Source organism: Poecilia mexicana, unplaced genomic scaffold, assembly GCF_051168715.1.
Source record: "Poecilia mexicana isolate PSO_F unplaced genomic scaffold, ASM5116871v1 scaffold_10, whole genome shotgun sequence".
Taxonomy (NCBI): domain Eukaryota; kingdom Metazoa; phylum Chordata; class Actinopteri; order Cyprinodontiformes; family Poeciliidae; genus Poecilia; species Poecilia mexicana.
The window spans coordinates 1,891,369-2,033,679 of record NW_028263379.1 but is presented as its reverse complement, the minus strand read 5'-3'; the positions used below and the strand labels follow the sequence as shown (position 1 = coordinate 2,033,679).

Genomic DNA, 142,311 nt, shown 5'->3' with positions numbered 1-142,311 from the left:
GAATAGAGTAATTCCATGCATCGCATGAGAAACTGTCCATCTGTGTGAAAATTTCCACAGCGTAGGGAGGTGCCATCAGGAAATGCAACAGTTAGTCCATCAGCGGACTGTAGCTCCCATTTTTATCAGTAAGTCTCTTCCCAATAGATTAACTGGAGTTGTGGGAGAACTCACGAAGGAGTGTTTCATGTGCTGATTACCCAATGTGAAGGACAAAGGCATAGTAAATGGCAGACTCTGTTCAGTCCCTGAGAACCCTGTTAAAGATACTGTTCGTGATGCCAGACAAAGAGGGGGGGGGAAAGTCTGCGCCTAAACGGCCAGTCCAATCTCTGCTCATGTGTCAACACAAAACCATCCTCTGCTACCATCTGTTGAGAACGAGAATCTCAATCGATGAATCATAATTTGTATTGACACACGGAGCATAAAATCAGCCAAGAAAAGCATTCAGACTTTACTTATTTTATTAACTTTCAGCGCTGAAAGGAGACACTTTACCATTACATCCGAGAAGAGTTTCTAAAAAGTCTGTGCAGCGTCTGAGGAGAAAGAGGAGGGCAGCTGATGAACTGAAGACACTCCCTGAAATCACACCATGCCTCTGTGGCCTGATAAGTTTCTGTTTCCTGTGAGAAATGGACCTTGGTGTCTAACAGAAACAAAAATGTAACTCTTTACTATGGGCCCTTTGGCTAACAGCGTGTGACTCTTTCTCGGCCTTGGTAAAGCGTCTCAACACATAATAGTAATCATAATGATTTAACTAATTTACTAATCTCAACAAAAGGAAAAAAATAAATCGATCAGAAAGGTTGATAAATCTGACCAATATGCATGTAAACGTTCAACATCATGAAAAAACATACTCCAGATTACTACGGATATGTTCAATTTAGCCAAGAATTTGATTGAATCTTCACCGGCTCGATTTTTTTTCAACACTTATACTCCGCTAATATTCGGCATGCTAAGCTAAATATGCTAACTAACACCGAGCCGTGTGGTGAACATGAGGTCTATCTTACAGGTTGAGCTCAACTCAAAATAATAGTTATAAACCATCTCAGAAAAAAATAACTTACCAAGCGCAGTAAAAAAAAACAGGAATGTAAATAGTCCTGAAACAACTTGGCTTCTGTCGCTTTGCTTCGGTAGGAATCTATGATTCTGGGGCGGAGGCAGTGAATTAACTCCTTCAGTGTTAGAGTCGCTGTAGGAGTTCAGACTTAAGAAGTCAAGAGTTATTGATTCTATTTTAACACCTCTAGATTTGATACGGAAACACTTTGACACTGGATTTTAACTACTAATATACACCCCAGAGTTACATAAACAGAAAGTGACTCTATAAGAGTAAAATTAACTCTGCTTTTGCACAAAGTCTACTAACACCAAAACATTTAACACTTTTGAATTTGCTGTGTGTGAAGAACCCAGAGAGGGTTATTTGATTTTGCTTTCTGGAAAACAATAATTTTTTACATTTAGGCACTCCTGCAATCATCACACTTTTTCTGTTACAAACTGACTCCGGCCCCCCACCAGAGAAGGGAAAAGTTATGTGGCCCTCACAAGAAAAAGTTTGGGGACCCCTGGTCTAAGGTCTGCTTGGCATTCACATGTGCATTCAAACGACACCAGAGTTCACTTGAAGTGAACCCAGAGTGAGATTTTTAGGCTGTTTTCCAAATCAGAGTTTGGTTACACATTCACACCTCCACAGATGAATCAGGAAACAAACTGGAGGCTGATTAAAGCCAGCTGAACAGGGCTGGTGTGAGTGCACCATTAGGCACCTAGATGTGCTAGCAACTAGCTGGAAAAAAGTTTTGTCATGGCAGGAATCTGACCACAGCTGTTCATTCAGCACACCTCACAGCCACAGCAGGCACTGACCGATTTTAAAATGTGTGTTTGCTCCTTCATTGCTGATGTAGATCTGCCATTTACCATCGCTCCTCCACTCATAAGTTTATGCAAGACATTAGCGCTCTTTGAGGCTACATGGTAACTATATAATCACACATGGTATTTCACCAGAGTTAAAGAAAAGCTTATCCAAAAAGCTAAATCATGGCATGTTTTCACTCAACATCATTAATAGATGAACGTTCATGAAGAGGATACAGGCTGTATCGCCTCAGCTTTGATGCTGGAAGTAAAAGTTGACCTGCAGTCATATCTGCTGCTATGTAAAAACTGACACTGTTAGGGAAACAAACATTACAGAAACCCAAAGAAACTTCATGACAACAGTGATCACCATTAAGACTGTCATTAATGTTCATGATACACATCATGTTCATGTCGCCCTTCTTATAAAGTGTTACCATCGTTTTGGTCATTTTTTTTGTCACTGATCAATGGAAAATTATTTTCTTCTGGCAACTTTACAGCTTTAGTAACTTTTATTGTTGTGGTGCTCCAGACACAGAAAAGAATGAACCTCTAGATTTAAGATTGTTACACACTTTTGGTATGTTTATGCTCCTATGTGTTCGAGGCTGTTTGGTTGTAAATGTGAAGATAAAAGCAATATAACAAATCGCCATTGGTGGCGCTCTTGCTGTGCACAACAGATGTGTGCAGGACCTGTGAACAGAATTTTGGCGACGAGGATGGAATTTTCAAGTTGGAAGGCACAGAGTCTGCAGACGGAGCGGCTCCATAGAGGCAACACGGGACGGTAAAAGCCGAGCGTTATGGGGTTCCCGCCGAACCCGAGCTACAAGATGGCGTTTGGAAAGCCAGAAGATTTTCACTTCGAGGAAAGTGAAGAAAGTTTTTACAACTACCGCGAGCGTCTCGAGCAGTATTTTGCTGCCAACGACTTGGACACTAAAGAAGAAAAAACTAAGTCGGTGTTTCTCACGGTGGTGGGGAAACGATCCCATAGCTTGCTGATGGATCCGTGTGCTCCGGATAAACCGTCAGAGAAAAGCTACGAAGCGCTAGTGGATTTGCTGCAGAGGCACTAGTACCAAAGACGAACTTTATTGCAGAAAGGTGCAAGTTTCACGGAAGAAACCAAAAAGACAACGAAACAATCAGTGAGTATGTGGCTAGTTTACGAAAATTAGCAGCTACATGTAAATTTGGGGCTTTCTTAGATGAAGCACTGCGTGATAGATTCGTCTGTGGGGTAAAAAGCAGCGAGCTGAGAGATCGGCTGCTCAGCACCGCGCACACCAAAGATTTGACGCTGCCGCTGGCTGTAGAAATGGCGCTCTACTTTGAGGTAACTATGGACAGTGCACAGCAGTTTGCACAAAAAGCTTTCAAGGCTCATGTAATGGAAAAGAAAGCTAAAGAAAAATACCGCGAAGCTGAGAAAAATGCAGCTTCCGGGAAGAGCTGTTATCGTTGTGGTGGAAAAAGTCACAACCCGAATGACTGCAGGTTTAAAGAAAGTGAGTGCCACGAGAAAAAAGGGACACATAGCCAAAGCCAGGGCCGCGCAGAGACCACTAAAAGGGCAGGTGCTCAAAAAAAGGGCACATCTAACCGCATTCTAGGACAGAATATTAACAAAGCCACAAAGCTTTCAGAGTTTAATAAACAATGATAAATTACAAAATTGTGACATATACAATCAAAGCTAAGGTAAATCTCTATACAGAGCATACAACTATGCATATGTAAGATATTTTATTAGTAATTTCTTTCTGCAGGTCTATTTTGTTATAGGAAAGTATTGCAATATTCAAACCCGCAATTTAGCAAGATATGTAAATCAGAGCTGGTGGTTTAGCTCTGATTTACATATTTTGTCTTTACAGAATTACACTATTAAAAATATAAACAAGGGCACAATGCAACCTTTTAGTGGACTGTAATCTATAAAAAAGAGCTGCCTGTTTGCTGCAGTGGAGATGAAGATGGTTCATTCAGGAAAGCAAAGCTGCATCAAACTTTAAGGTGGAACTGCAGAAAAAAAGAAAAAAACAAAAGCAAAAATTGAATTGTTAATGCATGTCATTATGAGAAAAGCCTGCTGAGTTTTGCTTAACTTTTTTAAACATTTAAATCACACATTTGTCTCATGAAGGGAATTTTTTTTTGCAAAACAAACTTATTTGTGCATGTCGGAAATCTTTTCTTGATATTCTAAGTTTTTGTTTGACTCAAAGTTTTGCTTGTGATTCTCACATGACATCATGGGCAGGACCTAAAATCACAACAAAAGATTTCTGATGTGTGCAAATAAAAGTTTATGTTTGGCAAATAAGTTTTTAAGTTCACAAGACAAAAATTAGTTATTTAATTAAAAAAAAGTTTTTTAAAGAAAACAATTTGTTTTTAAAAAAGAAATCATTACAATTCCAAAGGTTTTGATTACAATTTTATTTTACTTAACTGAGGTTAGTTTATTTTTTCCCATTGAATAATTGGGGAAAAAATTTAACTACATACTCTGCGAACCAGACCCTAAACTTAAAGTCTGGGTTGAGTTTTTTCCCCTTCATTAATGACATACATTATATCTATCATGGTAATTCAGGGTGTGTTATTTTTAATTCTAAATGAATATCCTTGTTGGACTATTATTTAAGTGCTATTTGCCTTCAAGATACATTTACCTAACGCCAGAATAAATGCAATGTACATTATGCAGCAAAGGAAATTAGAAGATTGGACATATATCCATTATGGAGATGATCGGTTTTGGACGGGCGATGTGCCTCGTACACAGGGAAGAAGCTTTTTAGTTATCTAGCTTTTCTAGCAAAGTCGTTAGCTAGCAGCTAGCTAATAGCACAACAACAGCAGCCTAATGTCTGTATGATAAAAATACTGAATCGATAACAGTTTCTCCTCACCTGTCTCCCCCCACTGAGTAGTTCTTCAGAGAAAGGCAGACGCAGAGGCCTGTCAGTGTCTGTTGTATTTCATTACCTCTCTGCTTAAACCGCGACTCCGTGCTGAAGCAGAAACGATACTTCAACAATTCACCAAAAACTGTTCTGTAATCTGGATCGTTCGCTACGTTCAGCTCCAGTTAGCCGCCTTATGTCACTGCGCGAGAGGCAACTGCGTCATGCGTCATGGGCAAAAGGTCAAAGGTAACAAGGTGACCGGAGGGCTTATTATGTTGTACAAAAAACCAAAACAAAACAAAAAAATAATTTTAGTACTTGTTATTATGTGTCAGAAGAGGGCTTTGAAAATAATAATACCAACAAAAAAAATAATTGACCAAAAGGGCACTTTGGGGCAAGGAGCAAAAAGGGCAGGTGCTCAAGCACCCCCAACCCCCTCACTCTGCACATGCCTGGCCAAAGCCTGTCGCACACGCAAAGAAGGAGGCCGTTCGAGTACGACCAAGGGAACTATGCATCTGGATGTTAAGAGGCGACCTAGCGCTCTCAAGCAGTGGTCCTGTCAGGATGTCAGCGCGCTCCAACAGCAGGATTTCTGCAGCTGGTCCGGTCCGCAGTACCCGCCTGAAGGTGCGTCCCAGCATGCTGATCTAGGCAACAGGCGCAAGTTTAAAGGGGATCCAGACGACACCCAATTTCTGTCACATCAAGTCAGAGAAGACAGCAGCCAGCGATGTTGTGGTTCAGTGCAAGATGGAAGCTGCACCGAACTCTGACACTGTTCCAGATCTGACATTGGACAGTCCAGATTTTGGTCTATTTGAAATGAACACAGGCAATGGTGACATTGTAAAACCTTATTATGTGTATGTCAGTGTAAATGGCTCAAGAGTGAAGATGGAACTAGACACTGGTGCCGCAGAGTCAGTGATATCTGAAAGTCTGTATAAGCGCAGATTTAAATCAGTCAAACTTAGTCCAGCAAATTGTGTATTTAAGACATACAGCCAAGAGTCTTTACAGCTGATGGGTAAATTTGTGGCCAAAGTAAAATGTCAAGAAACCACTAAAAACTAGAACTGCTAGTAGTAAAAGGAAGAGGCCCTGCTTTGATGGGTAGAGACTGGATTAGTCAGTTGAAGCTAAACTGGTCACAGGTGAATAGAGTGGCTCCAGAAACAGTGGAAGATGTATGTGCTCAGTACGCATCGGTGTTCAACCATGAGCTAGGCAAGTTGAAGGGTATTAAAGCCAAGCTACATGTTGGTCCAGAAGCAGTGCCAAAGTTCCATAAACCAAGAAATGTTCCATATGCATTAAGGGAAGCTGTGGAAAAGGAACTGACTAAATTGGAGGCAGAAGGAGTTATTTCACCCACTAGTTACAGTGAGTGGGCTGCTCCGATAGTGTGCATACCTAAAAAGGATGACAGTGTGAGATTATGTGGCGACTACAAGGTCAACCATAAATCCATGGTTAAACGTGGATCAGTATCCACTTCCAAAGACGCAAGATCTGTTTGCAAAATTAGCAAGAGGTCAGAAATTCACCAAACTAGACTTATCCCAGGCTTACCAGCAAGTCCAGTTAGAGGAAAGCTCTAGGTGTTTCCTGACCATAAACACGCACAAAGGGCTATATCAATACAACAGGTTGCCTTATGGTGTTGCAAGTGCTCCTGCAATTTTCCAGAAAATAATGGATCAAGTGCTTCAGGGCATGGATGGTGTTATCTGCTATTTTGATGATATTTTGATAACTGGTAAAGATGCAGAAAGCCACCTGACTAACCTAAAAGAGGTCCTTAAGAGGCTTGAAAGCTACAACCTCAGGGAAAAGCGAGAAAAATGTGAGTTCATGCAAGACAGTGTTGCATATTTAGGACATGTCATTGACGCCACTGGCATTCATCCTATGAAGGAAAAGACAACTGCCATTCAGAAGGCTCCAGTTCCAAGAAATGTAACGGAACGTAGATCATTCTTGGCTCTGTTGAACTACTATGGGAAGTTTATACCAAACTTATCGACTCTGATCCAGCCAATGTCAGCATTACTGCACAAAGATGCAGGCTGGATTTGGTCAGAAAAATGTCAAAATGCCTTTGAGAATGCAAAGAAATCTCTTCAATCTGACAAAATCTTGGTACATTTTGATGCAGAGCTACCAATTATCTTAGCATGTGATGCTTCTCCTTATGGAGTTGGTGCTGTAATCAGTCACCAAATGAAAGATGGAAGCGAAAGACCAATTGCATTTGCATCGAGAATGCTAACTAAGACAGAACAAAACTACTCATAGATTGAAAAAGAAGCACTTGGTTTAGTATTTGGTGTTATGAAGTTTCATGACTACCTTTATGGAAGGAAATTCATTTTAGTGACGGACCACAAACCATTGCTAAAAATCTTGGGACCAAAAACAGGTGTGCCTACGCTAGTTACTGCTAGATTGCAAAGGTGGGCTCTAATCCTAGCTGCATACAAGTATGAGATTCAGTACAAAAGATCTGAGCAACACAGTAATGCAGATGCTTTATCAAGGTTACCGATGAAACCAAGTGTGGATGTGGTGTCAAACCCTATTTACAAAGTATCTTACCTTGACGAGTTACCTATCACTGCAAGGGAGATAGCAAAAGAAACAAAGATCCTGTGTTAAAGGTGGTGAAACAGTTGGTGTTAACTGGCTGGCCTAAACATGTACAGGATGAGTTACTGAAGCCATATTTTCAGAGACGTTTTGAGCTGACTGTTGAAGATGAGTGTCTGCTGTGGGGGTTACGAGTGGTGGTTCCTAAGAAATTAAGGGATCAGTTGATTTCTGAACTGCATGAACACCACTGGGGAATAGTAAAGATGAAATCCCTCGCCAGAAGTTTATTCTGGTGGCCAGCAGTAGATGAGTGCATTGAACAGGAAGTCAGTGAGTGTACCATTTGTCAAAAGCAGCGTAGTATGCCTTGTACTGCGCCAGTGCATAAATGGAAATGGGCTGCCAGCCCCTGGGAGAGAATCCATCTGGACTTTGCAGAGGACCACAAGCAGATGTTTCTGGTAGTTATGGATGCCTATGCTAGACGGCCAGAGATTATTCCTATGCATACTACTACTTCAGTTAAAACCATTGAAACACTGAGACATTTGTTTGCTGCTTATGGGTTACCAAAAGAAGTTGTAACAGATAACGGTCCTCAGTTTGTTTCACAAGAGTTTGAGTCATTTCTAAAAAAAAAAATGGAGTGCAGCACATTAAGTCACCTGCATACCACCCTGCCAGCAACGGATTAGCAGAGCGCTTAGTCCAAAATTTTAAAAAGCAAAGAATCGAGCCATAGGTGGTATGACACTTGAGCACTGTGTTGCAAATTTTCTTTTAGGGTACCGAAACACACCCCATACAACTACCGGGAAATCTCCTGCTGAGTTATTCCTAAAAAGACAGGTTCAAACAAGACTGTCACTGATCAGACCTCAGTTCGCCCAGAGAATGCAAAATAAAACGGAACCATCTCTTCCACGTGTTAGAGTTTTCGCAGTCGGTCAACCTGTATTGGTAAAAAATTACAGGGGAGGGGAGAAGTGGTTGAATGGAGTTGTACAAGAAATCTTGGGTCCTGTAACTTACAGTGTGGAAGTGAATGGGAAGTGTGTTAAAAAACATGTAAATCAGATTCTGGGTGTAAATGGAAATCCAGCTCATTTGACACAAACTGACTCTGGTACTGGAATTTTTTGGAATGATGATGATCTTGATACAACCACAAGTGTGGATCAACAGATGGAAGAAAAAACTGTTGGGAATCAACCAATAGACTTGCCATCATCTACAGTCGAAAGGAACACTCGTCCAGTGAGGAACTGGCGACCTCCTGATAGACTGAACTTGAAACTGCAACTCTAAATGAAAGTTTTAAAAAAAAAAAGAGAGAGAAGAAAAAGTGTTTCTTGATTTCAGTTATATTGATAAAAAAGTGGGTGAAAAATGTTTTAACTGATTGAGAAGTATTGAATTTACAGTTTATTGAATTTACTGTGGTGTTCCAGACACAGAAAAGAATGAACCTCTAGATTTAAGATTGTTACACACTTTTGGTATGTTTATGCTCCTGGTATGTTTATGCTCCTATGTGTTCGAGGCTGTTTGGTTGTAAATGTGAAGATAAAAGCAATATAACAAATCGCCATTGGTGGCGCTCTTGCTGTGCACAACAGATGTGCGCAGGACCTGTGAAGACGAAGAGGAAGTTCCCCCGTTCCTGAATAAATGTTGCCATGTGCAAGTTATCTGCTTGAATATTATTTTATTTGACCTAGTGTATCATACACAACAATTGTGAACATAGAGCAATAGGCAGGCAGTGAATTGATTTGTTATTCATAGGGACAGATTGCTGAGCAAGCCTACCAGGCTCAGGGGCCTAAGAGCTCCAGGGGCCCTAAAGCCTGGGGCTCTGCCCAGAGAATGTACTGTAACATAAACTTATGTTGAGTTTGCCTGAATGTTATCCATTTGTATCCACAAAGTTCACCGGAATCCATCAGTTAAGTTCTGTTTTCCCAAAACGTTCTCCCAGAGAAAACTTGTAGATCTTCCCCTTGACAATAATGTCTGGACGACAAAGATTATACACAAAAACTGTTTTATACAACTGCGCCCAGAAGCCCACAAGACCATAAACCGCCCATGGGTTAAAAGGGTTATTTTTATATAATATGTGTTAAAAGTGCATCACGTATAGCATCCCCTGTCTGCCTACAGGGCAAAGAAAAATGTTCAGGCTCAGGATATTTTTCCACTATCATCCCTGTTTTCATGCTTCAGGCATTCTTTGGGGTCATATAATTTTCTGGGATCTGCTCTGAGAGCAGCTCTTTACTTATTTTATCAATGTATCCTTAAACTATCCATCGTTGTGTCTCCTTCTCAGAAGATTAAACAATGAGAGAGTGTTCTTTACAGCTGGTCACCTAAACAACTCGGGTGATGAGAGTAAGTCTGACTATGAGCAACAGGATCCATTGTGATCAGCTTTTGTTTTGTTTTTGTCCAAATGATTTGTTTTCTCTGAAAATATTCTGTGCTTCCTTATCCTCCTCATAGTTAGATTCCATGTTTTACCAAAGTCCCCCTCCTGTTGACCGTCCTGCTTTATGGCATTCGGCTTTGGCATTCTCTGTTCATTTGTTGACCTGAAAATGTGAGATAACAGATGCAGACGAGATCTTTAGACCCAACATCTCGTATCCTGGAGATTGAGAAGATGGCATCTCCAGGGGTCATGGGGCAGGAGGCATGGTCCATCCTGGACAGGTCAACAGTCCAACACAGGACAACACAGGGGGACGCAGGACCAAACCACACAAGCACACAAGTACCCGAGGCCAATATAGAGGGAGACTAATGAAAAATAAACAAAGAACTGAATTACTAGCAACTTTGAAGAGCATGGTTATGCCATTCCTCCAAGTTCCTTCACTTCATTGGTGAATTATCACATCCCAGATACTTTTGGCCCGGTCTTCTCTTTTTGACTTGTTCAGAGTGTCATGATTCTGATCACCTTTCCATACTCTTTCAACCATGTTTCTGATTTGCGATTATCTTGTTCCATTCTCTCTTATTTTATTCCCCGTGACTAGAGGGAGAATCCATGCTGGTATCCATCACTGGCGATGCTGCACAGCTGAATGCCTCATAGGCAGTAAAGCGTAAGAAGCCAGCACCCATCTCCTCCAGCTTTGCTGCTTTGCAGAGAAGAATGGCTTTGCAGGGAATGGTCATCATTCCTCCAACACTGTGGTGATCATGCAAACAGAGGACAGAGGCTGGCAGCCTGGTGTTGTCCTGCAGCGCTGCAGCCAAGCCTGCAAATTATGACAAACAGCTCTGTTTCATGGCTCCTTCTCTCTGCAGATGTCACAGAAGTAACACTCCTTCATTCCTTATGCTGCTGCCATAACTGTTTGTTTGACTGTTCAGAGGATTATTGTCAACACAAGCTTCTGCTTGAGAAGCAACCAGTTCAGCTTTTAATATAGAGCCAGATTACAATGAATGAATTCCCAAACAGGTCCAATTCATATCCAGTTAGATAGAATTCGAATTTGTTTCAAATCATTTCATTCTAGTACAGTACCACCCTAATAGTCAGACACGAGTGACTGTAATGCTGTGCAGCACTATTAAGATCAGAGGATCGTGTAATATACAACCTGGTATAATCTAAGGAGACCCCTGTCATAGCATTCAGTTTTTGATTCTGCAGCTACCCATCATTCTGATCAAGCACGTGGCAACAGTAGACAGAAACAACAGAAAACCTCCAGCAGTACCAGGCCTGGATTGAGTTTGTGGGAACTGAGCAGTTTTTATTTCAGGTGAGCTTGAGAATTAAGTGTGTTTAACTTAAATAACTTAGATTAAATTTAAGTAATAATATACTGTTTTTATCCTGAGAGCAGAAAATATAAATATTTACACCAGTAAATGGCCCAGCCCTAATTGAGAGCTGATCTGATCTGAATGATCACTCCTCCCACAGAGGCGAGTGTAGAATGAAGTAAAAGCAGTGATTTCTGCATGACCTTCTTCACTTTAGGGTAAGAATTTTGTTTTGAAGAGAAAATCCTCTTTGGTGGCACATGGGCAGAGCACAGCCAATGTATGGAGGCCTTAGTCCTGAACTTAGCTGTCACAGGGTTGAGTCCTGGCCTGGTGACCTGTACAGCATGTCTTTCCTCTCATTCCCTACTTTCCTGTCTGACCTCTCTCACATAAAGACCACTAGAGCCAATAAAATCTTAACCAAACAGCCGAAATGAAGAGTTTTATGTAATAATCAAGCTTTACATCATGCTATAAAGATATTCCCTCATTAAAAACATATGTGGAGTGTTGCTTTGATTCTCTCATGCATGTTTGAGGAATCCTTGAATCTTCCATGGCAACCAAACGGGGATGCCTAAACGTTGGCTCTCACAAAGCTCAACATACCAAAGCTCCTCCTCAGAGCTGCAGTCTCCAGCTGAGCACCTCTTCCCCGGGGCCTCCCCCACTCAGCTCCCAGACTAGTCAGCAGCAATTAGCAAACATCTGGGGCCTCATGCATAAAAGACTGCGTAGTTTTCACACTAAAACTTGGCGTACGGAAAAATTTAGAAAAGTGCAGCGCACAAAATAAATCGGATGCATAAAGCCATGCGCACGCACGTGACAGCGCACCTTTCCTTTATAAATCCTAATTTGCAGGAAATGGAGCACAGCTGCTGGTCCGCCTGTCGTCACCCACATATATAAATTAATATAAATAACTGGAAGTTTGCCACCACGTGAAGCAATAACCATGGCAACGTCCTTGTTTGAAGCAGTTTAAGTATTTATAATAATAATAATCATCATATATTTTATTTAAAAGGTGCTTTAAGGGCACATAATGTCACCTCACAAAATAAAAATACATTTTAAAGAAAAAAAATCCTAGTTAAAAAAAAATACAAAAAGAGATCGTGCAAATGCCTGTCTGAACAGTAGCGCATTCAGCCGGGATTTAAAGACAAGACAGAGAGTCAGAGGGTCATTTGAGTGGGAATGTGGACGTTTATTCTACATAGTAGAATCATGTGCATGAGTTGTACATTACAGAATAAAGATGCTTTATGTCCATAAGGCGCATTCACAAAGCAGGCGGCTGGACCGGTACCGGTACCACACTGCTCCTTCTTTAGGTTTTGCTCAGACTGATCATCCTGGAGCTCTGAGCAAAACCTAAAGAAGGAGAATATGATCTCAGATCAATCGCTTCCTCTGAATCCTTCCATTGATGATGTTCTCCATCAGAGCCAAAGCGCTCCACAATTACGCGGTTCACCTTTGCGCAGCTACTTTTATACATGTGATTGCATACACACCTTGATCACCTTAAAAATAATCAAACCTTTTGATTATTTTTAATCAGCAGATGTGGGTTAATCTGCTGATCTAACCCTGTTTTCTTCTTTCAGTGAGAATGAAATTACCCCACAGATGCATTTCATGCGCTTCGGCTCACAGACCAATGCGCTACATCTTTATGAGACAAAAACTGAGGAAAAGTACTATTTACATTCGAGCGAAGTTTTCACATACTTTTATTTTTATTTTCTTTATTTTGTGTTCGTGTTAGCTTATTAGCCCTGCGACAGACTGGAGGCTTGTCCAGGGGGTCCCTGCCTCTTGCCTGGAATTGTTAGCTGGAGAATGACCAAAGAAAAAGTTTGCGTGGCTGCCACACATTTTCACGCCAGCAAAAAAATGTACGTATATTTACGCAAATTTTGACGCAAAGTTCATTTTTTACACATGCCAACTTGTGCGTAAAACATGGCGCCGCACATTTTTTGTGCGTATGCATGCTTTATGCATGAGGCCCCTGATGCTTACAGGAATACCTCCAGCTCCAACTAACGCTGCTCATTTCCTCCACGTCCACATCTGTCTGTAAAACCCTGGAATTTCCCTGAACTTCACATGTTAACTGCTCTGAGAAGGCGTCAGGTGATGTTTGTCTGCCTGTGTGTTCGCTCATCACTGCTGCCATCCCAGCGTGTCAGCTGAGTATTCCTACAGCTCCTCCTGCGTCCATTCAGCAGACATGCAGCTCCTAATGAAATCTGAGAGAGAGGAAACAGCAAACTGGGAGCTCTTTGAAATCTTTTTATAGTTGCCGCTGCTTTGTATACTTCAGTTAGCTTTAGTTCAAATCCACAGTCAGCTGCTTAAAGGAGTTTCTGTTTTCAAGTCTTATCAAATGTTCGCAAATTCTCAGTCTGGAATAATCATGAGTTCCCGTTCCCTAATGAATATTCTCAACCTGCTCCAGAGATGATGAAGAGCTGAAAGTACATTTATAGAGCTGCCAAACTTTTTCATGTGCCACTGATTAGTTTTTGTTTCCTTGTTTATCTCTGCTTAGTGGTGTAATAAGTCTTCAGATCTTTGATTCCCATTAATATGCAGCCATCTAAGCCTCCATTAACAATGTTATTATACCAACTCTCTTTCCAGTCATTTTAAAAAGGTTTTTGCTACTTTACGAAAACCTTTCACTGTTTTACAGCAGCAAAAATAGTTTTAGAATTTAAAATGTCTCTTATTATATTGATGTATAGTTTGAGTAAAACAAAATTAATTGCTATTAATTAATTACAGACCCTGTAATTAACTCAATTAAACATTTTAATTTGTATTGAGTCCCACTACTAAAAATTAGAGATGTAAACATAGAAAAACTGCATTAGTCTCCTTTATTTTAGTCAAATTATTTGTGGCATCAGAGAGTGTGGAACCCCACTTTGTGAAAGACAGTTATGACCTAACACTGGGTTTTCTATCCCATACAGAATAAATGTAGTGAAATTAAAAACTGGATCATCAAGGGTCAAAGGTGTTGCACTGGATGCTAGCAGCAACATGAGTAGCCATGTTTGAATGTTTGCTCTTTGGAAAGCACCTTGTTGGTGCTGATAAAAATCTCTTCTGTTTGTGATATCCGTGTTTTTTCTCTGGTATCAATTCAACTATAAAAATCAAATCAAAGTGTCTTTGTGAAACTTTTTTTTTTTAGAAATGTTGGTTCTATGATAAGGTTTATGTTTATTTCTCTCTGGGATTAACAAAATACTTTGGAAATGAATTGAACTAATTCAATGCAATTCCTGAACTGAACTGAAGTGATTAAATGAAATTAAATTATCCATCCATCCATTTTCTTTTGTTTATTCAGGGTAAGGTTGCAGGTGAAGCAGCCTAAGGAGGTCCAGGCTTCCCTCTCCCCAGTCACTTGGGCCAGTTCATCCAAGGGCTGAGAGACATATTCCTGCCAGTGTGACCTGGGTTTTCCTCTGGGTCTCCTCCCAGTGGGATGTGTCCAGAACACGTCACCAGGGAGGAGTCTAGTAGGCGTACTAACCAGATGCCAGAGCCACCCAGCTGGCTCCTCTTTACGAGGAGAAGCAACAGCTCTACTCTTAGTCCCTCCTGGATGACCAAGCTTGTTGCTTGTCTCTTGTCTCAAGGAAAGAGCCCGACAGCCTGCAGAGGAAACTCATTAGTATCCATGATCTTGTTCTTCCAGTCACAAGCTGTGGTTCCTGTATGACCCTGTACCAGTCATACAGGGACCCAGCAGCCCATAGGAACTTCCAGGACCCTGCTGAAGGTTTAGAGCTGGTCCACTTTTCCACAACCAGAACCAAAACCACACTGCTCTTCCTGAATCTGAAGTTCGTCTGAATGATGGACCCCTCCCCCCAGATCCCTATGAATTAAATAAAATAAAATTAAATTAAATTAAACTAAATACTGCCTTACTAAATGTTTAGGTAGTGACATAAAACTTGTGTTCCACACAGTTTGGAGTTTCTGTGCAGACATGTAGTTTTTGTGCAGTGATTGGATGCAGATTTATTCAGAACAATAAAAACTCTCACCTAAAGAAGTATTTTCATATCAAATCACATTTCTACTCTTATTTATTTTTTCCTGCCACAAAACAATCAGCTACCTTCATTTCAGTCCAGTTGCATCATCAGAGCCAATGAAGCTGTGAAAGTCAGTCTGAAATGACTGTCAGTCTAATCAGCAGACTGATTTCTCCAAATGAGGGACAGACATGCATTCATTTCTTGGATTGTTGTGTTGTCAGAAAACCACACAGCCATCATCAGTTTGCATCGAAATGGCCTCTCATGTGAGGAACCTGCTGCTTAGAATACAGCAGCTGAAAGAACAGTTTTCCTTTCAAACAGGACTACCTCTTTCTGTGGAGTGCACTACACAGTTGTTTTTCCACCAGTGCTCAGCCTGGCAGCTGGAAGGTGCAACTCCGTCTGCACACACTGGGAAAAACTGTTTTTGACAAAGAATGTAGCATAGAAGTTACTTTTGTCCAGGGAAACCATGACGGACACAGACTGAGTTTCTGCTGGACGTAGGAGCAGACAGTAGAAGGCTAAAGCAGAGCTACTTCCAGAACTTAACCCACTGAGAACCTGAGCATGACTTAACTCTGTAAATATTGACTTTACACAAGATTGTGATGTATTTGCCCATAAATGGCTTTGGAACTTATGAAATAATTGTGTTTGTCCTTCTGTATGTCTAACAAACATGTCTCGCCTTTTTTTCTACTTGCTTCTTCCTTGTAGACTTGTCAGGATCACGGCACCCACAGAGCCTTTCAGTAAAGTACAATACTATTGAAAAGCCAATTTTTTTTATAAACTTTATCACAAAGGGAAACACATTTTATAGTTTCATTTCACACAGATTAATGTTTGAAAGTCCTTTTCTTCTGTTTAATTATGATTTTATGCTTACAATGAATGAAAACAGAAAAAAACAGAAATGTGAGCTTAATGAAAAGTATGTTTATAACTTGCTTAAATGTTATTTTCAAAATGTACTTTTAATCTGACAATCGAGTCTCTTCGGGACATGTATGCTAATTTATTGAATACGACTGTTTATCAGTTAGCAAGAGGTCAGGAGGTCAGACAGGTCACTGGTTCGTCACAGGAGGAAACAGGAGAACCAACAGAGAACAAAGACAAGGACAACATGCAGACTCAAAACCACAAGACTCGTTTCAATTCTTACTTTTATTTTATAAATGTGGGTCTTGGATACAATTGAAGGATTATTGCTTATACTTGTAAACATAATAAAGTTCTCAAGTCAAAGCACCCAGTACAGTAGATGGTTCCTGCAGAACCAGCAGAGTGAGCTTGAGTTTCTCTGGACCAGAGGGCATCATGTTACTGTCAGTACTGAGGCTTCACCATGTAACTGAAGGACTTCTGGTCCGCCTCCCACCCAGGTAAAGAACGGTGATCACATGACTCATCAAAGAGGAGAAAAACACTAACCCTTACACCTGCAACCTCAGCCTGTCATATTTTGTTGCTTTTTTGTTTGAGAGAGGTGAAAGATTTAGAAAACTGCAAACTGCTGCAGCTGAACTGATATTCCGTCAGACACCGGGCTTTGGACTGTGACTTCATCACATTCTGCAGGATAAAGAGGAAACAACAACTTTAATCCACATTATGTTATGTGTGGAATTATTATGGGGAAAAAAAACATCAGATCATTAGTCAGAGAGGACAGTCAGCTGTTTTTTTTATAGCAAAAAAATAAATAACAGGCAACAATTTACACATATGATACAAACATCTGTCTTTGTATATAATGCCTTAAAATGTTGCTGTAATTTATGGCTCATATTTTATCAGATCAAATAGAGGACAAAATATGGAATGAGCCTGGAATCCAAAACAAAGATCTGCACATTTATGCAAATGAATGTTCAGTAATGAGCCATTACCTGATTGAGTGACAGAAAGCGTGACTCTGACAGAGCTGGCAGCACAAACACTACAAAACACTTTGGGGGGTTTTTTCAAGAAACTAAATAAACACCGTGTATAAATCTTTCCTCTATTTGACCTGAAAAGATGACAAATCATATCACTAATTTCTTTTTATAATTTTCTTTTTTTTTTACAAACAAAATCTTCAAACATTAAAAATGATTTGTTGACTGAAAATCTTGTTACTTTTTTAAATACCAATAAGTCTGAAGCATTTGATTTGCATCTGTATCAGATTTTGTCACAGAGAGATGTATTATCCACCCCCCACCCCCTCCATCATTCTCTGGAGCAATGACAGTGTGAGAAATTCCTGGATGACAAGAGCAAATTGTAAACCTGCTTTTATTAAGCGTCAGGTTTTAACTCAGAAAATTAGACGTTTTTCTTATATGGCTCAACACCGACATCTTGTGGTTTTGTTTAGCCATTACACTAAGACGTCATCCTCAGAGTTTTAAGAAATACACTGGATTTCTTAAATCCAGTGTATTTAAGAAATACACTGTATTCTTATTTAAGAATACGCTGTATTCTTAAATACAAACTCACCTCCAGATGTCCTTCATGTCAGTGCAGCATGACATGAAGGACATCAGCAAACAACATCTGGAGGTGAGTTTGCGGTGCAAACCGTGAACAGGAGTTTTTGTTCTTCACCATAAACTCATCATGACAGAATCAGAAGGTTCCATTTGTGTCAAAAATAAGTCGAAGTCATATGTGTAGATGTTGTTGGTCTATGTCATTGCTATGTGACTTTGGGTGATGTCTATGGTCTTAGTGCTTTATGGATATGTCGATGTTGCATGTAGCCGTTGTATATGTAGGTGATGCATATGTTAGATGTTGCGTATAACCCTGATTGGTAATGTATGCACCAATAAGGGCATACATTACATATGCCCTGCTTGCTGCATATGTAATGTATGCTTTAACTCTTTAACGTCCTGTGGGTTTACTGGAAGCTGCCACGGAGCCCGCGCGCCGTATTGGCGGTGGAGGCCCCGCCATATCGTGACCCACCAATCAGCAGAAGGTCTGCAGGTGAGCAACGGGAAGACACGTGGTGTGGTTCTCCACAAGAAGAGTAACACAAACACGGTGGGAAAGATGGAAAACAAGTGCAGCCAGGTGAGTTTGGCGCTCTGCAGGCCGCAGATTCAGTTCGGTCTGTAGCTACTTGGAATGTCCGCAAGCATGTAAGAGGGAACATTAAAAGTTCGGGCTGCGGTGGCGCCTGTCAGGGTTGTTACATTGTTTTAAGTTGGGGCATTCCCAGTTCACTTGGTTTACTCACATTGATGCAGTGGACGCGCCTGTTTATTACCTTGTTAAAGTGTTTGCTTGTTTTGCTGCGCCTCTAATCTAAACACGCCACAGCCCCGCAGGTACTGCAGTGCTGCTCACTGACAACATGTCTGATGATTTATTTATTTAGACAGATCTGCTGTTGACTGTAGCGAATTTACAGAACTTCACACTTTTATTACGCCAGAACCAGCCTCGATATTCTCCAGAGGGTACTGGTGTTTTCAGGTCTAGCTTAGCCGTAATACTATCGCTATCAAGTTTTGTTGTTGTTTTAGCTCGGTAAAATGTTTTGTCCGTGTCTTTTAAATTGATGTAACTGTAGATAATTTCTATCCTTATAAAATAAAAATAATTTCGATAGGACGTTTGATTAAACATACACCTGATTTTAATTACGGCCAGCTGCTGCTCTGTGGCGCCACCTCATGATCATTTTTCGGTACTGCCACATGTTTAAAGTTTTCGCTCCGTGTAAAGTTGCATCGGATTAAATATTAGTTCAGTAGCTCAAATCTAAAACGTGTTTATTATAGGTTTATTCACCTAGTTCGATATGTTTCTGTTGATGATGATGATGATGATGATGATGATATGAAATGTTAACATCAGCCCAGTTAGAAAGACCACCGTCATGTTTTGGGACTATTGGATGAAGCTGAAGTACCCAGGGAGAACATACTAACTCCATGACAAGAGACTTCAGGCTGAGATTCAAACCCAAAACCTTCTTGCTGCTAGTTGATAACTATGCTTTTGTGCAGCTGCTTAGCTAATGAAAATAAAAAAAATCCAGTTTAGAATATTAAATTAGTCATTTTTAATATTAATCGGCATGCATACTGAAAGCATGTCCAGGTACTGGGCAAGACATAAACTAAATACTGGTTCAGGGCTCCCTTTGCATGACTTCCTCCATCAGTGCAGCATGACATGAAGGAGATCTGTATGTGGTTCCTCTGAGGAGCAGTGGAGGCCCTGGTTACTTTATCAACCATCAGTCCACAAGTTCTCTGTGGGTTTAATGTCAGACTGAATTGTTGGCACATTTGTATTCCATCTTTTTTCCTTCCACCAAAGGGGAATTTTCCAGTAACATTTTCCAGTAGGGCTGCATGATATGTGGAATGAACTAATTGTGATATTGTTGTTGAAAATATTGATTATAATTGAACGATTCTTTGATTATTTCTTCCTTTATTGTAACACAATTTCCTCACCACTCTGAGTTTTGTTGTCTCAACCTCTGGAAATATACATCAAGTGTAGAGATGAGCAGCACTCAGAAGGCATCCGACTGGATGTCTTAGTTTTAGACAGTTTGTAGCAGACATAGCTCATTTACTCAGAGAGGTTACTGTTTCCTGTTGGTTGCTGAGGTGTTGTGAACAATGCGACCCTGCTGTGTTTTGACTGTCAGGTGCAGAACATTGAGCGAGTGCAGGCTCTGGAAGCCTGGCTGGAAACGACCAACACCAGGCTGACCCAGGTTAATGGCCAGAGGAAGTACGGAGGACCGCCTGAGGGTGAGACGCACAGCCACACTGGGACACCATCATAAACGCGTTAGGCATACAATGCTGTGAAAAACTATTTGCCTCTTTGCAGACTTCTGCTGCTGTTTTTGTCTCTACTGAAAGTTTTACATCATCAAATTTGAATCAGACAGAGATGGGGTGATTAAACTGAAAGATACTTTTTAAATGAGAATTTTATTCATTAAGGGAAAAAGTTATCCAAGCCAACCTGACCATACGTGAAAAAGCAAACAACCTAAACCATTGTTCCACCCTTAGCACCAACAACTGACATTAAGAGTGTTGATGAGTCTTTAACATCACTGAGAAATGTTAACCCTCTCTCCTTTACAAAAATGATCAAATTCAGCTATACTGGAGGGTTTGGAAGTATGAACAGTATGTTTTAGGTTACTCTACAATGTCTGAATTGGATTTAAGTCCAGACTTTAGCTAGACCCCCTCCAAAGCTGAATTTTGTTTTTTGTTTTTTCCCTTTTTGAGTCATTCAGAGGTGACCTTGCTGCTGTACTTTGGATCATTCTCCTGCTGCTTCAGGCCATGCTCTGATGGCTGGACATTCAGGATGTTCTGGTACTGAGCAAAAGTCATGATTCATCAGTAATGACAAGTTGTCCAGGTCATGAGAAAGCAAAGCTGCTCCAAACCATCATACTACCACCGAGTTTGATTTTCAGTATGATTGTCTGTTTCTGAAATGCTGCTAGTTCCACACCACAGATGCACATCTTCCAAAACATTTACTTTTGTCTTTTCACTCCTCAGAATATTTCCCTAAAGGTCTTTGGGATTATCAAGATGTTTTTGGTAAAATGTTTGTGATGGTTTTGGTCAGCTGTGGTTTTGCCTTGGTTTATCCAGTCTCTCTTTTTCATTGTCAAGTCATGAACTCTGACCTTGCCTGAGGAAAGTGAGGCCTGCAGAGTGTTAGATGTTGTTTTGTGACCTACAGGTTGAAACATTGATGGAGTCATTTTGGTTGACTGACCTCTGCTGGCTCTGTTGTCTGAGAGAATGTTGCATCATTCAGGTTTTCTGGAGGGCAGAAAGTGTTGACATCAGTGCAGTAAACACATGCCGGTAGATCCTGGATGTTTTCCTGACTCTGATACAGCAGAAAGAAGTTATTCAAACATGTCTAATGGAGGAAAGGAAAGCTATTTTGATAAAGCGGGTCAGATATGAGTCTTTCTCCACAAAAAAGCTGAAATACTGAATGTCTTTGTTTAAATAAAACTAGGACATTATGCTGATGAAACAACTGACATGTTTCTGATAAAATGGAGGAAACCACTGAGGGGCTTGGGACTGAACTGTAACTTGGATCATAGGATTCTTGATTGAATAGTTTGATGGATCCATGTGGGAAGGAACTTTTTTATTTGGTATATTGTTTTATGCTCTCTGTGGTCTTGTTGTGTATTGAGCTTGTAATATAAATATGTTGGAAATAAAAAAAAAGGCTTTTGTATCCCTTTCCAGTCTGATATCAGTGACTTTGTTCTTCTGTTTTTAATTTCTTTTTTTTTTTTTTTTTACATGTTGCTTTTTGTGATTGTCACAGAGGTTTATTTAAGTAGTTACATCTGCAAATGAGATAGTAATCAGGCCTCGGTTTGAGTTGTGAGAGTGAGCTCACTTTTCACAGGTTGGCTTTGACTATTTTTTTCCCTTTATAACTGAAATCCTCATTTGAAACCTACTTATATTAACTCTGGTTATTTTTATCTTGACTATCTCAAGCATTTAGATGCAACAATGTGAAAGCACTTTTTCACACCGCTGGGGTCCGTTCCCAGTATTTGGGTCTGCCGAGGTTTTACGTTTGTTTCCAAGATGTCGACATTTTCTTCATTCTCCTTCAGCTGCTGCGGTCTAACACTGCAGCAGAGCGATATTGGCCTCATGCATGGTCTGTCTTATAGAATGTTAAAGCTGACTTTTATCATTCTTGTCATTTTCTGTTCCTCAATAAAAAAAATTTGTTTATTGCTCAGTACTTATGGAGAGTCCTCTTGATGAGATGAATGGACCTGACTGGCCAGAGTTGGTCTGGCTGTGGAGAACAGACAAATGCATAACTGTCCCTCTGCTGCTTCTGCACCCTGCTGGTCAGCTGACTGAAGGAAAGGCCATGTACTTTTTATTTTCCCACAAGGAAGATAAATGTGTCTGTTTGGAAGTATATGCAGTTATATGGTGTGTAAACTGAAGGAGCTCCACATAAAGTCGGCTTACTAGACTTGTTGCTGTATGAAAGAATAAAAATGTCTAATATTCTGCATTGATGACACTTGATTTCATATTAGATTTAGCAGATTTAGAAATACTAGATTTGGTGGGCCTATATTTTATAGCTGTAATATTTATTATGGATTTATATATTTTATGGACAGAATTTAACAGGATGAATATTTTTTTTCTTTTTAAATTGAAATAATTAAACCATGTTATACATTGTTTTGAAAATACCATAACACTGTGGTATTATTCAATATAATTTTACCGTGTCTAACACATAAATATGAGTAAAGTAGGAGTTAATAGGATTATCTATTCATTTCTTTTCATGGGGAGGCAGATGTGATGTATTTAGTAGAAAAATTCAGCAGTGAAAAAGTATATTTTATTTGTTTGGCAGTAAGCATCACAAATGTTGACAAATGTATAATGGAAATTTAAAAAAGGTCTTCTGCTTAGAATTTGTGATATTATACATAGTTCCCATGATTGGTGGTGATTATCTGCTGTGTTGTGGTGACCTCACAGAATTCATATAAAAAGTAGCAGAATGACCTGCAGTAGATACAGAATAACTGGTTAAACCAGAAGAGAGGCTGCACAATATATTGCTGTTATGATGTCACCAGGAATCAATATTGTCACAGAGAACTGTTTGGAGTGCAAACATTTTGTCTAAAATGTTTCTAAAAATGGGAAGTTATTGAGTTGGTAACAGTACAGAGACTACTGTTAATTGCAAACAGCAGACGTGACCTGGTGGGCGGGTCAGTCAGTCAAACCTCTATACGTCCCCAAGGGAAAGGTAGAGAAGATTGGCTTCATATGCAAGTATGGAAAATCACATAGCAGGTCTTGATGCTCAATTAAATTTATTTTATTTTATTTATTTATTTTTTTTTTTGCAAAAATCTAACTTTTTTATTATTATTTTATTTTTTGCGTGATTGTGATTAATTGAATGCAACCACAATCAGATTTTGGTCTGAACGGTTTGCGAGCCCAAAGTCCATATGTGTGGAAGAAGAAGGTAGATGTCAGTGCTCTGTTTACGGAGGTAGTATTGCTGTGGATGGATTTTAAAGTTATTCAGCCATGGAGCTGATACAAATTGAATTTTTTGGGGGGGTCAAAAGATCAAAATTGGGCTGTTTATTCTCTCATGAAAAAGTCTGATGTGGGTTGCATTTGCCTGATGTGTGAACGTAGCCCAAGTTGATGAACTGGAATCACATGCTCCACACTGAATATAACCTCCTCCTGTTAACACACCTCTAGCTGGTTCTTTCTGTGTGTGCAGTTCCCCCTGGAATGTAGCCAAGTGTTTCTAATCTTCGTATTTATCCTGATGGGTAGCAGTACATCTGCCACTGAGCCTCATAGCCCTCCTTCTTCTTGGATTAGGGTGGAACGGTCCCACCCCAGGCGAGCACTGTGAGGTCTTCATCAGCCACATCCCTCGGGACGCCTACGAGGACCTGCTCATCCCCCTGTTCAGCTCTGTGGGACCTCTCTGGGAGTTCCGCCTTATGATGAACTTCAGTGGCCAGAACCGGGGCTTTGCCTACGCCAAATATGGCACACAGACCCTCGCCACAGAGGCCGTCCTCAAGCTGAACGGCTACATGCTGGAGCCCAAGTGCTACCTCTGTGTCCGCCGCAGCACAGAGAAGAGACACCTCTGTATTGGAAATCTGCCAGCTGCCACTAAACAAGAAGACCTGAAGCAGGTTAGGTCGGTCTGCCTGTTGGGAGTGACGTATTGAATTTACTACACAACTTATTAAAACTGAAGAACAAGATGCAGTGATCAGAAATGAATTTATTCAAATTATTTACCAACACACAAGGCCTTCTGGAAGGCAATGGTAGCAGACTGGTGTGTGTGTGTGTGTGTGTGCGTGTGTGTGTGTGTGTGTGTGTGTGTGTGTGTGTGTGTGTGTGTGCGCGTGCGTGTGTGTGTGTGTTTTTTCAAGGTGCTGCGGCGGCTGGTGGAGGGGGTGGAGAGGGTTTCTCTGAAGACCGGTCCTGGCATAGAGGGGGTCTCTGCTGTCGTTGCCTTCTCCTCCCATCATACCGCGTCGATGGCTAAGAAGGATCTAGTGGCAGGTAATCTAGTGACCAGTCCAACTTCTGGTCTTTTAATAATTTAACACATTTTGTCATTCTACAGGAATTCATACCACTTATAACTTATTCAGTTATTATTTGTGTCTTGCTACAACTACGTTTAATTTGTTTCAGCACAGCACTGTTCCAAATTGTGATGGAAAACGTTGCTTGATTTTTATTTTTATTTATTTATTTATTAAAGCTCCAGTATGTAACTTTTATAAATAACCTGCTTTTTACATATTTGTTAAGACTGTCTCAATATCCTGACAGTTTGTTATAAGATGGATAATCTGTGAAAAGTCTGATCTCCTCCCTGAGCTGTTATTCCTGCCTGAAGAAATGCAGTGATGGCAACCAAAAACAACCAATCAGAGCCAGGAGGAGTAGCTGGGCGCTATATGTAAAATTAAAAAAAAAAAAATATATATATATATATAAAATATAAGTTACATTACTAAAGTTTTAACAAATGTAAATCTGAAAAGTTTTCTGTCCATTTCTATTCATTTACCCTAGTAAAAACCAGACCCTGGTTCTGACTAGGCTTTGTACCGTCTGGACCCTCGGCTATTGAGAAACCATCACATCCGGGATGCGTGGCTTCTGCTGACATTTTAAACGATTGTCTGATTTTTACCCGATCACTAACATTTGGTCATGTGAGGCGCTGTAAATTTCCTGTTTACAGCACAGGAATCACCTGTGCTGTAAACAATGATCCCTCACTGTGAAGAGAGAAGTGTTGAGCTAAATGTCATCTTTGCCAGCAATAAATTGCTTCAAACATCCCTCTTGTTCCAAATTTAATAGTCGTATATTTGCAAGCATGTCCAACACTAACTGAACAGCGTCCTTCACTTCATCTGCTGCCTTTGCTACAACTACAGACAGAGCACGATTCGAAACCAGGAAAAAGAATTAACCTCATCGTTCACAATTTCTTTTGGCTTTTCTAGCAGTTCTCCCCTGAAACAATGAATCATTTTCCTTCCATGTCAGTCTTCTTTTCCTTTGTGTCATAAAAATCCCAATAATACACAATACGTTGTGGTTTTAAGATGGGTATAAATACTTTGTTAGGAGCTGTTTGTGGTTTTTCTGTGACAGAGAAGAGCTGTAGTAAAGTCAGATAAACATCTCTACTCTGTCTAGAATTCAAGAAGCGATTTTCATTGGAGATTTCCATCAAGTGGGAGCCAGGAGAGAACCCGAGCCCCAGCCAGACATGTTCTCCACCAGCCCAAAAGATTCTGCTGCAGCCGTGCTTCGTGCCCTGCAGCCAGGCCGTCTCTCACCCTTCAGCCCCACCGCAACTCCAGCCTGCTGCTCCACCCGTCTCTCCAGGGTTCTGCAGGGCAGTGGGGGAACCAGTCTCTCCCCTGCAGCCACACGCGTGTTACCCCCTCCCAACCTCCCACCACCCCCAGCAACACATGGTCTGTGCGCCGTCCCCAGTGATGCTCCTCCATAAGGTTTGCGAGGCCAACGGGTTTGGCCAGCCGCTCTATGAGCTACACTACAGTTTGGCCAGACCAGATGGTTTCGTTAAATTTACCTACAAGGTTCTGATCCCCGGCATCAGCAGCACCTTCAGGGGGAAGGTCATGGTCCTGCCAGGACCCAGTGTCAGAGTCATGCTGGAGGAGGCTCAGCGGGCCATCGCCCAGCAGCTGCTGCAGAGGATGTTCCACAACCAGCAGGCGGCCTGAACACTCCACCGGCTTCCAGCTGCAACGTTCCTGTTTCACATCTATGTTTTACTGACAACAAAAAATATTTCATTCTGCGTCATTTCTTCTTTTCTGCATGTTTTTAATAGTGTTTGTTAACCTGTATGTCCAGTTTGAGTTTAAGAAGTTTGTTTGCATGTTTTTTTTTAATAATTCTTGTTTTATTCTTGCTGTGTTCTGAGTTGCTCATTTTAATAAAAATGAGATTTGCTAAAAAAAAAAAGGGTGGTGTTTTAAAATGTGCAATGAAGAATTAGGTCCCAAGTTGTTTTTACTTGGGAGTAGGGTTTCAAATTAATTTTCATTTCATGTCACATGAAGATCATGAAGGTTGTAGCAGAATATATTGATAAAACTTGAAATATTAAAGCTGTCTTTGCATTGAATGAGGCCTTCTAAAAATTAACATCCTTTCACATTTAAGTAGTTTGGCACTGTACACAACTCATTTGATTTGACTTTGATTTGTTCAAGGACACAATTGTTATCTTAAAGGTTAAAGCTCGTCTAGAGGGCCACAGAAACATTTGACCTGAAAGGCCAGGTCTGGCCTGCAGGCTTTGAGTTCGTTCGACGTTCTCCAGACCCTTCATGATGAAAGTTTCTTCCATTACACCCGGTAATGGCCTCTCCACAGCTGGAAGTTCTGTAGAGCTTATATCCTGCAGCTTTTCGATGCATCACCTAAACCCCCTCAACATTCGTCCAGCTCCGAGAGTCCTGGTGAGGAGGCGTTCATTAGATCCTGGTGTGTTGGATGATGGATGTATTGAAAACCTGCAGGACTGGGCATTCCTGTTTCAAATGAAATGTAAAGCTGGGGTCAGAATGTCACAACAATCTTTATACAGCTGCTCTAAGGTTATACTGAAGGAATGCTGACTAAAAAGTTGCTTAGTTGGAACAGTTTTGTGGTTTTTAAGACCAGTTGATCAGGAAAGTGGTCTTGGTGAGTAGGTTACTGGTTGCCTGAATATTTTGTAGGGAACTAGTATGTACATCCTATTTAGTTTGTGCTAGTTGTGTGCTAACAGCATGGTCCTTATGTGTGTATTGGTTCTATGAGTTTAACATGAGCTTCAAGACAGGTTGAGATTTGAAACTGAACAACATTCAGATGAATCACAGAATAACTAGACAGGTAAAGACTCAACCAATGATCAGCGCTGGACTGACCCAACGAGCTCTAACTGAGCACTGGAACAAGTAGGGGCAACATGAGACACCAAGAAGACCAACAAAGACCCAGTGATGAAGCTACAATCTGCTCATGTTCTAATTGACTGTTCTTAGACTCCAAACACTGAAGTCAAACCTCATACTGAAGCCTGGTGGTATGCAGTGGCACATTTATCATATACCAGAGATCATGGTTAAAATCCATCAAAACAATGGAAGAGGTCATGTTGCTTTAAGCTGCAGAGGAAATGATGCTAAAACCCCCAAAACAATAAAGCGCAGACTGTTTGGAGTGACCCGCCTCCCTGGACTAACACAAACATGTAGGATGACATGAAACATATTTCTGAGGCAAAAGCTGGAAACCTTTGGTCCTCCAGTGGTTCTGGGCTGGAGAACCAAAAGCTGCTCAACTCCATGCAGTTTTCAGAAACGGTCCTTACACAAGAAATATGAGCTCAGTTCAGGAAAATTACACCTTTAAGTTGTTGTTTTTTTCAGATTTATTTCTGGCACTAGTGGCCTCTAATGAACATTAGTTAGACAGGAAGCAGGGTGTGGAGAGAGGACTCTGCACTGTACCAGCTGAGCCACCCAGAGCAACTTTGATTTGTAGGCACTTTTTACTTTCTGGTGTAAATGTGTATAACGAAGTATAATTAATTTTTTTAATCAAAATTAAGTTTCTTCCATTCTTTATATTTTTCATGATTATATTTGAAATATGTTTTCAATGGATTCATGAGGATGGAAGTATAAAACAGGGTTTACCAGTCACAGCCACAGCAGTGAGGTTGTGCCCAGATGTTGCCTGAACACCTGCTGAACAGAATGACACCATCCTGCCCTCTAGTGGACAAGTACAGTAACTCATTGGCAGATTTCAGAAGCTTTCATGTTTTTAATAGAGATTTGAAGCATGCAGACAGCAGGATGGAACTCATGTTTATTCAAAGTGAAGCAGTTCTGATGGAAATGTGTCTTCTTCTAACATGAACTCCTGATTGCTAGGCAGAGTTCCTCCTTCAGACCACAGTGGTGCTTTCACTATGACGTGTTCACCAGAGCACACAGCTGGACAATAAACATGTAGAGTGAGTAAATGTCTGGATACAAGCTGAAGTCAGAGTATGTAATATGAGCTCCATGGCAACCTGAGGTCCCCTCAGCAGGTCAGTCATGTTGTCCGGGCAATTAAGCAGTGTGTGTGTGTGTCTGCTGCCCACATTAACCAGGGCTGCTCTCACATCCATCAGGATCTGTGTAGATTCTGTACACAGCAGAGAGCCGGCTAGGCATCAGAGGTTCTCCTCTTGATCTCTGTGATGAGGTCAGAGCGGGGCACGTCCACCTGGAGGCAGATCCAGGAACAGCAGCTGGTAAATCGCAGACAGGTCTATTTAGCTGTAGCCAGAGGCTGTGATGACGGTAGCTACCTCCTCTCTGCTGACCACCACACGCAGCTTCACTACGCCATCCTTCAGCTCCTGCTCTCCCAGTATGGCCACCAGAGGGATCCCCATCTCCTCGCACAGCTGCAGCTGACTCAGCAGTTTGGGGTTCTTCTTGTACATCACCTCAGCCTACACTCACACATATACACACCCCCACCCCCCCCCACCCCACACACACACACACACACACACACACACACACACACACACACACACACACACACCATGAGCTTCCTGTCAGGAAAACTCATGAGGCTGCTAGAAGATAAACAGCTCAAAGGGTCAGCCAACCTCCATTTTCACCAACTCAAATTTAAGAATGGAATATAAGAGCTGTGTCACGTCAGAAATGTGCAAAAGAAAACATTTTTATTATTCATAAGAATAGAAAGCTATTGAGGAAGAAATTGTACTTTTTATGAGATTAACTATAGATCTTGTGGCATTCTTGTTTTAGTTGAAGACTAATTATTGACATTTCTTTTAATATTTTGCTCTATTTGTTGTTGCAGCTGCATCTGTGGATCTCTGTTTGGTTGCAGGTTCTACTCCTTTTCTCCTCCACTGTAATTCTTCATTATTATTCATAAAGAGAACTTTAACACTGTCAAAACTAAATCCTTTCATATCCAGTATTAATGTAACTAATATAAATAATTATGTTATACTTTACAGAACTACAAGAATGATCCATGAGTGAGTGACAGATGAACAGATACACATCGCACAGAGACTCAAACTTCTGCCTGACAGAAAAGTCCATGGGAAAAATAACTAGATAGATTATAGAAGATTAAATAATTCTGCCACAACAAAATTTAAGATTTGTGATGAATGTGTTTAGAGGCCAATGTGAAGACATCTTAAGGTCTTCACATTGGATGTGCGGACACCCTGCACTACTTGGTTTTGGTCTGGCACATAAAATCAAATGATACTCTCACCACACACACACCTTAATCCCAGCATTCCAGAGCTCAGTGACCAGCCTGAGTCTCTCCTCCAGCAGGTTTTTCTGAGCCGACGCCACAAGGACCTGGACCTCTGTGGTCCGGACCTTCTCTGCTGCCGCCTGAACATTAGCAGTAGAGTTAGTGTGAACATGAGCGGTCATCAGCAGCACTTTCCAGCCCACCCAGCTGCAGGCGTCACCTCAGCCCTCTGCTCCATGATAGAGAAGATCCTCTCAATGCCGATGCTGACCCCAACACACGGAACCTTCCTGTTCTTGGGGTCGAACATGCCCACCAGGCCATCATAGCGCCCCCCTCCAGCCACGCTCCCCACGCTGACGCTTTCCTCAGACCCGTTTTGGGCGTCATTGGACGCCAGGGCCACTGGAGCCACCCCAGCCTGAGTCAGCACCGCCTCATAAATCACTCCTGTGTAATAATCCAGCCCACGGGCCAGGCTGAGGTCAAACACGACCTGAGGAACGACAAAGGAAATAAAAATGAATAATGTAGCCACAGAGACAGGATGCTGAGAGACAGAAGCAGAGCATTCTGGGATGCATGACCTTGTCTGTGACCTGGAAGAGCTGCATGTAGCTGAACAGAAGCTTAATGTCAGACAGGCCGGCGCAGGCCTGCTTACTCTGAGACATCCTGGGGTCCTGCAGGAGGCGCTCTGCTAGGTCCATTCCCCCTGAAACACACAACCAGCCTCACTCAGGTAGAGTTCCTGCAGGACGGCGACTGGCCCCCAGGCTCCGGGCCCCCAGGCCCCGGGCCCCCAGGCTCCGGGCCCCCAGGCCCCGGGCCCCCAGGCCCTCAGTGTTTCTTCCTCATCAGCTACATTTTTCTTCCATGTCTGACAGGTCGGAGCCATGACCATTGAAGATGTGTTTGTACTTGAAACTCTTCTCTTGTTAACATTAGCAAAACACTCTTGCATCTTTGGGGCAAACATTGTCACTAATGAGTCTCTGTAATTTCTACAATTGAACATAGATTTTATGACCATTATATAATGACGTATCACTACCAAAAAACAGGGTTTGCCTCCTAAAGGTGTAGGGACTGCCACCTGCTGGAGGTGTTATCTGACTCACCATGCAGGCTGACGTATTCCCCAATCTGGTCTGCAGCCTCCTCAGATAATCCCTTCTCATCCACCATCTCCTTCCTCACTTCCTGCCAGGGCAACTGCAGGAGAAATAAACATGCATTAGCACTGAATGATGGCAGACAGACCGAATATGCATCTTGGTTCGTCTCACCAGTAAGACGAACCTCCACCCACACACTACATGCAAATATAGTTACTAGCAGGAGAACAGCAGCCAGCTAACCATGACTGTAGTAACTGTTTATGCTGATGATTAATCAGATAAAAAAAAATTGCCAGATTTTGCAGATTTTTCATTTAGCCACTTAAGCCTGTTATACAATATTAGAAATAGAATAAAAGATGCAAATAAATAATTTAATTATCTTTAAAGACAAAATAAGCATTTCATTGTCTAAAACACTATAGCTTAGTATTCCTTCAGCGTATGCTTTGTCAAGAAGAAATCCAAATACAAAACAAACAGCAAAATGAACTGCAAACACATGACTAATACTAAATCCAAAACATAAAGAACAAAAGCTACAGAAAAACACTGCAGCTCAGGAAATAGGAGCAAAGGTGTAAATTTTGCAATTACAGTAGAAACGCCAGTAGGGCTGAAACGATTCCTCGAATGATTCGAGTACCTCGATTACTAAAATTCCTCGAGGAAAATTTACCTGCCTCGAAGCTTCGTTAATTTATGTTTTATTAGTTGGCGCACCGTGTTCTTCATTTGTGTTGCGCGGAGCTCTCACTTCCGCCTCTGAGTTGTTGACAAAAGCTAAGTCTCAGCGGCATAAAGTCCAATCTTCAAGATTGGCCCGTGGGGATTTTATTGATTGATGATAATGCCCGACTTTTTATCGTTTTTGGGGAACCAATAAGCATCCTTAAAATGACTGGGGGAATGCCTGGAGTACGGCAGCATTTCTCCTCCGGGGCTGCTGGTTGAAAGCGAAAGGCGGGAAGAGCGCTGAGGTGAGCGGATAGCCTGAACAGGGCGGGCGGCTGAGTAGCTGATGCCTACCGTGTAAATGTAGCTTTACCGACGAACCGCACAATAAATTTCATATCCCGGTCTGAAGAAACGGGTGGCGGAGCGCATCGTACATGGCTGGTAGATGAGTTTCTGAGTGTGACCAGTGAAGGTGTCGTAAATATCCCGTATTGCTTCCCCCGTGTTCGTCCCCCGGTCTAACGGTTCGTCAGTCCGCTGGTCTATTTCCTCCCCTCCACCCCATCTTACGTTCGTTCATTCGCCCTCTCCTCCCAGTCCAGGCGGCATTTCCCGTATTTTCAAACCCAAAGCGTGACAGGTTAGGTGGCAAGGTGAGTTTAATTAATCTATTAAACTCACTGAAGATGAATACATAAACTAAAAGCTGGATTGTAGACATTTTTTATAAGCATATTTGTGAGCCTGCCTCTTTATTAAATTCAATATAATTTCAGATTTTTCTATAACTTTTCTTCTGGTTAACTTAGAAAGTGAGCTATTATTGTTACAGGTTAGTTTTCTAAACTACAAAAAAGCAACTGTTAGGGATGCTCAAATATGAAAAATTGGACTCATATTGATATCTGATAGTAACACCGGTATTATGCCAGATTTACCAATATTTCATTTTATAATTTTTTTTATCCGATTACTCGATTAATCGTAAGAATAATCGATAGATTACTCGATTACTAAAATATTCGTTTACAACAGCCCTAAACGCCAGTATGAAACGCTGCAAACTCGCTCCACAAAACAGAAGTGCTCCAGACCAGTAGGGGGAGTCAAACAGTAAACAGACTAGGAACAGACCCTCAGTAGAGACAGGATGTCACAATTGATTGAGACGTCCAAGAGAAAGAAAATGCATGTAATGTCGAATGTCTTAATGAAACACAAAAACCTTTAGCAGCATTTTTACATAGGTAACATTATCTTCTCCATACTCTCCCCAGTGGTCTGGAGTACTTCCATTTTGTGCAGTGTGTTTGCAGCTTTTCATATTTTAAGGGGGGGTTGTTATTTTTTCCCATTTTGCTTCTATTTCCTGTGACTGCAGCAGCATTTTTTGTTTGCATCATTTTTCTGTTGCATTTGTGTTTTGGAGTTTGCAGCTTGTTTCACCCTTTGCTGCATGTAATTTCACCTGTCAGCCACCATATATCTACAACAAAGGATGCATCTGCAGCTAAAGAAAATCCTTTTGATACTCTGCTAGACCTAATGCAGTGTAGAGCTGATCTGGTAATTATTTTTGGATTAGCAAATTAATAATTGCATAGCAAAATATGCTTAAGAGATTTTCTGTTGATTTTCTCAACCAGGTGAAGCTCAAACTCCCACTGGGTAGAACTCCTCCAGTGGCAAAAAAGGTCATGGCAATAATTAAGCAGCTTTAATCGCTGCTCCGAGTGTGTTGTTCTTTCAGCAAATGGCCTTTTTTGACTCTGTATAGTCCAGTTAACAATTAATCAAATAATCAATCAATAAGTAGTTGATTATTTCAATAATCGATTAATGCGATTAAGGTTTTCCACCAACAAGCCTTCTCACCTTATCCAGTTTGTCTACTGTTGAACAGATGGTGCGGAACTTGTCATCTGGAACTCCACAGACAGCGAACATCCCATCCAGGATGCGCCGGTCATTGACCTGGAAGTGAGGTAAGGGATCAGGAAGTGACTGACATCTACTGGGCTCTCAGCTGCAGGCGGAGACTGACCTTGATGCGGAAGTCTCCGAGCTCCAGCTCACTGAGGATCTCATGGACAATCTTCAGACACTCTGCGTCTGGGATCATGGCGTCGTACTGACCAGCGATGTCGAAATCCTGAAACACATACACATGCATATAACATACACTGCGCTGCAGCAGCCCAGTGCAACAAACACCCTCGTCTGTGACAGGAGAACTCACACACTGATAGAACTCTCTGTAGCGGCCACGTGTCATGGCAGGGTTGTCACGACGATAGACCTTGGCAATGTGGTAGCGCTTGATGTTGGTGATCTTGTTCATGGCCAGGTAGCGTGCAAACGGCACCTGGAGGAGGGAGTGTGAAGGACGTCAATCTAATTCATCAGCCTAAACCTCTGATTGGCTCAGAACGCCCGCTAGCTTCATGATAGCACAGAGTTAAGGGGTCAGGATACAGTGAGGTCGTATCTTAGTGACAGCAGCTCTCCTCCCTGGTCCTTCAGGTCGTAGATGAGCTTGGAATCTTCTCCATACTTCCCCGTCAACGTTTCCTGCAGGGACGAGGATGAATAACCTCCATGTTGGAAACAAGATGAGCTCAGAACCATGACTCCAGTCTGAGACACACACCCACCTTTAGCTCAAACACAGGTGTGTCGATGGTCTCCGCTCCATGGCGTTTGAAGCAGCGGGTGATAGTATTGAAAACTCTCTCTCTGATGGCCATCTGCTTCGGGTTGTAGTCCCTGGTTCCCTGCATTACACCAAACATGTCGTCAACATTTCATGTGTAAGATTCACATTTGACTCTGTTCAACTGGAAATGCACCAATCAGACAGCCAGGTTTACTTTGAACACTGAAGACCTGTGTTTCTCTTCTTTAGGAAATGAGTAGAAACTAAAAAATAAAATCATTCAAGCCAACAACTTGTAATTTATTCCAGCTTTTTTTTAATTCAAGAAAGTTCAGATAATAATAGAGGGGGATGCTGAGAGTCATCAACTGGGATAATCTAGTTATTGTTTTGTTTTGGTGGATTTTAAAACAATGTTATGTGCTATAAAACTTAGAAAAAAATTAATTTTTCAAACACAGAAATCTGCTTTTGATTCAAAGCAGTGTTGTGTTCAAGACCACCTAACCCGAGACCAAGACAAGACCAAGACTTTTAGGGTCCGAGACCAAGTCAAGACCAAGACCGAGGAAAGTCGAGACCGAGTCAAGACCAAGACCAGCGGCCCGCGCTACATGACACAATAAAATGTAAAATATGATAGAAATTGCTTCTCAGAATAATCTGAAAGATCCATATTCCCATAAAAATACCTAGATATTAAATACTTAATACATTTTACCAATATTAAATATTCCATTTCTGTGTTACAATGTGTGATGGTCTCGTGCCATCCCTAAAAACATAACACCCTGGGAATTTGCCCATATTGCTCATGTAAAAAACCACCACTGTTGCACCATTAAACATAGCAACTGAGGCAATGCCCTGACGGTAAATAACGCTCAACTATGAACACTGACCAAGGAGCAACAAGCAAGAAGTAACCAAACAGAAGGCGCTCATCGTGACTGTTTTCACTCTCTATCCCAGTACATGAAGCCAGGTAGTCTGACACCATGGCAGACATTACAGCTGCCACTTTGAACAAAAACAAAGAGCAATGTGCATGCTCTGCGTGCTCTTTCGTTCTTGTGTTTTAGTTATTTGTTAATTTAAATATCAACGTACATAATTAAATTAAATAATGATGCAGTGTACACAGAGCATTACAAGAACAAAGAACGGGTGTTCTGTCAGGTCAGATCGTCATACGCTTAGCACGAACTCACGGTGTTCTGTCAGATCAGCATACGTTGTCAGATTGTTGTACGCTTAGCTCAGACATGCATACGCTGTCATTACCATATGATTTTATTTAATCAGCAACATAGAATCATGACGTAGATCATCATACACTTGGTTATTAACAGTTGTATGGCATCCAGCTGCAGCCAGACCTACTTTAAATACACTTTGAAACCACGACAACGCATGTATATCTATATAGTTATCATATTATGTCATATTATAAACAATTTAATGACTTATTTTCGTCATAACTTGTTGCATATGCTGAACTGACAACTCCACTGACGGTCGGACTTCTTAAGGCGCATGCGCTGGCATGGTACTCACTGCATGTATGCTAGGAACATAGAATCATGACGTAGATCGTCATACACTTTGTTATTAACAGTTGTATGGCATCCTGACTTAGCGGCTAAGTGAGTTTTACACGGGCGTGTGTTGTAGCTGACTCCAGCTGCAGCCAGACCTGCTTTAAATACACTTTGCAACCATGACAACACATGTATATCTATATAGTTATCATTGAAAACAATTTAATGACTTATTTTCGTCATAACTTGCTGCATATGGTGAACTGACAACTCCTCTGACGGTCGGACTTCTTAATGCGCATGCGCATGCATGGTACTCACTGCATGTTTGCTATTCTGACAGCATACGGTAATCTGATAGAACAACGGCTCTCAGTGAGTGACACTCCAGTCCCATCTAATAAATAAAGAGCCGTGGAGAAGAATCGACTGTTTCTGAATGTCACATCACCACTATATTGCAGACTTTTGGACATAGTGTTGTCCCATATATGCGACAAGTCAGTCAACACCTCCACACAATAATTCAGGCAGTGAGTGACTTTTTTTCATCACAAATTCTTATGTGTCTCTGTACAGCTAGCTTTGCTAACATCACGTTAACGGAGCTTACCTTCTTTGAGCTACTTTTCTAAGTGACGAAAATAGTTAGACGTTGTCCCCATCGTCTCTGAAAGCGAAGCACTGCTGAGTTAGCTGTGGCCATCGGATTTCTTACTATTTATGCAGCGATATTATATTACTGACGATTAGACAAACATTTTCTGCCGCTGAGAGAAAACCACTGCGCATGTCCTGGAGCGCCGCGTGCGAGTGAAAGGTGGGGAGGGGGAGAAACACGTAGTTGCTTGGATTTTAATTGGTGCGTTTTGCATCCGCTGAAAACAAAGATGTTAACAAATAAACTGGACAGTATGCTGCACGTTTAGTGATATTTTCACAGTTGCGGTCTCGACTGGTCTTGAAATAAAATGCCGAGTCCTCAGAGCCCGAGACCGAGACAAGACCGAGACCAAATGCGGTCGAGTCCGAGACGAGACCGAGACCATCAGAAAACGGTCTTAAGACCGATCTCGAGTACCACAACACTGATTCAAAGAAATCAGAAATCAGCCTCAGCCTCTATTTTGTCTACTTGTCTCTACTTTGACAAGTACATATTTTTATATCTACTTTGAAATTATAAAAATATACAACTTAATACTTTTTATAAAAAATCTACTGTTGCATATGTAATTAAAAAACCCATTTTAATTCTATTTTCAAACGTAGAAAACAATACGCCTTTAGCATGGAGGATATTTGGGTTTTGAAGTAAATAAGAACACACTGTTCAACCTGATGGGGAAAATCTATCTAAAAAATGTTTCCTGTTACTTTTGCATTTTTATTCAAACTCAATTTAAAAATATTAGTTGGGTTTTCATAATTTTAAAGCAAAATTATTCAGAGCCATGGTGGAAGGTCCAAAGAGCCACTGTGGCTCTGCTGGTAGCAGACCCTGTTGTAAATAATCAGAAACAGCCATTGGTGGCGCTAAAGCCCAGCCTATAGTTCAGCTCACACAGCTTCAGGATAACCACAGACACTTACCTTTGGTGTTTTGAGCACAAACTGATGTTTGCCATCATCTCCTCCTCCCAGCCGAGCCTTCAGCTCAAGCAGTTTGGCTACTTCTTCATCAATCTACAACACACACACACACATATTACACTACCTTGTCTGGTTCCACAATGAATAAACTAGAATATTCTGCAATGCAGACATGCCTACCTGAGCCACAGTGATGCCAGAGGCAGAACAGAGCGGTTGCAGACGGAGTACAGTCCGAAACGGTGCCAGACCAGAGCAGACACGAGCAAAGGACAGAGCCAGCATGGTCATCCGACACAGGAACAAAAAATATGAAGGGAAAAAAATGTCCAGGAGTGGGAAAGGTAGAGTTCAGGAGTGCGTCATGGGAACAGTATTCCCAAGAGAAAGTGAGGTGGGTCCGATCGCCCGCAGGTGGTGAGGAAGATAGTGGAGGTCAAGGGTCCGGCAGGAAGAGGTCATCCAGGGCCAGGCAGGAAGAACAGGAGAAAAATGGTAAGCAACCCTAGCACTAGGGAAGGGCGGGGCATCATCATCATCACCACAGCGTGGAGGACAGAACATGAGATGTAGCAAGTCAATCAAAAATGCAGCCCCCGTACACAGTCACACACACACACAACTTATATCAGGCCTGACCACAGCTACCCAGAAACACCTGCAGATATCTTCAAAAAGCCTGGAGCAGCTACAGACAGCAAACATTTACTGGCTTCTGATTCTGTTTATTAATATACATCTATTCCTGCTCTAAGGCTTGGTAGATTGGACACAAAGGTTTAGGATTTAAAACCGTTTGATTTACAGGGGAACGGGTGCAAATTAATAAAGTCCACCTGACAAAGTAACACAATAATAATTTCTGCTAGGTGCAGATACTCTGTAATGCAGCTTGAGTTGAGCAGAGTGAAACATGTTTATATGCTGCTTCCATAAATACAGTGTTCCATGCTTCCCAGTTAACATATGAGTTTTAATGGAACTGCTATGAGTTCAGCTTCTTCAACACTAGCAGCGTTTCCATTGCTCATAAAATAGTGCAAATTGAAATTCCAAAAATATATTTGTTTAAATGGACATGGACAGTATTATGTGTTTTGCAGGCACACAGTGTCATTTTATAGCATAATCAGGTAACAATGTTGCCTTCAGATGTTATACAAATGTTTTATAAATATGACGTAAAAAAATAAGTTACTTCCTGATTTAACGCCTTGAAATTGGGACTCTATCTCTTTAAAAAAAATTGTTAATCACACTTCTTCATTAATGAAAACATTGAAATTGTGAAATTGTGTGCTTTCAACATTAGCAAAAAAAAAAAAAAAACATTTTTGTTTGTAATAGAAACATTTAGTGTGTTTCTTCTCTCCTCTAAAGTCAAACTGAATTGTTTCATCCTGAAACAGTTCAGTTTGGTAAATGAACTGTTTCATTTACCAAACAGTTAATATTTGGTAAGTGAAACATTAACTGTAAATTAACAATTCTCTCACTTTACTGCCATAGGTTGTAAAATGAATTGATTGGTCAGAAGCTCTTCATTGGTTCCCCTGCTTATACATTATGGTAAAGCAACTTCAGAACACAGAAACAAAGATGAGTCTTGACAGAAGGAAACACTCTTGAAACCAGAAGTTTACACACACCAAATAAGATGACGCATTTACCTTCAACAAAATTTTGAGTTTAGCAAATAGGAGTCACTTGAGTAACAGAGAAGTTAACAGAGAAGTTTGTTCTGATTTAACTTGGAGCAGTACAAAAAATGTGCGTCTCTTTAGTGTATGTAAACTTCTGGTTTCAACTGTACATATGAGGATCAGTCAGCCCAGGATAGCGGAGTTTTTCCCATTTAAAGGAAAAGCGTGATGGCTGCTCCTTTCATTTAATCCTGGGTTCATACATCAGCAGTCTGTGTTTCAGCTCCACCGGAGCTGATAGGGAAGTTCAGAGCAAAACAGCAGCAGATAGGAGGCTCTCCTTCAACAACATGGAGGACATGTTTGATTCATATATGAATGAAATTATGCCGTTATTGTGTCCTGGTGTTTCATTATTAACCTGCAGGGTTGTCGGGCAGCTGTGAAGGAGGGGTGAGGACAAATCTTCGGTAACAGCCACATCTTATTGCACCAGCTGTGCCTCATTAAAGTAAATATGTTTAAAATCAAAGTGGACTTTTAAGATAGATTGTTAGTTTTAGTTTAAAGCACAAGAAGTCTGTTTAAATCCCCCAGATGTCACCGTGTTAGCATTAGCCGCTCCAGCTAGCAGTAAGCCGGTTAGCTTAAGCTAGGGGAAAACACCGGCTTCTGTCGCTCACTTTTTCTATCGGACAGGAACACAGTTCCGGGAGTTTTCCTTTCTGTCGCACTTATGGACTCAAAAATATGCAATTGAATATTGAATATGCGGTCCATTGAAGGCCGTGGTTGAATAACAGCGAAGGTTGAAAAAAATAAGTGTTTTAGCGCATGGTTTTCCATCCGGGCTGAACATTGATGACAGTGAATGTGGATGTCTGTTCTGTGAGTGATGTTATTGATAGAGAGCTCCCTTTCCTTTCAGCTCTGAACTTCACCGCATGTTGTAACCTATCCAGCCATAATGGGAAACTAAATGTGGGGACTGACCTGCTCTTTGCTCGCCTTTTCGGATTTTAGCTTCCGAACGACTTCTCCCTGGACTTTAATGGCCTCCTGAATCTGAGCTTTGTCTTCCATGGCTTTTCATGAAGGTCTACTTGAAGCAAATCACACTGCCTGCAGCGTGGAGCTGTGCAACTGCTGTCAAAATCCTGTCTGGGCAGACAAAGGCGGAAACACTCGCAACAACAGCTTCCGCTCCGTATTTTCAAAACAAAATACTCCATTGTGAAGGTTTACTATATGAAGGACTGATCCTGCCAAAATTGGCAGTAAGCATCAAATTAAATAAATGGCTTGGTAAACTAATTTTTACTACTGTCACATTTTATCAAATTATTTACTTTTCAAAATTTGCCATACATTGTATTGTATTTAGTTTTTTTTATTTGCTCCCTCTTGTTTTCTCCTTTGTCCATTTATTTAAAGATTTCTTTTTTCTTTCCTTCATGTGCTCTTTTTTTTTTCTTTCTGACTCTTCCTCAGAGGAAAATTGAGAAAGAATCAAAAAGGTGTGCTGTGACTCAGAGGCTAAGGCAGCATCGTGGGAACAGATTCAGAGTTGGTTTCTTTCCTGTCAACCAGCATCAAGATCCAGTGTGCCGGCATTGAGTATGCACTATAGGACACTACATTTGAACTTTTGTAAAATTTATGATGGGTATTTTTGGGGTTGTCTATAATATGCCTCTGTGGGATGCATAAGTGAAGACTCTGTCAGACAGACTTAATAAATACTGTAGGTAAACATATGTAATTACAGAGTAAGCAGGTCCAAAATTTAGGGATTAAGTTAGTCAAAGTTTAGAGACCATCAGATGGGATAAAGCCAATAAAGTCTCCCCCAATTCTGGTGTCTCTCTCCCTTTTACAGAGGAACATTGAGCAGTCAGAAAGAGATGAATTGTGTAAAGCAGAGGTTCCCAAACCGTGGGGCGCGCCCCCTAGGGGGGGCGCGGGAAGCCGTCTGGATGGAAAAAAACAAAACAAAACATGAACACTGTATGCGCTGGGTTTTTACCTTAGAATGGCCAACTCTCAGTTATAACTATGTCAATTTGATACAGTAGAGGCTTCCACACTTCCCATATTTGTGTCCTCTGTCACGTTTATCAGCAGTTAAAACTGTTTAATCCGTTGTTAACATGTTGTAACCTGTTTTTCCGAGCCGCCTTTAAACGCAACATGAGCGCTACGACGCTCGCGCTGTGTTTACACCTGTGAAGGAGACCTGCTGCTGCTGTGCGGAGCTACAGGTGTGTTAGAATCACGGCAGCAAACCAGCAAAACGCAAAGAACTTTTCACAGTTTTTTCCTCCAAACTAACCGACTGAGTTGAGTAAAGCTGTTGGATGCAGGTAATGTTAGCTAAAAGATGACTAGCTAATATCAATACAGAACCTTAAGCTTAACAAGCACCTTGTAGGCTACCGATGTTGGTGTCTATTTTCAGCATTCATTTTGCCTCCAAAAAAGTCGATGCCCCCACCCCCCACCGTCACACGTGTCTTTTCAACCAGACAGTCATTTGTAATCCATAGGGGGGGCGCAGAAAACGTTTGGAAACCACTGGAGGGGGGGGGCCAGAAGAAAAAGTTTGGGAATCACTGGTGTAAAGTAACTTAACAGCAAGAATTTGAATAGAACAGAATAAAGTTATCTGAGTACAGCAAGTAAAACTGTTATGTTCACATGAAAGTTGGGTTTTTGTTTGTTAAATTACTTCTTACACTTTAATTTAGCAGTAATGTTTTGAAATCATTCTTATCTATATTTGGCAATTTAGAAGTACATCATGTCACAGATGATCCACTTCTTTCTCTAAAAATAAATTACTGTGATTCTTGAGAAGTGGGACAAAATGGGTTTAAATCCCCCCCCCCCCCAATTTTTTTTTAAAATTATTCCTCAAGCTTATATATACAAATATGACAAATAATGTTTTGGAAATGTAAAGATGCTAAGGTGCAGGCTCCCAGCTGCAACATTTTTTGAAACTAACATTTTTAATCGACCTAATCCAGAACTTTGTCATCACCATCTGACAAAAATAAATACAAAAAGATATTTAATGACCCTATTAGTGATATCTTTACTCAGTTTTACAGACAAAATCCTTCTCAAGAAAGCAAAAAAATATATAATTTAAAACAAAAACCAACATAAAGTCCATCTGATGGAGTTGACAGTGCATGACGGAGTTGACGCAGAGCTGAAGAAGGTGACAAACTAGTGAGTAAAATTAAATACTTGATACATGTGAAGTAATGACATTTATGTAAAATACATTAAAATGAATTAATTGCACATTTAAGTGAGATTTGTCAACAATTTCACTGAAAGAGTCACACTGTCAGTTAAAATCTCTGATGGAGTTGACATCTGACAGAGTTGACAAAAAGCCAAACTACCTCAGTTTATATATTACTCTGAAGGAGGCCATATTGTAGCTCATCAGGTCCATGAAATCTTTACAGTACACTAAAATTAAGCTTTTATTTCACAAAGTTTCATCAAAGTTTTGTAAATTGTCAGTTATGGTGTTGACACATCATGGTTGTGACAAGCAACTTAAGAATAAAACAGAAGAAAAAACTAAAGAATAACTTAAGCTAACCGGAGCTGCGTAGCCCTCTTAACAAAAGAAGAGAAGGGAAGTGGTCATGGGGTCCTCAGAAGTTCTGGTGCCCCCCAATAATGCCTGTTCTTTTTACATTCTTTTTTATGTCTGATGGTGTTGGCAAAAACTTGGGACAAATTTCAATGGAGTTGGAAAATATATAAAAAATATTTTTTATTCAATTCATTGATACTTTTATAATTATTTATCTGAATACTTAATTGTCATAATATATTATCTTAGTATTCCTTTATTTGTTTTAAACTATTATAATGTATCGAGTTCTGCTCCAGGACAAGGGTTTTTACAGACGCCATCCACCTACTACAAAGTTTAAAATGAAAAATATTCAGCAAAAACCAGGAAAACATACATTGTTGTGCTCACATGGCCCTGGTTAGTTTAGTCAGATATCTCAAAAAATTATATTTTGTGTATATTTTGTTAAAATTTTGTGCTTTATCCATAGGACCTGTTTTGTCACTCTTTTCCAGAATCACTGATGAGCAAAATATGTGCAAAATTCTTCCTGCTAGGACTTTAAACTCCATTTGAAAGGCGACATTTTCCTGTTCAAACAGGGATCATAGTGAACAAACATTCAAAGTCCAAAGCAGTGCAGTTAACACGCCTGTCTCCACAGCTTTTGTAAGTATGTCTGTAAACTTTATTAAGAAGCTAAAATCAGATTAAATATAATTACGTTGAGTTTAATTTTCTATTAGAGAATGGTTGAAGTAAAGCCTTTCATCAGAGTGTAAGCTGATGTTTCAGTGCCCAGCAGTGGCTCAGGACAGGAGAACTTTACTGTGGAGATAAAAAACTTATGAAGTGAGTGGAGTCCAGACTTCCTGCTAATCACGGCTCTGAGTTGTGATACCTGCAACTCATTGGTTAAAGCTCTACTGTTGTTTCTGCTCTGGTTCAGTCAATGTCTACAGCTCATCAAGTTTCATCAGTTCACATGTAGATTAATTGTTCCTTGATTGTCTCTGCTTTGAGCAGCTGTTGGCTTAACTCCCTCACTGGAAACCCTTTTTGGTTTTACATTAATAATGATCTAGAACCCAATTTCTACATACAACACCACCTTTCATGCAGCAGGGTGGTGTGAAGAATAACTCTGCTCTTATTTTCTTTGCAAGAGAGGGCCTCTTGTTGTCAATGTTCTTATGTCAGTGATGTATTAATTTAAACGTCTCATATTGTTGTGTTCCTAACAGTCCACAGACTTACCCTCTGACAGGACAGGAGTAAATCCACACAACATGGAGCTGTCTCCTCCTCCCACAGGGTTAGAAGCTGAGAGTGCAGCCCTTTTCACCACCGGATCCCTTCACTTCCTGCATGAGCTGATCTCCACGTTTGATGAGGAGGTGGAGAAGGTAAAACAGCTCACAGGCCCTTTATGGGCTCAAGGAATGAGCAGCTTATCTTCTTCTTCTTCAGATCCTCCAGCTGAGAGTGTCCAGAAAAGCTCACCTGGATCTTTCAGATGAACTCCCAAATTTCTTGGAAAGTACCACACACATAAGGGCAGACCCAGACTGGAGGGTGCTCCCGGTACCCCCCAGGCTCCAAAAGAGGCATGTGGACATTGGAGACATGGCTCCCTGTGATACCGCACGCTTCATCAGGGCTCTGCGGTCTCCAGCACAGGGCATACAGGTAAAGAACCTTCACCGCTTTCATCACACAACGGTTTGAGGATTGCACTAAGCAAGTGAGGGTTTCTTTGCTATTTTTGATGTCTTCTCCAGTATGCAGTATGTAGTTTTTATCATTATTTCCATGTTTAAAATAAAAACACAATATGCACCCATCACAAGCACATATGCTCTTCACCTGTATGGTCAAGTTTGTGGTTGTAATATGATGTGAAGGATTTTATGGGTCTGACCAACAGACACAAGTACACACATGTGAAGTGGAAGGAAAAGGATACATGATTTTCATCTTTAAAAAAAATCTAATCTGAAAAGTGTGGTGTGATTTTTTTGTTCACTTGCCTTTAACTCTGACACCCCTAAATCAAATCTAGTGCTGTTTTCAGAAGTCATTTAAGAGTAAAGTGTCGAAGGTGAACATCAATAGTTTGGGTTGTTTAACCTGTATGAGAAAAATGGAGTCATATTGTCATCATGTCATAAATGTTACATTTCCTGAGATAAATATTTCATTAGAAAGTTAAATATTTAGTTCCAAAATTAATATTAAAAAAATATTTAGCTTGAACCTAAGTATTTATGCTATCTGAATGTTCACATTCTAGTCAAATATTTAACTCAGAGCTAAGTCTTTACTTTGGAGCTAAATAATGCTGATGAATTGACATTTGGCAATTTTGGTAATTAGTAGTAATAAATTGTGAAAATATGAGTTAAATAAATGAACGCTGTAATTTTTTCTCTTCTGGCTAAGTAACCTGAATAACTGCTATTAATTTATGACTGTGTAACTTTACAGACAGCAGCCAATAAGAGCAGAATGGCTTTCAGACTACACAGCACCATGTGCTTTAGAACCATGTGGAGGAATCAGTGGCCATTAAAATTTATTAATATCTATTTGTGAAATTAATTAATTATTTATTGAATCTGAAGCTATTGCCCTTTTTGACATCTATTACCGTGAACATAAACCTTTGGATTCAGAATGCTGAAAGCAATTAGCAGAAGATAAACCTAAAATGAGCAAACAGGTGGATGTTTGTTTATCCTGCTGCAGATCTAAAGTCGGGCTTCAGGCTCTGATCTGAAACTCATCTCTATGTGTAACATTCACACTAAATGTGTTCAGCTTATCTTTATGTTCTCTGCACAGATGCACACATTGTAGTAATGTCTCGGTTCACTGATGGGTCCTCTAAGTGGGCAGTTTTCGTTCATGAGCATTGTTTAAAACTAAAGCTGCCAACATTTCCCTGGTTATAACCTTTAGTTGAATGAAATCTTCTTTTCGCTTTTCTCAGGTTGACTTTGATGATGGGAACTGCCCAACGTTCCACAACCAGATCAAAGGGATTCACAATGTCATTCTGGCAGTGAACAACCGACTCCCTGGTGAGTGTCTGACTTTACAGCCATGTTCATTTTGCATTACAGTATTTGTTAGAGTAGAAGACAGAACACTTGTTCTGATGAGTCCTGATGTTTTTGTGATTCTCTTGTGGGAATGCAGGGGCCCCACACATCTCCCGGGCCCCAGTCCTGATGTTGCGTCCCCGGGCCTGGAACATGGTGGAGCACAACATAATGGTAACATGCTACTGCTACGTTTATTTATGCTCCTTAAGGCTACTTTGGCTGCATGGATGTCACTTAAATCACCTAAATGATTGTGTTTGCCATGGGGACAGTAAAGCTGGGGTTTGGAAGTCTTCATGTTGATATTTACTGAAACCAAAACCATCAGGTGGAGGGAAAGGAAGCTCCTGGTCCTCTGTTTGACTTTGGCCTACTCATGTATCACTGTGGAAGGACACTGCTTGAACACCAGAGTGGACCATTTTTCTACCTGTCAAAGGTAAAGTCAAAGCCACAAACAGCCTTCCTGTGGCTGTTGCAAGTCAGTATCTCAAACCATATGCAGATTCGCAGGTATAAGCAGGGGTGAAAGTAAGGGGGTACAGTAGGGTACTGCGTACCCCTAAAAGATTTAGCGGGGGTACGCAGTGCCTGCAAGAGAGTGGAGTGGCTGTCTGCTGGAAAAAGTCAGTGGGTTCACTGTGCAGCTGTGAGTTCACCCACTAATCAGCCGTGACTGATTAGTTTTTCAAGAACAATCTAAAACAAGACTTAATCAGTTAATAAATCGCTTTTTTCCCATTTCATATTGTTTCTGAACTGTTCGTGCTTTGCTAGAGCAGCGGTGCAATATGTCGATCGCGGAAGGTTTTGCGTCGATCTCGGCTTTAGGTGACAAACTGAACGCCGCCAGGACACTGAGACCAGCACGTCCTCCTCTGACTCGCTTAAAACGTTCGTAACTTTATTAAAGAATGTTATAGGAATTTTATGAAGGAATGAGAATCTGTTTCAATAAGCAGAGAAAGATTAATCTTTGTCTTTAAGTTTCTTTATTCAAAGGCAAAAGTGTTCAAAGACCCGTCTCACTGAGTGCAGTCAGGAGAAGAGCCCTGAACAACACACTTCACATCGTTATAGTCACAGCAAGACAAAGACCCATCCAAAGTCTGATCTTATCTCTACTCCCAGATGGACCACAGAGACAATCCTGACCCCCACCTCATGAGCTATCCCTCACCTTTTGGAGGGGATGATTTTATGGCAGGAAAGAGAACTGATAAGGATTTCAGGAGAAACTTCTAATTCTTCTTTGTCAGTTACTCATGGGTGCAGGTCAAACAGGGTACAAACTACATTCCACACATCAGTCCTTCACGACAATTACCAGGTCAAGCATTTTACCCAAGATGTCTTCAGGTCTCTTCTGCTATCATGGCTGCGGAAACATCTAAACATTATCTGGAAACTTCTTTAATGGAAAAACACATCTTACAAAAATACAAAAACACAGCAGATATAATCAGTAAATAAATGGTAAAAAGTATCATCAGTTCCATCAGAAATAAAATAAGACTAAAAATGAAATTTTCTATCACAAGAACAACAACAAAATCAACAAAACGTGTTCAAATTAATGACCCAACAACAATAATAATCTCAGTGATTATTGTTTCAACAAGGTGTTGCGCAATTCTGTGCGTTTTGGTTCCATTACCAAAATAACGAGCAGAGCAGGAGTTTAAAATTAACTAATCAACCACCGCTGTGTTCAGGGAGGCTTATTAATGATCGCAAAATAAATATCAAGCCTGAAAACCTAATATTGTAACGGACTGAATGTTATGTTCAGTCCGTAATCTTCGCTCGGTTTGCGGGGCGCAGGCGGTTGCCATGGCAACGGGTGTGCTTAAATGTCAGAGAGAGTAAAAAGGTGCGAGTGGTTTAGAGTTGATCACCTGTTCAGGTTCTTTTACCTTTGCTGTGGCTCTTTACAGCCGCTGTAGCTTCTGAACGTTCAATAAAAGACAAACTTTACCTTGTTAGTCTGTGACTATACGTTATTTACAACAAACGTCAAACACAGTAAAGATGTTTCATTAAGTATTTAACTAACAAATGGCTTCTGCGATAATTATGTGAAATCAATTTCATTGTCTAATATAAAAAATAGTTTTTTGCCTCTTTTTAGTGGAAATATTGATGTTAATGAGACTTTCTCCAAAATGACCTTTTTCAACCTTCATAGCTCCACTGTTGAAAATGAGGCTCTAACATTCACAAATGACAGTGAAATAAAATCCAGTCCAACATCTGGTTTGAGGTGATTCCTCTGGAACCTGTTGGAGGAAAAATATCCCAACTTCAGAAGATGAGCTTTAACCTAACAGAGCTCTGTGGTTCCTCCTGTCAGGGTGAGAGTCAGGGTGAGGAGGAGCCATGTTAGGAAGAGAAGTGGAAGCTGCAGGATCTTCAGAACAAACAGGTCATGATAGGCTTACTGATCAATATAACCAGTTTAAAAGGTAAAATTATTATAAAGTTTATTTGATAGGGACAGACACACATCAACATAGACAAACTGAATAAAACAGCAGTCCCATGTCTGCATCATGGTGCAATAGCAGCAGCTAATTCGCAACACTTGTCCCTAGTTGGGCTTTTTTTTAAAAATAACTCTAAAAATTGAAGTGATAATCAATTGAAATGAATGGTTATATGCCAGACATGGAAAACTGGGATGAACTCCATGCCATGAAGTTCAGAATTTAGGTCTCATGGCATCTCAACGTGTTGACATTGCAGACAGTGGACTGAGGGACATACAGCTTTATTTTGTAGCAATTCAAGAGCTACCAGCTTTTATCAGCACAGAAACTCCAAAGCACACAAAGAATCAATATATATATTGCTTCATATATTGCTATATATCTATATATATATAGATAGATAGACAGACAGACAGACAGACAGACAGACAGACAGACAGACAGATAGATATAATTTTTTTTTGTCATAGTATCCCCCAGAATTTAAAACTACTTTCACACCTGGGTATAAGGAAACATATTCATCTGTTTCCATCATAAATAAGCTGTTATCTGGATATTTCAGGATGTTTCCTCCCTGAAATGACTTATCCAACATAAATGGAGCATTTTTTCACAACTACAGCAGCTGAATGAATCCGATTGGTTTCAAAGGAAAGCTAAGACATGTCAGAATAAATTCTATGGCAGCCCAGAAGGGTCAACAAAGTGTAAAAAGCAAGTTTATAGTAACACGAGAATTAATTCTGTTGTGACTTTTGCACTTCACCCTTCCATAAAAATAATCTGGAACACTGCAAACACTTTAAAGAGATTATATTAAGTTCATTAAGATGGTGGAGATTCATGGCATTTAAAGGGGACATACATTTTATCTTCATGGAGCAAACAGGTCACTAATAATGAGGCCAACTAATAATGTCTATCAAGTTTCTGTAACCCAGTGATGAATTCACATGGAATATATAATTAGAACCAAACTGAATACTTTAATTATAAATCATTCAAGGTAACCTTGAGTTTTAGATTGATAAATATCAAATAAAGCAGTCACTGATCTTGTCCACAGTAATTTAGAGCTCATTTTTACCCAAACCAACAAGTATGAAGTTTGTTCAGATTAATTCAGAACTAATATACAAAGTAATCATAGAGACATTATACTTGCTAAACCTGGACATTCATCAGAGGAGGAGCCTTTATTATGGTGGCTGATTACAGCCTAATGTTTGCAACACAATAAAAGAAATTAACCAATGGTTTGCAAAGAATTTTAGGACCTTGAAAGAAAAAGATTCATAGGAGTTTTACAAAACAGCCTTTTCTAGCTTCCTGCAGCATCTAGCAGCATATGTGGTTTTAATACTAAATGTATTAAAGCAACATGTTTTATCAGTAATTTTTATTTTGTTGCTTCACTGTACTTTTGCCACATATAACGACATCTTCATGCGGTTTATTGGTGGGATGTTTGCATGTTTCAGTTTTGCCCTAACTTGCAGGTGGAGAGCCTGGTGGAGGCCAGGCTGTGGAACAACATCTTCACCTGGACACAACAGAAGGTCTGACTCCAAAAAAGGACTTTTAATAAGTTATTAGGAGAATTGTTAAACTATTTTATATGTTCAGTAAAAGTGTACAAATAAATCCATTATTTTTAATAAGAGCAAATCTGACATTAGAACAGGAAATACAGCAGCAGTGAGAAGTCTGGTCTAAATGACAGAGCAGAAATAGTATCAGTCACACCTGAAATCAATATCAGATGTTAGAATAAACCCAAACATCTGATTGGTTAACCCAGTGGTTCCCAAACTTTTTCTTCTGCGCCCCCCCAGTGGTTTCCAAACATTTTCTGCGCCCCCCCCCCCCTATGGATTACAAATGGCTGTCTGGTTGAAACGACTCGTGTGACGGGTGGGGACATCGACTTTTTGGGGGGCAAAATGTATGTAGCTGAAAATAGACACCAACATCGGTAGCCTACAAGGTACTTGTTAAGCTTAAGGTTCTGTATTGATATTAGCTAGTCATCTTTTAGCTAACATTACCTGCATCCAACAGCTTTACTCAACTCAGTCGGTTAGTTTGGAGGGAAAAACTGTGAAAAGTTCTTTGCGTTTTGCTGGTTTGCTGCAGTGATTCTAACACAAACCTACATAGCTCCGCACAGCAGCAGCAGGTCTCCTTCACAGGTGTAAACACAGCGCGAGCGTCGTAGCGCTCATGTTGCGTTTAAAGGCGGCTCGGAAAAACAGGTTACAACATGTTAACAACGGTTTTTACTGCTGATAAACGTGACAGAGGACACAAATATGGGAAGTGTGGAAGCCTCTACTGTATCAAATTGACATAGGAATAACAGAGAGTTGGCCATTCTAAGGTAAAAACTCAGCGCATACAGTGTTCATTTTTGTTTTGTTTTTTTCATCCAGACGGCTTCCCGCGCCCCCCCTGCAATGACACGGCGACCCCCCTAGGGGGCGCGCCCCACAGTTTGGGAACCTCTGGGTTAACCCATACTGACACTCAGCTCTAGGCCACCTTGGAAATCAAATTCACTAGAACGGGCTTTCTTGAAGAAAAATTGATTTTCATTTGTAAGGTGGTGAGATAAAAAATAATTCATGGTGTCTTTTGAAGAACACCTAACATATTTTACATCAATCAGGAGACAATAATTTTTCATAAATTAGGAAATTGTTTTCACTCTACCCGGCTGTCTTCTGTGTTGAACTGCAGACGATAGCCAGGTTGTTTTAGGATTATTTTACAGAATAAATTTAAATGTAAATGACCTCAATGGAAGTATTTCTTCTGTGTTTGTGGTTGTCTGTACGAATGTATGTGTGTGTGCGTGTGTGTGTTTATGTGCAGCTGGGTCTTCCACTAGGATGCATCAAGGCGACGGTGCTGATAGAAAACGTGTTGGCAACGTTTGAAATGGAGGAGATTCTTTATGAGCTGCGGGAACACTCAGCAGGGCTCAACTGTGGCATCTGGGATTACTCTGCTTCCTTCGTCAATAAGTTTGGTGAGCCTCATGTTTTGCCTGCTACTTTAACATAACCAACAGAGCACAAAGGGTCACAAGGGGTCACATCCTGCAGGTCATCGTCAGGACTTCCTGCTGCCGGACCGCAGCAAGTACGTGAACATGGAGAAACGTTTTCTGCGGAGCTACATGGACCTGCTGGTTCAGACGTGTCACAGACGGGGAGCGCTGGCCACAGGAGGCATGGCTGCTTCGCTGCTTCCTCACGGCCAGCACACACACGCCTACAGCACAGTGCTGGACTCTGTGGAAAGGTACAAATAGCACAACGCCACAACCTGAGGGGTTTCCTCTGGCTCTGTGTGAGGCTGCATCATCATGGAGTTTCAAACACAGGAGAAAATGCAATACACACACACACACACACACACGCACGCACGCGCACAGATGGAGTGGTTTTACAGAGGAGGTGTGAGGACAGTTGAGCTCATTTTTATTAAAAAATGAACAAGATAGAAACCCATACATAAGTAACTGTATGTTGTTATTGTTTGTAACACAAAGTTTTACAATTTTTGTTTTAGGGAAAATTATTTTTTCTTATATGACACAATATTACTTTCTCCTTCAGTGTTTTCCAGTCAGTTTTCTATTGAACTAAAAGTTTTGTATTAGACACACCAGTTGCTAATTTTGGCTTTATTGGATCTCCGGCTGACAGAAGGTGTTTAGCAATGGCCAAAACTTACTTTACCAATTCTGGGCTATTTATTTTATTTATATAATAGGATTTCAGCATTATTTATGATCTGGTTATGTTAAAATCAGGGTTGATACACATAAAAAGCATGTTTGGAGGCAGGTGGCTGACAATGAATACACAGTGGTTCATTTTCTGCTCCATGTTGGTACACACTAGATGCATTTTTGAAACACGGTGATGCCGTGTTTTGTTGGAAGAGCTGGATTTTACCACCTGTTTCTTTTCATGTAATTCCCATAACTTAATGCAATAGTACTTTCTAGAAAGAAACAAAAAAAGTTTTTTTTTTCTTTTTAATGTAACTCTTCTTTCTTTTGGGTGAATATCTTCTGTTCCTCTATTTTTCTGCTCTTCAGGCTGAAGTTATTGGAAATCAAGGCAGGTGTTGATGGCTTCATGGTGTATGACATGAATTTGATTAAACCCATGCAAGAAGTGAGTACCCCATTATACTGCTTTAGTACTGCAAAAGGCAGCTCTCAGTAGTTTTTGTTCTATGAAAAAGGACCATGATTTGATTTCAAAATTTCATTTCCTGTTTATGTCCCACATATCAAATTCAACTGAAAGAGAGAAAATTCATTTAGTTTTCATATCTAAATATATTTAATATCTAGAAATTATAATGAATCTAATTCTGCAATTTCAAAAAGGGATGTCTGCTCAAAATACCAGAGTACATCACCCAAAGAGTAGCACCACTTTAACATATTTTTACTCAAGTAAAAGAAAACAGTTACAATCCCCCAAAAAATGACTCAAGTAAAACTAAAAAAGCATTTGATGCATAACTGATTAGCAGATTAGAATGTATGATTTAATATTTCACAATATTAAATTGTGAAATATTTAATATTTCCAAAACTGCTTTGCACTCTTCCCCCTTTCTAGATGAATTTGTGCTTCCCTTGAATTTTACAGCTTATGTGTCACAGTAGTGATGAAAGTTGGAAATGATTTCTCATGGTTTCGGGTTGTTACATTGCAGTAAGTTGGCATCTTAACATGAGTGGTGATGTTTCTTTTCCCCCAGCTGTTTGAGCTTCACACTGAGGGTGACAACCAGCTCCACCAGCTCCGGGACAATGTCAGCGTGACTCCTGAGGACCTGCTGTCCATGCCCTCTGTTAGTGGAATCAGGGGTTAGATTGGAGACTGTTTGGAACAAAGTAGCAAGAAGGTTTAACAGTGCATGATTTGTTGTTGTCTTTTTCCTCAGGGAGGAGTCACTCTTTATGGGCTTAAGTATAACATTGCAGTGGGTGTCCTGTTTATTAATGCATGGCTATCAGGTGAGAGACATACACTAACACTTTGGGCAAAAGTGCTGAGATGCTTGCTCTCACTGAGGTGCACCATGTTCTCTGTTGAGTCCTGAACCACCAGGAGCCGTTCCCTGCTAAAAATGATGCTAAAAATTTGCTTAACATAATGAAACAATTTTAGAAACTCTGATTAACTTTTTAATAGTAGTGCTGTAAGAGGACCATAGTGCTGTTTTCCAGGTAAAGGCCATTTTTTCTACAGAGGCCAGGTGGAAGACTCAGCCACCGCAGAGATTTCTAGATCCCAGGTAGGTTCCAGAGACAATCCTCTCACGATTCAGTAAATACATCACAGATGGTTTGATATAGAAAATCACAGGTGAACAGAGCTCAAACAGGAGTGGTGGAAGGTTGACATGTCCAACAGAACCTGCTTTGAGCCAAACACATGATAAACTGAATAAGACAGACTGCAACACAGATAAAACATGTTTGTTTCTTTTAGGGATCTGCAAACTCAGGTAGACTAACAGACCACACATCAAAATGAATTTCTACTAATTCCAGCCCTGGTGCCTTAAACAGGACAGTGACACAGACAACTGAAAAATATCCACAATATGTCCTAACAGGCAATCAGGACCTCAGAAAACTTTTGAGTACCTTTGGGTAAAGTCAATGAACAATTCATATATTATACTTTTTGTTTGTCTGATTTTATGAAGTAGAACTCACCAAAGAAGAACTCTAGTAGAGTTCTTAGTTTACAGCCCAACAGTTCTACTTCTTTTACTGAGAAGGTCCTGATTGGCATTAAAATGGACCAAAATAAAAAACAGAACTATCTACCAGTAACAATGGACACCATGATTCTTGAACAGAAACTAAACTGGACTGAGTAGGATAAAGTAGTTCTGCAGAACAGCTTTTAACTTAGCAAACGGCTGTGCCAGGTGTGGCAGTGGATCCGACACCAGGCTCGACTAGAAGATGACGGCAGGGTGGTGAGCAGGCAGATCGTCACTGAACTCACCAAGGAGGTCAGCACTGAACTTGGCCACCTGTGTCCCTCTGAAAGGTAAGCATGCTGCAGTGAAGGACTTAGGCTTTTCTTCTCCTTAATTGCTCTAATCCCTTAAAGTGTTTTATCTGCTTTAGGACTGAACAGAGGTTACACACGGCAGCAGACATGTTCCTGGAGGTGGTTCTGAAGAGACATTTCCCAGAGTTCATCACCTCTTACCTGAACTTGGACCACACTTTTCTCACCTCCCAGAACCTGAGAGAAGAGGAGGAGGCAGCGGTGGAAACAGGAAGACAACGAGCCAAGCTATGAGGGGCAACCAGGAGCAGAGTGATGGAAAACCAACAGACCTAAAAGTCATGACATGTATGCAGCTAATTCTGTGTAACGCAATCCTTCAGAGAAATCTGCCAATAAATTTCCCTTACTAGTCCAGCTTAGGCTTTCAAATTACTGGTCAGAAAATGACTCCAATTCCATAATAATACAGTGTGAGACTCTTCATACAGCAAAACAACATGAAGGGCTAAATTAGCTAAAAGTGATAGGTCTGTACATTAAAATTTACAGTATTTAATCAATGTCCACAAGTGATTCTGAATCAGTCTCAAAACTGTGAATACCAAACTAATACGCGATCACCTACAAGTTTAACTGTGAGCTAACAGCAGGCTAAATTCTATCAAAACTGAACTTTAGAGAATCAATGCATGACACCAGACAGCAGAGGCTTCGCTACCCAAACAAGATTAAAACACACAGTTGTAGGATAATAACAATCATGGCTACTAATTAATCCAAAAATAAAAAGTTCTGGTTCTGCTGGAGATTTCTTCCTGTTCAAGGGGAGTTTTTTCCTCTCCACTGTCGCTATACGATGTTCAGTATGAGGGATTGCTGTAAGGTCAATGACTTGATGCAATCTGCTGTGTTTTCTTAGAAAAATAAATTTTATAATTTGAATAATAAACATAACTTAATCTATTTGAGATGGTAGTTGTGAATTGGCGCTATAGAAATAAACTGATTATACACTGCTCAAAAAAATAAAGGGAACACTCAAATAACACATCCTAGATCTGAATGAATGAAATATTCTCATTGAATACTTTGTTCTGTACAAAGTTGAATGTGCTGACAACAAAATCACACAAAAATCATCAATGGAAATCAAATTTATTAACCAATGGAGGCCTGGATTTGGAGCCACACACAAAATTAAAGTGAAATGTTCCCTTTATTTTTTTGAGCAGTACATTTTCTTCAGAATAGGATGTTCAGGTTTTCTGATGTCTACACTTGGAGGGTTAAGTGTTTACTGAGGATGTTGAGCCAACTGAAGATGTTGGGGACCAAGATCCTAAAGTTCATACCTGCTTTGATCCAGAAAACCTCCTGCTCTGCAGCCATGAAGCCTCACTTCAACTCCTCTGGAATTAAATGACCTGGTCAGAGGTCAAGTATTTCTAGCCCTGGGGGATGCAAATCAGCTGCCAGCTGTTGTAAAAACCTTGTTGCCATGGTTATGCATTACAACTGAAAGTTAGAATAAAAAGCAGACACCTTTCCAGTTGCACTGCATCCAGAACCAAAGGGAGTAACTGTCCAAACATGAAAAACCTCAACCCAAAAACTGACGAACAAAACTAATGCAGCAGAGGTGCTCTAACATACTCCCACCGCTAGAGGTGCTGTTGTATTCAGTTTCAATGCTCATAAACTCATCACTACTTTGCTTAGAAATGACCATAGGCAGCAAGAAGCAGCAGCTGAAGGAACAGGAAGTGAACATTCAGTCCAACAGTGTGACTGACCATTTGGTCTTACCGCTTCCTGTTCCTGCAGCAAAGCATGGGCAGCCATCTTGCACCCCCTAGACCTCCACCACACACACACACGTCACACAGGTTTTGCAAACAGTTTTATTAATTCCTCTGTCAGTTTGTAATATATAAATTACTTTTAAAAACGTGAGAAGCAGATGCACCTACAAGAAGAACTTATGAAAACACAGGCATTCTAGAAAACCTAGACTGTGTTCACCAGGCCACTCCAGCCAGTCAGTGACGACACTTCCCACAATCCTTTGCTTTCCAGTGTAAATATATCAGTTCTTTTCTGATGCCATGAACTGGGCAGAGCCTTTTGTGTTGTTTAAAAAAAGTCTGATGGTTCTGTTCCCTTTGCCGTCCATCCTGGGGCGCTCAGTCCAGCAGGTCAGTGCAATGTGTGGGTGTGGGGGGAGGGGTGGGGCTGTGGTGGTGAACTAAGGCGTCTGGCAGCAGTCTCCCCCTCTGGTCCCCCCATTCTTCCCCCTCTCCTCACATTTCATGTGCAAGATCATCGTGCTCTCCTCCCGACAGGTCGCCGTTGGCGCTGATTGTGGTGCTGTTGTCTTGGTAACCGGGGGGCTTGAAGGTCAGGGAGTAAGGGTAGATCTTGTGGCAAGTGGCACGGTAAGACTCAGCTGCTTTCTGCTGAGCCTCGCCCAGCTGGCCACTCCTCAGAGCCTCCAGCACCTCAGAGCAGATCTGGGGACAAACACAAGTTGCTTCAGTTACCATGGCGCTCACTGTGGTGCCCTCCAGTGGTCAAATGACTCACCTGGATGCTTCTTCCAGACAGAGGCTCGGCCAGAGCTGTTGCGATCTCACAGGCCATTTTATCAGAGGACGGCTCCAGGTAGACCATCATCTTAGCAGCTGCAGACACAAGGAGACACGGGCCTGAGAGGTGCTTCTGGTGCAAACGTTGCATACAACAGAGAGTCCAGAATGCACAGAGGCTAACGCTAATGTCAGCTTCTACAGTCACATTTCTACAGAAGTTCCATGAATGATCAAGAGTTCCTGAAACTCTGGAAAGATGAATGGATTGAATAACACTTTGCTCTGACCTGAAGGTGGAAAAACCTGAATAACAGATTAAAAAGTATAAATATTAGAGGTGTGCCGATCGATCGGTCACCGATCATAATCGGGCCGATTTTCGTGAAAAAGTGTATGATCGGTGATCGGCGATCATTGGCTCTTGTTGCCGATACCGATCACCTGCATCTCATTTCCCAGCCTGCCTGTGCATCTGGTCTCCTCTTTCCTTCACTCTGGGCAAACGCGCAGCAACAAATCCTAAGCGATGTGGAACTATGACGCACTGAGTGAATGGGGAAGTTTGCGTGTTGCGGCGGAAAATTGAAGCACGTCAAAATGCATCAACACGACGAATCTAATACGACATAAAAACAAAGCCATACTTGACGGAGTTTGGCTACATCGAGGCTCACTGCAGTAAAAAAGACATACGGAGGATCAGACAGCAGGTAAAGCAGCGCACAGCTACAAACACTCACCCGGATTAGCATGACGGTCAGAAAGCTAAACAAATAACCCGCAAAATTATTTCAGTCTTCGAGCTGCGATGTAAGACGCTGGTTCTGCTCTCGCTGTTGAACCGCTGCTACGCTACAGGTAGTAATATTTGACAGACGGAGCTTCGCTTCTGCTCCACCTGGTAGTGACTCTCACACCGAATCTCTGCTTAAAGCTGCAGCATCTAACTTAAAAAATACATTTTACATACGTATTAAAACTTTCGCTGTCCTAACATGAGACAGATAATCTCTAAAAAAAATAATTGATCTCCTCCCTGTTCTGCATAATTACTCCGCTCAGTCAGAAACAGCCAATCAGAGCTAGCAGTAATCAGCTAGCCGCCATGCTAACAGGAAGTTTTCATTCAGTAACTCAGGATTGTTTATTGTAATGGATCCTGTTTTTGCCTTTGAATGTTAAGTTTTATACTTGAACTTCTTGGCAATGTTGAGAGGTTTTATTTTGACTTTTTGCATTATTTAGCCTCCTCAGAGCCTTCATATGTTATCAGTCTGTTAAAGATAGTATTATCAATACCAGTACAATTTGCACAATGCCTGTTTTGTTTAGTTTTCTTCTTGAAAAAAGTTATTAAAAACAAGTTTTTGTCTAAATTAAGGTGAATTCATGGTTCCTTTTTCCACATAATGTAACCGGTAGTGTTTATGATAAAAAAAATAAAAATAATAATTATGTGATTGGTATCAGTGAATCGGCCCTCATGGGTGATCGGTATCGGTAGGAAAAAACCTGATCGGCACATCCCTAATAAATATCTTTCTTGTAGAGCTCCTATTTGTATTTATTCAAGAATTTAACTGGCAAAAAGGGGTCTTGAATTGAAAATGTTAATTATTTTGTCAATATATGGTTTGATTAAAATGCAATAGTGATTAGTTAATGACAGCCCCTTCAATAAACTTTTGAGTCCCACCACCAGTAAAATATTTTTACAATATGCAAAGACATGCAAGAAAGCAGAAACTGTTGCTTTCTTGTAAAGCTGTCTTTAGCAAGTCTGTCTACTGTTCTCAGCTCCATACAGCTTGGCCTCTATATTTCCTGTTCCAAATTAGCCTTTAGCTTCCCAGGTTTTTATTCATTTTAGTAGTTTTGATATTGTACAGTCCCAATGTTTTCTTGAGCTCCACATGTTTAAATCAGTAACTAGAGCAGAGCCAGGAACATGGTGCAGCCTGTAGCTCCTCCCTCTGAGGCGTACCTACCAGCCAGCCGGTGGGGGATGCAGCTGGAGTGTTGGCTCAGGTAGTTCTTGTTGAAGCTCTGAGGGTTGCTGTCTCCAAACAGCCTGGAGATCTCCTGCTTCAGCACGGTCCTCACCGCCTCGGCCAGGTCTGCGCTCTCACTCACTGCAGGCAGCAAACACTGAACTTTAGTCACCACTGGAAGGACCGAGAGCTGAACACGGCCAGCAGTCACTTTCTCACCCTTCTTGAAGAAGCGCACTAAACACTGGTGCAGCCATGGGTCGGAGGGTTCTATGGCCACCGCTCTCTTTATCGACTGCAACATCAGAAGGTACTTCTCTGGGAGGTAAAGAACGGACAGACAAGTTATGGTGGAGGAAAAACCTTTGTTTTCTCAGCTCAAACAGGCTGGATCAGTTGCTCAGTTTCCATCTAATTATCATGCTGATTTTAGATAAACCTTTAAGTTCAGTGTGTTTCTATCTACTGGTTTGGAGCAAACCAACCAGGTTATGTCAGATGCTGATGACATGTACGGCTGTAATAAACAGAAAGTTGAGGTTGTAAACTAGAATGGACCACAAATGTCAGAAAAAGTATTTCCCTCTGAAAGGGATAAATTTCACAGACCCAGCAGTGGATGAGAAAATTTGCTACATTGGAACATACTCTGCAAAAGTGTCTATATACACTTTAGTGCATTAACTACTTCAGAAAAGTCAAAAACCTTTTTACATTCATGTGAGTGTAAAGATATTGCAAAATTGAGGAAGTTATTTTGAATTCTGCAGTTTCCATCAACCTTTTGTAGTGCAACACTGTGACATGTAGATAAACCAGGTTACAGAGTGGCAAATGCACCGTGAAACCAGCTGGTGATCAGAACCCTTCTCTGTTCTCAGACATGTTGGCACAAATGCACACCATGTGATGAAGCCTCTGCTTCTAAGAGAGCTAATAAACAACTGATCACATGAGAATATATCCCATAGAACCTCTAAGAGAGATTTCCTTAAATCAGTTCAAAACTATATCAGCAGGTCAGAGTTTTACAAATCCTGGGGATTGCTCATCTAAGTTACAGTCAGCAGGTATTGGTCAGTTAAAGGGTCAGTCCATTTATTATATAGTTATTACAGAACAAACAGAGAAAGGTTTAAAGGCTGAATTAGTCACAGCAGTCAGACATATTTAAACAGAAACGTCTGACTGCCAATCTGAAGTTGCCATGAGGCAGCAGATGTGGCTGACCGATCCCATCCCTCCTCTGAGCTGCCAACCTTTCCTGAAGTAGATCTCAAAGGCCAACAGGTGAGTCTCGATCTTGTTGCGCACCAGGTTCTTCAGAGGGATGAGGAACTTGACTGCCTCCTCCAAAGGGTTCTCCGGCTGGGAACACACAATCAGACCAAGTTTTTATTATTTATTCTTATACTCCAAAAACATTCCTTCAAGCTTATAGAACACAAGAACCCCTGGACCCACCTTAGCTAACTTATCTGGTATTAGCTCTTCCTTGGGCCCTCCAATTTCCTCATCATCATCCTCCTTTTTCTTCTTCTGGTTCTTCAGCTGCTTCTCTTTCTCTGCATTCTTCTTCTCCTCCTCTAACTGAGCCTTCTTCTGCGCTCTTCGCTGTTTGTTCCGCAGCTTCTTCAGCTCCTTGTCTGTTAGGTTCTCTGTATAAAGAGAAAAGTTTCATTTCCAAGTGTTTTATCCCAACACCCAGCATGTAGCTCTCTACTAAAGCCAGGTGAGACGCGGCGTCAGACCTGCATCTGCCTGGCTCTCTTTGTTGTCATCGGTCAGTGGCCTATCATGTAGGTCCAGGTAGATTTGGATGGCGGTGCGAGCGGCTTTGTAGTAGAAGGGGTGCTGTCGCAGGACGTCCTCCAGCTTCAGCAGGTCCACGTAGGAGCGCAGCGTCATCTTCCTCATACAGTAGGTGTGGAAATCAAACTGGTCGTCTGTGATCTCCACAAAATGCTGAGAGACACAAGGAGAGGACAGATTCAGAGTTCCATGAATCCAGCTGGTACGCTGACAAACCGGAACAATGCAGCAGATAAACACATTAATAGATGTAGAACAATTAACTGTTCAATCTGGAAAATGAAGCAATTCTGACTTCAAGAATAACAGGAACAGCAACCGAGCAAAAATTAAATGTGCACATGATTTCTTCACAATAACAGACACCTGAGATGACAGAGTGAGCAACAAACGTACCCTCTCGATCTCATGGCACTTCTTGAGGGCCTCACCGAGCTTGTTCATGGCCTTGTAGGCTAAAGCACACTCTGTCTGGAACCACATGCACTGCATCTCATTCAGGTTCTCCACTGCAGATGTCCCCTCCTGGAGACACAAGATTCACAAACACAGGAGGTGAATGAAGCCTGTTAGAAGAGCATCAGCCCTGAATCCAGAATAACACTGCACTTACTTTAAGGGCCCGCAAGTCAATTCAATTCAACTCAATTACTTTATCCTAGAGAGATATTACATTTTCAAAGAGTCATTTTGATGGTGACTTAATGGACAAGCAGATCTCCAGTAGCAGTCAGTGTTGCTGCAAATCTGAAGAAGTCTCTGACTGAAGTATATTGCTGTATGACAGTCTCATGACTACCATGACAGCCTAACAGCTCAATATGCAGGCAGCAGAGACAACTGACCAGCTCTGCTGATCCACCTCATTTGCTTTTGCTGCTTCTTTTAAAATCTGTCTGGTTGTGTGGTTAGAACGCCGAACAGAGAGACAGACTGCTGAGGAGTTTTGTGATATGCTAATTAGCCATGTGGTCAGAGGTTGTGTTAATGGAATATTTACCATATTTGACCGGTTATTTTTTTAAAAGACAGGAAAATTTAAAGCCCGTCGGTCATTTGACAGGTTATAATTAACAACCTCATGCGAGGACATGGCAGACTTTACGCAAAGAGTTCATCGCAGAGGCAACTAAAATCAATCAATAAAAGAATCCTTTCTGAATATCATCTCATGAACTCTGAACTAAATGAGTCTTTCTGACCGGGAACTGACGGCATGTTGAAGAGTTATGGACCGGAGGCTTTGGAGCGTTAGGAAGCGCATTCAAAAACTTTGGTAGAAATGGCACGTTTAATTTCAGTCTCCATTACATACAGAACAGAGAAAACTAAAGAGAATGCAGTGTTGAATCCATTTAGAGTCTAAAAAGAGGAGCTGGCAGTTTATCTCGAGGACAACCCCTAAGAAAAATGAGGGATCACTGTATTGGTGGTAGCCTTAACCACTTTGAGTCACAGAACACAACAATCATGTTTCCGGTGACTTAAACTTTTGCCTGACAAAATACAAAAACCCCCATATACTATACGAGATTACATAGATCTGCCACAACAAAATTTAAGACCTGTGATTAATATATACAAGGCCAACATGCATCTTTTTCATGGATTCAGGACATTTTAAGGCCTTAATTTTAGATACATGAACCTAAAGCTTTTTAGGATGAATGGACACCCTGCAGTCAGGATGTTTTGGTCCCTAAATCCCTTGAGGCAGGCTATTCTTCCAGCCTAACCACCTTTAGGCAAACAGTGACCAGTGTAAATGTACCCGTGTAAACTTGGAGCACATCTCCTCTGCCTCCTTTATAAGGCCGGCCTTCAGCATGTACTTGGCACACTTGGAGTTGATGAATCGGTCGGCAGTGTCCAGCGCCTGGGCCTCGTCCATCCATCGAGCCGCCTCCTTGATGTTGCCTGCATGCTGCGGATCAGGCCGGACAGTTAAAGGAAGTTGTGTCATCCCAGTGCCGCATATCACTCTGAGTGCACCGTCATACCTTGTAGATCTTGGCCTTGACCAGGAAGAGCTCGATCAGTGTGGGTGTGCTGTCGATGGCCGTGTTGATGTACTCCAGCGCCAGGCTGGCCTTGCCAATGAAGTCAAAGTGCTGGGCCAGGAAGTACTGCACCCACAGGAGGGTGGTCGGAGGCTCCTCCTTCCCATCATCTGCACACATGCATAACACACACAACTCCTGCATTTAGAGACAGCTAGAATGAAACCAATCAGAGTGATGCATTAGGACATATAGAAACACTTACCATCTTCACTAAACATTCGACTGCTTTTTAAACAGCTTTCATAGCCAAGTACCAATTCTTCTATTATCGTAACCTGCATGCCCCAAAAACATAAAAAAACAAAAGAAAAACAATTAGTTAGCGCTACCTAAAATGGAAAAATGAACAAAGTACGTTAATTAATTCATACTCAGCCAGAAACTTTCCAGCAGAACGGTTCTGCTAACCTTTTCTCTGTCTGTGTACAAGGATTTGAGCGTGGTGAACACAGGAGGGCAGCCTTTAGTGAAGTTCATCCTCAGATAGATGTCCAGACATTCCCGGAACTTCTCCCCTGACCGGAACAACAAACAAGGAGACAGGAATGTGATGCTGGAATGGCAATATGGAGTCACCAGCCCAAAATACCACACCCTGTCTGATTCCACAGGAGAGGATCACACTGAACCTGGAACCAGGATCTTCAACTTAACCACCTGATCCTCCTTCTGCTGTACTCCACCTGATAGTTTCTGTAGTGCTAAAGTTGATGTTTGCAACAGGGGGAGCTGCTGCAGCCATGCTGATATCAGTATGACCCAAAGGCTGAGCTAAGAGTGCTAATGGATCAGTGTCTAGCAGCAGGCTGTCCTGCGTTTACCTGTGAGGAAGTTAAGAGGCAGCCTTCGAGGAACCAGACCTCTGGGAAACTTCACCCAGGACTCCTCATAGATCTTCTGGTGCTCTTCTATACTGCCTGAAGACACACACACAGACACTTAATGCTAACATGTTAACGCCGTTTGATCTTTAGAGTTGTTTTTGTTCATATTAAAGTGCTTCTAATACATCACAGAAGGTCGTTTTCATGCAAGAAACACACTAAGAGGATTTATCGTGAATTGTGAGGAAACACCAAACTATAATATATGGAATACAATACAGTTTCCAGGGTTAGTTTGAGAAAACCTACTAAAGGGCTATAGTTTTTTTCACTTCACTTAAATCCTAATTTAGTTATCTGCCAGTGCGTAAGCTATGCAATACTGGTCACATTTAAAAGTAAATCAATGAAAAGAGATATTATCTAAAATGGACAATAAGTAAGTTTGTCTGCTTAACTAAATATTCTGATGGTACAACATTAAACTATTTACAGAAGTTACCTTTCTTGTTTTCCAAAATTCTGCTGTTTATTTGTAAAGTGATGTAGTGTTTTGATTTGCTGGTTGTGATTGAAAAATCACAATCAGCATTCAGATGATAATTATTAGCTGGTGATGACTCATTTACTTGCTAGCGTAATCACCAAGCCAAACGTGTGTGAAATGTAAATGCATAACACACACATTACTGATTGTTCACAAAGTTGTATCTGCTCACATCAGTCTCAGGTAAGTGGCACAAACAGAATGTCATACGCAGAAGGTTGCTTTTATGACATGCTAACATTCAGGCTAACATCCAGCAGTGGCTCCGGTAACGTAAACAATCTTGGCATGGTGATGTCAGCTGACCCAGTGGTGAGATGGGTGTTAGAGCAGCCGGAGGGATGTGAGACATGATGTGAACAGAATCCCAAGACACAGATTTATGATTCAAGATAAAATATCTGTAAAGAGTAGAGAGGCCTGGAGTAAATGGCTCATGATTGGACTGGGACAATTTTCAGCTTGATTGCAAACATGACCTGGTGGGGTTGTAAGTCATCCTCTCTACATTCTTTTGCTCTGCAAAAGAATGGAAGAATGCAAGTATCGGCCAATCACCAATCTCCAAGAATGAAGGAAATCATAGCCAATTCATTGGTGCCCCTCAGTATATAATTATTAGAGGTGTGCCGATCGATCGGTCACCGATCGTATTCGGTCGATTTCCGTGAAAAAGTGTATGATCGGTGATCGCCAATCACGGTCTCTTGTTGCCGATCACACAAACTGATCACCTGCATTTCATTTCACAGCCTGCCTGTGCAGCTGGTCTCCTCTTTCCTTCACTCTGCACAAACAACAAATGCAACAAATCCTAAGCAATGTGGAACTATAACGCACTGAGTGAATGGGGAAGTGTGCGTGTTGCAGCGGAAAATTGAAGCAAGTCAAAATGCATCAACACGACGAATCTAATACGACATAAAAACAATGTCATACTTGACGGAGTTTGGCTACATCGAGGCTCACTGCAGTAAAAAGGACATTTGGAGGATCAGACAGCAGGTAAAGCAGCGCACAGCTACAAACACTCACCCGGATTAGCATGACGGTCAGAAAGCTAAACAAATAACCCGCAAAATTATTTAAGTCTTCGAGCTGCGATGTAAGACGCTGGTTCTGCTCTCGCTGTTGAACCGCTGCTACGCTACAGGTAGTAATATTTCACAGACGGAGCGCCGCTTCTGCTCCACCTGGTAGTGACTCTCACACCAAATTTCTCTTTAAAGCTGCAGCATCTAACTTCAAAAATAAATTTTACATATGTATTAAAACTTTCGCTGTCCTAACATGAGACAGATAATCTCTAAAAAAATAATCGATCTTCTCCCTGTTCTGCATAATTACTCCGCTCAGTCAGAAACAGCCAATCAGAGCTAGAAGTAATCAGCTAGCCGCCATGCTAACAGGAAGTTTTCATTCAGTAACTCTGGATTGTTTATTGTAATGGATCCTGTATTTGCCTTTGAATGTTTTATACTTTAATTTTTTTGGCAATAGTGACAGGTTTTATTTTGGCTCTTTGCGTTATTTAGCCTCTTCAGAGCCTTCATATGTTATCAGCCTGTTAAAGATAGTATTATCAATACCAGTACAATTTGCACAATGCCTGTTTTGTTTAGTTTTCTTCTTGGAAAAAGTTATTAAAAACAAGTTTTTGTCTAAATTAAGATAAATTCATGGTTCCTTCTTCCACATAATGTAACCGGTAATGTTTATGATTAGAAAAAAAATAAAAATTATGTGATCGGCATCAGTGATCGGCCCTCATGGGTGATCGGTATCGGCAGGAAAAAACCTGATCGGCACATCTCTAATAATTATCCATGCAGAGAGACTTTTCATTCTAATGGGGAATTAATTCTTGCTATATGTTGTGTGCACCTGGTTTCAGGGCATACTCCAGGCCCTTGTAGTAGGCCCAGTTCTCTGGGTTCCTCTCCAGAAGTCTTGTGTAGATCTCTGAAGCTTCCTCTGGCCTCTCCAGCTTCAACAGCAGCTCTCCTACAAACATACACATGTTCACGCTGCACAGCTGTGTGTTAAGAGCCTCAGCAGCCTTCACATGGGCTCCACTGCAGCCTGCAGAGGCAGTGTGCTCACCTCTGGTCTCCTCCACAGCCAGCTTGTCACACATCTGCTTCTCATAGCTGTTCAGGTGCTCCAGTGCCTCTTTGTGCAGGCCAGCTTCCCTCAGAATCTGGTTCTGATACAGCAGCAGCTCACTGTACTCATAGTCCACCTTGTCTGGAGACGTCTGGACACACACACACACACACACACACACACACACACACACACACACACACACACACACACACACACACACACACACACACACACACACACACACACACACACACACACACACACACACACACGAAATATTTCAGCCTGTACAGAACCTCCTGATCGCTAGTTATGATAGTGTTAGGTCCCTGGCCTCTTGAGGATGTGCAGGCTACTTTTGTTATGCAGGTTCAGCTGTGAGAGCACACCTTCCTGATTGGCTGCCTGAGTGCTGCAGGAGAGTAGCTATTCCATTGGACCAGCAGAGGGATTGCAAGCCAATCAGACGTTGATGAGGCTCACCTGCTCCCTGGATTTCTGACTCAAACTCTTTTTAACTCCCCCTTACAGGCACAAATATTGCCCTATTGGTCTCAAAGGTGGTCATGACATAGATACACATGCCTGCTCCCGTAAAATGTTTTCAAAATTTTGCTAGGGCTTATGGTTTATTGTCAGGGTCCTTGAGACCGACGCTGGGTGTCTCACAAGTATAGAAACTCTGTCTCCAGCATACTGTCTGACAGAGAGAGCCAGCCCAGGTGCAGATCGTTAACTACCATAGCAACCCGGAGAGCTGCAGACTATTATGGTCTGTCTGTTGTCTCCCTCTGCGACTGATTGGTTTTCATTGGAGTGGGAAATATTTTTTTCTTTTTGTTTTAGACACATTCCTCATTATCTGCCATTTCATTTACAAGATTAAATCAGTTAAGTTTTTGAGTTGTTTAGGTTGATTTGAGAGAACACATTTTAAAAGCCACAATTACTTTAAAATGTCTCAGCGCAGGTCTCCATTGCAATGTGGGAAAAATACATATTTCCTGTGACTATTCATATTTTGCTTACATAAATTTATAATTTTTCAATTTTTCAGTGTGAATTAAAATCCTTAGTATGAAGGTTGACAACTTTCTAGAAAAAAAAAAGAATTATCGACTGTCTTTATTTTTTTATAATTTCGGAACGTGAGTGAGAACCACATGCGCGAAGCTTATACTCGTCAGTCTCGGACTGAATTCCACTGCATGAGGTTAAGCCATTAGTATGAGAGGCCCCATAGGCCAAGACGTACAAATGCGCTATCAAACCCTTTCACATTCACAGTCAAACCCTCTTGCACTACTATGTGACAGAATTTAACTTAAAATTTCAGTTTTTGATTGGACCCCTGGCAGGCTTTTCAAAATAAAAGCGGACCTCTGGTTTATGTTTGATTCATGTTTCTCTCCTGCGGCTTTAAAAATGTAAAACTTTGTGTTAATTGATTTGCTCAATGTTAGAGCCATAAATAGGAAATATTTAAGTTATTTGTAAGATGGTTTGTTTGTATTTTATAAAATTTAGTTAGGACGATTGATATTTGTTTAGGCATTTTTATTGTGCAATTTAGTTTTATTTTGAAAGGTCTAGGGAATGACACAGATATTGGATCTGTTGCCATAACACTAAAGGAAATCATATATCTGAAAATAAATTAAAACATATTATGTTGGCAAAAAATTCTGTAAACCACATATGTGCTACCTCAATCAAAATTGCTGACATTTGACATGCAAAAAAATCTTTCAGATTACATAAACAATACCTTACCAGGTACTTCTCTGACTTCAGGATGACACAGGGACACCTATAAGACCAATTTTAACTGAAGTTGCACATATGTGCTTTACAGGATTTTTTTGCCCACACAATATTTTTTTTCAGATACATAATGTCGTTTTGCAAATTAAAACCCTCTATGGCATGGCGTTGCCCTCGGGCAACAAACCACATTTCTGTACTTCACATTGCTCTGTAATTTTATTTTGGGGGAATGATTTAAAATACCTCCAGACATATTTTTGTCCAAATAAAAGAGGCATTGAGGTTCATGTGACCTTTTACTTAGAAGAGGAACAGTCCTTTTTATGAAGCAGAGGTGGATGGTACACCTTGCCTCCTACTTGTAAGTTATACATCACTTTTCTTCATGTTTAAATTTGGGTCACTCTAACTAAAATAAAATAAAATAAAAGCGCATCTCCGGTTTATGTTTGATTCACACATCAAGTTTCTCTCCTGCGGCTATAACAGGCTAAAGCTTTGAGTTAATTAACCCTCTATGGCATGACTTTTTTTATTTTTTTGGGGAAAAAATATTTTCCTGCATTCTTTTGGGAGCTTGTTGGTTCCTAATTACATATCAATCATAAAATCGGACCCCGACACCTCCCGGAACCGGATTTGGGTTTGTTGCCTCAGGGCAACATTGCGCTACAAGGGGTCTAAAATGGCAAGTTTTCTACAGTGATTATGAGAAATTAAATACAAATCAAACAAAAACTATATTCATAAAAAAACTTTTTTGACAAAAATAAATGAGACATGGTTCCAACTCACCAAATATAAAATAAACAACTAACTTTCATTAATGAATGGTACATTTGCGCAAATTACTAAAACGAGCATTTGTGTGTTTGTACATGGGTATGTTTGGTAGAGTTAGAATCACTAAGGATGTTGAAAACAGTCTTTTCCCTATTATATGTGAAACATCAGGAAGGAATTGCTTGCTGATGTGAAAAAAAGTGTGCATCACATTTTTGACACTTTATTATTGGCGTACCTGGGAATCACCATCTGTTTATCTGATTATCTATGGGTTGTAGTGACCAGATTCACATCAGTGACAGGAGTTAGGGGTGCAGGTTGTACAAGTTTGTAGTTCTGATTTTTTTGGTAGAATTTGAGCCAAGCAAATAACAACATCTCCACCAGCTCCCATATCTGGTAGATTTGGCCCTGTGTAGATTTTCAAGTTGTAAGGAACACCATCTGCACCAGCCATATGAAGTACCCTGCAGACCCGTATATTTGGGTTTAGCAGGTATTGCTTCAGTCTTTACCTGCCTTGGAATGGGGCCATTTGTTCATTGATGACCACCCTTTGGGACTGAAGTCAGTTTTGAGGATAAACAATGAAATAATGGTTGTACAGTGTTTTCATTGGTAATGACCCCAGCTTATGAACCATGCACATTTTGTCCATGAAATGATCTTGCATCCATCTCCTGTAGCTGTTAGTCAATAATAAAGTAAAAGAAAAATTGGCTTTGATAATTATTTTGTAATCAATTGCATATCATCACATTAGAATAATATCGTCTGAGCAAAAGGCCCCTAACTGCGCAATGTTGCCCTGAGGCAACAAACAAAAAAGTTTTAGCATATAAATTATAAAAAAAAAATGTCTTGAAATTATCTATAATGCTTCTTTACATACTTACAGATATTAAAATATTTTTAGTTAGAGTGACCCAAATTTAAACATGAAGAAAAGTGATGTATAACTTACAAGTAGGAGGCAAGGTGTACCATCCACCTCCGCTTTATAAAAAGGACTGTTCCTCTTCTAAGTAAAAGGTCACATGAACCTCAATGCCTCTTTTATTTGGACAAAAATATGTCTGGAGGTATTTTAAATCATTCCCCCAAAATAAAATTACAGAGCAATGTGAAGTACAGAAATGTGGTTTGTTGCCCGAGGGCAACGCCATGCCATAGAGCAGGGGTGTCAAACTCCAGTCCTCAAGGGCCGCTGTCCTGCAATTTTTAGATGTGCCTCTGCTGCACCACACCTGAAAAGAATAATTAAGTCATTAGCAAGGCTCACGAGAACCGATCTACACAGGGAGGAGGTAATTAAGCCATTTCATTCCACTGTTTTTTACCTGTGGCACATCTAAACACTGCAGGACACCAGCCCTTGAGGGCTGGAGTTTGACACCCCTGCCATAGAGGGTTTTAATTTGCAAAACGACATTATGTATCTGAAAAAAAATATTGTGTGGGCAAAAAATCCTGTAAAGCACATATGTGCAACTTCAGTTAAAATTGGTCTTATAGGTGTCCCTGTGTCATCCTGAAGTCAGAGAAGTACCTGGTAAGGTATTGTTTATGTAATCTGAAAGATTTTTTTGCATGTTAAATGTCAGCAATTTTGATTGAGGTAGCACATATGTGGTTTACAGAATTTTTTGCCAACATAATATGTTTTAATTTATTTTCAGATATATGATTTCCTTTAGTGTTATGGCAACAGATCCAATATCTGTGTCATTCCCTAGACCTTTCAAAATAAAACTAAATTGCACAATAAAAATGCCTAAACAAATATCAATCGTCCTAACTAAATTTTATAAAATACAAACAAACCATCTTACAAATAACTTAAATATTTCCTATTTATGGCTCTAACATTGAGCAAATCAATTAACACAAAGTTTTACATTTTTAAAGCCACAGGAGAGAAACATGAATCAAACATAAACCGGAGGTCCGCTTTTATTTTGAAAAGCCTGCCAGGGGTCCAATCAGAAACTGAAATTTTAAGTTAAATTCCCTTGCAATCAAACTCTGAGAGAGTTTGATAGTATGTGCAAGAGGGTTTGACTGTGAATGTGAGAGGGTTTGATAGTATGTGTAAGAGAGTTTGTAGGTTTTGGCCTATGGGCCCTCTCATACATTAGCTATCCAGCAGCTCATTCAGCCCTAGCGTACCTGCTGGGTTTTCCGGAACTCCTCCACGATCTTAGCTGCCATCTCAAAGTCTTCCAAGAGGTGATAAGCGACAGCATAGCCAATCCATGAGGCCCGCTGGCCAGGACGCAGCTGCAGCAGCTGGTAGCGGGTCTCCTGCAGAGAGACGCAAGGGGTCAGCACATCATGCTCCTGCTGGGTTGATCAACCAGGCTACCCTCACTGCTGGGTCCTCTGTTTGTAGTCTCTCCATCCTACCATCCTCCTGCCGCTGATTGTTTGACCTGAACTGTCTGACTAGAGAGCTCTGTCATTGGCTGACTTGAAATATTTTACAATCAGTTTGAAGCAGATTAGACACTGTCCACCGCTGAGCTTCTCTAATGAACCCATTAGCTCCTTGTACCTGCAGGTATGAGACTCTGAGCAGTGTGTGTGTCTCACCCTGTAGCCCTCCAGGTCCCTCATCTGAATCTGCAGCAGGGACAGGTCTCTGAGGATCTGCAGGTTGTCCTTGTCCCACTTCAGAGCGTTGCGGTAACACTTGATGGCCTCGTCATATTTCTTATCAGAGCGCTGCAGCAGGCCGTAGACGTGCCAGCCTGGAAGGAGTCTGAGTTCAGGAACAGCACCGATCAGGACCGAGCCATGGTGAGCGTTAGTCAGTCAGAGGAGAGCAGGCGCCCTAGGGGGCAGCAGGGTGAAGGATACAGACATGGCTCTTCAGGTCGTTGCGCAGGCCTCGTCTCACCAACTCGTAGGCATCCTCCTTCTTGCCCAGGCAGTTGAGGGTTAACCCCTTCATGGCCAGCGTCTCTGCAGCCCAGAGTGAACCAGAGGCAGCGTTCGTATCATGGGGTTAGAGAGAAACGGCCTAAACATTCTTATTGAAGCACGATTCAGTCTGTCAACTACAGTTTAATTAACAAGCAGACTACATCTGATATTACCATGACAACAGCTAGATGAACTGGCCCTCAGCAACACTACACATGGTGAAGAAAGATTTGATTTGGTGGAGTCCAGTCATGCTTTCATAGTCAAGTACAATTCACGTATTCACATCTTTGTGGTATGGCCATAAAGCAACATCATGAAGCAACAGCTGAACTTTAAACTGAACTCTGAATATCTGAACAGACTAAAATGAACTGACTGCTCTGGTGGTCTGTTACCATGATGGCAGCAGTTCACAGGTCTGATGCAGTCAGTGGTCCAAGCATCCATGTTAATAAAAAGAAAGGAATTCATAAAATAAGCTTGTCTGCATAGTAAGCTTCTTACGGAATTCCATTAGCTTCTCATCTCCCTTCATCAATCTGTGTGGGATTTCTCCCATTTCCTTATATTCCTACGGCAGAGTTCCTATGGGTCAATCAGTGAACAGAAGGAGAAGTGAGCGATGTTGTTGATTTTCTGGCAGCAGAGGAAATGAAGGAAGCCGTTCAGTCCGTGTTGGTCAAGCTTCCAAATATCAGATTAACATTAAGAGCTGACAAGTTCAGATCAGGTCTTCTCTCTTCAGTGGAGAACGGTTGTTTACAACACAGGCAATTTCCAGTAAGCTTCAGAGCATCAAACTGGCACATTACATACATCACAAATTTTTCCCAGTTGCCAATCGTTAGCAACTGGGAAAAATTTAAATCCTCAACACAGTCCACATCTCCAAGAAGTAAACCCTGCGCAACAGTTGAGGGTCCCAATCGTCTGAACAAACCAAAGTGTAGAACAAGGTCTTACCCAGGCTAGAAATAAGCTGATTTTTCCACTTAAGTTTAATATTTATCCTAGAAGGGGTGCAGTTGATTACAGCTGATTTTGTTTTGTTTTTTTATAACCGACACTGCCAGGTGTCGGTTATAACACCCGACAGTGTTATAACCCTATACGCACTTTCAATGTGTATAGTGACAAAGGCACTAAGTTAACAGTGGGTCACTATTGTTAGCATGGCCTGATGGGCAGGTCTGTGTGTCAGCCTCTGACAGCAGAGCTGCTGATTTTCAGATCTTTGGAGGCAGATAAGATTGGCCATCAATCTTATCCTACTACTGTAGCTCTAATGTCAGGCAATGACACACAGCAGGTCACCTTCTGGAGAGACGCTGTATGTGTAGCCCTGACTTTAAGATATCCCACACATTATTTTAGCTTTCTGTTCCCTTAACATGTCCCTCATTCTGTATTACTCCAAACAGCTTCCATCATGAAGTGCAGCTGCATGTGATCAAAGCAGGAAGTGGTTTACACTGGTAGCAAATCACAGCAAGAACATCTGTCCCTTCAGCCTGGGTCTTTCAGAAAGAAGACCCAGGCTGGATCTTCTTTCTGACAGACAACATTTCTACCAACAGTGCCACTATACAACTGAGTTTCATAGTTATTAAAAAAACACACAGGCACACAGGGACAGAGACACAAAGGTGTCTGTGCTCTATTTTGGTTGCCGGAGAGAGAAAAACTGAGTAGATAACAGGAAGGCTGACGGAAGAACAACAAAGTTTGGTTTGTCTGTTAGTGTTTGACACCTGTCATGGAACATGACTCTGCAAATGTTAGCAGCTTTCAGACAATCTCAGAGTTAAAGGGAAAAGAAAGGGTCTCTCTTACCTCCATGCTCTGCAAATTTGGGGTTGCTCAGGATCTGTTTGCAGAACTTCAACCCGTTTCTGTACTGTTTGTGTTCGTAACACCTCTGGAAGGAGAGAGAGAAAAGAATCACAGCATGCCACCATGACAGTTCAGTCAGAGTTTTCCTCCAGCTGTTGCTGACAGGGGAATAGTCCTCATCCTGATGGGATGGAGATGTCAGCACATCTGGAGCAAGGGTCCAGCTCTGCTGTTGAGTTTTAATTCAACTCTTAAACTATTGGTTACAGGAGGTGCATCAACTGACTTCACTTCTCTGTGACAACAGTGCTAAACAGAACCACAACACCCCGCTGCTCTTCAGCGTCACTCATGAGTCAATAATCCAACTTTAGGCGGACAGCTTTCCTCTTTAACTTGGGCATGGCTGTCATGTGTCAATCTGTTTATTCATTGATACATTTCGGCTCTATTGACAGGTCAAAAGACATCTGCAGCATCCCAGAATAACCATCCAGCGGTGCTGTTTCTCTCCTGCTCTATCACAGCTGATGGTTAACACAGACTTCAAAATTGCTGGGCTCCTGATGAATTAGCTACCTGCTCTATATGTGCTACAACGGGCCACTGCTTAGCACTGCAATAAGCTAACGCCAAGTGCCTACCAAAATCCTTTTGAAGAGAGCATTCTCCTTCTGCGGCAGAGTCACTGAGGGCATGGCGGTGGTTTCCTACTCCACTGTTGGTTTGTACATGAACGATACTCCTTTAGAAACAGAGATACTGGACTTTTTCGGGACCTTCAGGTTCCTCTTTCTCACGTGTTTAAGCCGAGGCCCCCCTTCCGAGCAAAATGGCCGCTACGCTTCTCCTCCGGGTCATGTTGAATTCCCGAGTTCATTCCTTACAAGCCAGCCGGTGTGAAACTCGAGTGTAAGAGATGATGAGCGGCGAAACTAGGAGTTTCTAGATTATATATTCGGCAAAAAAAAAAAAAAAAAAAAAAAAAAATATATATATATATATATATATATATATATATATATATATATATATATATATATATATATATATATATATATATATATATCCCAGACTGCAGATTTATCTGCAGAATTATCGGAATTATTTATTACATTTAAAACAGTCGTTTCTTTTCGGCATCGACACAATCCCATTTTGTTCACATCAACAGTATGGTTATGCGGTGGTCGTTGTTAGCAGATTGTGCTTCGTATACGCCTGCGTTGATAGTGTGATGGAAATTCAGTGCAAACTCCACCTGCCCGGCGCGCCTCTCTTCACGCAGACTGTTAAATAGTGCGTACCCACTGCTAGCATTCAATAGTAGCAACGGTCCGTGGACTCACAGGAATGATTTCAAAAGTCTGAGCCTTAACACATTTTGCTGAGCATAAATATATGGGGGAATTTTTCTGCCATAATCCAAGAGCACACATGTTCATTGTTCCGAGCAGAGACTAAGTGTGAGCGCGAGGAGAAGTTTTGAGTACAATCATTACAAGTTTTTGAGAAGAAAGACATGAAGTCCTGCTTTCAAAATAAAAATGTAAGCAAAGGTATTACAAGTTTTGAGAACAAAAGACGTGAAATCCTGCTTTCAGACTGAACGTGTGCTCTTGGATTATGGCAGAAAAATTCCTCCATACTTCTACAGGTGGCACTGTTTTGCCTGTATGCTGTACTTGCAAACAGGAATGTGCTTTGGTTGAGTTTGCAAATATAGTTTATTCAAATAAGAGTAGCACTACTTCAGCATATTTTTTCTTAAGTAAAAGTAAAGAGTAGCCATCCAAGAAATTACTTAGGTAAGAGTAAAGAGTATACTGCATACTGAATATACTGAGTATTGATCAAATGATCAATCATTTAATATTTAAAAATTACATAATCAGACAAACCAAAATATAAAATTAAGTGGAATTTTTGGGAATTTTAAGGATGAAAATTACAATAATTCATGTCGGTAACAAAAAATAAATAAAATCAGGCTTTTTTTTTCAAATCAGTTTCTTTCAATTAAAAATTGATGAAATTCTTACAAAACCTGCATTTGTGTGTGTGTGTGTGTGTGTGTGTGTGTGTGTGTGTGTGTGTGTGTGTGTGTGTGTGTGTGTGTGTGTGTGTGTGTGTGTGTGCGTGCATGCGTGTGTGTTTGTGTGTCTGGTGAATTTTGTTTAAAACACGGCTGTCCTTCATTCAGTTAAGTTACTCACAGTGGATAGAGAATCCAGAAATGATACTCAAGTAAGAGTAGTGATACGTAGAAAATTACTCAAGTATATGTAAAAAGTTCAGCATAGTACAATACTCCTGAAAGTACTTTTTTTTTTCAGAAGTTACAAGTTGAGTTAATGTAACTTAATTGTGACCCAACTGTCAAACATCAGATGTTTCGATGCAGAGTGATTTGTTTTAAATATGTAGCAGAGAGAAAGGCGTGAATTAAATAACGGTTTACTTGAGTTTACATCACTTCTGATTACAGCCGTCACAAGAAATGATTAACTGTTTTGATGCTTCACAATTTTATGCTTCTAAAGTCAAAATAGTTGTACTACACCAGCACAATTACTTTCTTTCTTTTATTTAACCCTTTATGGTACACATAATGATGCTAGTTGGAAAAAAAAAGTTTGGCATGTTTTTTTTTTGTTTGTTTTTTACATAAAATAAACCAAGTAAACATAATAAAGACAATTTTTTATTATTATTATTATTTTTTCATTTATTTTTTGTTGATGTTGCCATTTGGCAACACTGTACCATAGTGGAAATTAATGAAAACAAGAGAGTTTGACTTATTATTGTAAAAACATTTATTTAACGACTCAGGTTATAGTCTAAATAGCCTCCAGTAGCAATAATAGTTAACAATGAAACTCATTTGAAAGCTAAAAACAATTTTAAAATGTTTTTCAACATTTTATTGGCATATTTCATTGATGTAATGGTTTTCATTTGAGTTGAGTGTCTTGATCCTGCCGTCTTTGCCTTACTGCTTGTGGAAGCTGATGAAGCAGTTACTCTCAGCATCCAGTGAAGAAGTGGACCTAGAAAACAAAAATATCCTTATTACTTGTGCCAGTTTTGCACAAGTAATAATTGCACGTTCACCCTCATTGTTCCCTCTGGCCTCACTGGTCCTCCTGTCCTGTCTGTTCTTATTCTCTGGCTCATAGTCTTCACCATCCTCACTGTCTAATTGCAAAGTTTCAAGCTCCTCATTTTCTTCATCACTAAACCTAATTCATCCTCACTACCATAAAAAGGAACTGCTAGTTTGGTTTTCTTCCTAAGAAATTGTAAAACATTGTTGCATTAATGATGTAAATGGAAGAAAAGAGTATCCAATATAGTCATTCGCAATATGGAAAGGACTCACAAAATGGAAAATTATAGCAGACTCTAGAAGATCAACATGCTGGGCTACCAATACAATGGTAATCTTAATGTTACAGTGTTGCCATGTGGCAACATCAACATTTTAACAGTTTATCATTAATAAATGATTAAATACAGCACAATGAATGACAGAATAGTGAACTTACTTCATTTATTGTTGAGTATGTAATTTTTTCCTGGTCAAAAAATGTCATAAAAATAATTTTTTTCATGATTTCTGAGGAGTCAAATGGTGAGGCTCTTCCCTGTGAAGACGTCTGTTGAGAAAGGTGTCAAACTTCCCCCCAGAAAATTATGTGACAAATTTAAACACTGCTGTTGCTTCTCTTAGGGTCTCATCTCTCTTTCAGTGCATTACATTGTAAAATTGGAGGTACTGTCTGTGTGTGGTCTTCAAGTAATTTGTTGCCAAATGGCAACTTTATACCATAAAGGGTTAAAAAAACTCTGTAGCATGCAGCTCCGAACAAGGATGAAGCTTTACTGATGGTTTTATGACATTTAATTTCTTCAAAAGCAAATTCCATTCATCGTAGCATTATAATCCACTTTACAATGTTTCAATTTACATTACTTTACGATTATGACAAATAATTATGTTAACAGATAAAATATATTAAAAGTAAATACTTTTTACAATCAATAGACCTTGATTGTAAAAACGTGTAATGACTTTTTACAATCGTGTTGACAGCCTCTCAATCTTTGAAGAGGCTGTCAGTATAAAACAATGTTTCTTGCTCTGTGAAAAACAACTAACTGCTGTAATAACTGTTGTACTAACTACTGTAACTGTGGTAACTTACTAACTTCTAATTTTGGAGAAAACAAACTATCTGTTATACAACAGCACTGGACAGAAAATGCTAAATCCAAAATTAAACGTACAGCTCAAAGCAGAAATCAAAATTACTGGCAAAATAAAACACTTTAAAATTTTCTGTAATAAAAGCACTTCGTTATTTACGAAGTCGTTTTTTGTTTCTTGATTCCAAAGATTTTGCATTACTAATATTAAATATGTAAAGAAAGACAAATTAACCTTTCCCCTATTTTGTTTTTGTCTTCAACAAATAAATATTTGCGGCAATGTCATATTTTGTGTTTTGAAACCATCATAAGCTCCAATTGCCAAATTATATTATAAATTATGCACAGTCCTAGGAGACTAAAAAATAGTCGCCACTTTGTATTGTTTCTTATATGTTCAAGTGTTTTTTTCTTTGTTTTCTCAAAGAAATAACCAGAAAGAAAGTTACTTAAAAAAAACAAAAGCAAAAGCATTATGTTGGAAATAAAATATTTGATACTGCAATAGATATTTTATTTTCCTGCTTTTGTTTGTTTGTTTGTTTGTTTGTTTGTTTGAATGTCAGCAATACCAAACAAGATATTTCAAATGTTCATCAAACCCTTACCTAGTTTGTTCGAGTTTTCGGCGCTCTATGAATCAGGCCTTCCAGGCTTTGAAATCCATCGCAGTCGACAGTCACTCTCAGGCAGGCGGCATTAAACCCAGCACCGAGGCAGCTGTCAGTGCTAAAATGACGTTCAGCCGCTTGTTATCTCGAGCTGTTCTCAATAACAGGGGTGAGTTAGTTTCAGCGTGGTGTTTAAGAATGACTGAAGTTTAATGTGGTTCTTCTTAATTAAAACACCGAGGTTGTTTTCCAGCCTGACCTTAGCTTAGCTTAGCATTAGCGCGTCGTTTTCTCACGGGTGACTTCTTTTCTCACTGCAAAGATTAGAATTTAGTGGTAACCGTGATGCATTTATTGCAGCTAGTTTAACCACTAGATAATGGAAATCCCGGTCCCATTGTTTCAATCCTATCACAGCTGCTCTTTCATTTCATTTGCTGTCATGTCTGCTGGCTTAGAGACAGATTAATTACCTAACAGAATCTGCTGATCAGGATGTATTGTGTTATTAATGAACTGGGTTATATGTAACTGGACTTTAGTTGAATTCTGATTGTATTTTCTGAACTGATTTAGAAATGGAAAGTACATCCACATTTGATTGAACCTATATAAACTTACACAATTTAAGTTTAAATTTTATTAAAATAAATTAACTGGCATCAACAGATCATTTTATTACACTATGCACTGATCTCCTTTACATTGTTCAGAACTGCCAGGCTGTTCCGCTTGATTTGGTTCTAATCTGATTTATCATTTGTCCAGTCTAGTGTCACTAACATTTTAAATGCTGTATTTTTAATGGTGGTCAAAACAAAGGTCAGACCCACTCCCCATTCAGGTTGCTTCTTTGTTTACACTTATTTTAAAGATGTCTTGCTTTCCTAATCCCCAAAACCTTTTTCCTGTGCTATCTTCCTGTTTCATGGTAGTGTTAATTGTTCATTAAAAGCTCTGTGTGTGTGTGTGTGTGTGTGCGTGTGTGTGTGTGTGTGTGTGTGTGTGTGTGTGTGTGTGTGTGTGTGTGTGTGTGGGTGGGTGTATGAATTCTTTCAGCCGGATCCAGATCAGCTTTCACTAGCTCCAAGACTGACACAGCCAACCCCAACTGGCTGCAAGTGGGTCTTGCGTTTGGAACATCGGCTTTTATCTGGGGCCTGGTGAGCACCAATGTTTGTGCACTAAGAGCCATAAGCTGGCATGGAAGCTACATGATGGTGACCGTAGATGAGAATGAGATGGGTCATAAAGTGATGTACACGTAGTAAAATGTAGAGGTGCACCGATGAATCAGCTCTGATTTCTTTAAATTTAGAAATCAGAGCTGCATCTTTAATGTTAGGAGACATGATTGGCTGATACTTAAATGTGAAACTGATGTGATCTACCTCTGCTATCAGCCAGACCTTTGCTACAGAAATTCTTTGGAACCTTGGTCAGATCTGTGCCTTGCCACAGTTCTGTCTCTGAGCTCATTGGCCAGTTCCTTCCACCTCATGATTCTCATTTGCTCTGACCAGCACTGCGAGCTCTTATATAGATAGGTGTGTCCCTTTCCTAATCAAGTCCAATCAGTTTAATTAAACACAGCTGGACTTCAATGAAGGAGTAGAGTCATCTAAAGGAGAATGAGAGGAAATGGACAGCATGAGTTAAATATGAGTGTCACAGTAAAGTGTTTGAATACTTATGACCATATGATATTTCAATTTTTCTTTTTTAATAAAATTTGCAAAAATGTCTACATTTCTGTTATTTTCTGTCAAGATTGGATGCTGAGTGTACATTCATGATAAATAATGTGAATAATGTTTTTTTGATTTTAGCAAATGGCTTCAACCAAACCAAGAGTGAAAGATTTAAAGGGTTCTGAATACTTTCCGTACTCGCTGTAAGTGGGAGCCTTGACAGACCCACCCACCGGGTCATGTCTTCATCTATGTGATAAGCAGCAATCGCCCCACTGTTGCTAACTTGATATCATTGTAGCTATATTTAGAGACTTTTCAAATTAAAAAAAAAATCTTTATCTGCGAAATTTATAATCGTTGGGTCAGGCTGCCAAAGATTGGTGATTGGTCAGAAGACTGCAATCGGTGCAGACCCAGTGGACTTCATCACAACTCTTACAACTTCCTGGATGTTAATGTGTTTTTAAAAATAGTTACTTCCAACATACTGGTCCTGCAAAAAAAAAAGGAAACCTATATACAGGTGCTGGTCATAAAATTAGAATATTGTGATAAAGTTCATTATTTTCCATAATGTCATGATAAAAATTAAATTGTCATATATTTTAGATTCATTGCACACCAACTGAAATATTTCAGGTCTTTTATTGTTTTAATTTTGATGATTTTGGCAAACAGCTCATGAAAACCCAAAATCCCTGTCTCAAAAAATTAGAATATTATGAAAAGGTTCTCTGAACGAGCAATAAAAATAATCATCTGAATCAACAAAGTAACTCTAAACACCTGAAAAAGATTCCTGAGGCCTTTAAAAACTCCCAGCCTGGTTCATTACTCAAAACCGCAATCATGGGTCAGACTGCTGACCTGACTGCTGTCCAGAAGGCCATCACTGACATCCTCAAGCAAGAGGGTGAGAAACAGAAAGAAATTTCTGAACGAATCGGCTGTTTGCAGAGTGTTATATCAAGGCACCTCAGTGGGAAGTCAGTAGGAAGGAAAAAGTGTGGCAGAAAACGCTACACAACGAGAAGAGGTGACCGGACCCTGAGGAAGATTGTGGAGAAGGGCCGATTCCAGACCAAATTAAATTTTCATCTCCATAAAACTTTTCAGCAGATGGAAGCATGAAGTGCTCCAAAATCTTCTGATAGCTGCTGCATTGATCCTGCCCTTGATAAAACCCAGTGGACCAACACCAGCAGCTGACATGGCACCCAGACCATCACTGACTGTGGGTACTTGACACTGGACTTCTGGCATTTTGGCATTTCCTTCTCCCCAGTCTTCCTCCAGAGTCTGGCACTTTGATTTCCGAATGACATGCAAAGTTTGCTTTCATCCGAAAAAAGTACTTTGGACCACTGAACAACAGTGGTCCAAAGTGCTGCTTCTCTGTAGCCCAGGTCAGGCGCTTCTGCCGCTGTTTCTGGTTCAAAAGTGGCTTGACCTTTGACCTGGGGAATGCGGCACCTGTAGCCCATTTCCTGCACACGCCTGTGCACAGTGGCTCTGGATGTTTCTACTCCAGACTCAGTCCACTGCTTCCCCCAAGGTCTGGAATCGGCCCTTCTCCACAATCTTCCTCAGGGTCCGGTCACCTCTTCTCGTTGTGCAGCGTTTTCTGCCACACTTTTTCCTTCCTACTGACTTCCCACTGAGGTGCCTTGATATAACACTCTGCAAACAGCTGATTCGTTCAGAAATTTCTTTCTGTTTCTCACCCTCTTGCTTGAGGATGTCAGTGATGGCCTTCTGGACAGCAGTCAGGTCAGCAGTCTGACCCATGATTGCGGTTTTGAGTAATGAACCAGGCTGGGAGTTTTTAAAGGCCTCAGGAATCTTTTTCAGGTGTTTAGAGTTACTTTGTTGATTCAGATGATTATTTTTATTGCTCGTTCAGAGAACCTTTTCATAATATTCTAATTTTTTGAGACAGGGATTTTGGGTTTTCATGAGCTGTTTGCCAAAATCATCAAAATTAAAACAATAAAAGACCTGAAATATTTCAGTTGGTGTGCAATGAATCTAAAATATATGACAATTTAATTTTTATCATGACATTATGGAAAATAATGAACTTTATCACAATATTCTAATTTTATGACCAGCACCTGTATGTAGAAAAGAATCTCTGAAGATGAAGGATTCTGCTAAATTTTTGTTTCTCAGTGAATGACTTTGTCTTTCACCCACAGCTCTTCAAACAGCACAGCACAGATGTTCACGAGTACGAAGTGAAAAAAGGCCTTCAGTGATCTCTAAGGAAGGCAGGTGAGCATGGTGTGAATGCTGCTGTTTATGTCTACAGGTGCTGGTCATAAAATTAGAATATTGTGATAAAGTTCATTATTTTCCATAATGTCATGATAAAAATTAAATTGTCATATATTTTAGATTCATTGCACACCAACTGAAATATTTCAGGTCTTTTATTGTTTTAATTTTGATGATTTTGGCAAACAGCTCATGAAAACCCAAAATCCCTGTCTCAAAAAATTAGAATATTATGAAAAGGTTCTCTGAACGAGCAATAAAAATAATCATCTGAATCAACAAAGTAACTCTAAACACCTGAAAAAGATTCCTGAGGCCTTTAAAAACTCCCAGCCTGGTTCATTACTCAAAACCGCAATCATGGGTCAGACTGCTGACCTGACTGCTGTCCAGAAGGCCATCACTGACATCCTCAAGCAAGAGGGTGAGACACAGAAAGAAATTTCTGAACGAATCGGCTGTTTGCAGAGTGTTATATCAAGGCACCTCAGTGGGAAGTCAGTAGGAAGGAAAAAGTGTGGCAGAAAACGCTGCACAACGAGAAGAGGTGACCGGACCCTGAGGAAGATTGTGGAGAAGGGCCGATTCCAGACCAAATTAAATTTTCATCTCCATAAAACTTTTCAGCAGATGGAAGCATGAAGTGCTCCAAAATCTTCTGATAGCTGCTGCATTGATCCTGCCCTTGATAAAACCCAGTGGACCAACACCAGCAGCTGACATGGCACCCAGACCATCACTGACTGTGGGTACTTGACACTGGACTTCTGGCATTTTGGCATTTCCTTCTCCCCAGTCTTCCTCCAGAGTCTGGCACTTTGATTTCCGAATGACATGCAAAGTTTGCTTTCATCCGAAAAAAGTACTTTGGACCACTGAACAACAGTGGTCCAAAGTGCTGCTTCTCTGTAGCCCAGGTCAGGTGCTTCTGCCGCTGTTTCTGGTTCAAAAGTGGCTTGACCTTTGACTTGGGGAATGCGGCACCTGTAGCCCATTTCCTGCACACGCCTGTGCACAGTGGCTCTGGATGTTTCTACTCCAGACTCAGTCCACTGCTTCCCCCAAGGTCTGGAATCGGCCCTTCTCCACAATCTTCCTCAGGGTCCGGTCACCTCTTCTCGTTGTGCAGCGTTTTCTGCCACACTTTTTCCTTCCTACTGACTTCCCACTGAGATGCCTTGATATAACACTCTGCAAACAGCCGATTCGTTCAGAAATTTCTTTCCGTTTCTCACCCTCTTGCTTGAGGATGTCAGTGATGGCCTTCTGGACAGCAGTCAGGTCAGCAATCTGACCCATGATTGCGGTTTTGAGTAATGAACCAGGCTGGGAGTTTTTAAAGGCCTCAGGAATCTTTTTCAGGTGTTTAGAGTTACTTTGTTGATTCAGATGATTATTTTTATTGCTCGTTCAGAGAACCTTTTCATAATATTCTAATTTTTTGAGACAGGGATTTTGGGTTTTCAAGAGCTGTTTGCCAAAATCATAAAAATTAAAACAATAAAAGACCTGAAATATTTCAGTTGGTGTGCAATGAATCTAAAATATATGACAATTTAATTTTTATCATGACATTATGGAAATAATGAACTTTATCACAATATTCTAATTTTATGACCAGCACCTGTATATCAGTGTGAGGCCCTCTGGATGGAGTGAAAGGAATCCTGATGTGTTGTTTCTCGTCTCTTACAGGAACTGTTTGGATCCTCTCTGTTGGACACATCTGCTTCTATTCCATGTAACCCCCCCAACCTGAACTCTGTAGAATACAATGAAATAAGATAAATAAATGTTGTGTGAACTATGGAGTCCTGATTACTTTGCGTATGTGATTAAGAAGGATTTAACAGACACTAGGACGTTCTGTATTCACTGTTATATTTCTATTCATCAACTTTACACTCTTATTTCTGTCCTGTCTTAAAGGATGCAGTCATGTTCGTGATGATGCATGCTGGGAGCTTTTATCTGAACAAAGACTTTATCTGACAATTCATTTCACAGTTACTCAAAATGACAGTGGAGAGCAAAGGTGGATCAACAAAGTATTGACTCAGTGGGGATGAATTCAAATGCACTTCACACTTTTCAGATTTTGAAAACCACGTGTCACTTGTATTTACTGTTATGTGATTCTGTGAGTTGGTTGTCACACAAAATTGACCTACACTGTGGTTTGTGGTTCTCATGGTACAAAACATGAACATGCTGCAAATGTTTGATTTTCATTGTTGACAGTGATTAACATTTCATGTATGACACTGTCATCCAAAATGAAAACAAAATTCAAGTGTTCTCCTTGACTTTATCTACTTCAACATGAGCTTAAAAGTATGACAAATAATTATTCTTGGTTTTACTGGCAGTTGGCAACAAACTGTTGGCATTACTGCCACTTACTGGTATGGAGTGTGGTTCGTGATTCATTCTCTCTCTCTTCCTCCCCACCTCCAAGAACCAGCGGAAACACATATGAAGCTTATTTTTTGTTCCTACTTTGAGTTACCCTTTCTTGCCCTACAGTGCTCTTTAGAGGACATCCTGGAATTTCCAGGGATGTGTCATGTGATAGGTTTACATACTGGGAAGTCCCTTCTTTACCTAAATCAAAATGGCAGAAACCACATTTTATGGAAAGAGGGTAGACGAGTCAAATATTTTTCTCTTTTATTTTTGTCATGACAATTATTTATATTCTTGTTAATTAAATACCAATAATATTTTGACCAGTGAAAACAATTTAATAATCTCTGTTTAGAAATAACATACTTTTTATGAATGTCAATTATAATGGACATCAGGACGATTTCAGTGTATTTAATGACTCCACATTGTTGTAGAAAAAAGATGTGAAACAGGATTCTCCACAAGATAGTAGAGGGAGAGTCAGATGAAGATGAGGATAATAAATATCATCCTCTAGTAGGGAACTTCATCAGATCCAGGATAATCTGATGAAGAGACAGACCCATGGTGCGTTCACACCAAACACGTTACGCATGTCAAAAACGCACTTGACACTTCAAATATGACACGTGCACTTTTGGTGCATTCCTATCAAAAGCGTTTTGAGCATCAGGTGCGTCTGGTTTACATTCAATCTATGGGGAACGTCATAAACAGTCCAAACGGTTCAAATCGTGCCATGCTAGACGCTCAGAACGCTCCTCCTCCACATAGACTTTGAATGTAAACAAGATGGGCCTGACGTTCAAAACACATTTGGTGTGAACGCACCATCAGAGCCAGAGAGAGAGCAGGAAAGTCACTGTGCTAGGTGGGCCAAAATTAATTTGTATGTTTGTTGGATCTCTATGACCAACATTTGGTCCTAAAGATCATGGACACAAGTTTTTTTCTTTGACCATCAACTGCAAATATTGTTTAGGTCTTTCCCATAAATGATGGAGGTCATCACCACAGATTTATTGTCAAACCACTTTGTGACAGTCAGCTAAGATGCTCCCTTCTGTTCACAGTGGCCTATCTTCTGGTAATTGGTGTGGCTTTGGTATTCTTTGGTTCATCATAATGGTTCCAGTTGCTGGAAGACCCTTTGAGAAGTTTTCAGAACTTATTCCTCATCATTTTCCTGCTAATAACTGGCACTTTTAATTTTTTAGTCCAGAAGATTTTGACTCTGGGAAAGCCAAGATAGGCCATGTGTGCTGATATTCTGAAGAAAGTCCTTGTTCATGTGTGTAATTTTATACTTCTATCATGTTCAAAATAAATAAAAAATAAACAATTAAGTAAAAATAAATAAAGTCTTCATTTCTTGGGCAATAGTGTTTAGCAATATCCCTGCAGTTTGCAGCTATTTTTGGTTTTTATTTCAAGTAACAAGTGTACAGAAACATCTGTGCTGCAACCAGAAATGGATAATTTCTGGTTATTAAATGTATTTTTCAAATTTGACCTCTTGTTGGGTTAATGTGATTCATTAATCAATAATCTGTACATTTTTCCATTTTTTTGAATTCTGTCATAATTTAGACTGAAATCATCCTGATGTCCACTACAATGGACATGCTGTGAAATTTAAATAAAAAATATATTTCATTTGCTTGTGGTATTCCCAGGTACTTGTAACTGTGCTCTATGTCTGCTATTGTTCCTTCTGGGAGTGAGACCCCTTCTGTGTGGACGACCTTCCCTCTCTTTGTAACCATCCAACCACACTTCTCTAGTCCGAATGACATCCCAATGTCAGTGCTGTAGATCCTGGTGGTGTGGATCAGTGAGTCGATGTTCAGCTTTGGTGGTTCATTCGTTACTGTGGCTACATACCCAGTTTCTGGGTGGGTAGTTGTAGTTAACTCCCCTCTGACCTGGCGTCCTGGCTCCTCCCCCTTGCCATAGCATTTGTGTTGTACCTCATCAATCTCAAGTTGTGATAGCAGTCGCCGTTTACGGATGTTGGAACACTGAGCTACTAGTTGTTTGGCAGTTAGTGTTGACTGGGGATGTCGAACTAACCATTCCTTCCACATTCTTTGCATGTAGCCCCTCTGACTAGGGTTACTTGAGTAGTAGCATTCCAACAGATCCAAGTTTTCACCTCTCGCCATTTCTGTCTTGTTCCAGTAGCCCATTTTTCATCAAGGTGCTCTGGTTCCCCAGCACCTGATGCAGACCTATACATACATACATATATATATATATATATATATATATATATATATATATATATATATATATATATATATATATATATATATATATATATATATATATATATATATATACAAACACACCTATAACCAAATTCTATGAAATAATTTAGTTATCTTTAAAAATCGAATAACTATTTGTATATGTTTACTCTCCAAATTCTTCCTCAAAATATCTAATAAATTAACCTTTTCCTAAATACTTTCATACTCTCTCCTCATATATCTTCTCTCTTTTTTATATTTATCACATTATAATATTACATGTTCTATTGTTTCATATTTTTCACAGTGATCACATTTACCAGTATTATGCTTTTGAATTTCAAAAAGTGTATAATTAAGTCCTGTATATCCAAATCTCAACCTTATCACTCTTCCCTCCTTTCTATTTATTCTTCCATTTTATAAAACCATCTTCCTGTTTTTTCTTCATCCCACATTTTTTGCAATACTTTCATCAGGTTTTGTTTAACAATACTCTTTCCTTCAGATTTACTTGTTTTAACTGTAAAGCTAATATGATTTTTAATTGCCTTCTTTGCCATTTTATCTGCCCTCTCATTTCCTTCTACTCCAATATGTGCTGGAACCCACACAAATTTAACTATTAAACCCATGTTTTGTATTTTGAATAATGTATGAAATATTTCTAATAAAATGTCTGTCCTACTATCTGAATGATTATATTTTAAACTTAATAATACAGAGCTTAAATATGAACATATTATTGTTTTTAATGGTTTTATGTCTTCTACCAACTGTAAAGCTAATAATATTGCCAGCATTTCTCCTGTGTATACTGATAATCCGTCTGCAATTTGTTTTCCTATTTTTATATTTAATTCTGGCACTAGAAAAGCTATTCCTATTTTATCAGTTATTTTTGATGCAACTGTAGATTTGAATATATTGATAATAACTGCTTAAATATAATTGTACTGAATAACTATCTACAGTGTAAGATTTGTCTTGTTTCTTTTCCATTATTGACATATTTATTGTTGCTACTGGTAGAATCCAGGGTGGTATAATTGATATTGGTGTTGTTTGACTAATTTCTAAACTATCAATTTTAAATTCTTTTATTTTCTTTTCAATTGTCCATCCAAAACTCCTCATTTCTTTCTTTTCTTTTTCCCAACATGGATTTAAAATGGATGATCAAAATGATTACCTTGTAAAGTTAACCAATAATTAATTTCTAATTTGTTCTTCTTAAATCTAATGGCATTTCTCCCATTTCTATTTCTATTGCTGCTGTTGGTGTGGTTTTAAATGCTCCGGTACATAATCTTAATGCCTGATGTTGAATAATGTCTAATTTAACCAGATGTGTTTTAGCTCCTGAACCATAAACTAGACAACCAAAGTCTATGTTAGATCTCAACATACCTGTATAAATCTGTTTTATTAATTGTCTATCTGCTCCCCAGTCACTGCCAGCCAAGCATCTCAAAATATCTAAGATTTTCTTACATTTATCAACAACTTTTTGAATATGTATATTCCATTTAAATTTTTCATCAAACCATAGCCCTTAAATTTTTATACACTTTACTTGTTATTAACAAGTAATAAGTATTTTTAAAATAAAAATAAATTTTAAAATTTTAAAATTTTATAAAATTTTTAAATTTTTAAAATTTTAAATTTTTTTTTTTAAATTTTAAATTTTATTTTTAATATAAATACATCTTTACTTGTTATTAACACTTTACTTGTTAATTCTTGGTTATATAATTTAAATTTTATTTTCTTGTTTATTTTTTTCTGAGTAAATATCTCAGAAATATAACCAAAAGTAATATATTACTTTTGGTTTTATCAACTGAAAACTTAAATCCCCATTACAATGCCCATTTCTCTATTTCAATAATAACCTCTTGCAATTCCTTTACAATGAAATCTACATTTTTTCCTCTTTTCCAAACAGCTCCATCATCTGCAAAAAGTGAACAACCCATTTCTTTTTCCAATATCTTTAAATACATCATTTATCATAATCAGTGGCGACTGGTGGTGATATCTGAAGGGTGGACTAATATATATATATATATGTGTGTGTGTGTGTGTGTGTGTGTGTGTTTATTCCAATAAGAGACACGTCCAATTTGAAAAATAAGAAAACCTACTATATGTGAGAGACACCAAATTTATTTATTTATTTATTTATTTATTTTACTGTTTATGTGTATTATAGTTCAAAGGTACCCCACCCAATTTGTTTTGTTTATTATAATAAGTTCATTCTTCATTGTAGTTTGTTCATTCCTTCAGAACTTGGTTTTGTGTCTGTCTCAATGATTGCGTGTCAATCATTCTGAGCCGTGACAGACAGTTAGCTGAACGGGGCTGTCAGAAGTTAGCCCTTTGGAAAGACCCAGGGATTTTCCCCAGGCAGTTTGACACCAGGTTTGTTGAAAATTTAACAAAATGCGATATATTATTTCTAAAATGTATTTAATTTCAGGTTTGATTTTTAAGTTGTTTATTTTAAAACTTTATTATAAATGTCAGGGATGGCCTAGCCCTACCAGCCCACTTATACCAGCTGTCCCTGATCTTAATTGAGAACAATAACAGACTTATAATACTCCCTTGCGGAGTTCCATTTTCTACTGTATATTTTCCTGAGACTACTTCACCAATTCTAATTTGTATTTTCCTATTTGTTAAAAAGTCTTTAATCAATTTAAATATTTTCCCTTTAATGCCCAACTTGTATCATTTAGTTAGTAATTCCTGAACCCACATGATATCATATGCTTTTTCTAATCAAAAAATACTGCCACTACACTTTCTTTATTTAGTGTAGTGGCAGTACACAAGCACAAGTAAATAAGTCTTTATTTAATTGTGCTCTTCTAATTTCATGCTCTAGACATTATTTGTTTCTTCAACACTCTGTAATAAATCTTTGTATTTAAGTTTTGTATTTTCTCTTCTTTTTCTTCCCTCTTCACTAATATCTAATGTTGTTTTTAACCATGTTTCCTGAACACAAATAATTTCTGGTTGTTCTACAAGACCATCAACATAACCTTTAAGTTCCTGTCTGTTAGCAATTAAACTTCTTGCATTCTGTTGTAATATTAACATGTACTATTTTCATCTGATGGTCCTAGTCTCCCATCTACCTCCACCGTTTTGTTTATGTTCTCCCATGACTCTTCTTTAAACCCCAAAAACTTTTCAGCTCCTCTCACTGTTATTTTTTTATCTTTTCAGTGTTGTGCTTGGCTTGGCCAGTGCAGTTGATAACATATGCTATGAATAATATTAGTTTTTCTATTGATATTGTGAAATGTTCTTCGGACTGTGGAGTTTGACTTGCTGTTTGTTCAATCTCTCTTGTTTTCTGTTCCTTCACATTTTTAACTGCTTCTGCATAGCTTATGTTTTTAGTAATTTTAATATGTATGATTTCTTTTGCCTTCTTCCTTACTTCACATCCTCCATACGTAACTCTATGTTTCTCTCCACAGTTAAAACAATTTTCTTGTGCTTCTTCTTTACATTCTTCTAATTTGTGATCTTTACCACATTTTGGACATCTCTGCGTCCCTTTACAGGCTCCTGCTATGTGTCCATACCTCTGACATTTGAAACACTGAAGTGGTGGAGGTACATAAGGCCTGACCTAAAAACTGAGGTAACCTGTTTTGATGTATTTTGGCAACTCTTTTTCTTCAAATTCAATGAAGATTGACAAACTTCCTACCTTTTCTCCATTCATTGTTTTTGAGAATCTTTTCAAGTTATTCACTTTTGCACCCACAATACTTCTCTTAATTTTATCAAGATCTTCAGAGGGATCCCATAAATCACTAATTTTTTTTTATTTTCTCCCATGATTTTTTTCTCCAACACAGTTTTTTTTTTTGCAAATATTATCCACATTTAAAGCCTTATTCTTGTGTTCTTCGTTTTTACAAACATACCAATAGGTTTCCATCTCTCAAAAACTTTATCATTTCAACATCTCCAATTTTCTTTTTTATTTCTCTTGACACCACAATGGGGCTGATGTTATCTTGTTCTTCCTCGTTCTTAAATTTTAATATTATTTTAAATTCCTCCCCCACAACTTTCCTCCTGTCTTTTCTTCTTCTGAGCTACTTCCTTCCAGTTCCCTTTACTACCTTGAGTATCACCAATTCCCTTTCCTTCATCTATTTTATTTCTTCCACGTCCTCTCCCTCTCCCTTCCTCATGTCCTATGTCCATTTCCATCTGAACCATTCACATACCAGTTTATGCTCAAATCTGCCTTTTCCAAATGCGATATATTTCTATGTTTTTGTTTTTCCCGCACCGCTCCAACAAACCAACTCGAAAAAAAAAAAACCCTAAAACGAGGAATCTGACAAATAAATTATCTCCACTTGCTGCTTTTGGGAGTCCTAAAACAGGTGTGGAGGAAGCATTAAGGCTCTATGACTTATAGGGGGTGATTAGTGCCAGTGTGAGTTAACAGAGTTTCAGGTTCAACAGATAGTATGGAGGCAGACCATAAAGCAGATTGTAGAAGATCTACTCAGTCTTGTTCTGAAGAATTATGGTGTGGAGAGATTTGATGTCATCAACATTCAGAGAACGTGTTTTTGTAGAGCATGAACGATACAAGGATCAAATTCCTGGTCAAATTCCTTTTCAGATGTATATTTCTTCTTTCTTTCCAGTTTCTTTTCTTTTTCTCCTGCCCTTACTCAGGGCCACAACAGTGAGGGCTACACTTTCAATGGAGACAGACATTAACCGGCTGGAGTGAGACCTGACAATGGAGAAAGCTTATATTGTCCAGTAATGGACTGGGTCACGCTTCACCATTGACTGCTGTGAAGGATCACCACCACCCCAGGCAACCATAATGGTCTTAGTGGGAATTCTTCTATCTACTTATTAGCCTTTTTTAATTTCTAAAAGCACTCATCTGGGCCCCCAATTGAATACAGTGCTCCAGGTTCGGAAGCACCTCTCATATATCTCCACTGTCCTCTGTCATTACTCGCCCGTCATACATTCCTGCTGCAGTTTCTCACCAGTACTCTAATCACTTGTCTCAACAGCGCACCACAGTGGGCAGGTCTGGTCTCCGCCTCCCTGCACGTTCCTGAGACTACACCACGCCGTGCTTCTCTTCCACTCAGCACTTTCTGAAGCTGCAGCGATGTTTTCCTGCAGAGCGGCCTGGCAGAGGTGTGGGCCTCTGGCTCGGAGAGCGGCCTACAGGCTGCCCCTGGACGGTGAGTTTACAGAGTAGCTCTGGATGTCTGTCTTCTCTCCTCAGTGTGTGTCTGTGATGTAATGTCTGCTCTCTGTCGTAACAGACGTGATAGGACACGCTGTCCTCATGCGAATGTCAATACCTGGGTAAAAAACAATGACTCAGGATGTTACATGACTGTCAGAATGGAATTTTGGCTTAAGTTTAATTGTCGCTTTGTAGTTTTTAGAATAATTTGACTCCGTTGTGGAATGTTGACTGAAAATTTAAGTGTCTCCCCATGTGACATGACAATACTGGTCATTTCCACTGTTTGTAATTAATACTTCAACGTTAGAGCGTGGCCATGTTTCACGGAGCAGCACAAAGTCGGTGTTTTAACAGCCTTTTACCAGATGTTCTTGTCGGACTAGGAGCTAGCATGGCCTGTATGGGAACCATAGTGACCTCTGCCGAGCGTCACTGACGGACTGCGCGTTCAGTGCGCAGTCTCTTAAAAAATGATCTTCATGAATGTGTGGGTAAACGTGGAAACATGGTTGCCGCTGTCAGTCACGTGGCGTGCGCGTGTGACAGTGGACAAATGTAGAGAGAGAGAGAATACTGAGGCACGAGTCGGAGCAGTGCAGCTCGCGCTGCTAGAGGAAGGTCAGCGTGTGACATCAGCTCTGCTTTAAATGCTTCATTATGACCTACTACAACCAGCCAAAAATACCGCCATCAGCGTTTGCGTGTCTACGTGACGTATTTCACGAAGCCCCTCTCTCACCTACTCATGGGTTCAAAACTGCATTTAGGGTGACAGGTCCTTCTAAATATATCCAATCATTTTCCAACACTACAAGATAAAACTAGATAGAAAATGACAACCCTTAAAAACATGGCACCTAGAGAAGTTTTATTTTGGAAATATTAACTGGTAAAGCTGTCAAAATGACTCCTGGGCTGTAATTTCTTCAGCTCCTTTCTCTAATGTCCTCTCACTTAAACAGAGGAGGGTGTAACATACAAATCCAATGACTTTCTGACCTGCGTACCCTACAGTGTTTAAAAATGTTCTCCCCATGTCCTTCTACTTTTATAGACCTGAGCTGATTAGAAAGTATAAATAACAGGTTTGGGAGATCATTTGCCAGCATGTAGGATTAGCTCCGGATACGTGAACAGGTTAATACCCTTAACGCTGGACAGGACCAGGTTCCTCAGACCTTGGCTTCAACTGCAGCAGCTGGTTAATGATTTGACAGCGTGAGCCCCATAGAACATGGAGACAGTGGAGTGAGCTCTTTATCTTGGCCTTGTTTGTGTACATTTTGCACAATATATACATACTGTGAAAAAGGTTAACATGAACCTTAACTCCTTCTTGCTTATCTTCCAATGATCCTCTTGGGGTTAGGTCAGTTTTCTTTTGTACTTTGGACATGTTTTGTTTTTTTTCTACCCAATCTTTTTCATATTTAACTCTTTATATGCGTGTTTGTTTTTATTTTGGATAATGAAGTACGGGAAAAAAAAGGAGAAAGGAAGCATTGAGCCCAGTAATATTTATTTACCATATGGCCAGGAGTGGACGATATGGACTTATGTTTATCATGATGTTTTATGATACTGTTGTGAAAATAATAAAAATTATGACAAAATAATTATTTATTACTTATTTTTATGTAACTGTAAAACTGTGACTGTCATCTGTTTCTCTATCGTATGCCAGGTTTTCAGTTTCTCTCTTTGGGAATAACGTTGGTACAGCTAGGGATGGAAATGTAAAGAAAATCAAAAAGAGAATAAATGTGACGTTAAAACACACGGGAGTCACTAAACAGTTCCTCTCATCTTCTCTCAAGAAGAAAAGATGATAAATATCTGCATACTCTCCAGGACACAAATCCAAGAGTCCAAATAAAAAATATCTATATATAAAAATAAAGGCTATTTATTCTGATTGTTCAACTGGTTGTTCAGCATTTCCTCATTCACGGCTGCCTCCTCTTTGGTAGAGTTCTGCCAATAAATGTTGATTTCTAGGTTAGTTTTGGAAAACTGAGATGACTCAGTAATTCCATCAGGAAATGAAATGCTGAGTCAAACTTAAGGTGAAGCTTCTGGACAGCCATGTCTTGTTATTTCTTTACAAGACAGTGGGAAATGATCCTTTCCCTTGGTGTATCAGAGTTAGTTGAGCCCTTTAAATCCGTTTCACATTAACAGAGCTGCAGCTTAGCGCTCAACCACACATTATTCCTGCCCTGCAGGAGCTCTGCAGAGCCACCAGTCAGCAGGAACCTGACATGGGTGGAGGAGGGGTGACGCAGCATTTTGGGCTCAAAGAGAACCAAATTCAGTGAATTATCTAACTTGCCCATGGTTTCCTGTACAGGTGTGCAGCGGCGGCCCATGTCGTCAGTTCCTGGAGGCTCTGGACAGAACATCCTGTACACGGTGCTGTGTGGTGGAGCTCTGGTCGGCGCTCTGTCATATGTAAGTTCTACTTTCCATCAGAGGTTTGTCAGACAGTTGAATTAGAGATGTGAGAGATGTGTTTTGTGGACTTGGAGAAGGTGTTCGACCGTGTCCCTAGGGGGGCCTTGTGGGGAGTTCTCCGGGAGTATGGGGTACCGGGTCCTTTGATACAGGCTGTCAGGTCCCTGTATGACCGGTGTCAGAGTCTGGTCCACATTGCCAGCAGTAAGTTGGGCTCGTTTCCGGTGAGAGTTGGACTCCGCCAAGGCTGCCCTTTGTCACCAATTCTGTTCATTACTTTCATGGACAGAATTTCTAGGCGCAGCCGAGGTGTTGAGGGGATCCGTTTTGGTGGCCTTAGGATCGCATCTCTGCTTTTTGTGGATGATGTGGTCCTGTTGGCTTCATCATGTCATGATCTGCAGCTCTCGCTGGAGCGGTTCGCAGTCGAGTGTGAAGCGGCCAGAATGAGGATCAGTGCCTCCAAACCTGAGGCCGGAAAAGGGTAGAGTGCCTTCTCTGGGTCAGGGGGGTCGTCCTGCCTCAAGTGGAGGAGTTTAAGTATCTGGGGATCTTGTTCACGAATGGGGGAAGAAGGGAGCGGGAGATTGACAGGTGGATTGGGGCAGCGTCTGCCGTGAAGCGGGCGCTATACCGATCTGTCGTGGTGAAGAGAGAGCTGAGTCAAACAGCGAAGCTCTCGATTTACCGGTCAATCTACGTTCCCATCCTCATCTATGGTCATGAGCTTTGGGTCATGACCGAAAGAACGAGATCGCGGATACAAGCAGCCAAAATGGGTTTCCTCCGCAGGGTGGCTGGGCTCTCCCTTAGAGATAGTGTGAGAAGCTTGGCCATCCGGGAGGGACTCAGAGTAGAGCTGCTGCTCCTCCATGTCGAGAGGAGCCAGTTGAGGTGGCTCGGACATCTGATCAGGATGCCTCCTGGACGCCTCCCTGGTGAGGTGTTCTGGGCACGTCCCACCGGGAGGAAACCCCGGGGAAGACCCAGGACACGCTGGAGGGACTATGTCTCTTGGCTGGCCTGGGAACGCCTTGGGGTTCCCCCGGAGGAGCTGGAAGAAGTGGCTGGGGAGAGTGAAGTCTGGGCCTCCCTTCTGAAGCTGCTGCCCCTGGGACCCGATCCCGGATAAGCGGAAGAAAATGGATGGATGGATGGATGGATGGATGTGATCTCCAACTATATCTCACATTAAGATGTTCTGGGTTTTTTTTCTAACAGGGATATAAGACTGTGACCTCAGATCATGATCGGTTTAATGACCGCATCAGTGAACTCAGAGCCAGACCCAAGACTGAATGGACACCTAAACCCTGGCCACCTAAAGGCAAGTTCCCCCCCACCTCCCCATCTTCAGCTCCTCATGAGGCGTTTTACTTGCTTTTGGATCCACTTAAAACAATAGTAGTAACATTTCAACTGGATTACTTTTGTATCACATAATTTAAAATGTGTATAGAAATGAGTTTCATGCGTTTCATTTAGAGATGTGCCGGATCAGGTTTTTTCCTGCCGATTTCGATTCCGATCACCCATGAGGGCCAATCACCGATACCGATCACATAATTATTATTTTTTTAATTATAAGCACTACTGGTTACATTATGTGGAAAAAGGAACCATGAATTCACCTTAATTTAGACAAAAACTTGTTTTTAATAACTTTTTCCAAGAAAAAAACAAAACGGGCATTGTGCAAATTGTACTGCTATAGTAATACTATCTTTAACAGACTGAAGTGAAAACACATGAAGGCTCTGAAGAGGCTAAATAATGCAAAAAGTCAAAATAAAACCTCACAACATTGCCAAAAATTCAAGTATAAAACTTAACATTCAAAGGCAAAAACAGGATCCATTACAATAAACAGTCCAGAGTTACTGAATGAAAACTTCCTGTTAGCATGGCGGCTAGCTGATTACTGCTAGTTCTGATTGGCTGTTTCTGACTGAGCGGAGTAATTATGCAGAACAGGGAGGAGATCGATTATTTTTCCAGAGATTATCTGTCTCATGTTAGAACAGCAAAAGTTTTAATATGTATGTAAAATTTATTTTTTTAGGTTAGATGCTGCAGCTTTAAGCAGAGCTTCGGTGTGAGAGTCACTACCAGGTGGAGCAGAAGCGAAGCTCCGTCTGTCAAATATTACTACCTGTAGCGTAGCAGCGGTTCAACAGGAGAGCAGAACCAGCGTCTTACATCGCAGCTCGAAGACTTAAATTATTTTGAGGGTATTTGTTTAGCTTTCTGACCGTCATGCTAATCCGGGTGAGTGTTTGTAGCTGTGCGCTGCTTTACCTGCTGTCTGATCGCTCCAAATGTCTTTTTTACTGCAGTGAGCCTCGATGTAGCCAAACTCCGTCAAGTATGGCTTTGTTTTTATGCCATATTAGATTCGTCGTGTTGATGCATTTTGACGTGCTTCAATTTTCCGCCGCAACACGCAAACTTCCCCATTCACTCAGTGCGTTATAGTTCCACATCGCTTAGGATTTGTTGCTGCGCGTTTGCGCAGTGTGAAGGAAAGAGGAGACCAGCTGCACAGGCAGGCTGTGAAATGAAATGCAGGTGATCGGTTTGTGTGATCGGCAACAAGAGACCGTGATCGGCGATCACTGATCATACACTTTTTCACGGAAATCGGCCAATTATGATCGGTGGCCGATTGATTGGCACACCTCTCATTTCATTCAGTGAAAGAATCGGAATCAGTGTGATCAGGCCAGGCTATATGCACTTAGAAACGGAGTTCTGTCCGTGCAGCCAGGAGACAAGGCTGCAGCATAACTGGGATCTTAATGTTTAAAGGGGCAGTATCATGTAAAATCAACCTTTTGTGAGATTTACATCATGGTACAATGTTATTCCCTCATCAAAAACATACATGAAGTGTGGATTTAGTTCTTCCATGCATGTTTGACAAATCCATTAATCTCCATGGCAATCATTAACTGTGCAAAATTTACTGCCACCTTTGAGATTCAGCTCCTGTGTGAAGCTGCAGTCTCCAAGCTTCCGTCCCACAAAGACTACAGCTTCCCCATTCAGTTCCTTCAGACTAGCCAGCAGCAGTTAGCAAACACCTGGTGGAACTGGTGTTTGCCATTTCCACCAGAAAAGAGTTGAATCAGCTGTTTTCCTATTCAACTCTAAACTCTGGTTGACCTGAGTTTACTATACAAGCAAATTCTCAGTGCAATGCTGGTAAAAACATTAAAGGGTTAATAGAGGAGCCATGTTGAATTTCAGAAAGAGCAGGAGTGTTAACATCAAAGCAACTTTTAGACACAGCTGACTGGGAACGACCACCATCTGTTCCACACAGAGTTACCTTACTAGTCGTGTTTCCTTCAGTGGTTTTTATGGGGATTTTGAAGCATTACATTAAAAAAGGTTGATGGAAATGGCAAATTTTGAAATATCTTCCTCAGTTTTGCAAAAAAAAGTTTTAACCCTTACTTGAGGTGGTTTTTGTCTTTCTTGAAAAAGAGTTAATGCGGTAAATGGAAGAAGCTTCATTTAGTTCATCTTGTACCATGACAAACCTCCTTCACAGCCCACAGCAGCCCTGGTTGGATGTTTACATATTCAGCTGACTGACTCTCAGCAGCCCATGTCTGTTGCTGTAGATGCACCAGATTAGGCTGTTTGATCCCAGTGGAAATTCTGGCTGATAGCATCAGTTGTACTGGACAGGAATTATAGCATGAGAGGAGATAAATCCATGATGTATAGAGTAGGTCTGAGTTGTGTTAATGTGTTGGCATATGATGTTGCATACGAAACTCTAACTTCCTGTTTGTTTTGTTTGTTTGCAGGCAAAGATGAAGGTGAGTAGCGTCCCTGCCTCATTCACACGGCTTGAATGAAACGTGAGCTTGGGTGTAAACATACTGCAAACACTTTAACCAAACACCTGGTTTAAGCAACCTGCTGTCAGCACAAATAATCCTGCTGATCCATCCGGTTCCTCCACAGAAGAGGAAGTCCACACTGAAAGCAGAGCATGAGTCTCCTTTTTAACAGTTGTATTTCTAAGTGATGAAATAAGTAGGAAACATATGTTAGTAGTTTTACTGTAATCTGGGTTTTTTGAGCTTGGAATATCTGCTTGAACAGGCAGGATGCCTAAATGCCTGCAGCCGCATGTCTGCTCTCTGTCTCAGTGAGAGCAACGATGGTTCTGATGGTAATGAAATGATCTGAATGAGCCTCAACAGACCTCTACTGTTGAGGCCTCAACAGTAGAGGTCTGCTTTTTTGTTACCTGAAGACAGATGATATTACAGATACAAAGGTTTAGCCTGCTCTGAGGTCAGACTGGGATGATATTTCTATGCTGGATACACACTTTTAAACCTGTTACTACTGTATCAGCTGTGCCTCACTGTTCCTCTCAAATGTATAATCACTTCAGCTGAAGTGATCAGGATCATCATAATTAACTACTGAGTTGATCGGGTCAACCTGGATCAACATTTTTTTTTCTGTTTTTTTTGTTGTTGTTTTTAATGAAGAAACAAAAATGTTTTGTCCTGATTTGAAAATTCTTAGAATTTAGAGGTTGTACACAAGTTTTTTTTTTATCATGACTGTGTTTAGTGATAAACCAAATCTCTAGCCCAAAAAGGTTACTTTTGTTTCGATGAGTGTAGAAAACAGAAAAGGAACCTGATTGTACAGAAACCAGGGGCTAGCATGATGTCAGTGTATGTTCCTCACAAACTAAACCAAAAGCCGTCTATCTAACAAACACAGTTTTAATCTAAGCTTTAGTGATGCACTAATACACTCCTCCCCTTCGTTCCACCCACTTCCCTTTGTTTTCTCTATGTAAGAGGGCCAGTTTCTCACCTCCCTGTGTGACATCATCAATGCTAGCAGGCCTTGTTCATGTTCCACCTGCACTCCCACAGCTAGAGTGGTTGAACTTAGACTGAGATGATGTGTGAATGTAGCTCTTTAAAAACCAGAATTTCCTCCTCCAAACTCTCTAACATTTTGTGTCTCTACTCTTTCAGCATAATGCTTAAAGCTAAGGTCCTCTGTGGCCGCTTGGATATTCGTCCTAGAACTGGATGTGAAACCCCTTCTCCTCTTCCTCCTTCTCCTCCTCCTCCTTTCCTCTCCCATAGAGAACTTCGGGACAGTCTCTGACGGATCTGACTGAGAGACTTTGAGAGATTTTTCTGGACTGTGCTATTGTTAACCTCTGTGGTTGTGGGACTCTAGACCATTGTTGTACCAAATGCTGTTGAAGGCCATTCAGACAAACGCACTTTGCATGCACTGCTGTAGGGTTCAGTGTTCCTGTTCCCCAGAGCTCTGCCTGTTTCATTTATGACTTCTATTAAAATGACTACATAGAACAACGAGCCAACAGAAATGTTCAAGCCTTTCCTTTGTTAGTCAACAGACCCACAGCTGTTCTCACACACTGTCCTCTCTGAAGGAGTAAGCCTGCTGTTTTGTGTACTTTGTGATTTAATGTGAAGCAATGGAAAGATTCCTCAGATACAGATTAAAGATGCACAACCTACCTGGCCTGTCTCAGTGTCTGTATGTTTCACTGTCAGACGTGCTTTCACAGTTCCAGATAACCCTAACTTGTTAATGTGATGGTAAGAACCAACTTTCCACTTGACCCTTTCTACCCTGCACTTAACCCCACTCCCTGCCTGCTCATCCTTCTTTACCCCTCCCCTCTCTCTGCCTGCGTCATCCTCCTTCCTGTCTTTGAGTTTGCATGCAGTTTGTTCTGTGCATGTCTTTATCTACTTGTACATTTTTGAGATGAGGCAGGTTTTTAAATGTCATCAATAAATAATATTTCAAGAACAGGGGAAGGTAATCCCTACAACTTTGTAACATTATTGACATGGATCTCTTCATTATGGCACCTGTTAGTGGGTGGGATTGCCCTCAAAGCTGAAGTGATGGACTCCTGTGTTCCCAGTACTCAGTGGTCAGTACTCAGCCAAGGAAGGAATACTAGTGAACTGGTGACAGGATCATAGGAGCAGACCTATGTGGCTTCATCATCAGAGTGATGCATCCTATTGCAAAGCAGAGATGGTTCTGGACACGTTTAAAGTGTTGACTTGCCCTCTATATGCTGGCGGGTCCTAATCCAGTTGAGAAACCATGGATAAATAAGTCCAAACTATGGAGGCCTCATCTTGCAACTTGCCGCATCTGAAGTAGCCTTACAAAATTAATTTCTCTGTTGTCGAGTCTCGCTCAATTTGGTTAATGTCTGGTTTGGTTCTACCCCAGTTTGAAAGCGCCTTCACTATGGTCTGTTCCCTACTATTGTGGACGTCAATGTGGACGGGTATACTGTGGTCAACTCTTCCATGATGTGGTTTGCGCTATAAGTGGACGTGTGTGCTCCTGCACCACTCAAGATTAAACACATAATTGTTCTCCTCCAGACTGAGTAGCTCTCTGGCATCAGTCTGCATGTCTGCCACTCCACTGCGGAGCTTCAGTGTTGTTTGATTGAATATTGTACATCATGGACCAGTCAGGGAATGCTGTCAATCAAATTGCTTGTTTGTAATATTTGGATTTGTAGATCCATCAAACTGGGTTTTACCCTTTAGACACCCTTATGGTGTCAAGGTTTCCACCCTGTGAAACCCTTCCCCTTTTGGTTCCGCAACAAGCCAGAGCTGCAGAGGCAAGGACTCTTTAGATCAGAGGTTCCCAAACTGTGGGGCGCGCCCCCTAGAGGGGGCGCGGGAAGCCGTCTGGATGAAAAAAACAAAACAAAACATGAACACTGTATGCGCTGAGTTTTTACCTTAGAATGGCCAACTCTCAGTTATAACTATGTCAATTTGATACAGTAGAGGCTTCCACACTTCCCATATTTGTGTCCTCTGTCACTTTTATCAGCAGTTAAAACTGTTTAATCCGTTGTTAACATGTTGTAACCTGTTTTTCCGAGCCGCCTTTAAACGCAACATGAGCGCTACGACGCTCGCGCTGTGTTTACACCTGTGAAGGAGACCTGCTGCTGCTGTGCGGAGCTATGTAGGTTTGTGTTAGAATCACGGCAGCAAACCAGCAAAACGCAAAGAACTTTTCACAGTTTTTCCCTCCAAACTAACCGACTGAGTTGAGTAAAGCTGTTGGATGCAGGTAATGTTAGCTAAAAGATGACTTGCTAATATCAATACAGAACCTTAAGCTTAACAAGCACCTTGTAGGCTACCGATGTTGGTGTCTATTTTCAGCATTCATTTTGCCTCCAAAAAAGTCGATTGCCTCCCCCTCCCCCCCGTCACACGTGTCTTTTCAACCAGACAGCCATTTGTAATCCATGGGGGGGGGCGCAGAAAATGTTTGGAAACCACTGGGGGGGGGGGCAGAAGAAAAAGTTTGGGAACCACTGCTTTAGATCAGGTGTGGGCAATCCTGGTCCTGGAGGGCTGGTGTCCTGCAACTCTTAGACATCTCCCTGGACCAACGCACTTGAATCCAACAGCTGAATCACCTCCTAAGTGCAGTCAAGTTCTCCAGAGTCCTGCTAACAACCTCATTATTTGACTCTATGTGATGTCTCTATGTGTTGAAATAGAGACATCTAAAAGTTGCAGGAGACCGGCCCTCGAGGCCTGGAGTTGCCCAACCCTGCTTTAGATCATTGAAAGTCCGCTGTGGGATCATTTAGGAGCACAACCAGTACAGCCCAGTGTAGCCTCCCTACACCTATCAGTGAACCTTGATTGTTCACAATTTTGTTGCCAGTTCACTAGTTTCTGTAACTTCAACAACATTTAGTTGTTCACAGATGTGAAGAGTCTGTCTACTCATGCTTTGGACCTGGTGAAGGTTGCTGAGATTCTTCAACTTGTTCCTACTTCCCTCACCAGGGGTCTCAATTCCCTGACCTCAAGATTTACTGCCTTGCAAGATTGGGATGCATCCCTGCTCCAACACACCTGAATCAAATTAATGGCTCTTTACCAGGCTTTTGCCGAAGTTGATGGCATACTGAAGACGAAATTCAATCATCTGATTCATGTGTGTTGGAGCAGGGGTCCATCTATAACCTGCAAGACAGTAAATCTTAAGAACTTATTTTGTCCTACACAGTCATATCAAATATTTGCTTGTTTCATTATAAATCCCATTCACTTACAGGTCTCATTGCAATGATCTTTTTTTTTTTTTTGTGCTTCACTGTCAGAAATCATAATGGCTGATCTGTGTAAATTTTAAGAATGTGTTACAAAAGAAAAATGGCTTAATACTGACAATATGAGCAAATTAGAATGAAGGATGTGTTTGGATGCATTGCTTAAAAACTAAGCATATTTTGATTTGGTGGGACAGTCAAACATGGGTGAAAGATGTAATATTTTCAATCTTCATCAATTGTTTTTGTTTATTGCAGAAAAGGCTTTATTTTTTATTATCTTAAGTGTAGATTGAAGCAGTGGTTGTGTCACCTCTGCAGGCTGTTAAACACCAAGAGCAAGTGGAAAACATGCTAGCAACAAGATTTCATGACTTCTGGCAGGAAGTGAATCATCATTAATCAGTGATAATACACCAATGTGGATGTATATAATCCATTTAGTATCAAGATCTGTATTAGGCATGGACAACATTGTGACTCAAGAGGGCGCTATTAAAAATCTGGACTGAAATATAAACTATAAATAATTATACCTGAACAATGACTAGTCATTTTTCACGATTTGCCCTCCTGCCCCCAACTTTAAGAGTTTGAATCTGAAATCAAATGATACAGGCACATTGTAGTAAATAAAACTTTGAGCACAACAAGGCAGTTGATGAAATGCATAATGCTTAATTAAGTTGCTCTACAAAGAGCAAAATCATAACAAAGCATAATGTTCTTGACAGTATTTTATTACATACATTAAGCAGTTATATACAGGGGTCTAAAGATCCAGATATAATAAATTTCTTAGACAGAAACCAGAATGATAACAGCAAATTCAGTTTGGTCCAAATTGATACAAAGCAATCACTTCAACCTAATCGTACAGTAAGATTCAGATCCAATCCTGTATATTCTGATCTGATTCATTAACCTGAAGGATTGTTTGTGTATGTAACATTAGGAGAGTTCCTCTACTAAGCCGGTGTGTGTATTTCTTTGCGTTGCAGACGGAGAGGCTGACGCTGGGGAAGAGGAAGCTGCTGCTACTGCTGCTGCTGAGGTAGAAACCATAGTGGAGGAAGCAGCTGAGGTGGTCGCAGAGGCTGCCGAGGCAGTTTCAGAGGCTGCCGAGGCAGTCGCCCAGGTGGCACAGGAAGTGGAGGCAGCTGCAGAGGAAGTAGCCAAAGTGGCTGAGGCAGTGGAAGAGGCTGCCCAGGCTGTGACCGAACCTGCCGCTGTCGGCGCAGAGGAGACGCAAAGCGATGGTACGAGCTCTTAATCTGAGGAAACCTGATGCTGCACACATTAACTGCAGGGAGACATACACACCACCACACACACCTGGTTATTTTTGGATTACTGCAAAGACCCCTTTGACATCAGTAGTCGTCTAACATCACAGGGAGCAATAAGACCTGTCCCAGTCTGTAGAACCTCTAAAGGCTAGCTGCTTTACCCCAGGTGTCTGGCCTCACCTCTTACTGTACATTTTCTCTTGTTGTGCTGAAAGTGTATATTTGCTTTTTATTTATTGGAGCGGGTTTGAACGGGCAGAGGCTGCTGAAAGTAACTTGAAATCCCTGGGGTGTGTCATGTAGATGGTTGTGTGTCTGATTTTTGTTCAGGTTCTTAGCTGGCCTTGCACTGTTAGAAACTACAAACTGAAGTATATCTGCACCTCCCCATGTGGCTATGAGCTCTCAAGCAATGCTCATTTGCAGTTATGGGTGAAATAAATGTGATCACTCAACAACTATAAACCTTATTCATTCACGTTAACCCTAATCAGGTATATGAGCCCAAAGTTCAAACAGTATAAACCAACAACAAAATGTTAAGCCAGAGTAGACGCTGTAATATTAATGGTACCATTTTGTTCTAAAACCTTTGATGCCATTTTCTGATTTGACCAAACTCTGTTTTTCTTTGCTTTAAGCATCTGTAATGTTGCCCTGCTGTTCTAAGTATCACACAGAGTTCATGTATGTATGTTTATCTCCTACTGTGATACACATGTGTATCTAAATGCAAAGCTATGTTCCAACTCTGTAATAACTGTCATGTCAGATTGTCTAGAGAAATGTTAGTGTCAGAAATGCTGTGAATCATTCATTTTAATAGTTTACAAACCAATTCAAATCATATGTGATCATATTTTTATTTTGCTTATAACTGGACAATGAGCACTGTGAACAGATATTTCATGAGGTCCTACAATAAAGCTTTTTGTTAAACTAAAATATTTACTGCCGTCTTTGATTTGTCTGATATGTTTCTAATCTACATTTATGATGGCATTGTCCAGTATTTACACTTGAGACCAAATGTTTGCATACATTGCTTAATGTTTGTCTTTGAACCTGAACCCATATCTAATTTTTGCTAAACAAATCCCCCTTTTCACAGTTAACACTAAAACTCCATGTATGTGTTATCCACTTCATAATCATGAGTCATTGGAAGATTTTAGCAGATGATCTGTAAACTGCATCATCACCTCAACTTGTGTGCCAATTGTGGAGAAAATACAACTTGAGTAGTTGTGATGTTTAGATGGTTGGCTTTTGTGTTGCAGTGCCACTAGCAGCTGCCTCTTCATTAGAGTTACTGAAGAAAGCCAAAGGAAAGGATGACTCGGCATCCAACGATCAAGAACTCCTACCACCAGAAGTGGAAATACCTGTTGAAAAAGTGACCCCTACTATTACAGAGGTCTTGACATCAGATGGAGATACTTCACTCAAAGCTGTAGCAATTAGTGAGGAGACTGTTACACCAGAGGAAGATGGAAAAGTTTCTGGAACTGTAAAAGTAGCACCAGCCATGGAGTCTCTTACACCAGTAGAGGTAGTGTCAATGGAAGACTCAGCAGCCTTTGCAGAAGTTGCACCAGTTGTTGAGGATGTCTCTGTACCCATAGAGAGTTCAGCAGTTGCCGTGGAGGCCCCTACAACCATTGAGGTTGTAGCAGTTGTCGAGGAGACTTTGACACCAGCAGAGGTTGCACCAGTTGTTGAGGAGGTCCCTGTATCCGTAGAGGTTTCAGCAGTTGTTGAGGAGGCCCCTAAAGCTGTAGAAGTTGCATCAGTTGTCGATGAGGCTCCTGCATTCGTACAGGTTGCGCCAGTTGTTGAAGAGCCTTCAACACCAGCAGAGGTTGCTGCAATTGTTGAGGATACTCATGTACCCGTAGAAGTTGCACCAGTTGTCGAGGAGGCCCCTGCACCCATAGAGATTACAGCAGTTGTCGAGAAGATTTTGATACCAGCAGAGGTTGTGCTAGTTGTCGAGGAGGCCCCTGTAGCCACAGAAGCTGTACCAGTTGTCGAGGAGGCCCCTGCACCCATAGAGATTACAGCAGTTGTCGAGAAGATTTTGATACCAGCACAGGTTGTGCTAGTTGTCGAGGAGGCCCCTGTAGCCACAGAAGCTGTACCAGTTGTCGATGAGGGCCCTGTACTCGTAGAGGTTGTGCCAGTTGTTGAGGAGACTTCGACACCAGCAGAGGTTGCACCGGTTGTCGAGGAGGCCCCAGTACCCACTGAGGTTGTGGCAGTTGTCGAGGCCCCTGCATCCACAGAGGTTGCTCCAGTCATGCAGGAGACTCCAGTACTAGTAGATTCTAGCAAAGAATACATTGTTGTTGTCCTGGAAGGAACACCCAAAGAAGAGAAACGACCCAAGGTCCTAGGAGTTGGTCCTATGACCGGCAGAATCATCCCAGCTCCAGAAGATGACGGTACCCCTGCCTCTGAGGTAACAGTTTGTTTTTAAAATTTTAAGTAGCATGCAAGTATTATAACTAGTAAATGTCGATGCACTAATCCTTTTACAAGAGATTAAAATTGACTAATTTTTTCTAACCTTCTCTAACCAGTCATCAGTGGCAGGTCAGATACCGGAAAATCTGATTTCATTCTCCTTTTCATCAAATATCTCAGCCAAGAACTCTGGTTTCATTGGTGTTTAAGAAAAAAAATGTTTTCTTTGGTGCACTTATAAGATAAACAGATGAAGAGATGCTTAAGCTTAGGGAGATTAACTTTTATATATAAATGCTATATATAAAAGTTACTGTACCTACTAATGAACCTGCTCAGTCAACCAAAATGATAAAATTACCTGACATGAATATCAGCTTTTAAAACCTGCATCTCCACAAGAAAACTTAATGATTTACTTTTAAGTGGTACTTAAACTATAAAAAGGATTACTATTTTTTTTCCCTTACAGCATGTAGTGTGGTCTGGAAAAGAATTAACATAGCTCTTTAAACTTTGCTGTTCAGGGTAGGCGACGTCTTAGGATTCAAATGCAGTAGTATCCAACAAAGGTATTGAGGCTGTAATTATTTGGATTATTTTAGATTAGATTATGAACACTATGTGCTTCCAAGTAAAATGTAGATTCCTCCTGTTTGTGTGTACTTTCCACTATAGGGATGTAGACTTAGAGGAAGGTTTTGGAGTTTTCATCATCTGTACAATACTAACATGTTGCTTTTATTTGTTGCAGTAAAGCACTCCTAAGTGATGATTCTCACTAGAGGACGGAGGATGTGCCTTTCTCCTACACTTCATCCTTCAGCTCTGAAATACAAAGGGAGTAACTGGTTACACATTACTGACATGGTACAATGTTTAGATCACCAGCTGCTTTATTGAGCCCACACAGCCCATTACTATGAAACGTCACATGTATAACAGTTGCATTGTAGCCAGATTGTTAGGAACATTTCCTGTCTCCTCTGTGAACTACAATCTGTTTAGAGCTTTTGACTAAACTGAGCCTTTCAAACATCCCAAAGCTTTTACTGTTGCACGTTGAAGCTTAAAAAGTGGAATATGTTGACATTGTGCATCTCCAAACACTGTCCCGCCGCCACAGTATTAGCTCTCAAACTGAGGAGCGTTCAAATCCACCAGCACTGCGTTATAGAAACCAGCCTCAGGTTTTTTTCTCTGCCACTTCTGGTTCCAGGTGGAATCACTCTGACTGTACTTTATGTTTATGAACAAACACGTGAACCCATGAGTGTGACCTACTACCTCACTGTTTTCCCTCATGTTCATCATTTTCAAACAACCCATTAGAGCTCTGTGCAATCCAATCTGGCTTCTTGCTCTGCAACATAGCACCATTACCTTCACAATGGTCCCATTAAATTGTAATGGGGGTCATTTTTAAAAACACTCCAAGGAAATCATGTGAATAAAGAATAATCAGCATCACGTACCTGATGTCATAGCCACAGATTAAGATTAAAAAAGGAAACTAGTAAGGAAACTGTAACTGTAGTCAGTAACATCTCTATTTTACACATACTGGAATCATCATTGAATCATTAGCTTAAATGGGGAAATAAAGCAGCATCCTGTTCTTTCACTCTTTGTGTTCCTATCCTGTCTTGTTTTTCTATTTTTCTAGAGTTAACCCTGTATTTAGTGGAACTTAAAGGCTTCCAGCATGTACAAACAGGTGACAAACTGTATATTAAGGGATTGTGATTTTTAATGTGTCAAATGTTTCAGTATGTCTGAAGGAAGGTCTCCAGTGTGAAAAGCTTTGACAACTCTGTTGTGGTTTTCTCTTCCTTCAGATTTTTCCTCTTTGTGAATTTCTTTTTTTTTTGTAGGGCAGCAGGGATCACTGAAACTGAACTGATAGAATAGATGTTTTTAAATGGGATATTACACACTGTCCTCTATGCTTTCAGTTGGATTTCTCTATTAGATTCTACATGGTTGCCATTAAATAGGAGATATTGTGAAAATGTACTCTTGTTTTGCAAAATAAAGAATTTGAAAACAGAATTTCATTTATTGAATTGCTTAATATTTTTTAAGTGTGAACAATTAAATCTAATTAGACAAACGTTCTTAACAGGCTGTTTAACTCTGGGACTATCTGGGACGCAGGTATGTTGCATGTCAGTATTTATCCACCACACTTTAGGGTGGTGGGTTTACACTAAAAAAAGTAGCTTTTATTTTTTTATTACGTTTGAACATATATCAGAAAACAAAGCATAATGCCATCTGCTTAATTGTTTTAATTATTTTTCATGAATCCGTTGTGTAAATGTGTGGGATGGGATCTGGCACCAAAGATGTTGTGAGCTGAGGCCTCTATGTATAGGAGATTCTTGCCCATCCAGTGGCATAGTCACTGGCTGAAACTGAGTTCTGAGCGTCGATTTGTAGACCAAATCAATGCTTCAGTCCCATTTCTATGTCAAAGCAGTGTTCGCTTTCCTGATTAAGAAGGCCACAGCCATTTCGTTATACTCTCTACATGGTCTTCAACAAAGCTTAATTAGGCGACATGTCAGTAAACTCCACATGGATGATGAGACCAAATGTTTTCCAAACCATCACACCACCTCTGCCAACTTACTTTGTTCCCATAGTTCATTGTGGACACCCTGCCTTTTACAGGTAGTGACACGCACACACACACTTGGCCATCCATGTGAGGTAAGAAAACATGACTCGTATAAAATTGGTCCAGCTACTTCCAATTCTCTAAGGTCCAGGTCAAATGTTCACATGCCCATTGTTAGCAGTGGAAAGGGCTCCAAATGAATTCCTTGACTGTTTTGTGGCTACACACTGATGCCCTGTGTATTCTGTATTCTATCAGAACCAACATGAATTTGGGCCACAGTAGCTTATCTGTTGGATTGGACCACAGGTTGTACCCTTAATGACTAACCATGTTCAGCTTCAGTTTGGCATTTCATCTTTGTGTAGAGTGATTGGTGCTCCAAACCACCCAACTCAAAACCCTCCCTCTACTTAGTGAAAGTATGCCTGATAATTAAAGTTGAAACCCTCTCAGTTTTTCTCTAGATCTTTCTCTGCCTAGATAAATCTCCAAATTGGGCTTACAGGTCCTGATTATTCTACAAGTGCTTACAAGGTCAGTACGACAGGTTCTGATCGTCAGGATGTTCTGGGTAATACTGCTATTTGGTTATCTCATGGGTTCTCTCATGAGAACCTCTGCAGGAAGACCCAGTTTGAGATTCAAGCCCCATGACCATAAAAGCAGTACTTTTCTGTGGTGCCTTTCCCCAGTGATAACTAATAGATACAGAGGCTTGTAACTTGTCATCAATGCTTCGTGGTTTACTAAAGACTGATGCTGTCTTTAGTGTGTGTTTACTTACCTAAAACACTGGAAGACCTCCTAGGATCCCTTCAGGACTTCTTTGAAGTCTCCTGAAATATTCAAATGGAACTGAAATGACTCGCTGATCGAAGCCTACGGAAGTAGTAGCAATGAGGTGTGAACATCCTCTGTCCCTTTTAACGTTGACAAAACAAGGGGACTGATTTGGGACATGCTCACACAACATTGGATCTTAATCATCAGAAAGGTGAAGAGTGATGGATACTCTAGCTTTTCCCCACAGTCCAAACCTTGACTGTTAGGTTGATTGAATACTCTAAATTACTCTTGGGTATGATTGTGTGTGTGTTGTTTGTGTGATGGTATGACTACTTGTCCCAGAGTGCCAATGAAAAGAGACTAAAATTTGAGGGTTAACATTTGTCCTTTAATTCCCCTCATAAATCTCACTGCGGTAACTACAGTTTTTGGATTTCTTTAAAGATTTTCGGAGTCAAAATGATTATCATTTACTTTCGAAAAAGCTTCCTAAAACGCTTAGATTTGCGAAAGGGTTAGTTAGTTAGGGTTAGATAGTTAAAGCGTTCTCCTTCACACTCCACTAGATGGCGCTTGAGCTGCTGCCCAGATCTGGAGAGTTTGTTTCTGCGTCCGTTCGTCTGACGTCAAGGCGGTCTGTGCTTTGACCCATTGAATCATTTGTAGCAAAGAGAGGCGGCACACCGGAAAGCTAACGGGTAGCAGAACTCCATCGGAAATAGAAGCCTAACTTCGAAATCTGTGTGGCATATCGACCTGTACATTCAATCTCCAGAACATTAACAGGTGCCTGCGTGGGGACTTCCGCGGCAACGAGGCCTTGGAAACACCTACAGAAGCGAGCGACAGGAGCATTTTGGTCCCGTCAAGTGGGCTAACAGAAGCTAACTTGGGCCCTAGCTGCTGCTAGCAGTGGAGCTCACTTCCCGCAAGCAAAAGCAAAACAAGGTAAGAGAAGAAAACCCACAACACTCTGAAAGCTCACGGTCCCCGCTGTTTAAGGCTATTTACTGGAATAGTCTTAAAGTTTAATGTCTCAAAACGAGTAGCAGTGTTTTAGCAGCTAACCAGTTGCTAGCTCTCTGAAGCTGAATAAAAATAACCACAGCAAGGTTCTTTATGTGCCTTAGTGTTGTGTTTTACTGCAAAAATGAATGTTGACTTGCTTTTAAAAGTTGAATACTCTTCTGAACAGCAGTGAGTAAACAGACCTGGTATCTAAGCGCAGAGAGGAGCTAACTGTAGCCTCGGAGACTGCAGCGACAGACGACGGGTCGCACTGAGCTCAGATCCCGCTCAGAAAGTAAACACTAACTGCAGATGGAGAACTAGCTAGAGTTCCCCACCCATCAGCGTCTTCTGGTTTGACGGACTTCATAGTTTAATAAGTCACAGTTTTAATTTTGTATAGCTTGTTTTGGCAGGCAGTCAGCTAACATGTTGTTTTGCTGTTTTCTCGGAGCTACAGAATCGCTGCCTTGTTTACAGTAAAGCTGTGAGGACACTGAGGCTCAGCTGGTACTCGATTCGTGCAAACTCAACATTAAATGGTGATTTTGTGCTCAACATTAACTTGTAGTCAGTTCATGCAGGACTTCCAGCAGTAGCAGATGATTATCGTGGTCATAGTAGTGATCGGGTACAGCAGGGAGGCTGAGCTGGTGTGTTCAGAAGAACCCAAAGACAGACTGTTCTCTAAGATCTGTCTGTAGCTGACGGAGTGACAGAAAGCTGTGATGCCAGGAGTCCTGGTGACCTGATCTTTGAGTGTGATGGCTGGATATTAATCTCCTTCTTACTTCTGGATCAGTTCTCACTCTCCTCCCTGTGTGCTACCTTAGCTTGTAGTGCAATGAGCTGATGCTAATGAAGTTTAGGATGTACTTTCTTTTAGGGCTGAAACAATTAGTTGGGTTAGTCAGATGGATTGATTATTGAGTTGACTAATTTAGTAATCAATTAATTGTTAATTGGAGTATACAGATTCTAAAAAGGCCACTTGGAAGACTGAAACTGTACAAAAAACCTATTCATTTTGCATTTAGATAAAACATTCTTTGTAAATCTGTTCTACCCGGAACTCTTCTAGTGACAGTTTTACCTTCACCTGGCTCAGATTCGGTAATAAAAAACCCTTCCGCCCGCCTTCAAATTAAGCACCTTTTCCAATCCTGTTATTAGTTGCTTGATCAGTAGATCAGCCCTAGCCTTTTAAAAATGTTTAAAGTGCAGAGAATAGCTGTTGGCGAGTGTATCTTCTCCTCTCATGCTCCTTTTCAGTGGAACAACCTTTCTCTAGACCCCAGGCAGGCTGGGTCTGTGGATGGTTTTAAAGTTAAAGAGCCACTTGTTTATGCTTTGAACTCTGCTTCCATGTTTTATTGCCTTGTTATTGTTTTATCTGTTTTTAATCTGCACTGTCTTATTGTGTCTTTTATTTTCTTGCAACCCTTAGCTGCATTGAATGAAAGTGCTTTACAAATAAAGTTATTATTAATTATTATTATTATTATTGTTATTATATTGTATTGAAGTATTTTTTAGCTGCAGATGCATTCTTTGCTACAAATGATCAAGCGTTCACTAAAGGAGTGCTGTTATTATATTTTAAGAAATAAAATGTTTTTCTTGTTTAAAAGAATTGAAGTGTTTTACTTTTTTATGTGTTTTTTAAAATTCATTTAACCACCTCAAGTGGTTAAATAAAAAATCTGTAGAAATATTTTTACATTAGTGGATTACTAAAATAATAGTTGTTGGCAGTTCTACTTTCTTGACATTATTGACTTAAAATGAGAGTTGTTGAAGCAGTTGTTGATGATGAAGTGGTAGTTGTTGTTGTAGCAGCAGTAGTTGTAGCGGTAGTTGGCTTTGACCGTAACCTTACTGTCTCACATCAGCCCCAGGCTTTCCCTTGACATTGATCTTGTTCAAACACATTCGGAACACAAATGGCACACTTCCCTCAGCTTGAGTTGACCTCCTGACCTCTGGCATGCTCTTCTCTCTCTTTAACAGGAATGAGTGATGAACTCTGTGGTGGTGTCAGATGGAGGAGGAAACATAGTGGAGTATGTCACTGTGGTTGAAGAGTCTCAGCAGGTAAATCTCTTCTAGTCTTTGTCATCTACAAATTAAAACAAGATCAATAATTGTTGTAGCGCTTTTTTCTTTTCTCTCGTTCTACCAAAAACTGGATGATAAAAGTCTTCAGTATGGTTCTTTGGAGTCAACTAGCCCTTTTATTGAATGACAATTTTGCTTACAGACTCCATAATTCATTCTATTTGTTGTTTTGTTTATTTATTTTCAATAATTAAAATGTCTTTGCCTTGGTAATGCATCTCGACTGTGGTAGAACTCTGGGAATCAGTCATAATTAAAATACTCTGAGGACATAGAAGTTGTTTTTTACTGCAGTGGGTTGGTTTTCCCTGCATGGAGCTCCAAAGCCTCAGCGCAGATCAGTCTTTCTTCCAATGACCCACTACAGAAAGCCAGGGGTATTAGAACTGCTTCCATCTGCTGACTCTCACTCAGACACATCTGCTCAGTGTGCATACAGAGTGGAGACATTCAATACATTAGAATATCACTGAAAAGTCATTTCAGGAACTTTATCACATATGAAACACATTATATAGATTAAGTGAATACAGATGGATGTTTGAAAGTTTTTATGTTTGTTAATTATAATGAGTTTCTGCTTACAGTTAATGAAAACATGACATTTTTAATTAGAATATTTTCGCAGACCAATAAAACAAACTAGTTTTAAGAACAGAAATTTGGCCTTAATTAACATTGTGTTTAATACTTGCTTATTCTGACAAATGAAACCCATCAGAACGTGTATTCTGTATGTTTTGAAAATGGCTGTGTATTCAGCTGGATGACAGAGCAGTCTCACATGTCTCTGTTATGTCCAATCACTGCATCAATATGGAATTATTAATGTCCATATCCAGGTTCATCTAAAAATCTGCACATTTCTGCAGAAACCTGCCGGTTCTGTCAGCTGCAGCTTCACAGGGCTGGTCATCAGAAAACATTCACCTCTGGTTTTTCATGAGCAGCCAGCTGTGTTTCCAGGTAGTTAGCTTCAGATTGAATTCTAAGCCTGGTCCATTTTTTTGGGTGGAACATTTCAGCAACAAGGCAGTTAAACCTGCTGTACACCATAAAACATACAATAACCAGTTATGAAAACAAACAATAAACCTTACACGTGCCATCATCAAAATCCTCAAGCAAGTACAATTAAATATATTGATCAATGTTCTAGTTCTGAATCAATGAACAGGTGGATTGTTGGCCGTGATTTACACAAATTCTGTGTCAGCAGTTTGTTCCAGATTAGTGGAGCATAGAAGCTGAATACCGTTTCTCTGTGTTTGGTTCTGGTTCTGGTTCTGGGGATGCAGAGCAGACCAGAACCACAAACAGTTGTTAATAAAGGAGTCTCATTTTCAGCCAGAAGCAACATTTCAGATTCAAGAATACTTTATTAATCCCAAAGGGAAATTTGAATATTGTTGTAACTCATGTTTTACTTTCCTGTTGCTTATTTCTCTGTTTCATAAAAACTGCCAAGAGTCTGAATAAAGTTTGCAGCCTTCTCTTCACTCCGGATCAGCTTCTTCAGCCTAAAACTACCGGGGAGAGATGGATGGTAAATAAAGGAGGCTCCTTGAGTTATTTTCATGGAATCGCTTCTGTATTCAGCCTAAAAGAGCGAGTGTATGGGAGTGAGTGAGCAGACCAGAGCCAGACAGCCGAGCAACTGATCCGCCTGTCCTGCTGTAAACACCATTCTATTTGAGCTCTTTGCAAGAAGCATAAAAAAGTAACAAAACTAAATAACACGGAGACCTTAAGGAACACAGCCATATTTTTCTAAAAACAACTACTTTGAACCTGAACAGCTGAACCAGAACTCTAACAATTCCCAGAGCTGCCCTACAGTTAAGCTACGGGGCTTGTTGTGCTTCAGAAGCAAAACGTCCGAACCGTAATCTCCCCCGTTACTTGGTCACTGTTTGACACTAACGACATTACACACACATAATATCCTTGAAAATAAATACAAAATAGGGTAAAAATATTGTCTGTTAGAATGGATTAAAATGTTTAGACACTTAAATAGCACATTTTTATAAGAAAAATGTCACGAGAATATTGCCTACAAGCATAAGCTAAAGTTAATGTTCGTCACAAAGTTTAAAGAAAGTAAAACTCACCTTCGTATCTGTGGATATATAACGAGGCATACATCTTAAAATCTTTCTCCAGCTTATTTGTTGGGGCTTTGGATTGATGTTCATCATTAATTGTGACCTTGGGCAAGCCCTGCAAGCACATGGGGTAAAATGCCATTTTCAATAGACTGGAAGTGACTGAACCGCTTCTCCTTGAACGCAGAAGCTCACATGCAAAGAGCCCCTTGCAGAGAGAAGAGAGGCAGATGAAGGGAAGCCTGTGGTGGCAGCATTATGATGTGGGGCTGCTGCAGCTGGTCTTTAGCAAGTTCTGGGCAAGAATCAGGTCAGTGGTTTGACCCCCATCATCACCACCTAATGGTGGTGAAAAGCTGGGCAGGGTGGACAGCTCTGAGGGGCCTAGTATCCACTGAGATGTTTATGTTGAGACGTTTTCACTATGACACAGAGGAAGGAAATGCTGATCCCAGATTAGTGCCACAGCTCCACAATCTATCGCCTGTATCTGAAACACCGACGGACGGCAGGAAGTCAGGACTTCATGCCAGAGGAGATCATAACTCTGGAGACTCTCATTGCTCTCTTCTTTGTCTAATGTGTGTTGACCTGGTGCAGCAGGCTGCTGAGGAGGAGGAGGAGGTGGTGCAGCAGGACGGAGAGGCTGTGATCATGGTGGAGGAGGAAGAAGAGGAGGGGGTGGTGCTGCAAGAAGAGGAGGGGTCTCCAGCCGTCATCGTGGAGGAGGTGCCCAGCGCCCAAGTGGAGGAGTGCTACTCGGCCCAGGTCCTGGTATACGACGACGGGACGTACCTGATGCAGGACGTGGCTGAGGAGCAGGAGGTGGTGACGGAGGCGGCCGAGTCTGGTGAGTCCTCCACTCTCTGACTGCTGGCCTAGGCTGCCCTCTGCTGGCAGGAAGCAGGCGTCACCATTCAGACCCACTTACAGGAAACAGGAAGGGAGGAGCAGACTGCTTCTGCAGATCTCAGACCAGGAAGTAAACATTTCAAAATAGTGGCTGGCATTGCTGCAGCTTCTGAATTCAGCTATTTTCACAGCAAATAGGTCAGGAAGTGGGTTCTGGATGGCCCAGGTCTGACCTGAGCGCCTCTGCTCAGTGAGCCAACAACCCTGTTGCTTTGACCACCTCTTATTTGCTCTGTTTGCAGTAGAGATGTCAGGCCACGACATGGTTTGCTTTGACAAAACTTTTGAGGCAGCTGAAGCTCTGCTGCACATGGAATCACCCGGGGGCCTTCACAATGACCGCAGCACAGGTAAACACTGCCAGCTCTCTGACTGAATATCCTGCTATAGGATAGATTCAGACATTTCACAAGGAATAGCACCAATATTATAACCATAAACAGAAGTTTGGAAAATGAATTGTAGTTTCTTGTTTTCTTTTGATTTCTTGGTTTGCGTTGAATCAGAGGCTGTTCTAACTGAATTGTTCCAACAGAAATAATATTGTATTGTTTGTCTCATGTTGGTTGAATAATCAGAGTTGAAAGCTAGCCATAGTGTAAAGTGTGTGGTGTGCAGCAGGTAAAGCATGTAAATGTGTTTTATCTGTTCAGCAGAGGATGTGATGATGGAGACTGTGGTGGAGGTTTCTACTGAGTGTGGGCCCATCGAGGAGGACTCCTTCCCCATCCCTCCTGACTGTGAGCCTGCAGCCAAGAAGAAGAGAGGAGGTCAGTGTGTCAATGTTCTGGACATTTAGCTCCAGGAAACCAGCCTTTTTACAGTCGCATCATGTTTTTATATCCTTCCTTTACCTATTTAAATGGTTCAGTAGTGTCTGTATGAAGTGGAACATTGCTGCTTCAGTCTGAATTCCTCGTTACTGTAGCTCCACAGGTGCACTTGAGAGCAACTCAATTTGGTGTTTTTTTAAATGCTGCTGATGCGCTGCACTCAAACCTGTTCGGCCATTTTTGTAGTTTGATAGAGATTCGATTATCTACTGACAGAGGAACCTTTTGTTCCCGAATTGATTAAAAGATGTCAACAATATTTGAACACAAACTACATGTCAGATACCTTTTAGAAACATGAATACTGCCAAAATATGAAAGAATTAAAAATGATCCCGCAACATAGATAGCAAGTTGGCTAACACTAGCACTAACAACATCACTGAAGGCATTTGGATCATGCAGGGTTTCCCCCAGAAAACTTGCTACGCCCTGTGGTTGGGGCACCATGGCGGTCCACCGGGGTTTGTATTAAAAGATGTTAAGTTGATGGGAAATGTGAAATATCACTGAGTATTTATGTTACTGGAAGACACTGCCGACAATACTTAAACCCACAACCATCATATAAAAAACAAATAAAAAAAAACAATTAAAATAAATATCAATTATTTGCACTTCTGTTTAATCCAAATTAAGTCATCAGTTAGTGGATCTAAAACATGATGTAAAACATTTAGAACCTGCCCAAGGCATAAATGAACTAAGAGAATATTAATGCAGTTAAACTTGATTTAATGGTTTCTGCATGCATAAGTTAAACCATTTTAAATTGTTTAACATTTAAATTTAAGATTTTAAGTAGCTGGCAAGATTACTTTGTAAAAGTTCAAAGAACAACATTCAGAGTTAGATTGTTTTACTACCACAGCTACAATCTGATGCTGTGAGTTTAATCTTTGACTTTTAGCTCTAATTGTTCCCAAATATAAATTAGTAAACTACAATTATATTTGACTGCTCAGCCAATTAAACTAGGCACTCTTCTCCAAGATTTCACCAGATCCATGTTGAATTGCTCTTAGCAGTGCTGATGTACTTAGCAGCAAGAGGGGCCCCTAAATCAAATTCTGCTCCAGGCCTCATCCAACAGCAGTAGGAGAGAAGAGAGGAAATAAAAACTGATATTGGTGTGTATTGAACGCAGGTGGACGTAAACCCAAAACGCAGCAGCCTGCCTCCAACGGCTCCTATGACTTGGGGATCAAGAAGAGGCCAAGGGAAGGAAAAGGTTGGCTCTGGTTTCCCATCCTAAGCCTCATTCTGCAGGAACGCTTCCTTCATCTGGTTTTCATGCTGTTCTGTGTGTGTGTGTGTGTGTGTGTGTGTGTGTGTGTGTGTGTGTGTGTGTGTGTGTGTGTGTGTGTGTGTGTGTGTGTGTGTGTACGCACTCTTTAGGAAACACCACATATCTGTGGGAGTTCCTGCTGGAGCTGCTGCAGGATAAAAATACCTGTCCCAGGTACATCAAGTGGATGCAGAGAGACAAAGGCATCTTCAAGCTGGTGGACTCCAAGGCCGTGTCCAGGCTGTGGGGGAAGCACAAGAACAAGCCCGACATGAACTATGAGACCATGGGCCGCGCCCTGAGGTCAGCCCCGGCTACACACACACACGCACACACACACACACACACACACACACACACACACACACACACACACATCAAGACACTTATGACTGGCTGATACAAAGTTGCTTCTGTTTTCTTTTTATTTATTAATTGGTTGGAATGATAATCCAGCTTTAACCTTTTCGTTGCAGGTATTACTACCAGCGAGGCATCCTCGCAAAGGTCGAGGGTCAGCGACTTGCTTACCAGTTTAAAGAAATGCCCAAAAACATCCGTGTGATTGATGACGACGAGGGAGGCATGGACATAAAGGTGGAGGACAGCGAGGTCATTGTGTCCAGCCAGCTCCCTGTTCACCAGCAGAGCCCTGCCAGCCTAGGCACCCCTGTTAGCACCCAGCCCCAGCAGACCTACGTCACAGTCATCCCCAGCAACGCCTCCACCAGGTCTGACACACTGCACTGTCTCACTTTAGGGCGGGGCCATATGGCTGTTAAAAAAAAATTAAAATATATTTTTTTTTTTCATACCAGATTTGCATCGATTTTTATTTTCTTAAAAAAATGTTATAAATGTTGACTTGATCTGAATAAAAAAGTCCAAATAAACACAAGCTGAAAAACATTAAGGCAAAACAACATGGTACACAATCACTCTGAACCACAGAACCCAAGGAGTGCATTGGTGAAAAAAAAATCACAATTTTCCAAATATTAAATTTGACTAATCTATAAAATCAATTTATTATTTGATTGGCCAATAAGTCAACAAACAGCATCTCCAGCACTGTTTTCAAACCCTGTCAAGATCTGCCGGTACTTACAGCCACGTAGTGAGGAACACACTGCCAGTGGACACAACCAACGTGTGAAATCAACAAAAATGTTCCAGTTTGAATGAAAACCGGCTCAGTGTAAACGGGTCTCAGTAGTAATTCTAGTGGTGCCACAATGAGCCAAAGTGACCTGGCCGTGTGTCTCAGTCAGCTGCTTCTCACTTACATGATAGAAGCTGATGTGCCTCAGCTTCATGACCCCTGACCTCTTCCGTTCTTCTCCCACAGGCCCATCCGAGCCATGCCACTGGTCATGACCAACTCTCTAGGCCAGGTGACACTAAACTCCTCCCCCATCCTCACCACAGGCGTCCCAGTGACCGTAGCGAAAGCCTCCACCAGCACTCCGCCCAAGCTGGTGATCCAGGCGCTGCCCACCGTGCTGCCCACTGGGTCCAAGGCTGGAGAAAAGATCACCATCATCACCATCCCAGCCAACCAGCTGGCCACGCTAATGCAGACTAACCCCCCAGGCCAGGTGGCTCAGATCATCCAGGCTAAGCCAGTGGCTACCCAGCTGCCTCCAGCCGCCATCAAGCCGGCCACCGTCCAGCTGGCGCCCGGCCGGACCGCGCCGCAGCTCATCCTGGCCAAACCGGCCGCAGTCGCCCAGGCTCTGCCGCAGCTCTCGGTGCAGGTGGGCCAGCCTCACCCTGCACCCCCCACCACCCTCACACAGCAGCATCCCCAGCCCCAAGCAGCACAATCAGAGGGGGCGGAGCCTCCACCCCTTTCCAGCCCAGCAGCAGCAGAGGCATCATCCTGAAAACCTGACCTGAGCAGGGGTGGGGGCAGCAGTGTGGATGGGGGAGTTGGGCAGTGGAGTGGGGGTACTGCAGGAAGTGACTGTAGACTCTGCTCAGGAAATGAAGGACACGTCCTCTCTCTACACCTTCAGATGAGAACTGCTTTATGATTGGCTGTCGTCACAGCGCTGCCCCCAGAGGATCAAAGGGACGATTGTACACACACACACACACACACACACACACACACACACACACAGTTCCCTCAGCGCTCAAACAACATGGGCAGCCTTAGATTGTAAATGGAAATCTGTCTTTTTGTAATCAGCCCTGATATAAAGACTTTGTGGTGTAAAAACATTTTTGATACTCAGCAGCTTAAACGTGGATTCAGACGTTGGTTCAGTCTCCAGACGTCCCTCTGGACACACACACACACACACACACACACACACCCCCACACACACACACACACAGAGCCCCTCTGCTTCAGCTGCTTGACTTCAGAGTGAAGAGCAGAGAAAACTATGCAAAGCCTGAAGAGAGGTTCATCTCACTCTGAGCAGAGAAAAATCATCTGACTCTGCCCCCTGCTGGCCACAAACACAAGTTTGTGGGACTTGTCTCTATTGTCCAGTCAGAGGCTACTTCAGCTTCTGCAGTCCATGGTTTCTTCTCAGCACCGTCGGTCTCTCTGCTTCTCTTTTTTTACTCTTCCTTAAAAGGGAATCAATAGGATGTCTGCATCCACGTCAGTGAACTAAGTAAGCCCTGCATTTGAAGCATAATATACTATTTTTTTTCTTGTACTATCAGTGTATTGAAGTAGATTTTACTGAAATATGTATTATAAAAAATGCAAATGTGAAAGAAAACAGTGTGACTTTTTTTATTCAGGTGTGTAGAAATGACTTCACAGCCTTGAGTTCTGAGAAATGAAAAGATGGAGGATCTTTACCAACAGCTGTACGTCATTTCAGTAACGTAGAATATAATTTATCCCTTTTACAACCGCAAATGTTGCTTAATTTTGCAGATTTTCAGAATTTGTTTGAAAGTATATGTATTTTTTGTCTTTTTGTTTTCTTAAAATCAAATGTTAAACAAACCTACATAGTGTAGGTGTACATGCGTAACAAGAACATACATTTTTCTTTGCACAATCAGGGTTTCCCCAGAAGATGGCGCCACTGGTATTCTATCTATTCCAGGATGACCCAGTCCAGCCCTTTCTATCATGGGACTTTGAGATGCTTCCTCACTCCAGCAGTTGAAGCAGTTTGTTTGATTCAGGTGTTTTGGAGAAGGGATGCATTATACAATACAGGCTCTACTGCCTTGCAGCAAAAAGGTCCTGGGTTTGAATCCCAGCCAGGGCCATGGAGCTTGCATGTTCTTGTGGATGCATATGTTCTCTCCAGGTACTCTGGCTCCTTCCAACAGTTCAGACACATGCATGTCAGGTTAATTCCAGCTCTATGTTGATTTTAGATCGTTCCTCTTTAGGTCCAAAAATTATAACTTCAGTTTTGTTTCTGTTTAGCTGGAGAAAGTTATGGCACATCCACACATTTATCTGTTCTAAGCAGTGCTTGATGGGTTCAGAGTCATCTGACATCGTAATGTGACTTCTGTCTGCTTTGATGAGAAGTTATTTATTGAAACAAAGAAATCAAATGAAGGGAAAAACCAAAAGTAAGCTATTAACAGAAAGTTGGACCTGGTGAGCCAATCAAACAGAACAAAATGGTACAGCAGGGGGCCGACCCACAGGGCTGTGGAAACTCCTACTAGTACCGGACTAAAGCAAAAAAGAACCTAATGCAAAAGAAAGATCGAAACCAGGACAACCGGTCCCACCAGCCCAAAATCAAAACGAAAAAGCAAACAAACAAAGGCTAACAGAAATACCGCATGGCAGGCTGGAGACGTCAGCTGCGGCCCACAGCGACTGGACGAGCATGCACCGCGTCAAGACGCGTCCCCGGTGGTTGTGGAGCGAGCGGAAGGGCGGATCTCCAACATGTCGAAACCCAGCCTATTTATAGGCGGACCAACAGCGCCACAAATTAACAATCAAATTAATTACCAAAAATAAGAAGTTATCCAAACTCCAAAATATATTAACAAAAGGTCATTCAACTAAAGTCTATTAAACAAAACAAACAAAGAATGATATACAAAAATTATCATAATGTGCCCGTAGCACATAACACGGTCTGAGACCCATGAGAAATTAAGTTCATGCAGGTCGGACACCTTCCACAAGGAGAGTAAAGTACACAAGGCTAAAGAAGCTGACTGTTCATGGAGCTGGACAAAAGCACATTGATGGAAAGTTGAATGGAAAAAAAATTGTGGTTCTAAAAAATGAGGGTGAGCAAAGGGTGTTCAAGAGTTTGGTGGAGATTTTCAGGCCCAATGCAGGCACATCCAGGTCATGTGATACAGAGATACACTCCTGATCAAAATCTTAAGACCAGTAAAAAAATTGCAAGAATTTGCATTTTGCACTATTGGATCTTAAGAAGGTTCTAAGTAGAGCTTCACAATGTTAAAAGAAGAAATCAGCGTAAGAGACAAAAACTTTTGAGCGGAGAATTAATTGAAAACTGCATTTACACTCAAACATGATCAAAAGTTTAAGACCATAGCTCAAAACCCCCCAAAAAACCCCAAAACAGAAATCAAAGTGTCAAAAAAAGGACTCAGCAGTGAGTAGCTCCACCATTCTTGTTGACTTCAAACAATCGTTTAGGCATGCTTGATGCCAGTGTTTCCAGGAGGCTAGTGGAAACGTTGCTCCAAGTGTTGAAGATGGCTTCATGAAGGGCTTCCACTGTCTAGAACTGATGTCTATTTTTGTAAACTTCTCTTGCCATCCACCCCCAAATATTCTCAATTGGGTATAGATCCGGGGAACATGCAGGATGGTCCAAAAGAGTGATGTTATTCTCTTGGAAGAACTACTTTGTCAGGCGGGCATTGTGAACTGCAGCATTGTCCTGTTGAAAAACCCAATCATTACCACACAGACGAGGGCCCTCAGTCATGAGGGATGCCCGCTGCAACATCTCCACATAGCCAGCTGCTGTTTGACGCCCCTGGACAACCTGAAGCTCCATCGTTCCATTGAAGCAAAACACACCCCAAATCATGATGGCGCCCCCACCACTGTGCCATGTAGAAAACATCTCAGGTGGGATCTCCTTGTCATGCCAGTAACGTTGGAAGCTATCAGGACCATCAAGGTTAAATTTTTTCTCATCACCTTTCAATGTCCCATGTTTGGTGACCCTTGCAAAGTCCAAACGGGCAATTTTGTGGCGTTGAAGAAGACGTGGCCTTTGAAGCCCTTCTCTCACAGATCCCGTGTGATGGTTATTGGGCTGCAGTCAGCACCAGTAGAGAATTGTCCCGTGTCTTGACGGACAGCCAATTGGATCCTGCGGCTCAGAACTGGTGAAATTTTTTTGGGTCTACCACTTGACATTTTTATTGTCAGGATCATTTAAAAAATGAAAAATGACTGTCTTACTGCATCCAACCTCAGCAGCGATGGCACGTTGTGAGAGGCCTTGCTTATGCAGCTCAACAATCCTACCACGTTCAAAGTCAGTGAGCTTTCTTGCTTTTGCCATCAGGAGGTCTTGACAGTGTAAAGACTTGACAGAAAATGACATGGAATCCAGATTTTTGCACAGCTTTTGGCTTTTAAAGACTATGGTCTTAAACTTTTGATCAGCTGAAAAAATCATGTCTGAGTGTAAATGCAGTTTTCAGAAAATTTCCTGCTCAACAGTTCTCGTCTCTTGCACTGATTTTTTTCCTTTAACATTGTGAAGCTCTACTTAGAACCTTTTTAAGAACCAATAGTGCAAAATGCAAATTCTTGTAATTTTTTGACTGGTCTTAAGATTTTGATCAGGAGTGTATCATTTCATTTCAGATGAAAGTAAAGTTTTCATTTTATTTGGAAATCAAGGTGCCACAGTCTTCAGGAAGAATGGAGAGGCACAGAAATGAAGTCCAGTGTTAAGATTCCAAAGTCAGTGATGGTTTGCGCCACCTGCTTGTTCCAAAAACACCTGAACTGTATAATTCTGCAGTATTTAAGAGAATTCCACAGATGATGCAACTACAGATCTGAACTTCAAAAAGTCCACTTTCAGATCTTCTTTCTCTCAGAATGAAGTGTCTCCCTGTCTGTCTGTCTTCCTCTGGAGTGACAGAGTTCACTGGACTGTCTTCTGTTGCTCCTGCAGCGATGATGCTGAGATAATCAGCAGAACTTTCTTTGGTTTCATCGTGGATCAAACAGTGAAGGTATGTGGGTCTGCTTGGACAAACAGCAGGACAGAATGATATCAATGTTAACATGAACTGAGTCACAGAGGCACTGACTGATGTTTGCTTCATCTGAAAAGTTTTCACATGTGTAAGAGAATAACAGGTGAGTAGAAGAAACAATGGCTACAATAAAAGAATAAGTCATAATCGGCTTGATTAAGGTGTCGACTTAAGTCCAACTGAGTTTAGATTTAATGTGCTGAAACCACTAAGGACTTGGGAATCAACTTCTCTAATGCAGATTAGTGATTCATCAGCTGAACATGCCTTTGATCCAATCAACAGGACATGTCTGCTCCTCTTTAACCCACCAGAACCTTTGATTGTCCTCTGGCTGTTACTGATGTTTTACCTCTTAGAATTAGGTCACATTGTCTTCATTTCAAAGGATACTGCTTTCAGTTTCAAACCCGTCAGGCTGACTTCACCTTCGTTCCTCCTGTTTACTTTCAGAAAGTTGAATCCGCTCCACATTTTCCCTCCTGGGTGTTCCAGTATTTCCTCTTCACAGCTCACTGGTTTGCATATTGGATCCATTGCAGAGAATTTCTTTAGAAATGAATATGTGACTTGTCTTGCCTGGACATATTCTATGATTAATATACAAACTAAACTGGAATCCAATGAGCAGATTCTCAAAGATCCTCAGAGTCTCAAGGAGCTCAAGAATGTTTCATTCATCTGCTGAGCAGAGGTGGATGGATCGATGTAAAATATTGATACCACATCAGTGTCAGTATTAAGTCAATACTTGAGTTTCAGATTTTCTCTTGTAATTTTATTTTTGTACTGTAGTCTCTGAACTCTACCTCAGAAAAGACTGTTTTGATTTGCTTTCATGATACATTTTTGCACCCTCATTTTTACATTTCTATTGTTATTTATCATGTTAATATGTTACATGATAAATAACATTAATATGTTACAAACACCTATAAACTTTGTCCAAATTCTATCCTAGGTTTGAACAAAATAATTCAAACCACAAAAACGTTCAGAAGGTTCAAAAGTTCTGAAGTTTGATGACATTTCACACTTAAATCTAAAGTGTCGTATCAGCGGTACTGGCACTACTGGTGTCGGATTAATACCAAAAATTGCAGTAGCCTATTGCAAAAATTCAACAAATATTTTTTTCTTGTTTAATGCTGGCTCATAAGTAACTTAATGGAGCACTACTGCTCCATTAAAACTTTTTTTTAATCTAACTGCCAGCAGATTGAGACTGGAAGTGATTGAAGGCAGGATCAGGTAGACAATGTTCAGAGTAAAAACAATCACTTTATTAGTAATCATGAAGTGTTGTTGTCGTCATGACAACAAGACCACTCCCCCCCGTGCCCACCCACATCACTACCCAGAACCTTACAGAGTGTAAGGAATAATTTAAGACAGTCAGGCTCTTTATAAATAACTGCAGTGATCAAATGTCAGGAAATGAAACCCTCAGGTCCTCATAGAGCCAGAAAACCCAAGAGCCTCCCACTCCTCACCCCCGCCTCCCACCGGCTGTTCAGTCTCACCATCAGAGTTCCAGCAGAAGTGATTCCACAGCAGCCAGCTTCACACAAACAGGAAGGTTTAAGACAAGCTCAGCATCAGGTCAAAGGTCAGGTTCCTCTGATGTGGCCGTCTTGGTTTCAGCTGGAGCTGTGATTGGCTGCCTACAACAGCCTGTGAGGCTCCTCCCTGAAGCTGATGTCACAGAGCAGGGCCAGGTGGTCTGAGGGGTAGTGGTATGAGGGCAGGCGATCGGGTCCGATCTGCTGCTCTGTGGGGATGTCCAGCAGTGCCTCCACCCTCAGGGCACGCTCGCTGTACCAGATGTAGTCCAGAGTGCTGCAGCTCTCTCCAGATGGGCGGATCTTCCAGCTGGTGTACGCCGGCTCTGTCTGCCCGTCACTGCTCAGCAGCTTGTAGGCGGAGCTCAGGCCCAGGGGGGAGGAGCTAAAGTGCCTGTAGACGTCCTCTGAAGGCTCGGCGTTGAAGTCCCCACACACAACCAGAGGGACTTGCCCCGGCCCAGCCCCCGAGCCAGGGGCCGTGATGCCCTGCAGGCTCTGCAGCAGGTCGGCACCTTGCGCGCTCCGCAGCCTCTCCCAGCCGCTGCGGGCCTTCAAGTGTGTGACGGCCACACACAGCTGCCGGCCCGTGGCCAGGCACCGCAGCGTCTGGGCGATGGCCACCTGGTTGGTGGGCAGCATCATGGCCGACAGCCGCAGGTGGGCTGTGGAGTGCAGGTGGAAGCGCGAGCGGCGGAAGAACAGCGCACAGCCGTCAGGGCCATTGTTGTGCTCCACATCCAGACAGGGAGACCAGGGTTTGGGTAGGAAGTTGCCATGGTAACCGAGGCTTGCCATAATGGGCTGGAAAGTGTCATAGTAGTGGTCGACTTCCTGCAGACACACGATGTCGGGTCGGTAGGTGAGGATCTCCTCCAGGATCTGGTACTTCCTCTCATGCCAGCTGAGAGCCTCTAGGGGGCAGCGGATGAAGCTGTCCTTCCCCTCACCGAGAGCTGCACACACACACACACGAACTCACAGCATGAACACACAGTAGCTAACAGAACACAGCTCCTCTCAGCATACAGAGCCTTACCTTGGGCCAGGATGTTCCATTGCAGGACCCGTATGGACGGGTTATGCTGGTGGCTGCAGGGCGCCAGCAGCTTGGGTCGGACTAGGTCCCGCTGAGGCCGGGCCGGGCGCAGCCGCAGCGCCTCCTCACACTCTCTCAGCAACTGCTCCGGCTCCACCTCCACTATGTCCTGGTCCTGATCCGGGTCCGGGTCGGGCTGGGCCAGAGAGGAACTGCTCAATGCCTGGGCCATCGACCCAAACAACCTGCTACTGCTGCTGCTGCCCATTGGACAAACTGTGGGGGGGAGGACAGAGACGCATTAGTCACAGGAAGCTGGGGTCAAAGGTGAAACACGGTGACGGTGAACTGCACTGAGGTTGATTTGCTTCAGCCTGTAAGGCCGTGGTTCTGTTAATTAAGGTCAAGTCTAGTTTATTTGTAAAGAACATTTCAGCAGCAAGGCAGATGAAAGTGTTGTACATTATACAGTCAACAATTATGAAACAAACATTACATTTTGTCAAATGCCATCAACAAAATCAAGGAAAGATAAATCAAATATATTGATCAATGTTCAGTTCTGATTCTAAGGCAGCTGTAAACATTGTGTCATCCCCACATAAATGAGCTGCAACAGTTTACATATTAATTAATTGCAGTTCAGTTTATTAATTCAGTTTGTAACATTTAATCCAGACTTCTCAGTTATACTCAAAAGTGAAAATGTGCAAACGATCTGTTCTCAGTTCTTAAAAGTTGAAGTTAAATGACCACACCAGTCTGAGTAGACTTCTTCTGCTGTCTGGACCAGAAGCCTACTGAGCACTGCTGCCACCTAGTGACTAGATGTTGTTTTATGGTTTAAGCATGAATAAAAGATCCATAGATCAATCCATCCATCCATCCATCCATCCCTCCCTCCCTCCCTCCCTCCCTAGTGGGGTCACGAGGTGTGCTTGTGCCCATCTCCAGCGGTCAACAGGTGAGAGGTGGGGTCACTCTGGACAGGTCACCAGTCCATCACAGGGCAACACAGAGACAGACAGGACAACATCAGGGAAGCACACCTAAGGAGAATTTAGAGAGACCAATAAACTTGACAGTCATGTTTTGGACAGTGCATGCACCGGGAGAACATGCAAACTCCATACATAAAGACCCTGAGCCGGGATTCAAACCCAGGACCTTCTTGCTGCAAGGTAACAGTGCTACCAACTGCCCCACTGTGCAACTCATGAATAAAAGATATGAATACCAAAGTCCTGTTGCCTCTCACTCCCCCTCAGACAACTCACCACCTCACTATTTGAAAAGAACTGCTTTAAAGAAATTGGATCATATGGATCCAATTTCCATATTGGATCCATACAGAGGAGGAAGCCAGGTACCAATGGTCCCAATGTCTAGAACATTCCTGAACCCAAACTTGAACATCTGCTACTGCACCAGAAGTACAGTACATAGATGTACTGGGTCAGAAATTGATCTATAATTCTAGTAGGGCGAGGTGGTTGTCTAAAGACAAAGGACCATTCAGGGTCAAGTCCACTGCAAAGTGTAATTAACAGCTGCACATCGGTAAACAAGACTTCAGTAAGCTGAGAGAAGGACGATTCTGCTTCCCTGTCAGGTCTTACACTAAACAGCTTTGAGGGAATCTCCTAAGCTGCAGTGTGAGTCAGCCTCTCTGATCTACAACAGCTAACCACCAGGTGGAGGAAGGAAGGGTCTTACCCATGGCTCCTTCTTTGGTCAGATCTGAATCCACAGAGCAGGACAGTTCATCTGTCTGTGAGTTCCTTCTCTGATAGTCCTGCACTAGAACGGCCCTTCCTCCTGTCTGCTGTGACTCAGCTTAGCGTCTCATCCTCCCTGACTCATCAGGCCCCTCCCCTTCCTGCTGGCTGGGTGACAGAGTGACCTCTGGGAGACACACTAAGCCAGGCTTAGACCAGAACAGCTCCTTCATTGTGATGAAGATGAGGGTTGATGAAAGGAGCTGCATGCGTTTAAATAGAGGCTCAGAGTTCAGAACCATGTTAGTGCTTTTCTCAAATAATTTATTGCTGAAATAGAAAGTGTATGTTAGAACTTCTACACTCAGACCTTAGAACTTTATCTCTTTCAGAGTAAAGTTTATCTACGTCAAACTGGATTGACCAACATGTGACGGTGTGAGCCTCCAGCTGTGAAATTAACATAAGATCTAATCAACAGCTTTTTCTAGGATGTGAAACAACCACAGTATCTCTGAAACCAACATGGAACTACTGAGCAGAAATACAGAAGATTCAGGTCTGAACCAGAATCTTCACATCACATTGCTGCCATAAACCCTGAGAATGGAGGTAATCATATATTTCCATCTATTTTGAGCCCATGAATGTAGCACGGTTAGAGATAAAACATAATAACTCCACCCTGGAATAAAAAGGTAAGGAAAAGGAAAAAAAAAAAAAAAGCTTTCCGTTTGCATTACCTCTCATTCTTCTTCTCCTCCGGTTAGGCCAAGTCCTGTGCTGGCTCTCACTTGATTTGAGCTGAAAATCTAATCAATCAGATCAACCAGAATGGTTGCTATGCTAACTGACAGAAATGCCCTCTAAACAGATGAATGGAGCCCAGTCTTGGAAGTATTCTGTCACAGACGGTCATGTTGGAAGGATGTACTCGACCTTCAGAAATGCTAGTGTGGAAGCAAACTACTGCTGAGATCTAAGAAACACGCAGATAATCACAGGGTTTTGAATCACAACCCCAAAACTCAGAACCAGATCAGGTCTGTTCTAAAGATAAATGTCTTTAGTCTGCTCTGTAAGACCAAATGGATTAAACCTAGTATTTTCTATCCATCTAAACACATCCACACACTGATAGGCGGCAGTTTCTACAGGTTTACTGTCTTGCCCAAGGGCGCTTTGACATGTGGCGGGGCAAAGCTGGAGTCAAACTGTTTTCCACTGATGCCCTGCCTCTATCAGAAACACAAACTGATACTTAGACCACCTACATCCCACATGGACTCAGTTCCAGTCAGTCCGAAGGATCTTCACGGAACAACTGACTGTCGCCACCCGTCCTCTCCGTTGGACCTTTAGTCATCCCACGGTCTTTCTCCTCTGAGCGGTGCCGAGTGACAGCACACAGTCATCATGACACAGAGCAATGACTCACTCACAAGAATGGTCTTATTCTCCCTCAAACAGGCACACACACAAACCAGGCCAAGTAGGCAATGCAATGAGAAGCTCAGTCAACTGGAACGTCAGGCTACATGGCAGAAGGGCAACAGGCCTGATAAATCTGAACTCCTGTGACTCAATGAACTCTCTGACTTTTTGCACCCAAATAGTTTTACTATTCTGAAGCAATCTATCATATTCAGTCCAGCTGTGCAACATCTGGAACTGACACAGAATCTGCACAACATAGCTAGCAGCTAACCGTCACTATCAACAAGAAGTTCAACATCCCAACTGGAACGCAACTAGACCAAATCACTCAAGGAACATTATTAGCTCTTTTTTCTGGTATTTTAAGCATGAAGTCTCAGGACAGTACAGATTTACTCCAGAACAGCCTGGTGGCACACATTCATCTGTAGAAGAATGAGAACCCATAGCAGCACCAATCACATGCCCCCCTCACTAACTGAATTACCAGGAACACAAATTAGATTCACTTACACGGAATGTGAAAGAAATGACAGTAAATCATGTGATGGAAAACAAAAGCAAAGCCTTTATACAGAGAGTCACTGAGGAACTAATTACAGAACCATTAACAGATATGAGCGCTAAAGCTTCCAATAATGAGGAGGAAAAGCTGAAATATTTTCCATTGGAAGAAAATCTGATAGAACAATGAATATATGGTACTGCATAACCCAGTCTCTCTTGGATATCAAGGCAGGGACAACGATCCTGATAAAAGAAACCATTGCAATTCCCATTGGACCAATAGCACTGGACAACATCAACATAAATGATAGGATACAAGGTTTCCAACAGGGACATGGAAGAAGTGCAATGAACTGATGGAAAATGAACAGAACTTAATCTGCGCTCTTTTTTTTTTGAAAGGAGATTGGTGAGGGTGTTCCAACTACCAAGGGATCACACTTCTCTGCCTCTATGGAAAAACTTCTTGTAGGGGATGAAGAGGAAATTTAAACTCATTGCCATACGCTAAATTCAGAAGCAATACAGCTTTCGTCTCAGCCACACAACAGTGGACCAGATCTTTACCCTCAGAGTTGAGGGAACTTTAGCTATATGGTCAACAGGTGTTTTGTGGCGTCAGAGAAAGCACAGGACCGCGCCACTTGAGGTACCAGTGAGACCTTTTAGGACCAGATTCCTGATGCTGTGTCAAACTCTTCACCAGTGGAGATTGGACACCTATGTTCCCAGTCATATTACTGTTCTGCATCAACAAGCTCTCAAGGTAGTGTAGAACCTCAGGGTCTAACCCTACTTTTTACCAATGATGTGTTTTGGTTGGCTTCTTTAAGCTATGGTGTTCAGCGTGCCTAAGTAATGCACGCTGAAGGTGTGTGTGAAGCAGCATTTTAGCGGTCACCCTGTGAAAAACTGACAGCCTGAAATCTAAGTTTACTCAGTCCTTGACAGAGACAGTGGGTTGCTTAGTCACAGCTGATCTGGCAGACATACAGCCAAAGCCAGCAGGTTCAGATAGTGGATCTCCACATTGGATGTTATGTCCCGTTGATATGGAAATGAGCAGTCATTCTGAAAGACTAAAAAGTCAGCTAAAACAATGTTGGACTAACCAGCTGTTAGCTTCCACCTTCTCCAAGGTGTCTGTACTTTCCAACAAGCTCATGGTGACACTACAGATAAGGCGAATATTGCTGGTAAAACCTTCATCTGATTAGTCCTCATCAGCACTACTACTACTACAGTCCAGCTGTGCAACATACGGAATTGACACAGAACCTGCACAACATAGCAGTTTAACTCTGTGCCTCTTAAACATGTCCATGCATAGGGGACAAAGTACTTGCCCTGCTGATCCATAATCAGCAGGGCATTGACTGTCTTTGTGCATTGTTTCTATTCATATTGTTGATTTCAGCTCTTCAATCCGATTTCGCTGACTCAACATATCAGAACAGAAAGTGAGGCAGACCTTGATCTACTTCGCCTCGTGTAAATCATCTGTTGACTAAAGTCCTAGATCAGTTACACAATAAGCCACATTGAGACCTTTAAAGCAGGGATCAGCATGAAATGTTTGAACAATTTCAGTTTTAAAACACTCAGGCCCAAATAAAAAAGAAAAGGAATTAGTTTTGAACTGTTTACATGGGAGGATCCAGGAGAATTGGTTCAACCATTTGAAGACCTGACCATTTGTCAACAGCTCTGATTCACTGTTACTTTGAGAAGAGAAGAGGAGAGTCATGGAATACAGACGGAAGTAAAGAGAGAATTAGCCGGAGGAAATTACTGGGCTCAGGCACCTGCCGGAGGATCATCAGGATCAGGGTTAGGGTTCATCCGCTCTCAGAGTTTTAGTGGTGGCAGGAATAGAAGTGACTTGGCAAGAACAATGACACACCATGCAGTTAGGCACAAAATGCCTCATACTGCTGGAATATTAGGATTTTAAGAAGTATTTGTATGCATTTCTTATGACTAGAAGTAATTTTTGCTTCAACTCAAATCTGACAGAGAATCTGCAGGGGAAGCAAAAGATTAAGGTGATGGCAAGAAGGTTTTCTAACCTTAAAGCTAATCCCTTTGGATAAATCCTCAAAATGCCCCTACATTGTTGTAAGCAGGGTCTGAATGCCTGTAAGCCAATAAAGATTAAGTGATTGACTTTTGAGAAAGATAAAAGTAGTTTTTGACATTTTCTTTGTTTTACAGAATATTTTTTAAAAATGTATTTAATAAAAAATCATGACAGATGGTCATTTCTCATTTCCTGGCTGGGAAAGAAACAGCCAGGAAGAACCAAGAATCTCATCTTGGTTAAATAAATAATAAAATCTTAAATCTAAATCCATCAGGCTTACGAATAATTTTGGGGTTTACCATACATACCAGACCTGTTATTTGTGTAAATATTTTAGAAAAGTCTGTGCATTCTCAGAACCAGAACCAAACATGGAGAAGCAGCATTCAGCTTATGCACCACCAATCTGGAGCAAACTTCCAGAAAACTGTAAAACAGCTGAAACACTAAGTTCCTTTAATTTAAGGCTAAAGCCCTACCTGTTTAGTTTATTTTGACCTATAATAAATGGAACATTGGGCAATATATTCAACATGTACTGATGATTTTAATTATGGCAATCATCAAAATGTAATATTTGTCCCTGGTTTCTTAATTGTCGACTGCATGTTCTTTTTATTATGTAACTTTGAACTAACTTGTTGCTCAGATGTGTTTTATAATTAAACTTCAACCAATCAACTATTGGTTGATTGATGTTTTAGGGTCTAAAGTATGTAAAACTCAAAGAAGATGACAAGCTTGTTAAATGTTCATAAAATAAAGCCAAAGTATTTGAAAATGATAAAAGTAAATGTGTGGATGTCAGAGCAAACAAAGAGAAAGAAAAAGAACAGGCAGGTCAAAGTACTCTGTATTTTTACTTTTTTTGCTGATTTCTTATCAGTTCAGCACACTTTACATGGTCTGCTTCAGCTATAACAAGTATCAGTACAGAAGGAAGAGGTCTGTGAACTGAACATGTGACAGAGGTCATCTGAAGGAGGCAGGGATGATGCTGGTGAGAGGTTTTTTGCAGAGCTGAGAATAAGCTGACATCTTCATCTGCCCAGCTTTCTAACCATACAGCCAGATACGTTAGCGGATTTAAAGAGAAGCAGCAAAAGCTAATGAGGTGGATTAGCTGTGGCTGGTAATAACCGATGGTGTCACTCAGGAAATGTTATTGCGGAATATAATCTTTGTTGCCTGCAGTCTGATTAGCTGTTGGTATGTCATGATAGTCATGAAACTATAGTACAGCAAGAGTCTTCAGTCAGAGGCCTCTTCGGATTTGTTGCTACAGACTCAGCAATGAAACTTTGAAGATAGTTGGATGATAGGATTCATAAGAACATCCTTTGGGATAAATAAAGTGTTTTTAAATTTGAAGTAAGCTTCTTGCCAACATGTGTGAAAACCTCTGCTTTAAAGGCCTGCTTGCTCTGGGATTTGCAGAAGTCATGACTCCATCAGATTTCTACTTAAGAGTTGTTCTGCTATAGAATGACCTTGGACACCTAAAATCTCAGTTCGATTGCCGTGGTAACATAGAGGAGGAGGTGACACTGGAAGGGAAGGGGTAAAGGGTTACCATCAACCCAGAACCCACAGTTTGACTCATGAAAACGCCACGTCGCGGTGTGTTGATAGGTCAAAGTTTCTTGGTGACATGTTAGTGAAAACAGAGAGTGGTACCTGGTGCTGTTATGGTGGTGGCTGTGGCACCCGGCTTCAGCGGGCCACCAGTTCTTCTGACTCCCCCTCCTCCGGGGCCAGTGTGACAACAGCGGGTTCCAGTAGCGGATGACCCAGCCGGGGGAAGCGGTGTCCGGGATGGTTGTCCCCCGACTGATGAAACGCATATTTGGCTGAACAAAGCGGAACAACGACGAGCTGAATTCATTGTGAACTGTCGGGAGCCGCACTAAAAAAGCCTTTCGTCTTTCTAATGTTCCCCTTCACGCGGCTTCTTCTCTCTCTGTGTAGAACTGAAGAAAGACGGAAAGCCGGCCGGTAAGTTGCATCATTTTCCTGATTTACGGAACGCCGGTAGCTGAGGTGAAACCCTATTGGTGGGATAGTCCACAAGGCTCTGTGAAAATCTCACAGTTACAAAACAAATGCCATTTACAATGACAGTGATTATATCGTGTTAAATGTAGATATATAATTAGCGTAACAAATTAATAAAAACTTCAATTTGAAGAGCTGCTCATCCACCTGTCACCCCTACTGTGCAGCTGTGGTTTGAGCCACTCTGACTTTTGTAAGGTTGAGCGGAAACTCATGAGAAAAAAGGGCGTTACTTTTCCTACACTTCAGCCAATCAGTGTTCTGGAATTTTACAGCACAAGTATGACGAATTTTGACATCAGCAGCTCTCCGGTTTCCCCACAGAGGGTCTTTACGTCGATTAATTGATTTTTTGTGAAACTTACTCACTGTTCCGCCTCATTGATCAGATAAGCAATGATCAATTCCTTTCTATACTTATATATGTAAATGCTTCATGTTTTCTAATCAAGGAGTTTTTACTGAATGTCCCCTGTACTTGTTAGAGTTCATCAAGGTCAAACTCCTGTTCAGAAACCATTATGTAACCAGATAAGGGAGCAATGGTGTCAGAGGTCAGTACAGGCTCTGTGCTGGGTTGTCATCCACTGTCTGAATGTTGTCACGGATGTGTTTGTGTAAACAAGACAAACGTCATAACAGTTGCAAATAGAAGGATATTAAACACAGCTCTAATATGTCTGACGTTTCACAAGTTTTATCGATCTGACCCTTCTTCCAGTTGAACTGATGGTGAACATGGAGAAGAATCTCTTTAAAAGTTCATGACTTAGCAAGTTACTGGTGTCACACTGGTTGGTAACAAAATACCACCTGGGAATCTAACTCTACGAACCCAAGAGAACTAAAGCTGTCAGTGGACATTAATTAGGGATTGCCACTAAATAAGTAATATTAGGCATTACCAAATGGCTTAACATTCTGTACTGATCCATCCAATGTCCTCTACTGACATAAGATTGGTTGATGAAGGTAGCATTTTCTGTCTGGAAAACCAGCCCCTCCCTTTCAATCTCACAGTGTACTATAGTTTCTCCAGGAAATGATGAGTCTGGCCGACGTCTCATCCAAGTGAGATGTGTCTGACGAGACATGTGATCTTTGCAGTGAATTGGGCTCGACATGGACAAACAAATCCAGTGACTATTGAAACAACATTTTTTGATGTTGTTTTTGCTGATTTCTTGTTTGAGAGAGTGTCCTTGTGCATGGTTCCCCTCTATCAGAACTTCTTTGAATTTTCTATACCAGCAAAAATTAGAATAAATAAATAAACAAACAAACAAATAAATAAATTAAAACCTACAATAATGACAGATACACCTCAGCCCAGCTCACTTCCTTTCTGGGGTAATTTGTTGTTGGTGTTATGTGCTGCCATTTAGTGGTCATCTAGTCATACTGCACAAATTGGACAGTCCGCCATTGTTTTTCGTTTCAAAAAGTAAAGTGAATAAATACTGGAAAGCTTTTGGGTGTTTTTAATTTTTCACTAAGTCATTGTTTTTTTAATTACTACTCATGACCTTTAGCAAAACATATTTCACTTATTTAAAGTAGATTTTAGTGTAATAAAACAATTGTTTCTAAATTTTGCTTTTGAAAGAAAGACACACTAACTCTGGGATTATTGTTGATTTACATGGAACCAAATAGACCTGACTATGTGAAGATGGATGAGTGTTGCCTTTAAGATTTATCACTGTTATCCAGAGATGAAAGTCCAACTGAGAGGGGGGTAGAGTGCCCCCAAAGTTTTACTCAGGTAAAAGTACTCAGGCACTCAGGTAGTACTTCAACATATTTTTATTCAAGTAAAAGTAAAACTTAGCCATCCAAGAAGTGACTAAAGCATAAAAAAGTGTTTTAGAAACTACTCATGTTCTGAGTAATTGATCATAAAATCTGAGTCAATATGTTACAATGATGTCATCAAAGAGAAAAAAATGTGTAAAATTATGCATAAGTTCTGATATTTTTAAGACAAAAATGAAACATTAATACAAATAAATAGATGAATAATTAAGAAATAAATTAAACACGTTAAACAGATTAATTCCTCAGAGATGGAATATAAAAACATAAAAATGATAAAACCAGTACTTACAGTGAGTTATCTGTATACAGTGTTAGAAAATGGTAGAGTACTTTCAGTGACAATACAGTATGAGCTGTTTACAGCATATTCCCATGATCTCCAAATGGCACAGAGGACTTAGCACAATAAAATGAAACTTTGTGTAGAAACAAGAATTTCCATTTTGACATAAACTGTATGTTATTGTCTGTGTCTGCTACATTTTGGTTAAAATCAGTTTGTTCTTCATTTAGTGGATGAAGTAACCAGATATCTACTCAAATAAGAGCAACGATACTTCATAATATCGCAAAAATAAAAGTAAAAAGTACTGTGCTGTAAAACTATTCTTAGCTATGCTTAAAAGTATTTTTCCCCAAAATGTTGCTCCAGTAAATGTAACTAAGTAAATGTAACTAGTTACTACCCACCTCTGGTCCAATTAGTGGATTTAATTTGTTTCCGCAGTTTTAGAATGGAGCCTCTTTTAGCACAAACTTCCAAAATGTGTCGAGGTGATTTACAGTAATGTACAATACAAAAGTCACAGTGTCAGAAAGATTGGAAAAGTAACAATAATTGTTAGAAGGTTTTGCATTATATTGTAAAACATTACAGTCATGATTCTGTTGTCTGAGAATTCAACTTCTATCTTGCATAAAAAGGCCTGAAAATCCTTTTATGTCACAAATCTCCAATTTCTAATCATAAAAATACATTATTTTTCTTCCACTTCACACTTATGAATTACTTTGTGTTAGTCTGTCATATAATCTCAATATAATATTTGGGTGAAATGTGACAAAATGTGAAAAATTGAAGTAGTATAAATATCTCTGCATGGTACCTCATTCTGACTTTAGCTCCACCTCACCAGACTCGTCCACTTGTTCCACTGAAGCTTTAATGTTGTATGATATGAGTGCTGGTAATGCTTTGTTTTTGCTGCGTCCACATCTTTGCTGCTCACCCGTCTGTACCCCATCCAGCTGCCATCATCTTTACTAAATGGATGCTGTTTGCGACTATCATTTCAAGTTTTTAGCAAAGAGTGTTAATGAGAGGGGGTGAAAAATATAATGTCTAACTGCTTTCCTGTTTGGCTGGAAACTCCATGAAGCAGTTTGATTTTGAAAAATAAACAAAAATCAATAAACATGAATCCCTTTTGTATTGTTGTACAGCCTCAGTTATTGTCAGATTTCTAAAACTCTGCTCCATCTTTCTGGTTTGTTTTTATTTCCAGGATTCTTGCTGCTAAATTCCTATTTTAACTAATGTAGAAATTCATATCTTGGTATGTATGTCTTAGTATTTAATGAGTAATGTCAACTATTCTTTTTGGAATATGGGCTTAACAATATCATAAGTTAAGTAAATTTCAACAGCAAAAGATTCAGCAATTTAAATTCTTTTCAGTTTTCTCTAAAACACAAATGGGGAAAATCCTAACTTTGCCGCCATGCATAAAGGTGAACAGCGTTTAATTTCTATGTGCCATCAAATTCAAATTCAAAAATAATTAATTGATCCCAGAGGGAAGTTAAATGCTGTAGCTAATTTAATAACCCAATTTCTACATGTTTTGATTGATTGGGCACTAAAAAGAAATTTCCCTGAACATTAAAATGGCAGTAAGTGTCATGTCGGGTTTCATGTTCTTTGCCCACATGCAGAAACACTCACAGAGACACTGGTGTAAAAGTACAAAGGGTTTATTATTATTCACAAAACTCAGTTCAACAGGTAAGTCAGGAATTGGTCATCTGCCAAAGGGGTACAGTGCAACCGCTCCCTGAGGGAGAGAGATATGGTGAGTTCGGGGTCTGGGGGAAAAAATCAACTCAGTTGAACAGAATCTGATTGCTCTTACTTGTGGTAGTCTGAATCCGAACAGAGGTGGAAGAAAGGCCAGGCACCAGGCAGTGGGAAATTCCAAGGGTGACGGATGGGTGGATAGATGGAGTGTCAGAGGGCGGACAGCAGTGTTGTGTTCAAGACCACCTAACCCGAGACCAAGAGAAGACCAAGACCAGAGTGTATCGAGACCGAGACAAGACCAAGACTTTTAGGGTCCGAGACCAAGTCAAGACCAAGACCGAGGGAAGTCGAGACCGAGTCAAGACCAAGACCAGCGGCCCGTGCTACATGACACAATAAAATGTAAAATATGATCGAAATTGCTTCTCAAAATAATCTGAAAGATCCATATTCCCATAAGAACACCTAGATATTAAATACTTAATACATTTTACCAATATTAAATATTCCATTTCTGTGCTAAAATGTGTGATGGTCTCGTGCCATCCCTAAAAACATAACACCCTGGACATTTGCCCATATTGCTCATGTCAGAAACCACCACTGTTGCACCATTAAACATAGCAATTGAGGCAATGCCCTGACGGTAAATAACGCTCAACTACGAACACTGACCAAGGAGCAACAAGCAAGAAGTAACCAAACAGAAGGCACTTATCGTGACTGTTTTCACTCTCTCTTCCAGTACATGAAGCCAGGTAGTCTGACACCATGGCAGACATTACAGCTGCCACTTTGAACAAAAACAATGAAAAAGCAATGTGCATGCTCTGCGTGCTCTTTCGTTCTTGTGTTTTAGTTATTTTAGTTACTTTTGAAACCATGACAACACATGTATATCTATATAGTTATCATTGAAAACAATTTAATGACTTATTTTTGTCATAACTTGCTGGGTATGGTGAACTGACAACTCCTCTGACGGTCGGACTTCTTAATGCGCATGTGCAGGCATGGTACTCACTGCATGTATGCTATTCTGACAGCGTATGGCTATCTGATAGAACAACGGCTCTCAGCGACACACCAGTCCAATCTAATAAGTAAAGAGACGAGCAGATGAATCGTACTGTTCCTGAATGTCACCTCACTATATTACAGACTTTTGGACACAGCGCCGTTGTCCCATATATGCGACAAGTCAGTCAACATCTCCGCACAATAATTCAGCGCAGTGAGTGACAACTTTTTTTCATCACAATGCTTATGTGTGTCTATACAGCTAGCTTTGCTAACATCACGTCAACGGATCTTACCTTCTTTGAGCTACTTTTCTAAGTGACGAAAAAAGTTAGACTTTGTCTCCACCGTCTGTGAAAGCAAAGCACTGCTGAGTTAGCTGTGGCCATCGGATTTCTTATGATTTATGCAGCGATATTCCATTACTGACGATTAGACAAACACATTTTCTGCCGCTGAGAGAAAACCATTGCGCATGTCTCAGAGTGCCTCGTGCGAGTGAAAGGTGGGGAGGAGGGAGGGGGAGAAACACGTAGTTGCTTGGATTTTAATTGGTGCATTTTGCATCCACTGAAAGCAAAGATGTTAACAAATAAACTGGACAGTATGCTGCAAGTTTAGTGGTATTTTCACAGTTGCGGTCTCGACTGGTCTTGAAATAAAATGCCGAGTCCTCAGCGCCCGAGACCGAGACAAGACCGAGACCATCAAAAAATGGTCTTAAGACCGGTCTCGAGACCAAGACCAATTTCAAGTACCACAACACTGGCGGACAGGTAATACCTTGACAGCACAGAGGAGGAATGGAGCTGGCTGCCAACTGGAGCTCAACATAGCGAACGTTCCAGATTACAGAACAGTTTTTGGTGAATTAAAAAATAAAGTTTTTGGTGAATAAAGTGGAGTAGACTTTCTACTTGTCAGATGACGGAAAACTTTGTATCGTTTCTGCTTCAGCACGGAGTCGCGGTTTAAGCAGAGAGATAATGAAATACAACAGACACTGTTGTATTTCATTATACAACAGTGTATAATTGTTATACACTGTTGTATAAAGGCAGACTTTCAGAGAAAGTCTGCCTTTCTCTGAAGAACTACTGAGCGGGAGGAGACAGGTGAGGAAAAACTGTTCTTATCTATCGATTCAGTATTTTTATCATACAGACATTAGGCTGTTGTTGATGTGTTGTTCATGAAGCTAGCTGCTAGTTAATAGCACAACAACAAAGCTAGATAACTAAAAAGCCTCTTCCCTGTATCATTAATGATAGCAGTCATTCTTCAGTATCGCTTGTGCAATAGGGGCACATCGCCCGTCCAAAACCGATCATCTCCATAATGGATATATGTCTTCTAATTTCTATTGCTGCATAATGTACATTGCATTTATTCTGGTGTTATGTAAATGTATTTTGAAGGAGAATAGCACTTAAATAAAAGTCCAACAAGGATATCCATTTAGAATTAAAAATAACTCACCCTGAATTACCAGGATATATAAAATGTATGTAATAAAAGTGTGTCATTAATGAAGGGGAAAAAACTGAATCCAGACTTTAAGTAAGTTTAGGGTCTGGTTCGCAGAGTATGAAGTTAATTTTTTTCCCAATTATTCAATGAAAAAAAAAAACTAACCTCAGTTAAGTAAAATAAAATTGTAATCAAAAAGTTTGGAATTGTAATGATTCCTCTTTTTTTAAACAAAACGTTTTGTTTAAAAAACTTATTTTTAAATTAAATAACTCATTTTTGTCCTGTGAACTTAAAAAGTTATTTGCCAAACAGACTTTTATTTGCACACATCAGAAATCTTTTGTTGTGATTTTAGGCCCTGCCCATGACGTCATGTGAGAATCACAAGCAAAACTTTGAGTCACAAACAAAAACTTAGAATAGCAAGAAAAGATTTCTGACATGCGCAAATCAGTTTGTTTTGAAAATATTTTTTTCACTTTATGAGACAAAAATGTGTGATTTTAATTTTAAAAGAAAGTTTTTTTAAAGCTAAACTCAGCAGGCTTTTCTCATGTTGACATGCATTAACAATTCAATTTTTGCTTTTGTTTTTTTCTTTTTTCTGCAGTTCCACATTAAAGTTTGATGCAGCTCTGCTTTCCTGAATGGACCATCTTCATCTCCACTGCAAGTGTAGCAAACAGGCAGCTCTTTTTTATAGATTACAGTCCACTAAAAGGTTGCATTGTGCCCTTGTTTATATTTTTAATAGCGTAATTCTGTAAAGACAAAATATGTCTGGTGGTCTAGCTCTGATTTACATATCTTGCTAAATTGCAATACTTTCCTATAACAAAATAGACCTGCAGAAAGAAATTACTAATAAAATATCTTACATATGCATAGTTGTATGCTCTATATAGAGATTTTCCTTAGCTTTGATTGTATATCTCACAATTTTGTAATTTATCATTGTTTATTAAACTCTGAAAGCTGTGAGGCTTTGTTAATATTCTGTCCTAGAATGCGGTTAGATGTGCCCTTTTTTTGAGCACCTGCCCCAGTGGTCTCTGCGCGGCCCTGACTACAACAACACATCATCAATGATTAAGCATTACAGAGTCCTGTAATGA

General features: G+C 40.8%; 8 protein-coding genes across 13 annotated transcripts; 5 read left to right on the top strand and 3 right to left on the bottom strand.

Annotated features, from left to right (window-relative positions):
- Positions 1-18,197: 18,197 nt before the first annotated feature.
- Positions 18,198-26,391, top strand: dnd1 (DND microRNA-mediated repression inhibitor 1). Its single transcript, XM_014977582.2, has 5 exons — positions 18,198-18,367; positions 19,965-20,070; positions 23,728-24,053; positions 24,300-24,432; positions 25,591-26,391. Exons 1-5 carry the CDS (start codon positions 18,347-18,349, stop codon positions 26,145-26,147), a joined length of 1,143 nt encoding a protein of 380 aa, XP_014833068.1. The 5' UTR covers positions 18,198-18,346; the 3' UTR covers positions 26,148-26,391.
- Positions 26,392-28,271: 1,880 nt separating this feature from the next.
- On the bottom strand, positions 28,272-40,149 carry hars (histidyl-tRNA synthetase). 2 transcript variants are annotated; one of them, XM_014977580.2, is made up of 14 exons: positions 39,959-40,114; positions 37,503-37,833; positions 37,323-37,415; positions 34,187-34,306; positions 34,008-34,103; positions 33,772-33,897; positions 33,577-33,684; positions 33,408-33,506; positions 30,855-30,948; positions 30,321-30,448; positions 29,954-30,229; positions 29,757-29,873; positions 28,784-28,930; positions 28,272-28,698 (listed from the first exon to the last, which is right to left on the bottom strand). In XM_014977580.2, the coding sequence occupies exons 2-14, from the start codon at positions 37,611-37,613 to the stop codon at positions 28,639-28,641; spliced, it is 1,575 nt and encodes a 524-aa protein (XP_014833066.1). In that variant the 5' UTR covers positions 37,614-37,833; positions 39,959-40,114; the 3' UTR covers positions 28,272-28,638. The 2 variants fall into 2 exon arrangements, with proteins under 2 accessions (XP_014833066.1, XP_014833067.1); XM_014977581.2 differs by lacking the exon at positions 37,503-37,833 and having other exon boundaries at positions 39,959-40,149.
- Positions 40,150-43,115: 2,966 nt separating this feature from the next.
- Positions 43,116-55,196, top strand: ugl (ureidoglycolate lyase). The gene is made up of 15 exons (XM_088009282.1): positions 43,116-43,238; positions 43,814-43,975; positions 44,040-44,258; positions 45,562-45,652; positions 45,771-45,847; positions 46,005-46,115; positions 49,668-49,727; positions 51,043-51,199; positions 51,276-51,474; positions 52,280-52,358; positions 52,957-53,049; positions 53,143-53,215; positions 53,429-53,496; positions 54,142-54,266; positions 54,347-55,196. Exons 2-15 carry the CDS (start codon positions 43,859-43,861, stop codon positions 54,522-54,524), a joined length of 1,647 nt encoding a protein of 548 aa, XP_087865408.1. The 5' UTR covers positions 43,116-43,238; positions 43,814-43,858; the 3' UTR covers positions 54,525-55,196.
- Positions 55,197-56,120: 924 nt separating this feature from the next.
- Positions 56,121-74,443, bottom strand: LOC106912336 (N-alpha-acetyltransferase 15, NatA auxiliary subunit-like). The gene is made up of 20 exons (XM_088009281.1): positions 74,126-74,443; positions 73,482-73,566; positions 71,580-71,684; positions 71,313-71,470; positions 70,890-71,024; positions 66,162-66,315; positions 65,943-66,062; positions 63,509-63,604; positions 63,096-63,202; positions 62,890-62,962; positions 62,625-62,794; positions 62,396-62,548; positions 61,021-61,149; positions 60,564-60,777; positions 60,277-60,470; positions 60,072-60,180; positions 59,032-59,130; positions 58,810-58,953; positions 56,817-56,914; positions 56,121-56,743 (listed from the first exon to the last, which is right to left on the bottom strand). Exons 1-20 carry the CDS (start codon positions 74,177-74,179, stop codon positions 56,534-56,536), a joined length of 2,607 nt encoding a protein of 868 aa, XP_087865407.1. The 5' UTR covers positions 74,180-74,443; the 3' UTR covers positions 56,121-56,533.
- A 3,877-nt stretch (positions 74,444-78,320) lies between these two features.
- Positions 78,321-84,089, top strand: ndufc1 (NADH:ubiquinone oxidoreductase subunit C1). Its single transcript, XM_014977318.2, has 4 exons — positions 78,321-78,476; positions 79,367-79,470; positions 82,200-82,275; positions 83,974-84,089. The coding sequence occupies exons 1-3, from the start codon at positions 78,332-78,334 to the stop codon at positions 82,257-82,259; spliced, it is 309 nt and encodes a 102-aa protein (XP_014832804.1). The 5' UTR covers positions 78,321-78,331; the 3' UTR covers positions 82,260-82,275; positions 83,974-84,089.
- Positions 84,090-92,018: 7,929 nt separating this feature from the next.
- mgarpa (mitochondria localized glutamic acid rich protein a) lies at positions 92,019-108,621 on the top strand. Of its 2 annotated transcripts, XM_088009284.1 has the most exons (7): positions 92,021-92,203; positions 94,565-94,665; positions 95,890-95,995; positions 98,487-98,498; positions 103,816-104,073; positions 105,384-106,564; positions 107,324-108,621. In XM_088009284.1, exons 1-7 carry the CDS (start codon positions 92,128-92,130, stop codon positions 107,324-107,326), a joined length of 1,737 nt encoding a protein of 578 aa, XP_087865410.1. In that variant the 5' UTR covers positions 92,021-92,127; the 3' UTR covers positions 107,327-108,621. The 2 variants fall into 2 exon arrangements, with proteins under 2 accessions (XP_087865409.1, XP_087865410.1); XM_088009283.1 differs by lacking the exon at positions 98,487-98,498 and having other exon boundaries at positions 92,019-92,203.
- Positions 108,622-110,576: 1,955 nt separating this feature from the next.
- elf2a (E74-like factor 2a (ets domain transcription factor)) lies at positions 110,577-121,791 on the top strand. 4 transcript variants are annotated; one of them, XM_088009280.1, is made up of 9 exons: positions 110,577-110,929; positions 113,000-113,083; positions 115,816-116,065; positions 116,373-116,477; positions 116,781-116,897; positions 118,108-118,191; positions 118,359-118,551; positions 118,725-118,979; positions 119,597-121,791. In XM_088009280.1, the coding sequence occupies exons 2-9, from the start codon at positions 113,009-113,011 to the stop codon at positions 120,132-120,134; spliced, it is 1,617 nt and encodes a 538-aa protein (XP_087865406.1). In that variant the 5' UTR covers positions 110,577-110,929; positions 113,000-113,008; the 3' UTR covers positions 120,135-121,791. The 4 variants fall into 4 exon arrangements, with proteins under 4 accessions (XP_087865406.1, XP_014825262.1, XP_014825263.1 ...); XM_014969776.2 differs by having other exon boundaries at positions 110,578-110,929; positions 115,819-116,065; positions 116,370-116,477; XM_014969777.2 differs by having other exon boundaries at positions 110,578-110,929; positions 116,370-116,477; positions 116,784-116,897.
- A 3,934-nt stretch (positions 121,792-125,725) lies between these two features.
- Positions 125,726-135,038, bottom strand: nocta (nocturnin a). The gene is made up of 3 exons (XM_014969778.2): positions 134,488-135,038; positions 127,066-127,341; positions 125,726-126,982 (listed from the first exon to the last, which is right to left on the bottom strand). Exons 1-3 carry the CDS (start codon positions 134,693-134,695, stop codon positions 126,129-126,131), a joined length of 1,338 nt encoding a protein of 445 aa, XP_014825264.2. The 5' UTR covers positions 134,696-135,038; the 3' UTR covers positions 125,726-126,128.
- Positions 135,039-142,311: the final 7,273 nt, after the last annotated feature.

What these genes read in the sequence shown, in the direction of transcription:
- ugl (XM_088009282.1), top strand. Translation starts at nt 43,859, where the DNA reads ATGGAGCTGTCTCCTCCTCCCACAGGGTTAGAAGCTGAGAGTGCAGCC. An exon ending in AGTGAACAACCGACTCCCTG is followed by an intron (nt 45,653 to 45,770) that starts GTGAGTGTCTGA and finishes GTGGGAATGCAG; the next exon opens with GGGCCCCACACATCTCCCGG. An exon ending in TCACCTGGACACAACAGAAG is followed by an intron (nt 49,728 to 51,042) that starts GTCTGACTCCAA and finishes GTTTATGTGCAG; the next exon opens with CTGGGTCTTCCACTAGGATG.
- ndufc1 (XM_014977318.2), top strand. Translation starts at nt 78,332, where the DNA reads ATGAATCAGGCCTTCCAGGCTTTGAAATCCATCGCAGTCGACAGTCAC. An exon ending in AGCTGTTCTCAATAACAGGG is followed by an intron (nt 78,477 to 79,366) that starts GTGAGTTAGTTT and finishes GAATTCTTTCAG; the next exon opens with CCGGATCCAGATCAGCTTTC. An exon ending in CGGCTTTTATCTGGGGCCTG is followed by an intron (nt 79,471 to 82,199) that starts GTGAGCACCAAT and finishes TTTCACCCACAG; the next exon opens with CTCTTCAAACAGCACAGCAC.
- elf2a (XM_014969774.2), top strand. Translation starts at nt 113,009, where the DNA reads ATGAACTCTGTGGTGGTGTCAGATGGAGGAGGAAACATAGTGGAGTAT. An exon ending in AGCCAAGAAGAAGAGAGGAG is followed by an intron (nt 116,898 to 118,107) that starts GTCAGTGTGTCA and finishes TATTGAACGCAG; the next exon opens with GTGGACGTAAACCCAAAACG. An exon ending in ACCATGGGCCGCGCCCTGAG is followed by an intron (nt 118,552 to 118,724) that starts GTCAGCCCCGGC and finishes TTTTCGTTGCAG; the next exon opens with GTATTACTACCAGCGAGGCA.
- mgarpa (XM_088009284.1), top strand. Translation starts at nt 92,128, where the DNA reads ATGTTTTCCTGCAGAGCGGCCTGGCAGAGGTGTGGGCCTCTGGCTCGG. An exon ending in CTACAGGCTGCCCCTGGACG is followed by an intron (nt 92,204 to 94,564) that starts GTGAGTTTACAG and finishes TTTCCTGTACAG; the next exon opens with GTGTGCAGCGGCGGCCCATG. An exon ending in AGAGGAGACGCAAAGCGATG is followed by an intron (nt 104,074 to 105,383) that starts GTACGAGCTCTT and finishes TTTGTGTTGCAG; the next exon opens with TGCCACTAGCAGCTGCCTCT.
- LOC106912336 (XM_088009281.1), bottom strand. Translation starts at nt 74,179, where the DNA reads ATGCCCTCAGTGACTCTGCCGCAGAAGGAGAATGCTCTCTTCAAAAGG. An exon ending in CGACCTGAAGAGCCATGTCT is followed by an intron (nt 71,471 to 71,579) that starts GTATCCTTCACC and finishes GACTCCTTCCAG; the next exon opens with GCTGGCACGTCTACGGCCTG. An exon ending in TGAGATCTACTTCAGGAAAG is followed by an intron (nt 59,131 to 60,071) that starts GTTGGCAGCTCA and finishes TTTACCTCCCAG; the next exon opens with AGAAGTACCTTCTGATGTTG.
- nocta (XM_014969778.2), bottom strand. Translation starts at nt 134,695, where the DNA reads ATGAATTCAGCTCGTCGTTGTTCCGCTTTGTTCAGCCAAATATGCGTT. An exon ending in CACCACCATAACAGCACCAG is followed by an intron (nt 127,342 to 134,487) that starts GTACCACTCTCT and finishes TCCCCCCCACAG; the next exon opens with TTTGTCCAATGGGCAGCAGC. An exon ending in ATGGAACATCCTGGCCCAAG is followed by an intron (nt 126,983 to 127,065) that starts GTAAGGCTCTGT and finishes GTGTGTGTGCAG; the next exon opens with CTCTCGGTGAGGGGAAGGAC.
- dnd1 (XM_014977582.2), top strand. Translation starts at nt 18,347, where the DNA reads ATGGAAAACAAGTGCAGCCAG. An exon ending in AACAAGAAGACCTGAAGCAG is followed by an intron (nt 24,054 to 24,299) that starts GTTAGGTCGGTC and finishes TGTTTTTTCAAG; the next exon opens with GTGCTGCGGCGGCTGGTGGA. An exon ending in TAAGAAGGATCTAGTGGCAG is followed by an intron (nt 24,433 to 25,590) that starts GTAATCTAGTGA and finishes TACTCTGTCTAG; the next exon opens with AATTCAAGAAGCGATTTTCA.
- hars (XM_014977580.2), bottom strand. Translation starts at nt 37,613, where the DNA reads ATGACCATGCTGGCTCTGTCCTTTGCTCGTGTCTGCTCTGGTCTGGCA. An exon ending in TTGTGCTCAAAACACCAAAG is followed by an intron (nt 34,307 to 37,322) that starts GTAAGTGTCTGT and finishes GGTGTAATGCAG; the next exon opens with GGAACCAGGGACTACAACCC. An exon ending in TCTTCCAGGTCACAGACAAG is followed by an intron (nt 30,230 to 30,320) that starts GTCATGCATCCC and finishes GTCGTTCCTCAG; the next exon opens with GTCGTGTTTGACCTCAGCCT.